Genomic DNA, 144,179 nt, shown 5'->3' on the forward strand with positions numbered 1-144,179 from the left:
ATACTTTATATATTTTGGATATTCTCCTCTCTAAGCACTGTGGTGATTTTAGCAATTTCTCTAATGGTCTAAGCTGTGTTGTGCCTCGTAGTGGCTTTGGTAACCCTTGTGTAAAATGTAAGATTTGCGTGTGTCTCCATCTATCTAGTGGTTTATGCCCCCATTCCTGTGAAATCTCCCTATAAGTGCATATGCTATTTCCCTTCATCACATCCTGCAGTGTTATTTCCTCTCTTTTTGCCCATCTACTGAAATATAAGCGCTCTTCCTTCCCCGGTGAAAAATTATTTGTATCTAAAAGAGACATTAGTGGCGAGTTGTAGCTCCACGCATGTCTCTTATTTATTCTATCCCAAATTTTAAAAGTATTTATTGTTAAGGTGTTCGTGCTCACTCCTAAGTCTCGAAACTGAGGTGGTATCCATATCATCTTACCTGTGTCTGTCCTACTCAATGTGATTTCTAACTCCACCCAACTCTTCTCTTTCTTATTATGAAGCCAATCCGTTAATCTAGAGATTACTATTGCTTCATAGTATTTTTTAATTTCTGGCAGTGCTACTCCTCCTCTATCTTTATCTTTCACCAAAGTGCTATATGCAATACGTGCGTTTTTACGCCCCCAAATGAACCTCATCACCACAGATTTTAGTTTACTAAAATAACTCGAGGGGAGGGGTACTGGTACCATCTGAAATGTATAGATTGCCATTGGCAATATAAACATTTTAATTGCATTTATCTTGCCCAACCACGTAAGTGTTTTATATTGCATACTGTTCAGCTTGTCTTTAATTTTATTGAGAAGAGGCATATAATTAGCTTTGTACAGGTTGGTCATTTGGGCTGTCAATTTTATGCCCAAATAACTCAGCTCACTCTTACACCACTTTAGCGGCAGATGGGCTGTGATGGCTCTCTGTTCTACTTCTGTTAAATTCAGATTCAAGATCTCTGACTTTGACATATTTATTTTAAAATTCGACAATCTCCCATACTGCTCCAATTCCTTGAGGAGTGTCGGGATAGTTGTTCTTGGGTGGGTTATATACAGTAATACATCATCTGCGTATGCAGATGCTTTGTATTCTCTCTCTCCCACCCGAATGCCCTGAATGTCCGGATTCCTCCGGATTGCCACCAGGAGGGGTTCCAAAGTGATTACAAACAGGAGTGGAGAGAGTGGGCATCCCTGCCTCGTCCCGTTGAATAATTCCACGGGGCGAGACAGGGAGCCATTTACTCTAATTCTTGCCGTCGGGTGGGTATATAATGACCTGATCCTTCCCATCATCTTCTCCCCTAACCCCAAATGCTTCAATGTCTCATATATAAACTCCCAATCCACTCTATCGAAAGCCTTTTCGGCGTCTACCGACATGAGCACTGTCGGGATACCCGTCCTGGTGGCTTCCTGGATCAGGAATATAGACTTCAGGGCATTGTCTCTCCCCTCCCGTCCTTGGACAAACCCAACCTGATCTGTATCCATTTCGGTAGGAGTAATTTCAGTCTATCTGCTAAGATTTTTGCAAAGATCTTTATATCGGTGTTTAATAACGAAATAGGGAGGTAGCTTTCCTGAGCTGCTGGATCCTTACCCTCTTTCGATAATAAAGTAATATGGGCGAGAAGAGCCTCCTCACGGAAGCTCTCCCCGATTCCCACTGCATTAAAATATTCGCAGAGCTTAGGGGCTAGATACTCCTGAAACTTTTTATAGTACAGAATAGAGTATCCATCGGGACCCGGACTTCCCCCAAGGGCTATACTCTTGATTACTCTTATAACTTCTTCTGTAGATATGGGGGCTTCCAATGCCTCCATATCCTCCTTTTCCCCCCTGGGGAAGTCCATTTTCCGAAGGTACCTCCCTATTATTTCTCTCTTTTTTACTATGTCTCCACCTCTGGGGATTATGTTATAGAGGGTGCTATAATATGCATGAAAGCTTTCTGCGATTTCCGGGGTGGCAAATCGCATCTCCCCCCCTTTATCTCTTATCTTCGGGATGTAAGTCCTATTTTTATATTCCTTCACTCTTCTTGCCATCCATTTGCCTGGCTTATTACCCCACTGATATCTATCCTTATTTATTTTATGAAATGCTGACTTCATTTCTTGTTCTAGGCATTCCTCTAGCTCTCTTTTTTTTCCTATCAACTCCTGTCTTTCCCTGAGCCCCTTAGGTCTAGTTTTTTGCTCTAATTCCTGAATCTCCCTATAGAGCTGAGCTTTCTTTTTCCCCCTCTCCTTCTTTTTCCCCGCTCCGATCCCGATCAGGTTCCCCCTTATGACTACTAGACATGTGCATTCGTTTTCGTCCGAATGCATTTTCGTCCGAATTTCAGCTATTTTCGTTTTCGTTTTGACAAACGATAACGAAAGCACAAAATCCGAAAAACGAAAGATCCGACATAAATAAATGCTTTATTTTCGTTTTCGTTGTTACAACAGTTCGATATAGAATAGGAGATTCGACATGACTCTGACAACGTGTTTATAGAACCTATGGTCGAATGTGCCTAACCTTACCTCTATTAGTCCAAGATTATATAGAGAAAATATTCGACAGAGAAAAGATTTGACGGAGAGAAAAGATTCTGCAAGTTACTGTCCTAAAAAGTGTTTGGGGACCTGGGTCCTGCCCCAGGGGACATGTATCAATGCAAAAAAAAGTTTTAAAAACGGCCGTTTTTTCGGGAGCAGTGATTTTAATAATGATTAAAGTGAAACAATAAAAGTGTAATATTCCTTTAAATTTCGTAGGGGGGGGTTGTCTATAGTATGCCTGTGAAGGGGCGAATGTTTCTGGGCCTTAGAACTGTCGCTGCACAAAGTGTCATTTATGCAGGAAAAAAAGTCCTTTAAAATCACTCGCAGCTATTATGAATTGTCGGCTCCCGTAATACAGAGAACACTCATTGAAAGTCATTGATAAAAAAATAAATAAATAAATAAAAAAAAAAAGCGTGGGGGTCCCCCAAATTGAATTACCAGGCCCTTCAGGTCTGGTATGGATATTAAGGGGAACCCTGCCTCAAATTTAAGAAAAAATTTGACGTGGGGTTCCCCCTAAATATCCATAACCAGACCCTTCAGGTCTGGTATGGATATTAAGGGGAACCCCGCGTCAAATTTAAAAAAAAATTGACGTGGGGTTCCCCCTAAAAATCCATACCAGACCCTTTATCCGAGCACGCAACCTGGCAGGCCGCAGGAAAAGAGGGGGGGACGAGAGAGCGGCCCCCCCTCCCTCCTGAACCGTACCAGGCCACATGCCCTCAACATTGGGAGGATGCTTTGGGGGTCCGTGACCCCTCAAAGCACCTTGTCCCCATGTTGATGAGGAGAAGGGCCTCATCTCCACAACCCTGGCCGGTGGTTGTGGAGGTCTGCGGGCGGGGGGCTTATCAGAATCTGGAAGCCCCCTTTAACAAGGGGACCCCCAGATCCCGGCCCCCCCCCTGTTTGAAATGGTAAGGGGGTACAAAAGTACCCCTACCATTTCACAAAGAAAGTGTAAAAAAATGGTTAAATAAAACAAACACACTTTTGAAAAATTCCTTTATTAAAAATAAAAAAATAAAAAAAAGATTCCAGCGGCGGTAATCCACTCTTGCTATCCAGCGACGGACGGTCATCTCTCCCGCGATGTCATGTCATCCAGCGCAGCGAATCCTTCGTTCTTCTGTCTCCGCAGAGGAGACAATGCAGGGATTCCGGCTGGCTGACGTTTCTTAAATACGGAGGGCGGGGCCACCCGTCACCTGACCCCGCCCCCCTCTGACGCAAGGGGAAACCCGGGGTTCCCTGTGACGTATAGGTGACCCGCACCCCTCTGATGTAACACAGGCAGGTTTCCGTTACATCAGAGGGGGGCGGGGTCACCCATACGTCACGGGGAACCCCGGGTTTCCCCTTGCGTCAGAGGGGGGCGGGGTCATGTGACGGGTGGCCCCGCCCTCCGTATTTAAGAAACGTCAGCCAGCCGGAATCCCTGCATTGTCTCCTCTGCGGAGACAGAAGAACGAAGGATTCGCTGCGCTGGATGACATGAGACATCGCGGGAGAGATGACCGTCCGTCGCTGGATAGCAAGAGTGGATTACCGCCGCTGGAATCTTTTTTTTATTTTTTTATTTTTAATAAAGGAATTTTTCAAAAGTGTGTTTGTTTTATTTAACCATTTTTTTACACTTTCTTTGTGAAATGGTAGGGGTACTTTTGTACCCCCTTACCATTTCAAACAGGGGGGGGGCCGGGATCTGGGGGTCCCCTTGTTAAAGGGGGCTTCCAGATTCTGATAAGCCCCCCACCCGCAGACCTCCACAACCACCGGCCAGGGTTGTGGAGATGAGGCCCTTCTCCTCATCAACATGGGGACAAGGTGCTTTGAGGGGTCACGGACCCCCAAAGCATCCTCCCAATGTTGAGGGCATGTGGCCTGGTACGGTTCAGGAGGGAGGGGGGGCCGCTCTCTCGTCCCCCCCTCTTTTCCTGCGGCCTGCCAGGTTGCGTGCTCGGATAAAGGGTCTGGTATGGATTTTTAGGGGGAACCCCACGTCAATTTTTTTTTAAATTTGACCGGGGTTCCCCTTAATATCCATACCAGACCTGAAGGGTCTGGTTATGGATATTTAGGGGGAACCCCACGTCAAATTTTTTCTTAAATTTGAGGCAGGGTTCCCCTTAATATCCATACCAGACCTGAAGGGCCTGGTAATTCAATTTGGGGGACCCCCACGCTTTTTTTTTTTATTTATTTTTTTTTTTTTTATCAATGACTTTCAATGAGTGTTCTCTGTATTACGGAGCCGACAATTCATTATAGCTGCGAGTGATTTTAAAGGACTTTTTTTCCTGCATAAATGACACTTTGTGCAGCGACAGTTCTAAGCCCCAGAAACATGCGCCCCTTCACAGGCATACTATAGACACCCCCCCCCCCTACGAAATTTAAAGGAATATTACACTTTTATTGTTTCACTTTAATCATTATTAAAATCACTGCTCCCGAAAAAACGGCCGTTTTTAAAACTTTTTTTTGCATTGATCCATGTCCCCTGGGGCAGGACCCGGGTCCCCAAACACTTTTTAGGACAGTAACTTGCAAATTAGCCTTTAAAATTAGCACTTTAGATTTTGAACGTTGGAGTCCCATAGACTTTAATAGGGTTCTAAAGTATGCTATATAGTTAGCTCCGTCGAATCTTCTTTATACATTCGACAGACACCATAAGCCTTCCAAGACAGATTCGACCGTAATTCATGTGGATTTTCGGACGAATGCAATTTTTGAACGAAAAACGAAATAAATAAAAACGAATTTCGGGAGTAACTAAATAAATTAAGCTTTCGGACGAAAACGAAATTCCGAAACGAAATATTTTACTCTGCACATGTCTAATGACTACTTTGTGTGTTTCCCAGAGTATGGATCTGGGGATTTCTGGCTTATCATTTAAATCAAAAAAAACCTTCAGCTCCTGCTCTATCTTACTACACACTTCCTGATCTTGAATGAGCGAGTCATTCAACTTCCACATTCTCCCAGTCTCCTTATCCCCTTGTACCTCTAGCTGTATTTCCACTGGGGCATGGTCTGACAGGGTTATAGGCCTGATTTCTGCCTTTTTGAGGTTTGTCACTAATTGATGCTCTATTAATACATAGTCCAATCTGGCAAAAGAGTCATGGGTGGCAGAGAAATGGGTATAATCCCGTTCTTTTAAGTGACTTATCCTCCATGTATCTTGTAACTGCCAGCTGGACAGGGCTCTTTTAATTGCTCTTTGTCTCCGATCAGACACCCGTATTTCTCCCCCAGAGGTGTCTAATCCGGAGTCAAAGGACCAGTTCAAATCTCCTGCAACGATCAATTTGCCGTCTTTAAAACCCTCTAGTCTTTTTAGAACTTTCTTTAGAAACTTATCCGGTTTCCTATTTGGTGCATATATATTTACTATTGTGTACTTTATGTCAAACAATTTGCCTTTTATGAACAAGAACCTTCCCTCTGGGTCAGCCAGGCGTTCCTCTACTTCGAACCTAGATGTCTTATTAAAGCCAATTGCCACTCCCCTTGAGTGTGCTGATGGGGTGTCCCCATAAAACCACGTTGGAAAGTGGAATGAATTTAGTTTAATCCCTGACGCTTGGGTGATATATGTTTCCTGTAGACATACTACATTTGCTCCCCAAGTTTGGAGTTCATTACTAATTTTGTATCTTTTTTCCTTTGTATTTAAGCCCCGCACATTATACGTGATCACATTAATCGCAACCATGTATCTTTATACCTGAAGCTCACTGGTCCGCATGTACTGACCCAGAGGACTACTAACCATCGAATATATAGTGAGCGAGAGAAGGAGAGAGGACAACAGAAAAAAAAACAAAAAAAAAACAAAAAAACAAACAAACACCCCCCCACCCCCTCCCCCCTCCGCAACAACACACCTAATAAGGTTGGCCAGAGTCCCCCCTTTTTCTTTGTTGACTGAATGGGCTAGACAAACAACTGCTTGATGTCGTCTTCTCTCCATTCTTACCCTGGGGCTCACACCTCCGGCCGTCTGGGCAGACCCTCCCCCCCTCCCCGCTCCGCCCCCCCCCCCCCACCCGATTCCCCCACTGCTTTTCACCCTAATTCCTCTCCTCTCCATATTTTGCTTATCTTCTAAAACTTTTTCTCTTTCCCTTTCTTCTTTCCTCTCCTCTCCCCCTCCTCCTTCCCTCTTCCTCCTCCACCCCTCTCATCTCCTTTCATTCCCCCTCTCCATTTTCCACTCCTCCCCCTCTCCTCCATCTTGACCTTCTCTGTAAGGGCCTGATTCTCTCCTCCTCTGCCCACCCTGGCAATATGGGTTGGGGGATTTCAAGACGCTCGCAGAAGCCTCTCAAATCCTCAGGGAAGCGCAATACCGCCGAACGCCCATCTTTATTTCCTTTCAGACAAGCTGGGAAACCCCACTGATATGCTATCCCTGAGGCTACCATCCGTTCAGTGAGAGGTTTTAGTAACCTCCTTCTTGCTAGAGTCTCCATTGCTAGATCTGAGTACACTTGTAATTCTACACCTTCATGGGACACCCCTGCGAGCATCCTTAACTTCCCCATTATTTGCACTTTCTCTTCTGCATAGTGTAGCCTTACGATCACATCTCTTGGATTCTCTGTCCTTGTCCCCTGACGTGTAATCCTGTGCACTCTGTCTATCTTTAGGTTTTCATTGGATTCTCTTCCTAACAGCGGGTTAAATAGCTGTTGAACTATGTTCTTTAATTCCCCATTGCCATATTTATCCGGGAGGCCTTTAATACGTATATTTTTCCTCCTACTTCGGTTTTCTTGATCCTCCAATTTATATTGGAGGGTTCTGTTCGCTCTCTGCAGATTTATCATTTGTTCCGTTACTTCATCTAACCTTTTGTCTTGGGTATCTAACCTTTCCTCAATCTCCTCTACTCTTTCCAGGACTAGCCCTATATCTGCCCTTACCCCCGATATTTCTGCTTTTAAAGATGCTTCCATTTTTGAGAACATCTCTACCAGCATCTCCTTTATTGATGAAACTTCTTCTTGGGGGTGGGATTCTGCTCCCTTTAACTCCTCCCTTCCCTGCTGTAATTTAATAGGGCTCGTTTGTGAATTACCAGCTCTGTCTTTTGGTCCTACAGTCTTGGCTCCATTTACTTTCACCCCTTTGCTATCTTCCAAGGTCTTCTGTCTAGTTGCGCCTGATCTCCGGGGTACTCCTGATTTGGGGCTACCCTGGTCATCTTCTATTACACTGGTGTTACTTGCCATATACCGCTGGATTCCTCCTGGACTGGAGGCCGGCGGTATATTTTTACCGGATTTACCTGTCTTCCCCCTCATTTTATCTAACTACAGTTGATACTCTGTAAGACCTTAATACAAAAAAACACTTAATACAAAGAACAAAAGAACAAAACAGAGAACAAACGCGACCCTTTTCCTGAAGATACTCTATCTTTTCTTATTTCTTATTTATGATGTTGGGCCCTCACGTACTATTTTAGCTTAGGTACTACCCTCAATCTAGGGAGCGTAGGGAGGGATCACCCACCTTCACTAAACCCCCCTCTAAACAATAAGTCGAAGAGTGGGGTGGGAGGGAAAAAAAAAAAAAAACGAAAGAACCCCCCACAGCTACACAAAAACGTCTCTTTTGCCAAACTCTTCTCTACTCCTAGCCTGACTAGAATCACCTGAAAAAGATCAGCCACTCCTCCCTCCCAAAAATCACCTTCTGTTCAGATCACATTATCTCTTAGCATCTCTTGACATAACATAACATAACATATCCCTTAATGACAAAAAAAAAAAAAAAAAAAAATAACAAGATAAATAAATAGTTAATACTGAGAGCTAGAAAAAAAAAAAAAAAATGTCTCTCAATGTCTTTAGATTATTCTTGACACCTCAAAGTCACTCTATTCTTTACCAATAAAAAAAAAAAAAAAAAAAAAAAAACGAGAAAAGGGCAAAATAGACACGTCACTACTTCCAGATGAGAGACCTTTATAGTAAAAATAAGTCCTTAATATTTGTAATAATCTCTAATATCTATTGCTCCCAGTTTAGTGGGTCGATTCTCGGGTGCTCCCCACCCCTTCTTAAGTTGTCCTTAAGTTCTCTTCTTGGGAGTTTGGGCACCTCCTCCGCTTCCACAGCGCGATATTCAATCTTTAATCCCGTATCTGATCACCGGAATGGTTTTTAATTACTAGTAACGGTAGAGATAAAATAAAAAAAAAAAAAAAAAAACACACGATTCTTGCCCAGCTGTCCAGGTTATACCCTTATATTTCTGTTACTGCTTTTAAGTCAGGAAAAGTCGGAAAAAAAAAAAAAAAAAAAAACGAACAAGAAAACAGGGGAGGTCACAATACTACCATCTCTGCAATAATCTCCCAATGTCCGTACTGGGCAATTTTAAGACGTATAAGCATCAGAGTGAAAGTTTATGAAACTACTTGAAAGTGGCATTCCAAACTATAAATCAGTTCAACAGAGATCCCGCCATCAGATACAGCCTAGCCTTCTCCCCGAGCAGATGTAATGCCTCTTAACACGGGGTTACAATACAGTCTCTTGTATACAGCACTCACCACTCCCGTGCTGCACACGTGCTGATTCCCCGTCCTCTTTCTCTCCCCCGTGCTACACTGCTGAAGTCAATCTACTCGGTCCTCTGTCCTCTCCCTGAGGGGTTGAAGCACCGCTCCTTGCCAGCGTGCCTCGGCTATCCAGAAAAAAGCGTGGCCCCGCTGTCCTCACAGAGGCTCCTTATTACCCGTCCCGAGGATGCGTGGCGCTTCTCCAAACCGAACGGCTTCAGTCTCTCCACTCTCCGCTGCTCCCAGAGACTTGACAACATTTGTCACTGCTCCTCTCACAGCGAACGGGGGAGGGAGGGGAGGGCTGCGTGTGCTGCAGAGCTGATGGCCGTCTCCTGCACTTCCATATCCAAAGCAGTGGGGCACGGACTTGAGCTCCTACGGCGTCTTATCTAGAGGTTATCCTCTCTCTCCATATCTCCTTATCTCCTGCCGCAGGGCTCGTTCGACCGGGGGGTTTCCAGCAGGTCGGGATGCAGGGGAGTTCCCAGCACGCCCTACGTCAAGGTGCTCCGCCCCATCCGGACGTCTCCAGCTGCAGCTGCCGTATTCTTGTTTGTTGAAATCATATCCCCTCTCAAGTGTCTCTTCTCCAGAGAGAATAAGTTCAGTGCTCGCAACCTTTCCTCATAACAAGGGGCGAGCTCGGTGTTCGATTCGAACGCATGTTAGACTCGAACATAGGCCATTCGTCTGTTTGGCGAATTCCGAACTTTGTGGACCATTCGCATCAAATTCATGTGGCACGAATGGCCACAATGCACTACGCCATCGCAGTGCATTGCTGGCTCATGATTGGCAAAGCATGCACAATGACCCCGCATGCTTGGCCAATCACAGCGCCGGCAGCGAGGAGAGCCATAATTGCCTGTGGCCAATTATAGCTCAGGGGTTTATTACACGCCCCACACTATATAAGGCCGCCAGCGTGGCAACCTTGTAGTAGTGTGTTGGTGTGCAGGGAAAGAGCTAGATAGGCAGGGACAGTGTGTTCTTTTCTCAGCCATCTGCAGGAGTTAGTGGGTGTTGTGTGCCTCCAGCGCAGTATACACCTGTATCTACCCTTTATTGCTGTTGCTCTCTAATACAGCCATCTGCAGGAGTTAGTGGGTGTTGTGTGCCTCCAGCGCGGTATACACCTGTATCTACCCTTTATTGCTTTTGTTCTCTAATACAGCCATCTGCAGGAGTTAGTGGGTGTTGTGTGCCTCCAGCGCAGTATACACCTGTGTATATACCCTTTATTGCTGGTGTTCTCTAATACAGGCATCTGCAGAGTTGGTTGGTGTTGTGTGCTTCCAGCACAGCACAGTATACACCTGTATCTGCCCTTCATTGCTGGTGTTCTCTAATACAGGCATCTGCAGGAGTTAAAGTGGGTGTTGTGTGCCTCCAGCACAGTATACACCTGAAGATACCCCTTATTGCTGGTGTTGTCTGTTGCATAGCTTGCATATTAGCCTTTAAAATGAGCACTTTTGATTTCGAATGTTCGAGTCCCACAGACTTTAATAGGGTTCTAAAGTCCGTATGAATTTTCAGTCCGTTCGAATGTTCTGGTGCGAACCAAACCGGGGGGTGTTTATCTCATCCCTACTCATAACTAATATCCTCCAGACCCTTTATTAGCTTTGTTGCCCTTCTTTGTACTTGCTTCACTTCCAGTACATCCTGTCTGAGGACCGGTGCCCAGAACTGGACTGCATACTCTAGGTGCGGCTGGACCAGTGTCTTGTAGAGCATGAGAATTATCATTTTATCTCTGGAATTGATTCCCTTTTTAATGCATGTCAATATTCTGTATGCTTTGTTAGCAGCAGCTTGGCCTTGCATGCCATTGCTGAGCCTATCATCTACTAGGACCCCCAGGTCCTTTTCCATCTTAGATTCCCCCAGAGGTTCTCCCCCCAGTGTATAGACTGCATTCATATTTTTGCAACCCAAATGCATTATTTTACATTTTTCTACATTGAACCTAATTTTTCATGCAGTTGCCCACCCCATTAATTTGTTCAGATCTTTCTGCAAGGTTTCCACATCCTGCGGAGATGTTATTGTCCTGCTTAGCTTAGTATCGTCCACAAATACAGAGATTAAACTGTTTACCCCATCTTCCAGGTCGTTTATAAACAAATTAAAGAGGATTGGTCCCAGCACAGAACTCTAGGGGACCCCACTTCCCACCCCTGACCATTTTAAGTACTCCCCATTTATCACCATGCTCTGAACTCACCCTTGTAGACAATTTTCAATCCATGTACTCACTCTATGGTCCATGCCAACGGACCTTATTTTGCACAGAAAATGTTTATGGGGAACTGTGTCAAATGCTTTTGCAAAATCCAGATATACCACATCCACGGGCCTTCCTTTATCTAGATGGCAACTCACCTCTTCATAGAAGGTTAATAGATTGGTTTGGCAAGAACGATTCCTCATGAATCCATGCTGATTACTGCTAATGATACCGTTATCATTACTAAAACCTTGTATATAGTCCCCTATCATCCCCTCCAAGAGTTTACATACTATTGATGTTAGGCTAACTGGTCTGTAATTCTCAGGGATGTATTTTGGGCCCTTTTTAACCTCTTTAGCCTCGGAAGATTTCACCCCCTTTCTGACCAGAGCACTTTTTGCTATTCGGTACTGCGTCGCTTTAACTGACAATTGCGCGGCCGTGTGACGTGGCTCCCAAACAAAATTGACATACTTTTTTTTCCCACAAATAGAGATTACTTTAGGTGGTATTTGTTCACCCCTGCGGTTTTTTTTTTTTGCGCTATAAACAAAAAAAGAGAAACAATTTTGAAAAAAAACACATTATTTTTTACATTTTGATATAATAAATATTGCCCAAAAATATATATAAAAAAATATTTTTTCCTCATTTTAAGCCGATACGTATTCTTCTATATATTTTTGGTAAAAAAATGGCATTAAGGGTTTATTGATTGGTATGCGCAAAAGTTATAGCGTTTACAAAATAGGGGATAATTTTATGGCATTTTTATTAATCATTTTTTTTTTTTTACTAGTAATGATCTGAGATTTTTATCCTGACTGCAACATTATGGCGGACACATCAGACATTTTGGACACATTTTTGGGACCATTGTCATTTATACATCAATCAGTGCTATACAAATGCACTGATTCTTGTGTAAATGACACTGGCAGAGAAGGGATTAACCACTAGGGGCTGGGTAAGGGTTAAGTGTGTCCTGGGACATGTTTCTAAGGGTGGGGGGTGTGGCTACATGTGACATTTCACTGATCTCTGCTCCCAATCACAGGGAGCAGAGATCAGTGACACTGTCACTAGGCAGAACGGGGAGATGCTTGTTTACATTAGCATCTCCCCATTCTTCCTCCCTGTGAGACGATCATGGGTATCCCCACACCGATCAAGTCCACTGGACCCACGACCCGACACACAGAGGCCGGTACGCACGTGATGGCACAGCGGCAAATTTAAAGGGACATATCTGTATGCCCATTTGCCTGTCCGTGCCATTCTGCCAACGTACATCGGCATGTACCGGTTGGGAACCAGTTAATTATTGGTGCTACATTGGCTTTTCTCCAATCAGCTGGTACCATTCCAGTCAGTAGACTGTCAGTAAAAATTAGGAACAATGGTCTGGCAATTACTTGACTGAGTTCCCTAAGTACCCTCGTGTGCAAGCCATCTGGTCCCAGTGATTTATTAATGTTAAGTTTCCCAAGTCTAATTTTAATTCTGTCCTCAGTTAACCATGGAGGTGCTTCCTGTGATGTGTCTTGAGGATAAACACTGCAGTTTTGGTTACTGAAGCCCCCCCCCGATTCCCTCATGAAGACTGAGGAGAAGAATAAATTCAATACCTTCGCCATCTGCCCATCCTTTGTAACCAGATGTCCTTCCTCATTCTTTATGGGGCCAATATGGTCTGTCCTCCCTTTTGTTACTGTTTAAATACTTAAAGAATTTCTTGGGATTTTTTTTACTCTCTTCTGCTATGTGTTTTCATGTTCTATCTTAGCCGTCCTTATTGCATCCTTAAATTTCTTGTTGCATTCTTTATAAAGTCTGAATGCTGATGATGATTTTTTTGAAGGCCTTCTCCTTTGATTTTATATGCATTTTTACATTGGAGTTAAGCCATCCAGGACTTTTGTTCGTTCTTTTAAATGTATTACCCAATGGGATGCATTGGCTAATGCCCTTATTTAATATGCTCTTAAAGCAAACCCATCTCTCCCCCGTGTTCTTTGCTGAAAACCTGGACTTCATGCTCAAACATAATTTATGAGCCCCCTTCTATGCCTACTTACATCTGGGCCTCTGGGAAAAGGAGGTGGTGTATCTATCCCCCTGTATATTGATGACATCCTAATGATATGGGGGGCAACAGGGAGCAACTACTTACCTTTCTAGCTCAACTCCAAGGATAGAAACATCAGGTTGACTTTTTCTTCTGACAAAAATTCATTATCATTCCTTGATCTACTTATTACAGTAGAGGAAAGCAGAATAGTTACCAAAACATTGCATAAACAGACATCTGCAAATACATTGCTTCAGGCAAGCAACCATCACCCCCCTTCTCTGATTCATGGGATCCCAGTTGGGCAATATTTTAGAATTAAACAAAATTGCAAGAGGAGGATTTTAAAACTGAGGCAGGTGATTTATACCATAGGTTCAGAGAAAGAGGCTACTCACACAGCTGCATTCGGAGAGCCAAGAAAAAAGTGATTGATAAAAACCAACAAAATCTTTTGACTCCTAAAATATATAGCAAACAAAATCAGAATCCACATGCTCCAACTAGAATTATCACTCGCTATGGCTCTCAGTGGGATCAAGTCAAAACCGTACTTAGGCAATATTGGCATGTACTCACAGGGATATTAGGGGCATCGTGGGCCCACACCCTCTTATGGTAGGCTGACGGACAAGAAATCTCCACGACACCTTAGTCCATTCTGAGTATCACAGGACTCCCATAGCCAACTGGCTCACTGACTTTCCACCACTACATGGTATGTATCCATGTGGTAGATGCTTTATGTGCAAATTTGCAGACAGGACCAATGGATTCATCAGCTCTGATGGAGACATACAGTATAGAATATGCAAATTTGTCAGTTGTTCAACCACTCATGTGATATACATGATTACTTGCCCCTGAGACAAAGCGTACATTGGTAAAACCAAAAAGCCATTTAAGGTTCGAATTGGGGAACATGTCCAAAGCATCAAAAAGAAGGATGATGAATGCCCACTTGCGTTTCACTTCTTACAATGCCAGGGAGGTAACCCAAGTGGAATGAGAGTGAAGGGCATCTATGGCCTAAACCAGGGATCTGCAATTAGCGGACCTCCAGCTGTTGCAAAACTACAAGTCCCATCATGCCTCTGCCTCTGGGTCTCATGCTTGTGGCTGTCAGAGTCTTGCTATGCCTCATGGGACTTGTAGTTCTGCAACAGCTGGAGGTCCGCTTTTTGCATATCCCTGGCCTAAACCTTCCCCTCAGAGGGGGGGGACTTTGATAGGATTCTGATCCAGAAAGAAAAAAATGTGAATATTTATATTGGGAACCTTACACCCAAGAGAGCTCAATACCGAATGTAACTTGGCAATCTTCCTGGAACCCTGATTAACCACTTTCAGACCGGACCATTTTGCTGGTAAATGACCAGAGGTCTTTTTACACTTTGGCACTGCGCTGCTTTAACTGGTAATTGCGCGGTCATGCAATGTTGTACCCAAACAAAATTTGCGTCCTTTTCTTCCCACAAATAGAGCTTTCTTTTGATGGTATTTGATTGCCTCTGCGATTTTTATTTTTTGCGATATAAACGTAAAAAGACCGCAAATTTTGAAAAAAAATGATATTTTCTACTTTTTGTTATTAGAAAAATCCAATAAACTCAATTTTAGTCATACATTTAGGCCAAAATGTATTCAGCCACATGTCTTTGGTAAAAAAAAAGTCAATAATTGTATATTTATTGGTTTGCGCAAAAGTTGTCACATCTACAAACTAAGGTACGTTTTCTGGAATTTACGCAGCTTTTAGTTTACGACTGCCTATCTCATTTCTTGAGGTGCTAAAATGACAGGGCAGTACAAAACCCCCCCAAATGACCCCATTTTGGAAAGTAGACCCCCTAAGGAAATTGATAAGAGGCATGTTGAGCCCATTGAATATTTTATTTTTTTGCCTCAAGCGATTGAATAATGACAAAAAAAAAATTTTTTTTTTTTTTTTACACAAAGTTGTCACTAAATGATATATTGCTCACACATGCTATGGGCGTATGTGAAATGACACCCCAAAATAAATTCTGCTGCTTCTCCTGAGTACGGGGATACCACATATGTGGGACTTTTTGGGAGCCTAGCCGCGTACAGGGCCCCGAAAACCAAGCACCGCCTTCAGGCTTTCTAAGGGCGTAAATTTTTGATTTCACGCCTCACTACCTATTACAGTTTTGAAGGCCATAAAATGCCAAGATGGCACAAAACCCCCACAAATGACCCCATTTTAGAAAGTAGACACCCCAAGCTATTTGCTGAGAGGCATGTTGAGTCCATGGAATATTTTATATTTTGCCACAAGTTGCGGGAAAATTACAAACTTTTTTTTTTTTTTTTTTTTTTTCACAAAGTTGTCACTAAATGATATATTGCTCATGCATGCCATGGGCATATGTGAAATGACACCCCAAAATAAATTCTGCTGCTTCTCCTGAGTACGGGGATACCACATATGTGGGACTTTTTGGGAGCCTAGCCGCGTACGGGGCCCCGAAAACCAAGCACCGCCTTCAGGCTTTCTAAGGGCGTAATTTTTTGAGTTCACTTCTCACTACCTATTACAGTTTTGAAGGCCATAAAATGCCAAGATGGCACAAAACCCCCACAAATGACCCCATTTTAGAAAGTAGACACCCCAAGCTATTTGCTGAGAGGCATGTTGAGTCCATGGAATATTTTATATTTTGCCACAAGTTGCGGGAAAATTACAAACTTTTTTTTTTTTTCACAAAGTTGTCACTAAATGATATATTGCTCACGCATGCCATGGGCATATGTGAAATGACACCCCAAAATAAATTCTGCTGCTTCTCCTGAGTACGGGGATACCACATATGTGGGACTTTTTGGGAGCCTAGCCGCGTACGGGGCCCCAAAAACCAAGCACCGCCTTCAGGCTTTCTAAGGGCGTTACAGTTTTGAAGGCCATAAAATGCCAAGATGGCACAAACCCCCCCCCCCCAAATGACCCCATTTTAGAAAGTAGACACCCCTAAATTTAGGGGTACACTAGTGAGACTAGGTAATAAATGGCGGGTGCCCTGAAACTATAAAAAAATAACTAACCAACCAGCGTCACCTGTAACAGTTATATGGTGATCACTGGTGAAAGGGTTAACTAGGGGGCAATCAGGGGGCTTTATGCGGTAGTATATGGGGGTCCCTGGCGCTATAAAAAGCTGCGGCGAACCTAAATACCTACCTGCCTAACTAGCGTCACCTGTGACACTAATACAGCGATCAGAAAAACGATCGCTTATTAGGCTGGGTTCACACTGGAGCGATGCGGGAACGCCACGAATGCGCGGCGGGTTCCCGCATCGCATGCCTCCCGGCGGCAGTTCACACTGCCCTATGCGAACTGCTGGGAGTGTCAGTGAAATGTTAATGACACCCCCAGATCAGTTCGCATATCGCAGTGCGATCTGCAAACTTGGATCGCATGGTGTGAACACCCATGCGATCCGATTCTGCTGCGGACCAAAAAAAGGGTCCCGTGCGAGTTTGCGGCGGGTGCGGCGGGTGCGACACGAATTCAGCCATACTATCTGTATAGCTGAACTCGAATCGCACAGAGATCGGATGTGATTTGCACTGCAGTGCGGTGCGAATCACATCCGTTCTCATAAACCGCTGCAATGTGAACCCAGCCTTAGTGACACTGGCGACGGGGGGTGATCACGGGGTTAAACCTTTATTGGGGGGGTTAGGGGGGTACCTTAGAACTAAAGGGGGCTAACCCTAACTGCCCTAACAGTTATTAGTCACAAATGACACCTGCCGGGTGATCAGGGGGTTAAACCTTTATTAGGTAATAAATGGCGGGTGCCCTGAAACTATAAAAAAATAACTAACCAACCAGCGTCACCTGTAACAGTTATATGGTGATCACTGGTGAAAGGGTTAACTAGGGGGCAATCAGGGGGCTTTATGCGGTAGTATATGGGGGTCCCTAGCGCTATAAAAAGCTGCGGCGAACCTAAATACCTACCTGCCTAACTAGCGTCACCTGTGACACTAATACGGCGATCAGAAAAATGATCGCTTATTAGGCTGGGTTCACACTGGAGCGATGCGGAAACGCCGCGAATCCGCGGCGGGTTCCCGCATCGCATGCCTCCCGGCGGCAGTTCACACTGCCCTATGCGAACTGCTGGGAGTGTCAGTGAAATGTTACTGACACCCCCAGATCAGTTCGCATATCGCAGTGCGATCTGCAAACTCGGATCGCATGGTGTGAACACCCATGCGATCCGATTCTGCTGCGGGCCAAAAAAAGGGTCCCGTGCGAATTTGCGGCGGGTGCGGCGGGTGTGGCGGGTGCGGCGGGTGCGGCGAATGGCTGAACTCGAATCGCACAGAGATCGGATGTGATTTGCACTGCAGTGCGGTGCGAATCACATTCGTTCTCATAAACCGCTGCAATGTGAACCCAGCCTTAGTGACACTGGCGACGGGGGGTGATCACGGGGTTAAACCTTTATTGGGGGGGTTAGGGGGGTACATTAGAACTAAAGGGGGCTAACCCTAACTGCCCTAACAGTTATTACAGTCACAAATGACACCAATGCAAAAAAAAAAAAAAAATGACATTGGTGTCACTGTGACTGGGGGGGCAGGGGTAATTGGGGGGGTGATCGGGGGGTAAAGGGGGGGTGTGAGTGTGCCTGGCATGTTCTACTGTGTGTGGGATGTGTTGGTGCAACTCACTGATCCGCTCTCCTCCGTGTCGGAACGAAAAATACCGACACGGAGGAGAGAATACATCACTTCCTCTCCTGTGTTTACATTACAGGAGAGGAAGTGATGTCACCGGGGATTTCCATTCGTCGGGAGCGATCGCGAGGGGGTGGCCATGAATGAATGGCCGTCCCCTCGTCCGGGATCGCTCCCGAACGAAAACCGACCGCCGCAGGCACCGGGCGGGGGCCCGATCGGGCCCCCGACCCGCGGGAGGCAAATCACGTACATGTACGTGCTTATGCCTGCCCGTGCCATTCTGCCGACGTACATCGGCGTGAGGCGGTCGGCAAGTGGTTAATGTAAAAAGTAAAAATAAAATCAATCTTTCTTATCCGTCTATGTGTGGGAAGTGTACGTTCAGCTACCCCAATGGGTAAAGGCAGTTGCTTACTATGACTTTGTTCCTAGTGTTATTTGACATTACATGTACTTAAAATTGTTCCCTCCAGTTATTGTTTCTCTTGCATAATTAGCTATTCCCTCCCAAAAAGAGGCCTTCCTATTACTCCTATTTAACCTAAAAATATTCAGGTGGACTTTATGCTCAGGGCTCCCTTTCCCCCTTATATCGATCTATCCTCTCCTAGAAAGATATTAGTTGTTTTTATTTTTGAAAAAAATGCTGTTTTATGTTGCACTCAAGGGTCCCCTTTACCTATTTGCTATAATGAATGCTGGATGTATGAGTGAATGCTGAGGACCCCAATTGTTGAAAACCTAATGGTGCAACTACTGATTATCTTATTTAAGTTCATACTGAGGACCCCTACTGTTGAAAACCAAATGGTGCAACTTCTAACTATCCTATTTAAGTGCACGCTGAGGACTCCTACTTGTCAGGGCTGGTTTAGCTCTTCCTTCTCTTGGCTGGCTGCTCAGCTGTAGGCTAATTGCCAGCTCTCATCTCTCTCCACAGTTATCAGCTGTTCCTGGTCCTGCTCATCTGACCTGCCTACTTAAAGCTGTCCAGCTCACTTCATCTCTGCCTTCGCCTTGGTCACATCACATGAAACCATCTGCGGTTCTCTTTAAGACTGGCTTGCTGATATCCCTTCTGGCTCCTTATCCTGCTTGCTGTTGCTCCATTTGGATCCCTGACTTCTGGCCTGGCTTATTACCCGATCTGGTTATTGAACTCTTGACTGGCTGACTACTCGATCCGGTTACTGGACTCTGGCTCTGCTTTGACTATGCTTTTACTTTGACTATGCCTATGCTAAATTTACCTTTTTATTTTTTATTAATAAACAAGTGTCATTTGATTGTACTTCTGTCTTGGTCTGGTTCATGGTTTCTGACAGTAGGCGAAGGCCATGAATTCAGAAGATACAGTCAATCCGCTTGTTGGTAATATTTTTTCCAGATTGGATGAGCAAGATCACCGCATGGATCGGTTTGCCATTGCCGTTACAAACGCTCCTGAGTCGCACGGCTCACCTGGAATCCCCCACTGTAGCTGCTTTGGTACAACCTGAGTTGCAGGCCGTCCCTGCTGCTGCGCCAGTCTCTGTGCAGGCACCCGCCTCGAGTATTACCTCTATAAGTCTGGTTCCGCTCTGCCTCCCCAGCGATTTGGTGGTGATCCAGTTCAATGCAGAGTGTTTCTCAATCAGGTTAAGATATACTTTGAGATGCTGCCCCAGGCGTTTCCCACGGACAGAAGCAAAGGAGGTTTCATGATATCTTTGCTTTCTGAGAGAGCCTTGGCCTGGGCTAACCCTCTATGGCAGATGCAAAAACCTGTTGTTTTGAGTTACCCTGAGTTTGTGGCCTCCTTTAAAAGGGTATTTGATGTTCCCGCATGCTCCGCTTCTGCTGCCAAGTGCCTCATGTCCATCAAACAAAGTACAAGAACTGTTGCCGACTACACCATTGAATTCCGTACTCTGGCAGCAGAGGTTGCTTGGAACAATGAGGCCCTCGTGGCTGCTTTTGCTCATGGTCTCTCCAATTCCATCAATGATGAGATAGCAGCCCAAGATATATCTACGAAGCTGGAGAGCTCGATCTGGTTTGCCATCCTCATTGACTCCAGACTCAGAGAAAGACTTTCTTTTAAGGAGCGCTTGCGGAAGCCTCCTGTACGTTTGCCTCTGAGCTTTGCAGTCCCACCCGTGCCTCCCCCACCTCCCATGCCTCCCCCACCTCCCATGCCTCCTGGTACCGAGTCAGTCAGTAAATATGAACCCATGCACCTGTGCTTCACGCGTCTCTCTGCAGATGAGAGAGCCTTTAGGAGGAGGGAGAGATTGTGCCTATTGTGGCCAGGCAGGTCACTTTTTGAAGTCTTGTCTACCCGTTCAGGGAATGCTCGAACTTTGAGGTCCTGTCATGAACAGACCTTAGGTGGCATTGTTTCGTTCCCAGTTTTCCAGAAGAATAAGCCCCTGGTTTCGATCACCCTTTCTTGGGCTGAGTCGTCCATTGAGATACAGGCTCTAATCGACTATGGGGCTGCAGGCCTATTCATTGATGCTGCATTTGTTTTGCAGCACTCTATTCTGCTGTAGCTGCGTGACACTCGACTTGCCATTGAGGCTTTTGATGGGAGACCTTTACAGCCTGCCCATGTGACTCATGAGACGGTTACATTGTCCATGGCCATAGGGGCACTTCACCATGAGATAATCCAATTCCAAGTTATTTCCTCACCCAGGTTTCCGCTGGTTATTGGTTATCCTTGGTTACATAGGCACAACCCCTCTTTTGATTGGCTCCATGCTGAGTTTCTCTCCTGGTCACCACAACGCAGTGAGACATGCTTCCTGAAGGTATCCAAGGTCCTGTGCACCTCTTTACTCCCTGCTGGAAGAGTACCGTGATTTTAGCAATGTCTTTGACAAAGTTCAAGCCGGGAGTTTGCCTCCACACTGGTCCTATGATTGCGCAATTGACCTTCAACCTGGTGCCATACCTCCCCGTGGTCGGGTTTACCCCTTGTCGGTCTTGGAGGATAAGGCCATGGATGAGTATGTTGCAGATTCACTTTCTTGAGGTTTCATCCACAAATCCTCTTCTCCTGCTGGTGCTGGTTTCTTCTTTGTGAAGACGAAGAGCGGTGAACTGAGACCTTGTATAGATTATAGGGGTCTCAATCGTGTCTCGATTAAGAATGCCTACCCGATTCCATTGATTACAGAGTTATTTGACCGCCTCAAGGGAGCAACAGTTTTCACAAAGCTTGACTTGAGAGGGGCATACAATCTTGTGCACATTAAGAAGGGCGATGAGTGGAAAACTGCAAAAAAAGGGGGAGATCTGAGTGATTTCCTCAGGTACAGACGTCACTTCCGGTCTCCTACGCGTTACGTCCTGTATGGACTTCAACTGGGATTCTGTACCTGAGGAAATCGCTCAGATCTGTTAAGCTGTGTGCCTGTTCATTTGCTCCTCTGTGTGAGTAATTTTAGCTACTTTTGATAAACTATTTGTTTGAAATACTACACTATGGAGGATATTCTTTACCTGTTGTTTTGAGCATTGCTATATTGGCCATAACTACAAGGAAGAACGGCACCGTCAGAAGCCCCCATCCACAGCCCCGCTGACCCCCCTGAGTTTTCCCTGCAACATCAGTTGTTTCGCTGCATACCTTGCAGCTGTGAGGTAATTGTTTAAGATAACCAGCACTGGCACGGAACACCGTTGGAGGGGAGTTGCCCTGGCACATTGCACTTTTTTTGACGGCTGTGAAATCACATCTGAAAGTTGCATGATTGAATTGTGTATGGGACACTTTATCGAAATTCACGTTTTTGCTGCTATTTAGTTCTATTTATGTTAAGGAATGTAATTGGGACATTCCTCTGTTTTCTCTGCACGTTTTAGATCACGATTTCATTCATTTATAGGTTTTTTTATGCGATTTTGATCACATAGACTATTATATATATTTTTTTATAATTTTGCTTACAGTGATATCATAGATGTTCACTCATCCTTAATTTATTTATTCTATGCACTTTATGGTCTCAAGCACTGTTCTGCTTATTTTCTAGACACAGGAATAATGTATAAGAACACTATATATTAGACGTTTATTTTAATGCACGTCTTTAAGCTTTAAGTGCCGCTCACTAAACACTTTAAGAATTATTTACACCTTTTTAGTACCATTTGATTTATAGTTATTGTATTCGTTTTTGTTGGTATTTAGGAAGCGCAACACACCCCTCCCCCTTTTTTCTGTTTACTATTGAGAGTTCACTCATAGAGTGCTTGCTGCTCCTGCTAGAACATTTCTCTTGCTTTCTTCCAATTTTTTTGCCATAGAGCGCAGGAGCCCCTTTACACACACTGAGTGGAAAACTGCGTTTAATACTAGAACGGGCCATTATGAGTACCTGGTAATGCCTTTTGGTCTTTGTAACGCTCCGGCAGTTTTCCAGGAATTTATTAACAATGTCTTCCGAGATTTGTTGCAGTTATGTGTGGTGGTTTATCTCGATGACATCCTCATATTTTCCAAGTCCCTGGAGAGCCACCACACAGATGTCTGTCGTGTGTTTCAGAAACTAAGAGAGAACAATCTCTATTGTAAACTGTAAAAGTACGAGTTCCATCGTGAACAGGTTACATTCCTGGGCTATGCCATTTCCACTGCTGGTTTTTCGATGGATGCAGAGAAACTTTTGGCAGTCCTACAGTGGCTTCGACCCGTGGGTTTACATCCTCTGCAGCGTTTCCTGGGCTTTGCTAACTACTATCAGAAGTTTATTCGGAACTTCTTGTCTCTGGTCAAGCCTCTGACTGATATGACCAGAGAGGACGGTAATCCACAGAGTGTGTCTCCGGAGTCCATTAAGGCCTTTGAGACTCTCCAGGCTGACTTTGTTTCTGCTCCTGTGTTGGCACATCTTGGTCCTATGTTGCCTTTTATCCTAGAAGTTGATGCTTCTGAGACTGGAGTTGACGCCCTTCTGTCTCAAAGTCCTAACTCTGAGAGCGATATGCATCCCTGTGGCTACTTTTCCAAGAAATTGTCACCTGCTGTGTGCAATTTTGAGATTGGTGACAGAGAGCTGTTGGCGATCATTTTAGCCCTGAAAGAATGGAGACATCTCCTTGCAGAAACAATAATGCAGCGCTAAAAATAGGAAAAAAAAAGAAAAATAATAAAAAGAAAAATTAAATGGTGAAGTGACTAACACCAAAAAAAACCCATAAAGTCCCAAGAATTAAATAAATCAGTCCATGGAATCCATGTGAGACTCGGATGTAGTGGTTCATACAGTGCATAAGCCAAAGGATAATCCAGAAAACATTTGAGGCAATAACATCAAAACGAAGTGTAAAAAAGGTGGGTACTCTTACCAGAGCCACGGGACCTGTATGTGGGCACCAGGTCAAACGAGCATACACAAATAAATACTCGACTCTACAGGAACTGTACGACAGGTCACAGATGGTCCATCAGCCAATGGGGGGGCTGTGGGTCTTTCAATCAGTAGAGGAGCAATCGACACCGTCTCAAGGGTTCCAATCTTCCTTCCAAAGGTTCCAATAAAAGGAGAAAAAACTCACGGAGGGAGTCATATGTAAAACAAAAAGAACAACGGCTTCCCATAGTGTAGATCAAAAAGCAGAACTTGCTGTTTATTTTGCATAAAACCAGCATATACAATAAAAAGAAAATGTAAAAAAAATGTGATCGCATGATAAAAGGCAATACAGGGAACATAAAAACCTTGCCCAATGTGTTTCGTCCCAAAGGACTTCTACTGGGGCATCTAACTGCTCCCCCAAATTGCACATATATATATAAATAACTGTAAGAAATATAGCACCAATCAAAGACCATAATTCATAATTATTAACAACAAATTCATTAATAGGACGAAATTACTCACATGATGTGTTAAAGCCCCACCCTGCATTGGAAACGCCAATCATTTACTCTGTACAAAAGTCCCCAGATGAATGGACAGAAACCCAGGACCTATAGGGATAGAGTGGGGGCTAGAGTCTATGTCTATGTCAGGAAAGCCCGCAAAAATGGGCAAAAAGCCAGTGAAAACGGGTCCTCCCGACCTATAGTTTAACTCAGCCAATGTCTAACGACATTGAAGGTACCACTGTGCCAGTTCTTATTCTTACTGACCATAAGAATCTTACTTTCTTGTCTGAGGCTAAGCACCTCTCTCCCAGAAGGGCGAGATGGGCTCTTTTCTTGTCGAGTTTTAATTGCATTGTCTCATTCTTACCCGGCACTAAGAATGTAAGAGCTGATGCCTTCTCACGACAATTTTCCTCCACTTGGAAGTCGGAGTTGGTTCCAGTTCCTGTGATTCCTCCTGATTGTATCTTGGCTACGGTTCGCACCAGTCTTAGTTCTCTTTTGGGTGACAAAATTCTTGCTGCTCATGTCCATGCTCCTCCTGATAAACCTTGTGACCGCTGCTTTGTTCCAGAGAGTCTCCGTACTGCCGTGCTCCAGACTTACCATTCTCCCAAGGCAGCTGGCCATCCTGGGAAGAATCAAATCATTTGGGCCATTTCCCAACAATTCTGGTGGCCTACAGGATGATGTTACTGCCTTCGTAGCTGCCTGTTCCGTGTGTGCTCAGAGTAGGACTCCACAACACCTTCCAGTAGGCCTCTTACAACCCATACCCAATGGAGCGAGGCCCTGGACCCACCTGTCAATGGATTTCATTGTGGAGTTGCCCAACTCCCAAGGCAACACTGTTATCCTTATGGTGGTTGACCGGTTCTCAAAGATGTGTCATTGTATTCCACTTAAGAAGTTGCCTACTTCTAAGGAACTGGCATCCATTTTTGCTCAGAAGATCTTTTGCTTACATGGGCTACCCAAGGTGATTGTCTCGGACAGGGGCAGTCAGTTTGTCTCTCGGTTCTGGTGAGCCTTTTGTGCACAGTTGGGAATCCAGCTTGCTTTCTCTTCTGCGTATCACCCACAGGCTAATGGGGCCATAGAGCGAGTCAATGTCAGTCCTTGGAGCAATTCCTACGTTGCTATATTTCTAAAGCACCATAACAACTGGTCAGACCTATTACCATGGGCAAAGTTTGCTCACAACAGAGCCTTAAATTCTGCCTCCTGATTGTCTCCATTTATGGCGAATTATGGTTTCCAACCTTCCATGTTGACTGACTCATTTGTTCCGTAGAGTATTCCTGTGTTAGAGGAGCATCTCCATGGTCTTCTTTCCACTTGGGTACAAGTCCAGGAGGCTTTGCATCATGCTAATGATAGGTACAGACTCCATGCTGACCACAGACACCTGCCTGCGCCTTCCTACGAGGTTGGGGACAGGATCTGGCTGTCATCTCGCAACCTCCGACTTCGTGTTCCCTCACTGAAGTTTGCACCTCGGTTTATTGAGCTTTTCTGTATCCTTAGCAGGATTAACCCAGTGGCTTACGCATTGGAACCTTCCTCCTAGTATGTCAAATGTGTTTCATGTCTCCTTATTGAAACCGTTGGTCTGCAACCAATTTACCACCTCTGTACCCCGCCCTCACCCTATTCAGGTTGAGAACCATGAGGAGTATGAGGTACAATCCATTGTTAACTCCTGTAGGTTCAGTGGGCGCATACAGTACCTGGTGCATTGGAAGGGTTACAGTCCGGAGGAACACTCCTGGGTTTCATCCTCAGACGTACATGCCCCTGTCCTCCTCCGCGAGTTCCATAGACATTTTCCCCTCAAGCCCGGTGGCCCTCCGAGGGAGAGGGGTCATTGAGGAGGGAGTACTGTCAGGGCTAGCTTAGCCCTTCCTTCTCTGGGCTGGCTGCTCAGCTGTAGGCTAATTGCCAGCTCTCATCTCTCCCCACAGTTATCAGCTGTTCCTGATCCTGCTCGATCTGACCTGCCTACTTAATGCTGTCCAGCTCACTTCATCTCTACATTCGCCTTGGTCACATCACATGAAACCATCTCCTGTGGTTCTCTTTAAGACTGGCTTGCTGACATCCCTTCTGGCTCCTTATCCTGCTTGGTGTTGCTCCATTTGAATCCCTAACTTCTGGCCTGGCTGATTACCCGATCTGGTTATTGAACTCTGGACTGGCTGACTACTCGATCCGGTTACTGGACTCTGGCTCTGCTTTGACTATGCTTACTCTATTTACCTTTTTATTTTTTATTAATAAACAAGTGTGATTTAATTGTACTTCTGTCTCGGTCTGGGTCATGGTTTCTGACACTACTGTTGAAAATCTAATGGTTCAACTTCTATCCTATTTAAGGTACCTCCCATGCTTGCTCTGAAGAAGCTAATTTTCATGAGTGAAACATGTCAGCACTGTGTCATTACTACTGTGACATCCATTCATAGACCAGACCATGCAGACTCCCACACCCACATCATCTGCCAGTGGACTAACACTGCATATACAGAGGACTACCTCCATGTGGATTTTTTCCACGAGGCATTAGGAGCATTCAGCATACCTGGGGAGTGATGAGATTGCATTGACTTACTTTGTGTATACTGACCATAGGACACCGACTCACCCACATGTAGCCGGGCTCCTAGCAAGATACTGCACGCACACCACTCCTATCTGCACCTGTCCACCCGCTTACTGTCAAGCTTTACACAGCCAGGTTAGCTGTTTGGCTACCATTCAATATATAGGTGTGCAGACTACATTCAGCCTTTACCTGTACCTGCGGCTGTACGATGTAAATGCACCACTGATTGACTCTGTTTCAGTGGACTCAGCCATCCATCCATCCATCCATCCATTTATCATATACTCCACATCATGTCTGGCCCTGTACTACCGTTGAAGTCATAGATTGGCTAACTGTGGTTAAACCACATTATACTTTGTCTGCAGTCACTTTCACAAGTGCCTCTTTGATTCAACCATCAGATTAGATGAGCTTTTTTGTCTGGTTTTGACAACATTGTCATTTTAACTTTTTGTTATGTCAGAGGCTTTTGCTATTTTTTCATGTACTATTTTTACAAAATATACTTTAATAGAGCTGTTTATAATTGACCCATTGATCCTCTTTGAAGATTTATTTTTAGACCATTAGTCCTTCTTAAAGAGGAAGTAAACCCTGATGGGTTTACTTCCTCTTTGATTCCCTGCAAATGTAAAGCATAATGCATCGCATAGTAGTCCATTCTGTGTCACTCACCTGACACAGGAGCCAGCGAAGTCACCGCTGTCCCCTGTAGTTCTGAGCGTCCATCTTCTTGGTGGGTCTCCGTGGGTCTCGCTGCTCCGGCGCTGTGATTCACCGGAGCAGTGATGACGTCACTCCCATGCATGCGCACGGGAGCCGACACTCACGGCATATTGCCGCGATCTGCGGCTTACCCAGTGCGCCTGCGCGCCACTTTCTACGGCGCATGCGCCGTAGACCGTGGTGGCTGTCTTCAGATAAATATATCCTAAACCGTATAGGTTTAGGAGATATTTCTTGGACCTACAGGTAAGCCTTAATCTAGGCTTACCTCTAGGTCAAAGTGGTTTGTAAGTGTTTACAACCACTTTAAGTATATCCCCATAAGGGTCTGCCTGCTTCTATCATTATTATCTCCATATGGATTCTACATTTCATTATTCAAGCTTATAGACTAAAGAAAAGGGCTCCACCTTTCGGTGTCAAAGTGCTTCATGTGTTTTCCAGTATCAGTAATCTGTTTCCCAGATCTACAAGTCTACCACTTTGTCTTCTGTTTCCACGTTTGTCAAATTTTATCAGGTGGAAGTTGAAGCCTCATCTGATGCCAACTTTGGTCATAAGGTTTTTCAAGCGGCTCAGTCAAGTCCAGTGGCGGCCCGTTCATAGGGGGCGCCCAGGTGCCCCCCCCCCCCCTCCTGTAATCACAAAAAAAATTAAAACGGCCCCTTTAAGAAAAAAAGTCCTTTAACAAAGAGCACAGTGGTGCTGGGCGCGGTGCACTATGGGAAGCACCACGTTAATGCAATCATGATATTTCAGACATGGCACTTCGTTTGCAGGCTTTTAGCCCACCTTGCAGCGCAATACAAAATGCAGAGTAGCTTCTGTCCATAAAATCACTGTGATTCTACAAGCGAGAGCATTGTTGTTCAAATCTCAAGGTCACTTCCGGGTTTCGTGAAACAGACGAAAGCCAGAAGTGACGTCGGCAGCTCCGTTCTTCGGCCTGAGTGGAACTGCAGGAAGGAAGGTAAGAGAACTCGCCACATTGCACGATGAGGGTTCAACTTCATAAAGGCTCCTGGGCTGGCTCACTATACTACTGTACATCCTTCCTTTGTTTGTGCCTTTAGAAACTGGAAACCAGCAATGACATCTCACGATTTTAGAATGTATTCCAGTCCTATGTGATTTCTATGTGACAGACAGTGCACTGTAAGCGCTGCCTATATGGGACACAGAATCACATACAATTATAATATATACAAAAATGTGTTACACAAAAAAAAATATATATATATATATATATATATATATATATATATATATATATATATATATTTATATATATATATATATATATTTATACACCGTGATAGATTCTCTACCCGTGCCCTATATATTGCACATCCTTTGGATTATATAAGGGGTGTGGTTTATGAGAAGTGGGAGTGGTCAAAAATGATGGGCGGGGTCCGGCGCCCCCCATCCAAAAACTTCAACAGCCGCCACTGGTCAGGTCTGCTGAGCCCTCTGTTTGTAATCTACTTTTACTTGTGGGTCTGTTAATTATTTTCTGTGTTGCCTACCCCTCAGTTGGACTTTTTTTGAATGTTCCTATGTAGCCAAATTACCATATTTTGTCCCTTAATGTATGATTAACAATTTGTTCTCCAAAAAAATGACTTTACACATCAAAAATTATATTTTTTTGTTTGTTTCATTTTCACTGGGCTGTGTATTCTTTAGCAAAAGAAATAACCTGTAGTTCTGCCTTAAAGTGTAATTCTTGAATCATATTCAAAGCTTGTGTTTACAGTTATAGAATGGTCACGGTGAAATGAAAGAGAAGAGAAGGACTTGACAAGCAGAGAAAACATTTGCAAGGAGGATGAATGGGCAGCTTTGAAGAAGGTATTTACTGTACATAACTATACATCATTGTCACCTTTGGTCAGCGTTTCTCAGCCAGCTTCACAACAATAGAATAATTGGTGTTAAGCCTGTAATTCTGTATAAAAAAGTAAAACATGTCCTAAGAAAGATCTTGAGGACTTGATTTAGAAAATACTGTTTTGCAACAAAGGTTAACAGATTTTTTCATGGAAAACATACATGCCTTATGATCTCTTTCTCGTTAATAATATAAGTTCTTACTTTTCTGTGTTTCACCCAATGCCATGATCCTCCTCTAGACAATCTTAAAAAAGTACATAATGGTGCATGCCACCCTAGCTTTCCCCAATGACAGCCCTCAGCCATGGAGATTGGTGGCTTGTATTTCCTAATACAAAACAATCACGCCCATATATTCTATGTGTTGCAAATATTTCACTGCTAAAGAATCTTCAGCATTCAACACAGTGTAAATGTCAATTGTCTGGTCTCCTGATGCACTTAGTAGTTCATTGGTCCATATGTCACTACTGCATCTTCTAGTGATGTAAGGGCTGGTGGGAGGAATCATAGAGCATAAGAACCCAACTCTGCCAGAAGTGTGCTGGATGTTCAATTCTCTACCACTGCATTATCTATGCAATACAGAGCATATTGGCACCTGGAGAGGTAAGTATGAAATCTATTGCTTGCAAAGATACATGCATACAGTAAATTTTGTATTTCACCAGTGAATAGGAGTTTGGTGTTTTACACACACACAAAATGGTTGCTTGAGCTTTCTAGCCTTTACTTGCCACAGAAAACATAATAGATATAATAAAGGAAATAATATTGAATATTGGCCCACCCTTTACATCTATAACATCTTCAATTCTTTTGGGAAGGCTGTCCGCAAGGTTTAGGAGTGCATCTATGGGAATGTTTGACCTTTCTTCCAGAAGTGCATTTGTGAGGTCAGGCACTGATGTTGAATGAGAATACTTGGCTTGTAGTCTGCACTCTAATTCATCCCAAAGGTGTTCTATCAGGTTGAGGTCAGGATTCTGTGCAGGCCAGTCAAGTTCCTCCACTCCAAACTCGCTCATCCATGTCTTTATTCACCTTGCTTTGTTCCAGTGAAGGGAATCTTGAAGCATCAGTATGCCAAGACACATTGGACAAATTTCATGCTCCCAACTTTGTGGAAACAATTTGGGGTTGGCCCTTACTGTTGCAACATGACCAGTGCACAAAGCAAGGTCCATAAATAAGTGATAAGTGAGTTTGGGGTGAAGGAACTTGACTGGCCTGCACAGAGTTCTGACCTCAACCCGATAGAACACTTTTGGGATGAATCCAACATAGTGCCTGACCTCACAAATGCGTTTCTGGAAGAATGGTCAAATATTCGCATAGACACACTCCCAAAACTTGTGGACAGTCTTCCCAGAAGAGTTGAAGCTGTTATAGCTGCAAAGGGTGAGCCAACTCAATAAGGAAACCTACAAACTAAGACTGGTATGCCATTAAAGTTGATGTGCGTGTAAAGGCAGGCACCCCAATACTTTTCATAATATAGTGTGTGTGTGTATATATAACTCGATAGTAAGTCTTCCCATCTGACTAAGAACATGACTATAGTAGTCTGACTAATGCAAATATTTGAATTGTTGATCAGCATTGTGAGCAAAAACTGAGAGAAATAAAAACAGACAGGTGAGGTTAAAAGATGGGAGAGAAGAGGAAGAAGAGAGAGAAGGGAAAGGGAGGAAAAAGGGTGAAAAAGGGTCAACCGCCAGAATCAAAGATTCTATAGTAATAGTAATCCCGTTTCATCATTACTGGAGAGTTTCTCAGGCCAGTCCTGATGTGTCTGGTTGTTCCATGGCAATGTCTGAGAAAGCCTCTGAGTACCTGAAAACGGTCCAAGGTTGCCAAGTTTCATGGAATGTCTCCACTTCTTCAGTGGATTGTGCCAGAGTGTCTTCCATTTCATAAATTTCGGTCACTCTATGAAGCCAATCCGATACAGATGGAACCCGTGGAGATTTCCAGTGGATTGGAATCAAAGATTTTGCAGCATTTAACAAATGTTTAGTAAGTGAATGTTTGTATTTTTTCAAGGTCCAGTTTGAAATGTGCAGTAAGCAGCAAGCTGCATCTAGAGTCAATGTGGTTTCCGTTATTGTTTTGATTAATTTAAGCACCTTGTCCCAAAAAGAAGCAATCAGAGGACACTGCCACCAAATATGTAATAAAGAACTTGTGTCCCCCAAGCACCTACAGCATTGATCTGGGACTTGTGGATTCCATTTGTGCAATTTTGCGGGTGTTAGATACCACTGCGTCAGCAGCTTATAAGCTATTTCTTGCATTTTAGTGCTTATGGAGCACTTATGCACACCGACTCTGTCAAACAAGGGTCTAGAAAAGTCGCTCGACTTCTCATGTCTTTGGAGGTAGCTTCGGATTTGTAGGTATGCACAGAAGGGTAATTTGTTCAAATTGTTTTCTTGTTTGACAATGGGGAAATCTTTAATCTTTGATTGTGAGTATCAATCCTTAGCTAAGAGTGATGTATTATTGTTTGATGGCTTCAGACTAGTGTTTCCCATACCTGGTAGGAAATCTGGGTTATCTTTTAACGGAGTAAGAGGGCCTAGCGAGGAAGTGACCTCAGTGTTCTTAGGTAGCTCATGAATCAGTTTTAGTGTGGTTCCTGTGAGTGGATGGTGTTTTAAGTCTTCTGGGTATGAAGACCATGGTATGCAGGGCGTGAATTTTAATGGGATTGAATTTCTATTGAATTCCAGGTGCACAATGCCAGTCCATGATCCTTGTGTGAGGCTAAATAATAATTTTGAAAGTCTGGTAATCCCAAGCTCCTTTGCCTTAAGTAAAGTTTCAAACTTGATTCTCACTTTTTTGTGTGCCCAAATGAACTTCAGGAACAGTGAGCGCAAAGTAGTAAACATTTGACGTGGTATTTTAATCGGGAGTGTGCATATTAAGTAAAGGAGCCTGGGGAGGACCATCATTTTAATGATGGCTGCCTGCCCGAACCACGAAAAGGTTCCTGTGTGTCATTGCTTTGGGACTTTTTCACTGTTTTTGAGAATCTGTGGAAAATTTTGGTCATAAATTGATGAGATTTGAGGCGTCAATTTAATTCCCAAGTATTTCAGGGATTTGAAGTCCCATTTGAAGAGTGAATTTTCCATGGTCAAGTTAAGAGTTTGTACTGGCAAGGTCACGTTCATCGCTTCTGACTTTGAATAATTTATTTTTAAATTGGACACATAACCATAGAGTGTAAATGTTTTAATCAGGTTAGGGAGGGTGACCAGTAATTTGGTAAAAAAAAAAAAAGCAAATCATCCACGTACGCGGCAACCTTGAACTCCCTGCCCACCACCTGGAAGCCGCTTATGAAAGGATTTGAATTGATCCTTCTAATAAATGGTTCCAAGGACAAAATGAATACGAGAGGGGATAGAGGACACCCCTGTCTCGTGCCATTTGTGATGTGGACTCTCTCAGAAAGCGTGCCATTTATTTTTAATTTCGCTGTAGACTTTTGGTAGAGAGCCAAGATCCATGTCAGCATCCTCGAACCTAAGCCCACATGACCGTAAGTGGCCATCATATAGTCCCAGGCCACACGATTGAAGGCCTTCTCTGCATCTGTGGATATGAGAAGGCCCTTGATATTATTCAATCTGGCCGAGTGGGTTAGCAGTAGGGACTTGATAACGTTGTCTTTAGCCTCACGCCCCAGCATAAATCCCACTTGTTCAAGGCCAATCAGATTGTTTAGGTAGGGCTTCAGTCTTTCGGCCAGAATCTTTGCAAAAATTTTTATGTCCAGGTTTAACAAAGATATTGGCCGTTAACTGGCACATTCCGAAGGGTCTTTGCCTGGCTTCGGTAAGACCATAATAAAGGCTGAGAGTAGGTCTGGTGTTACCTCTTTAGGTTGTGACAAGGAGTTCAAGGCCAACTTTAAGGGTTCTGTCAAGAGGTCAAAATTTCCAAAATTTTATGGCACATTTGATCTCAGCTGCATCTACCGGGTTTTCAAGGGAAATGGCCTCTAAGCTGTCTAATGAGGGGAGTCTGCTTTTGTCAAGAAAGTCTTTAATAATTTGGGCCCTGTCTCCTTTCATATCTGGTTGTCAGTGTTGTTGTGGAAGGTTGTAGAGGTTGGAATAGTAGATGCGGAAGTGTTTTGCGATGGCCTCTGTGGTGACATCCAACTCACCATTTGTCTGTTTAATGCTTAGAATAGTGTTGCTACACGTGTGTTCCCTAAAAGCTCTAGCCAACATCCTACCTGCTTTGTTCCTGGATTCATAATAAATCTTTTTCCCGAAGAACAGAAAGCATTTGGTTTTAGTGTCAAAAATTTGTTGTAACTTTTTTTCTGGATAATAATTCTTTAGCGGAGTCTACTGAAAGAGACTGTTTGTGAAGGGTTTCCAGTCTATTGATGCAGTCTGTCAAATTTCGGATTTTTCTTTCCCCCGTCTCTTATATAGTGATCCCATTTTCATTACTTCCCCCCTTATTGTGCATTTGTGGGCTTGCTATAGTGATGGGCTTTCCCCCATAATTTCCCTTTTAAAAATATGTACCTTCCTTCCGTATCAGTTACTTGATCTGTCAATTCAAAGGGTACACCCTTACTTATTAGGATTGAGACCCCTTTAGCTTTTGTAAGGTTGTTGGTAGCATGATAAGCTCTGGTGAAGGTTAAGTCGGTGAGTCTATGTACATGGTAGGTTTTGAAGTGTGTCTCTTGTAGTAGCACAAAGTGTGGCTTACCTTTCTTAATTTCTCTGAGCAGAGTGGTGTGTTTTTCTGGGATGTTCAACCCCCTCACGCTGTGTGAGATCACTGTGGGGTTGCAGCCCAGGGAGGCATAGGCCATGATGCAGACTCAGGAGAGGAGCTGTGCCCGAACGACCTGAGAGATTAAAAAGAAAAAAAAAGGGAGAAAAAAAAACTGAAAAAGTGATGCTTCGGTTAAGAAACTGTATTTGTAGAGCTAGGCGGTTGACCCGATATCCTGAAAGGGTGGGAAAAGATAAGTATAATAAGGAGAGTATAAGTTTTGCCTCTTTAGTATATTTTTCTGGCTTTGTAAAAATTAGGCAGTTCTTGTCTAATGCCAGGATTGTGGTTAAGTTCAAGCTGAAATGACCATCTGTTGGTGGATAGAATACATTCCATCTCAAGAATGCCACAATGGTGACCATATGACCATCATTACCTGATCTTGTAGATATAGCCAAAGAGGGGTTAGGGAGATGTATACCCTGACTGCTGGGTAAGGAAGAAGGGACATTGTCCTGTGGGAAAAGCAAAAAGGTGACGGAGTCTGAAGGGCAAAAAACAGTGCAGCGTGCGAGGAGTCCTAAAAAGCAAAGAAAACAAAAAACAAACTGAACAAAATTAAGAAAATAAAGAATGTATTGCTAGCAGAAGTAACTTGCATCCACAATACAATCCAAGCCCTGTGCAGGTTTTCATTACACAGTAACAGTATGAAAGGAGTCCGCATAACCCCTAGTCATCTCCTTGGTCTCGATCATGTGCAAATCTCGGATTCGGGGGTGCCAGCTTTAGATCCACCTGATTTTCCCTGCTTCGGTATTTTAATTACTCTCTTCTTGGGTGTAGAGAAAGGGGAATGGGGCAGGCTCCTGTCCTGGGGTGGTAGTGCAAAGGCAGCGTACCAGTCAGGTAGCTCCACTATATCTAGCCCCAAGCCTGTGCAAAAATCAGACAGCTCCGCTGGAGTGCATAGAACGTGCTGATGACCGTTAGTTGATACAATCAGCTCAAAAGGAAACTCCATGTATATTTTAGATCCCTTTCTCTCAGCTTCTAGAGTAGGGGACGTAAGGCCCAGCGGTTCCTGAGAGTTATTTGCAACAGATCCTGGAACAGCATAATGCTTTCGCCATTAAAAATAATCCTGTCATTTCTTCTTGCCTTACGCATTGTGTCCTCTTTTAGCTGAAAGTTTTGGAGGCAGCAGATCACTTCCATAGGAGGTGCTGTATCTGGTCCCCTTAGTCTAAGAGCCCTGTGTGCCCAAACAAACTCTATCTCCTTATCCTCCTGCCTATCTAGGAGACTATTGAATACTCTCTGGAGGGCAGGGATGATTTGATCCGTGTCTACTGACTCAGGTGTACCTCTCACCCTGATGTTGTTCCTCCTGCCTCTGTTGTCGAGGTCCTCAGGATGCCTATTCATGTCAATGAAGTGTGTGTGGGAGGCCGCGACCGTGTCGAGTCTATGTACTTCCTTATCCCTCTGCCCCCCTGCATGTTCAGTGGCTGCCAGCTTTTCAGTAAGAACCACAAGGTTCATTTTTAAGTCAGTGATATCGGCCGAGAATGTGGACTTAATGTCCGCTGTAAAGCAGGACATGTCAGCGTAGGTCAGGGGTTTGCTAGCTTTTGATTTTCCCCTACCTGTGACCTATGTGGCTGAGTCTGAATCCCCGCTAGGGTCCTCCTCATGGTGCTGTGTCGGCACCATTTTAGGACTGGCCACTCTGTCTCTCACTGGAAGTCTCTATTTAAACAGATCGGTAATGTTTCTTGTGGCGGAGGACGAATGTCCACGACGGGAACGGGTGGGCAGAGCAGTGTACAGCTTTCTGCCCAGCATTGAAGGCTTAGTGGAAGGGTATCAGGCAGTTAGGCCGTGTGTCTGTCGGAGCTCCTCTAAAGTGCTGCCATCCGAGCCGCACATCAAGCCATGCCCCCCGTAAATATTTTATTATATCTTTTCATGTGACAACACTGAAGAAATTACACTTTGCTACAATGTAAAGTAGTGAGTGTACAGCTTGTATAACAGTGTCAATTTTCCATCCCCTCAAAATAACTCAACACAGAGCCATTAATGTCTAAACCGCTGGCAACAAAAGTGAGTCCACCCCTAAATGAAAATGTGCAAATTGGGCCCAAAGTGTCGATATTTTGTGTGGCCACCATTATTTTCCAGCATTGCCATAACCCTCTTGGGCATGGAGTTCACCAAAGCTTCACAGGTTGCCACTGGAGTCCTCTTCCACTCCTCCATGACAACATAACAGATCTGGTGGATGTTAGAGACCTTCCGCTCCTGCACCTCCATCTGTGGGATCCCCCACAGATGCTTAATAGGATTTAGGTCTGGAGACATGCCTGGCCAGTCCATCACCTTTGCCCTCAGGTTTTGTAGCAAGGCAGTGGTTGCCTTGGAGGTATGTTTGGGGTCATTATCATGTTGGAATACTGTTTTGCAGCCCAGTCTCTGGAGGGAGAGGATCGTGCTTCAGTATGTCACAGTACATGTTGGCATTCATGGTTCCCTCATTGAACTGTGTCTCCCCAGTGCCGGCAGCACCAGACCATGAAACTCCCACCACCATGCTTGACTGTAGGCACGACACGCTTGTCTTTGTACTCCTCACCTGGTTGTCGCCACACATGCTTGACACATCTGAACCAAATAAGCTTATCTTGGTCTCATCAGACCACGGGATTTGGTTCCAGTAATCCATTTCCTTAGATTGCTTGTCTTCAGCAAACTGTTTGTGAGGCTTTCCTGTGCATCATCTTTAGAGGAGGCTTCCTTCTGGGACAACAGCCATGCAGACCAATTCGATGCAGTGTGAGGCGTATGGTCTGAGCACTGACAGGCTGGCCACCCCACCCCTTCAACGTCTGCAGCAATGCTGGCAGCACTCATACATCTATTTCCCAAAGACAATATGACGCTGAGCACGTGCACTCAACTTCTTTGGTCAACCATGGCGAGGCCTGTTCTGAGTGGAACCTGTCCTGTTAAACTGCTGTATGGTTTTGGCCACCATGCTGCAGCACAGTTTCAGTGTCTTGGTATCTTCTTAGAGCCTAGGCAATCTTTATGTAAAACAACAATTCTTTTTTTCAGATCCTCAGAAAGTTCTTAGCCATGAGGTGTCATGTTAAATGTTCAGTGACCAGTATGAGAGCGTGAGAGTGATATTTAACACACCTGTTCCCCATTCACACCTGAGACCTTGTAACACTAACTTGATACCAGGGAGGGAAAATGGCTAATTGGGCCTTTTCCCAGGAAGAAGTCAGAGTGACAAAACATGTCGGAGGCGTGGCCACACGGAGATGAGCGTTACTGAGAGAAGGACGCTGGTGGTCGTGACTGGTTCTAGTTTATCTGGAGGAGTGACTGGGAAGTGGTGAGAGTTCATAACGCACATTTTAGGTCCTGCTATATCCGCAGTGCAACACCCGTTAGTTTGGTGAAAGTTTGCTGTGATCCTTTTTTTATTGATGCTGGCATTTTTTAGTCAACATGTGAGTTGATATATTGAAGTGATGTGTGTGGTGTTTGAATACATTTTTTAAATGTTATCACGCTATGTGGAGCATTGTATTTTCACTTTTTATATATGGATGAGCCTTGCCCAAACTGATCGAGAGATAGACCCAAGGGGTATCTACACTGCTTTTTTGCCAAACACGAAAGTATGAGGCAACATCAGTCGGTGAGTGCGTTTCTATTGGGCGAGGTGTCACGAGCACATTGATGTGATGGAAGTCTGAAGGATTTTTTTGAAAACTGATTCCCTTCTGCGATTTTCAAGATTTTGTTCAATGGACTTTTAGTTCTTTTTGTCATTGTATCACGGGGTGATAGATTGGATTATTTCACATTTTGCACATTTATTGTATTATGAGCGCTACTTAAATCATCTTCTAATATCTTTGCAGTACATGATTAGGGGTATAATTTATTTGTTTAGACATCAATTTCACTAAGGTAGCAGCTGTTTGTTTTGTTTTTTGTTTTCTATTTTCACTGATATTGATATACTTTTTGTATGTTTTTCAGTAAGACTGTTCACTGTTAGGGGTCACTGGTTATTGATTGGCGCAGTGGGGGCAGTGCATTTTTTTGGAGGGGTACATATTGCCAGCTGATTTGGATATATATATATATATATATATATATATATATATATATATAGTGCCAAAGGGGGGGTCCTCTTAGTCCACCTGTAAAATGGCACATCTGTACTGTGTATAGAAGCTGCTGCAGCAATAATTTTATTTACAAAGCCCAAAAAATTACACTTTCCCTTTGGATTCTGGTGTTGCTACCACAGACTTTGGATTTCTACTTCTGTAATGGGTACTGAAAAATTGTTCTTTGGGTGTCGATGGCACCTTCACACCGTAACCCTATAAAGGTACTCTTGATGAAAGCAAGAATTGGCCTTGCTGTCAAAAAATATAATGATATACACCTGTCAAACAGGTGCTGAAAAAATGGTCTTTGGGTGTTAATTGTGTCCATGAAACCTACACCAAAAACATTCTTCCAGATTAATCAGCACCCACAACACTAGGCAGCCTAGAAGTCTTGCAGAGGTTCCACATCCCAAAAACACTTAATCGGTGACATGGGCATCAGGGACTTCATAGCTGCTGGTAATTCAGGAGGACTGATTCATTTTGATAAAAGTCAGACGGTTCATAGAGTCTGTGGACATACGCATTCTGTGATCAGTAGCAAAAACTTCAGCAGCACTGAATGCCTGTTCAGAAAGTACTCTGGATTCAGGGCAGCCCAGCAGCTCAATAGCATACTGGGCAAGTTCTGGTCAGTGATCTATTCTCATGACCCAGTACGCCAGTGGATCGTTGACCGGAAAGCTCTCCATCTCTTTTTTCCTCCCTAGATAATCGTCTACCATGTGATGCAGACACTGTCGATGGGATGTGGAAGCTGAGGAGGACTAAAAAAATTGAGAAATGCATAATTTAGGCGGCCACCTTCTCCACCGCTCCTCCTGAGCTGTAAGAAGTGGTCCAGGAGATAACAGCTCCAAAATGTGATAGAATAGGGTGGCTGCTCTCTACTTTGCCATGATGGCTGCCTCATTGGGGTTGTGTCTCACCCTCACTTTCCTCCTCTGCTCTATCCAGCACCCAAGTTGAGTCAGTGATCTCATCATCATCATCATCACCTCCATCCTCATTACCACTGGAGACAAATTGCCAATATGCTGCGGCTGGGGGAAAATGACTGCCAATTTGTGTACCAGTGTTCTCCCTTCTCATGTTCCTGCCTTTCTCAACTTCAGAGTCAGAACCAACATCTGAATCGAGTAATGGCTGTGCATTGTCAAGGAGCAAGTGGCTGATGCTGTGGATAACATGGGCAACATCACTAAACAGAGGAAAGGATGTCCTGTCTGAGGACTGACCACGTCCATCTTTGCCTGTGGACACATACACTGCTGGCCCCATTACACTGCCATTGGAATGTCTGGCTCTCCATGCTGTCCTCCCTGACATGATGGGGGAGTGGGGGGGTGCTTATTAACAAAATGTAATAAAGATGTATATATGTGTACGTGGATGTACGTTGATGCACTTTAATCAATGAAAATCAATGGTGTTTGGTGAAATTTAATTTGAGTATTCACGACACAGACACACTCCATAGATACACTATAAGATTGCAGGAGCGCACAGAACTATACAGTGTTAAACTTGCAGTAATGCTCAGAACTATATGGCTTTAAACTTTCAGTAACATATAGAACTATATAGCATTAAATTACACACCGTTAAACTTGCGGTAATGCAATGAAATATACGGTGTTAAACTTGCAGTAACATACAGAATTATATGGAGTTAAACTTGTAGTAACTCAATGAAATATACAGTGTTAAACTTGCAGTAATGCACAGAACTATATGGCGTTAAAATTGCAGTAACGCAGTGTTTTGTGCAATTTAATTTGAGTATTCACGACACAGACACACTCCACAGATACACTATAAGATTGCAGTAGTGCACCGAACTATACAGTGTTAAACTTGTAGTAATGCTCAGAACTATATGGCGTTAAACTTTCAGTAACATATAGAACTATGTAGCATTAAACTTGCAGTAACGCAATGAAATACATACCGTTAAACTTGCGGTAACGCAATGAAATATACGCCGTTAATCTTGCAGTAACGTACAGAATTATATGGAGATAAACTTGCAGTAACTCAATGAAATATACAGTGTTAAACTTGCAGTAATGCACAGAACTATATGGTGTAAACTTGCAGTAACGGATAGAACTATACAGCGTTAAACTTGCAGTAATGCACAGAACTATACGGTGTTAAACTTGCAGTAACACACAGAACTATAAAGCATTAAACTTTCAGTAATGTACAGAACTATAAGGTGTTAAGCTTGCAGTAACGCACAGAACTATCCAGTGTTAAACTTGCAGTAATGCAGAGAACTATATGGGGTTAAATTTGCAGTAATGCAATGAAATATACAGCGTTAACCTTGCAGTAATGCACAGAACTATATGGCATTAAACTTGCAGTAACGCACAGAATTATATGGCATTAAACTTGCAGTAATGCACAGAACTATACAGTGTTAAACTTGCAGTAACACACAGAACTATATGGCATTAAACTTGCAGTAACGCACAGAACTATGCAGTGTTAATCTTGCAGTAATGCACAGAACTATACGGTGTTAAACTTGCAGTAACGCACAGAACTATATGGCGTTAAACTTGCAGTAACACAATGAAATATACAGCATTAAACTTGCAGTAATGCACAGAACTATATGGCATTAAACATGCATTAATGCATAGAACCATATGCCGTTAAACTTGCAGTAACGCACAGAACTATGCAGTGTTAATCTTGCAGTAATGCACAGAACTATATGGTATTAAACTTGCAGTAACGCACAGAACTATATGGCATTAACCTTGCAATAATGCAATGAAATACACAGCATTAAACTTGCAGAAATGCCCAGAACTATATGGTGTTAAACTTGTAGTAACCCACAAAACTATATGGTGTTAAATATGGAGTATGGCAATGAAATATACAGCGTTAACCTTGCAGTAATGCACAGAACTATATGGCGTTAAACTTGCATTAACACAATGAAATATACGGCATTAAACTTGCAGTAACGCACAGAACAATATGGCGTAAAACTTGCAGTAACACAATGAAATATACAGCGTTAAACTTGCAGTAATGCACAGAACTATATGGCATTAAACTTGTATTAATACATAGAACTGTATGCCGTTAAACTTGCAGTAACGCACAGAACTATGCAGTGTTAATCTTGCAGTAACGCACAGAACTATATGGTATTAAACTTGCAGTAAACACAGAACTATATGGCATTAACCTTGTAATAATGCAATGAAATACACAGCATTAAACTTGCAGTAATGCACAGAACTATATGCCGTTAAACTTGCAGTAACGCACAGAACTATGCAGTGTTAATCTTGCAGTAATGCACAGAACTATATGGTGTTAAACTTGCAGTAACGCACAGAACTATATGGCATTAACCTTGCAGTAACACAATGAAATATACAGCATTAAACTTGCAGTAATGCACAGAACTATATGGTGTTAAACTTGCAGTAACGCACAGAACTATATGGTGTTAAAATTGCAGTAACACAATGAAATATACAGCATTAAACTTGCAGTAAGGCACAGAACTATATGGCGTTAAACTTGCATTAATGCATAGAACTATATGCCGTTAAACTTGCAGTAACACAATGAAATATACAGTGTTAAACTTGCAGTAATGCACAGAACTATATGGCGTTAACCTTGCATTAATGCATAGAACGATATGCCGTTAAACTTGCAGTAACGCACAGAACTAAATGGCATTAATCTTGCATTAATGCAATGAAATACACAGCATTAAACTTGCAGAAATGTACAGAACTATATGGTGTTAAACTTGTAGTAACGCACAAAACTATATGGTGTTAAATATGGAGTATGGCAATGAAATATACAGCGTTAACCTTGCAGTAACGCACAGATCTGTATGGCGTTAAACTTGCATTAACACAATGAAATATACGGCATTAAACTTGCAGTAATGCACAGAACTATATGGAGTTAAACTTGCATTAATGCATAGAACTAAATGCCGTTAAACTTACAGTACCGCACAGAACTATGCAGTGTTAATCTTGCAGTAATGCACAGAACTATATGGTGTTAAACTTGCAGTAATGCACAGAACTATATGGAGTTAAACTTGCATTAATGCATAGAACTATATGCCGTTAAACTTACAGTACCGTACAGAACTATGCAGTGTTAATCTTGCAGTAATGCACAGAACTATATGGTGTTAAACTTGCAGTAACGCACAGAACTATATTTCATTAACCTTGCAGTAATGCAATGAAATACACAGCATTAAACTTGCAGAAATGTACAGAACTATATGGTGTTAAACTTGTAGTAACCCACAAAACTATATGGTGTTAAATATGGAGTATGGCAATGAAATATACAGCGTTAACCTTGCAGTAACGCACAAAGCTATATGGCGTTAAACTTGCATTAACACAATGAAATATATGGCATTAAACTTGCAGTAACGCACTGAACTATATGGTGTTAAACTTGCAGTAATGCAACAATGACATTTTCAGTGTTAAACTTGCAATAATGCACAGAACTATATGATGTTAAACTTGCAGTAATGCACAGAACTATATGGCATTAAACTTGTAGTAACCCACAGAACTATATGGTGTTAAACTTGCAGTAATGCAATGAAATATACAGCGTTAAACGTGCAGTAATGCACAGAAAAAAAACGTTGTTAAAAGCTCACTACACTCACGCTGACTGAACTATCCCTAGATGCATACTAAACTGATATTCTACTGACAATAGAATCAGAATACCACACTATAGCACACTAATTCTGTGTACATACGATTGGATTTTCTGACAACAAATGTTCGATGAGAGCTTGTTGTTGGAAATTCCAACTGTTTGTAGGCTCCATTGGACATTTTTTGTTGGAATTTTGGACAACAAAAATTTGAGAGCTGGTTCTCAAATTTTCCTACAACAAAATCCGTCGGAAATTCCGAACATGTGTACACAATTCCGATGCACAAAATTCCACACTGGCACAAATTGCCGCACTGGCTATTGAACTTAATTTTTCTCGGCTAGTTGTGTACGTTCCCGTGTTCTTGACGATCGGAAATTTCCGACAACATTTGCGCGACCGCGTGTATGTAAGACAAGTTTGAGCCAACATCCATTGGAAAAAAGTCCCAGGGTTGCGTTTTCGGGATTAGGAGCAATAAGCCATGGTTGGATACAGTCATCATGACAGAATGCACTCATGGCTCTGACAGTGCTCTGTGCCCTGATTGGGCAAAGTTTTAATTGTTTCAGCCAATCAGGGCTTTCAATGCACTGTGCAGCGGTGCAGTACATTGTGGTCATTCGACGGGGTGAACAAATGGACCATTTTGTAAGTTATAGACCCCTCCTTTTTCTGAGAGATGGTTCTTTTTTTAAAGCGTATCCTATATTAATAGATATGTTGTTGATTTAATTTCAATGCATTTTACTCCCGATGAGTGGTGTGAGTCATGAAACGTGCATCGAGTACACTTTGAACTGATGCCCAGACAACTTTGGCTCACTAAAAGCAATTGCTCATGTTTATTATTAATGAATGAATGATCTAAGAAATTGTACTGCTAATCATGTTGTATTTTACTTTGTATAACAATTGTATGTGTATACAAGTGAACTGTTATTTACAGTATATCATGTCTTTTATCAAAGATGGATACTTTTTTAATTGGCTTGGAATTAATAAACAATTTAATGATCAATATAAACTAGATATTTATTTAGTGACATGCCTCATATAAAGTCCCATTCTTTCCTCTTCCTTTTTTGTTTAAAAAGTCTCATGTAGGCTTACTACTTATGCCAATTGTCCTTGACTGGCAAGTGCAGCACCAACCAGTTAGCAAAGAACAGAAATATGGTCTGCATTTGCGTTAGTATGTTTTCATTGTCTTATAAATTGCTGTCAACTAACAGAACTTTGCAAATAGTAGATGATTCATGATAGCTGTGCATGTAACATCTGTGAGCAGTTATGCATAAAACAGAACGTGTTGAAATAGTCAAATCAAGAAAAGACCTGAATCATTTACCACCTACTAAATTATATTTTCAGCAACAGCACAAATTTACAATCCAATAGACAGATGTTAACAGCAGGTGTCATATCTGCTCCTAAGATATTAAAACGTCTCTGCAGCTAATAATGACCTTTATTTTTCCCTCTGATGGCAAACTACAGAAACTGTTTTCAGTCTACATGATAGAGGAATAGATGTAAATAGCCTTTTAAGGCAGGAAATCATTTTTATTTACCTTTACCTTTAACCTTTTACCTTTAAAGAGGAAGTAAACCCTTCCAAACCACTTGGACCTACAGGTAAGCCTAGATTAAGGCTTACCTGTAGGTCCAAGCAATATCTCCTAAACCTATATGGTTTAGGAGATATTTGCCCGAAAATGGGCACCGCTGTCTACGGCGCATGCGCCGTAGACAGCGGCGCGCAGGCGCACTAAATGCGGCAAATCCAAGAATGGATTTGCCTAATTTGTCGACTCCCGTGCGCATGCGCGGGAGTGCCATCATCTCGGCTTCGCCGAGTGGCAGTGGCGGAGCTGCGAGACGCGACTCCCGTGCGCATGCGCGGGAGTGACGTCATCGCGGCTTCGCCGCTGTGATTCGTCGGAGCTGCGAGACGCCACCAGCAACATGGATGCGGCGGACTACAGGGGACAGCGGTGACTTCGCTGGCTCCTGTGTCAGGTAAGTGACACATAATGAGCTACTATGCGATGCATAGTAGTCCATTATGCTTTACCTTTGCAGGGAAAAAAAGAGGAAGTAAACCCATCAGGGTTTACTTCCTCTTTAACCTTTACCTTAAAGCTGAACCTTTACCTTAAATCGCCTTACTGTCCACCACCCCTCTTTTCATATCAATCCACTGGCTATTAATTACAAAACAAATCAAATGAAAAAAATTAACAACAACATACAAAGTCATCCACCACTCTGCCCCAAGCTACTACTAGTTCCCTCATCACCATCCTTGGGGTTGATTTACTAAAACTGAACAGTGCTGTTCTGCATGGTAACCAATCAGCTTCTGACTTCAGCTTGTTCAATTAGACTTTGACAATAAACCAGGAAGCTGATTGGTTTCTATGCAGAACTGCACCAGATTTTGCACTCTAGTTACACTCTAGTTTTAGTAAATCAACCCCTTTGTTTAAACATATCACCAAACTGTCCTCTATGATCCTCCCAAGATCCCTTTATCTCTAGTCTTCTTGTGACCTCCTTCCATGCTTGCATTCAGGACTTTTAAAGAACCCCCCTACTCCAATCTGTCCATCTATCTCCTACTCTGTCCAAGTTTAGGCAATCCTTGAAAACTCATCTCTTCAGGAAAGCCTATCCTGTCTTAATCTAAAAACCACCCTTTTTTTTCTTTTCTTTTTTTCCCTCTTTATTTTATTTTACTTTATAATACAACTGTTTTGAAATACTACCATTTATTATTTATATCATTTATCCCTCATAATTATATTTCAAAAATGTCTAAAATTTTCCCATAATCAATGTATAATTTCCTCACAATCAAATTAATCAAAAATTAAACTAGACATGTCCTAGTCATCATTCGCATTAAACATAAGTAATATCTATAGTCCATCACATCCGTATTTCTCTTATGGTTTTCTCATTTATTCTCATTTTTACATTTATTTTTATTTATTATTATTATTTTTATCTCACTCGCTATTCCCCTCTGTTTTACCATTCTAACAATCCATATTTTAGCTATGTTTATTTTCATGTATGTATACTGTTTCCCCCATCACCATATACTCATCATTATCATTAGCGTTGTCGTTTTTTATATAGAGCCCTCTTGTTACTTCCTATTTCTTATGCAGCTATGGTAACAATCACGTGACCTGGGGGGTATAAAAGGATTTTATCTACTTCCTGTTTGGTATGCTGCTATGGTAACAATCACGTGACCAAGGGGGTATAAAAGGACCTTATCTAAGATGGACACCATAAAGCCTGAAGAAGGAACACGCAAGTCCCGAATGCGAGCTCCTCCCCGCTAACCCAGAAGTGATGCCGATCCCCGCCAGTGCTTGTGCCTAGTGTTTGCACTCCACGACCACTGGAAACATCGTATCCAGTGGTATTTCCAGGCCTGGGACCATCCACATTATCTATCTCTCTGCTGGATTTACAGCTGATGGCCTCTCCTCTCTGAGGGCGACTAGCGAATGCTGAAATTATTACAATAACCATCTATGAACCACTTTTGTGAGTGTATTGATTTTTAAAATTTTATTAAATTTTACCCTTTTACTGCACTTAGAAGGCGCTGTTCCTCTTCCATTTATGGTGAAGAGCCCTCTGACCGATACGGATAAGGATGATAGACAAGGACAACATAAACTCGCTACTTGAAATGGACCTGAAAGTGTGCCCTGGTCTAACGTACGGTATACCAAAATAAGGGGGCATACCTTAAAATGAAATGAATATGAAATGGGTGAAATGAGTACTCATATGAGGAGTATGCTAGAGTGAAGGCCTGATAAAGGTGACGGGTGGGCGGGTATCGCGCACCGGAACCGACAAGGAAGATGGGCGAACGGCTGGTTATATACACCACCGGGCTCCTCCCATAATTTCATGCCACCATACTGGCCTTTCTATTTATGGTGAAGAGCCCTCTGACCGATACGGATAAGGATGATAGACAAGGACAACATAAACTCGCTACTTGAAATGGACCTGAAAGTGTGCCCTGGTCTAACGTACGGTATACCAAAATAAGGGGGCAAAACACTCAGGTAGGGGATGCATTTTTATTGAACCAAGACTGTTACTGGGTAAGTTTGACAAAGGCCTGGGCCATCTCAATTTGCGGATTGGGTACGTAACGGGCAAAACAGGAGGACTTCCATCTACCCAACTTTTTGATAATATGGACCGGGACTCCTTGGCGGGAGGCCGTTGAAGCTGCCCCGATGCGAAATGAATGTCCCGAGTAGTGCGCAGGATTGAGGTGAAGGATGCCCAGGAGTATCCTGACATGCTCCATGAACTGGGCTGCGTTGAGAGGTTTTGAGTGAAAGGGCAGAAGTGGGCCAGTCCCTGGTTGATCGGCCAAAAGGGTCAGCAAGCGGGTGAGGACAGCAACCGGACACCAGCGGTTGTAGGTCTTGTAGAGATGTATGTCCGTACCTGGGCCAAGCTGCTGTGTCTTTGAAACCGCTAAATGTAAGATGAAATGGTCCTTGAACCTGACTAGATGGTGCTTGCACAGCATGCGTGCCGAGGGGCTAGTACAGGTAAACTCGCCTGGCCGCAAGAAGCCGTAGAAGGCCAGATGTATGGCTGCTTGCAGGACGACACTGACATGGAGACCGAAAGGTGAGGAGGCCAGAATGTCTGACATGTCCCTAAACACTTCGCCTGTGATAGGCAGCCGTTTGATGCTGGAAACCGGCCGACGTTTCTGAATGCCGCGCATGAGAGCCCGGACGGCGTGACAGGTGAATAAGGAGGGCTTGGTAGGGTCTTGGAGGGACGTGAAGTGTTGTACCCCGGCCAAGTACAATCGGATTGTGTTGAAGGACAATGCCAAGTCCGAATGGCAGTAGGAAAGGAAGGCAAGGACTTGTTTGACCCGGGAGGACTCTGTATTGTGAGATGATGTGAAGCGAGTAAAGGCCCTCCAGGCCGACTGATAGGCCTTGCGGGTATTGTCTGAGAGGGAGTGATCAATAAGTTGAGTCGCTGCTGACAAGTGTGGGGCTAATCCAAGGTCAGTTGAGACCAGTCCGGGATAGCTGCTGAAGTTGGTCCGGCTCCGGGCACCTGATCAAAAAATGAAACAAAGTTAAAGCGGGAGAGGGCATCCGCCGCCTGATTAAACTTGCCGGGGACAAAAGAACAATGAAGGTTGAACTGAAACAATAATGAGAGCTGGGTCAGTCGCCACAGGAAGGACATAATCTGTAGAGACCTGGACCTGCCTTTATTAACAATCTCCGCAGTGGCCAGGTTATCTGTAGAAAAGACCACTGTCTGGCCCGACCAGCTGCGACCCCAGGTGTGTGCAGCGGCTACAATGGGATATAGCTCAAATAGGGAGGACGTCTCAGTGAAGCCAGGAATAGCCAGTATCTGTGGAGGCCAGGGGGCTGCGAGCCAGAGGTTGCCAAAGATTGCCGCAAAGCCCGTGGAGGCCGCCGCGTCGGTCACCACCCGAGGTGAAAGGGCGGACACGGAGGGGACGAACAGGGCCACTCCGTTCCAGGAAGATAGGAATTCCTCCCACATGGCTAGGTCTGCAACAGCCGCGGAATCCAGGCTGAGTACTTGCTCCGGGTCCTGAGAGTGGGATAATAAGGCTAACAGGCGTGACACGAACGAGCGCCCTTGGGGGATGATGCGCATCGCAAAATTGAGCATACCAAGAAGGGACTGAAGCTGTCTCTTGGTACAAGTCCTGGCATGAGTGAAGTCCCTCAGGACCGTCCTGATGCGGGTCAGTTTATCCGGGGGAAGGCTGGCCTGCATAGTGTTAGTGTCTAGGCTGACCCCGAGGAAGGTGATAGCCTGCGACGGACCCTCCACCTTGTGCTCGGCAATGGGGACATTAAGATTATTGAAGACTACCCTCAACTTACCCAGATCTTGTGGAGGCGAGCCGGGCGGCTCTATCAGCAGGAAGTCATCCAGATAATGAATGACTTCCCGACACTGGACTACGTGTAACAAGATCCAAGCAAGAGCCTGCGCGAAGGTGTCGAAGAGCCAAGGACTACTCTTGGACCCGAACGTGAGCTTAGTGGCAAAGTAGTACCGCTGCTTCCACTTGATTCCATGCCAGCACCAGAGGGAAGGATGGATAGGAAGAAGTTTAAAAGCATTTGCGATGTCGGCCTTGGAAAGCCAGGTACCTGTGCCTGTCTTAAGAATGGCCTGGATGGCCATATCTACTGATGCATATTTAAGGGAGAACTCCTCAGAGGGAATAAGGGAATTGAGGCTGGGGACCGTAGAGGAATGAGGCGCTGACAAATCATAAACCAATCTGAGTTTATTAGAGAACTTGCCCTTGACAAGCCCAATAGGGCTGACTCGCCAGGTGATGAATGGGGGCTGAACGAAAGGGCCGATGACAAAGTCCTGATCTAGTTCAGATTGCAGCAGTTGATCAATGGCTTGTTCATCCGTGGCTGCTGAGCGGAGGTTCTGGCACTCGTGCGTGAGGTGAGGGAGAGAGATAAGTCCAGTGTGAAAGCCTTCCGTGAAGCCCTGGACGAGGAAGGTGGACAGTGAGGGGGTAGGGTGGCCGGACAGGTAGACGCTAAGCCATGACACATTGAGCCGGCTTAGTCAGGACCTTTTGAGCTGCTTGATCTCACACATGAGCCGGGGGTGAGCTCTATGACATTGGGTACACACATGGAGCAGCCTACACTGGCTGAAATTACATGACCCACTGTTGTAATTATTGCAGATCGGAGCACCGCCCATGGTCTTAACTGGGCGCCCTAGCTTATCGGTCTGTGGCGGGCGAGCTGGTGCTTGCAGGCCCTGAGCGGTACCCGAGGTAGACGGACCGTCGAAGGGCGGGGCTGCCACTGAGGTAGCGCACCAGGCCGCAGTATGTGTTGCTGATTGGCAGATTGCACACAGAGGGGACCGTAGCCCCGCGAAGTGGCGGCAGAACAGTTCGGTGTCCATGGTGCTCCAATCCGTAGGGGTCTGGAACTGGGAGAGCCTGGCGGCTGCTTTAGCGGAGAAGGATCGGTGGTAGTCATAAAATGAAAACCCGCCGTACTTGTAGCCCAGGTCGACTACCACATGGAGGTACCGATCCAGCTCCTCCCTCCTGGCAGGGGAGGCTGAGCAAATGATGTCCCTCATCATGCCGAAGGCTAAGGTAAACTCGGTGACAGAGAGTTTCCTATCTAATCTGGGATCCTTGGCTTTGAGGACCACTGATACGTCCCCCCAAGTATAGGCCTTATTCTCTGCCAGCTCGTGAATTGAGATCAGAAGGGAAGCCAAATTGACGTCCTTGCCCTCTAAGATGTCCTTCCTGATGTTTGCTGACACCAAATGAGATGGGTACACTATTGGTGCACCTCCGGAGATACCTGCGGGAGGACTAACAACTGGCAGGGACGCTGGTACAGGCGGAGAAACAGAGGGTTGGGTCTCGAGGAGGGCCACTCGGCCCTGCAGATCTGACATCGAGGTCGTGATGGATGACACCATGGTGTGGAGCTGCGAGATAGAAGAGGCGATGGAGCCTAAGGAGGCCTGCTGAGCAGAAGCCTCCACCGCCGCGGGGGGAGGAAACAGGAGCCGGAAAAGCTCTGCCTTCCTGGCTGTTGCTGGAAAGGGCACTCCCCTGCGTCTCAGTTCGGCTGTTAGCCTGGGAATGGTCCATGCCCTGAAGGCCCTTTGGCTGCCATTTTCTGAACCGGATGGAGACAATGGAGCCGTGAGGTCCTCACTGCCAGCCTGGGACATGGTGGCAGAACGTGGGTCTGACGAGGCTACAAGCCCTCTGATGCGGGTTTTTCTCCTAATACGGACCTATAAGGGGTGACATGGATTACAACTGGTTGGAGACTGCTAAAGAAATACCTGTTTTAACGAAGGACGTTTTGCTGAAGGGCGTTTTCCCCTGCTAGATGATTATGCTTACCTGAGGAGGCACCGTCCGACCAGGTGCAGGCTGGACCTACTGAACTCGACTGACCTGAGGAGATGAAGGTGAAGTTTGTTTGAGACTCCCACCTAACGAAGGCCAGCTAACAGTGGAGGTGAGACTTCAGACATGAGATAAAAGCGACACCACTTTTTTTTTTTTTTTGAAAGAAATAAATGAAATTTCCTCTTCTCTTCCCCCCTGAATCACCCCCTTTATTACATATATACATACTATATATTTTCTCTTTTTTTTTTTTTTTTTTAAAACCCCCCCCCCCTTTTTTTTTTTTTCCTTTTTTCCCCCTTTTTTTTTTTTTCCTTTTTATCGAAATGAGGCTGACGAGCAAGAGTCCCCCGACAAGAATCCAACATTGAAGAATCAACTGGACTAGAAGCGGGAAGCGACACGTGAGCGTGAAATGAGTGAATCTGCCATGACAGAGATCCGAATCGCCATGCCACAAACTTGCGACCGAGCACGAAACGGAACCTGGAGCATGTACTGAAATGAGGCCATTCCTGGGGCACGCCGGGACGAATTGGTCCCTAAATGTGACTATTCGTACCGGAACGTGATAGGTGAAATGAAATGAAACCCATGACAAAGACTGGAATCAGGAGACGAGCCCATGCACCTAACAATGAATCCCGTCTTTGGAGCATGTACTGAAATGAGGCGTAGCAGCTGGGCACACCGGGACGAATCGGTGCATCAAAAAAATGAAACAAGATTCGAATCGGAGCGTAATAAGTGACAGAAATGATATCCCATGACAGAGACAAGATTCAACGACTGGACTGACGGTAGCAAATAAAGAATCCGTCTCTGGCGCATGTACTGAAATGAGGCGTAGCAGCTGGGCACACCAGAACGAATCGGTGCATAATAATATGCGACAGGATTTGATTTGGAGTGTAATAAGTGACAGAAATGATGTCCCATGACAGAGACAGGATTCAACGACTGGACTGTAGGTTACAAAGAATCCGTCTCTGGAGCATGTACCGAAATGAGGCGTAGCAGCTGGGCGCACCAGGACGAATCGGTGCATAGAGGAATGCGACAGGATTCGAATTGGAGCGTAATAAGTGACAGAAATGGTATGCCATGACAAAGACAAGAATCAGGGACCGTGCGTGAACCTGCGAGTGATTCCGTCTCTGGAGCATGTACAGAAATGAGGCCAAACCCTGGGGCACTTCAAAGCGAATCGGTGCACCAGAGGTGCGACAGGATTCGCGCCGGAGCGCGACTAGTGACAGAAATGATTTGGAGCGGTAGAAATGACTGGGACTGAAATGATTGAACGAGATGAAATGAGACATATAACATAATTGCATAAATGAAGAGACATATTCGAGCAGAGCAAGTGAAACGTGCGGACTGATTGCCTTGTCGTAACAAGCAGTCGGTTGTGAGTCGAACGATTCGACCGGAAAAATAGAAATGCACGGGCAATCGAACAGTTTCAAAATGTATCGCCTGACGTGGCGTAATCGAACGTGTCGAATGATGATAACGACTATATCGAAAGTAGCATATAGTGACATGCGTACGAAGCCACCGAAACATTCGATATGAAAGAACCGAGCGGCTCGTGCGTACAAGCGTGGTGACGGTACATCGAAAACATAATGAAAGAGAGGGTGCCGAAGCCCTACCTGCGACAGCCGGCCCGAGGCGTAGCGACAAATTCGATGGGTACGACGACGGCGAACCTACGGACGCTGATGGACGAGACGGGATTGTCAAAAATCTGAAGACGAATAACGCGGGAACTGCCGAACGGCACGCTGCGTCTGGTCTGGATAGTCGGCCCTTGATATCTGACGTATCAGGTATCGCGCACCGGAACCGACAAGGAAGATGGGCGAACGGCTGGTTATATACACCACCGGGCTCCTCCCATAATTTCAGGCCACCATACTGGCCTTTCTATTTGTCTGTAAGGAAGCACACTATCTGTATTGTACAGCATGGAGATGGTGGAGCTCTGCTGTTTTTGGGGTGTGCAAGTTTCAGCAGAGAATTTAGTCAAAATGAATGGCAAAATGATTGTAGCATAATATCAGAAAATATTGGAAGAAATTTTAAATTCTTCATCCATTCCGTTTATGACATCCAATCCAAAACATAAGGCCCAGTCAATTTTTCAATAGCAGCAAAAAAAAAGAAAAGATTCTGGAGTAGTCATCACAATTTCTTGACATAAACATTCAGCTACTTTGGGAAGATCTCTAACATGTAGTCAAAGCAAGTCAGCAAAAAAAAAATGTACAGGACATTAAGGCTTAAAAGGACAAAAAAATGGACAGTTTTAACACATGAGCAAATGAAAGGCCACAGTCAGAACAATCACCAAAGATTGTAAGCTATCATTGATGGTAAAGGTATATATTTACAGTATATATGTACTAAGAATATACAGTTTTTATTATGTTGCTAATATTTTCCTATATTGCCTTGTTTTTTTTTTCCTTTATTTTTTATTGATTTGTTTAATGGTTGTGTTTTCCATGATGACTAATAGTTTTATTCAATCACAATAAAAATAATATAAATGTGTTTGGTAAGATTACTTATGCTTTCTATAAAAATGTTCCACATTATACAAATTCTGCCACGGTATGTAAACTTAAAGTGGAGATTCACACAGAAATTGAAGCTTTCTGGTGTCACATTTGGCACCTTTCAGGGCGGAGGGGGTGCAGATACCTGTCTAAGGCAGGTATTTGCACCCACTTCCAGGCATAGACTCCCATGGGAGTCTACGCCTCTACCCCCCCCCCCCCCCCCCCCGCGCTGTCTGCTGGGACACACACGGGTCCCAGGAAATAGCCGCGACCAGTTATGATGCGCAACGCGACTCGCACATGCACAGTAGGGAACCAGGAAGTGAAGCTGCAACGCTTCACTTCCTTATTCCCTCACCGAGGATGGCAGCGGCAGCTCGCGAGAGCCGAGCGATTGATCGGCTTCGGCTGCCGACATCGCTGGACCCTGGGACAGGTAAGTGTCCATTTATTAAAAGTTAGCAGCTGCAGTATTTGTAGCTGCTGGCTTTTAATGTTTTTTTTTTTTTTAGGTGGACCTGCTCTTTAGGAACACACCCATCACACCCATATATCCCAGTCACTTTATTTGTACCTACTGTTTTTACCAGTAACAAGCATCCTCTACTAGTGTGACAATGCTCAAAGGAGGAGCAGCCTTGCAACAGGAAGTGTGTTAGAATTACAGACAAGCTCCAAATCTCCTTTTCTATATAACGGGGGGGGGGGGGGGGTTCTGTAGTTTGTAGAGAGGAGAAGACTCCTTGAAGTGCAGCACACATAGATATTTATTGCACTTACTGATCAGATATAACAAAACACTTGACAAAAGGATTTGTCAACCTCTGTCCCTCTACTAGCTTTTTAAAAATAATAACACAGGCTGTGCAACATAACACAGCAGCCATTTTATTTATATAACAAAATCAATAACATAACATTAAAGTAACACAGAACAATTTCAACAGTGCAACCTGGAGGGAGGGAGGGGTTTGGATGTCCCTAAAGGAAAAAATATAATTAGAATTGCCCATGTTCTCAGATTCTCCCCAACCAACTAAAAGACATTACAAATTCACATATGTTTCCCCTAGGGACCTAGCTCCTGGAAAACCACCAATAACCAAGTGGAAATGCCATACAACAGACAGGCTTCCTTATTTTGTAATTAAAATATTAACCGACCCACCCCCAAAGACCCCCTGACACACCATGCTGCTGTGAAACATTATTTGTGTATACATTTTTATTTAAATAATACCTTCCCACAACTTTGGACTGACAACCCCATAACCCTCGACTGACAAAAACAAGTCCAGGGAGGGTGGGAAGGGAAACTTCTCCTTCACTTGAACAACCCTTGAGGCTTCACCTCTCCCATCTGACCTTCATCCTCCAATCAAAATATAATTAAAAAAAAATGACAGCTAAGCAATTGCTTTTTTTCGGGTCAGGAACAGCAGTCTGTATATTTGTTTCATGACAGGTTTCCTTTAACACCTTTACAATGAGAGAACACATGTAACTGCCTCACTGAAATGGCTCTTTTTCCAAGGGGTGGTACACAATGTGCCTATCTGTATTTATACTAGAATCACATGCTCCCAGCACTGAGACTTAGCTGTTACTGACAGCTCCAGCTCTCATACTAACAATCAGGAGTTGGGAAGAACAATTCACCAGACCAATCACCTGGGAGGATCAATCTCTCAATTACCTATCACAGGGATCAATAACTGTACAGCCTATCCCTCTACTCTTTTTCCACACTCAAACATCTTTCACAATTAGACTAGTGGCTGTGTCCATGCAGCTGCTGTGTCCTAATTGGCATTAATGGCCTGCATACACATAAAACATGGAGTGTAGACACTGTAAAAAAATGGCCTGTTCACAGTATACAGGTCTCAATACCCATGCAATTGAGATGCTTAGGTGCTATATTATTAATAGTAAAGTTTCACAGAATTATGTACTTAACAGGCAGGCCACCCTCTGATGCTCTCATATGGATCATGGGATTACATTTTGTTTCATCAAAAATGTAGGGAATCGATCCTTCATTAAATAACACATCAAAGGTTAATTTTGATGTCAACCGTTCATTGTTCTTAACAATAAGCTGCTAAGATTTTATTGAGTAATTCTTACTATAGGATTATATTTGTAGTAACAGAACAATGGGATTATGAGGAATTCCCAAAATGCATTTCAAAAATATAATTGCTCTTTTATAAAAGCAATAGGCCTTATTGAATGTATTAAGCAAAAAAAAAAAATGTATTACAATCATTCAAACTAAACCTGGAAGTGAAGTAGGGGACCTTTACCTTCCCACATTTATCCATTGACAGCCTTTTCAGGGAAAGACCTGGTTACAACACAAGGAAACAAGATGTCCATTGCATTATTTTCTAAAAAAATGTGAATGATGATAGAAGGTTCTTTTGACAGTTAGTGTATGTTGTGGTGAATAGGATAAAGGTTCCACTGGGCCCTTTTACCACTTCCCTAATACGTAATAGCAGTTTAATACATAAACTTCCACATTTCAGGAGCACCTCTGGGCTCTGGCACTGTGGAAGTGTCATCAGCTCCAGACTGTAATATTGAGCTGTAGAAGAACATATGTTTTTGCAAAAGCAAGGGGACCACATACTGGGGGCCCTCCAATCATGATTTTAACATCCCATTTGTATGTGCATAGTTGACATCAGATGTGGATCTCAAAACATGGGAACATACTAAATAAATCACCAGCAGAGGATATATTTCATGATTTGCTCTTCTCTGCTCATAATATTGTATTAATATTAACCACTTCAGCCCCGGAAGTTTTGGCTGCTGAATGACAGGGACATTTTTTGCGATTCAGCACTGCGTCGCTTTAACTGACAATTGCTGACGCTGTAGCCAAACAAAACTGACATCCTTTTTTTTCCCCACAAATAGAGCTTTTTTTTTGGTATTTGATAGCCTTTGCAGTTTTAATTTTTTGCTCTATAAACAAAAAAAAGCAACAATTTTGAAAAAAACACAATATTTTGTACTTTTTGCTATAATAAATATCCCCATTTAAAAAAAAAATGTTTAGGCCGATATGTATTCTTCTACATATTTTTGGTAAAAAAAATTGCAATAAGCATATATTGATTGGTTTGCGCAAAAGTGATAGCATCTACAAAATAGGGGTTGGATTTATAGCGTTTTTTGTTTTTTTACTAGTAATGGTGACGATCTGCGATTTTTATCATGACTGTGACATTATGGCGGACACATCAGACAATTTTAACAAATTTTTGGGACCATTGGCATTTATACAGCGATTAGTGCTATAAAAATGCATTGATTACTGTAAAAATGTCACTGGCAGTGAAGTGGTTAACACTAGAGGTCGATCAAGGGGTTAACTGTGTTCCCTGGGAGGTGATTCTAACTGAAGGGGAAGGGGACTGACTAGAGGAAGTGACAGATCGTGGTTCCTAGCTAATAGGAACACACGATCTGTCACTGCTCTCAGAACAAAACATGGATTTGTGTGTTTACACACACACTTCCGTGTTCTGTCCCTCGTGCTTGCGATCGCTCGTGGCTACTGGTCATCGCGACCGTCCATCTTGAGCATTGGCACCCCTGCTAATGGAACTTCCTCTGCTCTGATTCCTCCTCCCCCCCTCCAGTGCCATGTTTGGCACCTTTCATGGGGGAGCAGATGCCTGTCAAATGCAAGTATCTGCTCCCACTCTGGGGAAAGATCACCGCAATCTTGTGCAGTGAACGACACAATGTCCGGCCCCTCCTCCTTCCCCCCAGCTGCCTGCTGGGAGACACACAGGTCCCAGAAGTCAGCAGGGACCATTCAGAATGTGCAGCGCAGTAGGAAACAGGCTGTGAAGCCACAGGGCTTCACTTCCTGTTTCCCTTAGTAAGGATGCCGGGGTCTGCACCCGGAGCCAAGGGTTCAACATCACGGGCTCCAAGGACAGGTAAGTGTCCTTGTATTAAAAGTAAGCAGCCACAGTCTTCATAGCTGCTGACTTCTATTTTTTTTTCCCCGGAATTTCGCTTTAACTCTTTAAAATGTGTGTAATTATTTTTCTTACTTTTGAAATTCTTTCTGAATTGTTCACAATTTTGTATTGCAGATACCTTGCCACTGGTGTCAGTTTCACTTCCCTTCACAATCAATTTTTAATGGGAATCTCAACTGTATCAACAATTGTGCATGACATTTGTCTTATCCTGTGGGAAGAATTGAAAAACTCAGTAATGCCAGAACCAACATTCAGTCTGTGGGAGGAAATAGCTGATGAGTTCTGGGAGAAAACTAACTTCCCAAATTGCATTGAGGCATTAGATGGTAAACGTATCCATCTCATCAAGCCACCTAAGCCTGGTTCCTTCTTCTTCAACCAGAAAAAATATGTTTCAGTTCTTCTGTTGGGACTCAGTGATGCCGATATGAAATGTATAGCTGTTGGGGCCTATGGAAGTTCAAGAGATTCTAGAATATTTTGTAATTCTGTGATGGGTCAGTGTTTCCAATATGGGGAATTTGATATGCCACAATCAAGGCCTCAGCCTGGTGCTGCTGGGCCAGATCTGCCTTTACAGTAGTAATTCTAGCAGATGAGGCATTTTCTTTATTCACCTACCTCCTCAGGCCCTACATGAAGCATGATCTCAATTCCAGGAGCCGCATTTTTAATTATCGGCTGAGCAGAGCTCGCCGAAAGGTGGAGTGTGCTTTTGGTATCTGTACAGCAAAATGGTGTGTTTTATTAACATCAATGGAAGACCTGGAAGTTGATCATGCCCTCAATGTAGTTTTGGCGTGCTGTGCTCTACATAATTTTATAAGGATAAAGGAGAATGTGTCCAGTGAATCTTCTGAACTGTTTTCAAATGAACCCCAAGGTCATCTGACTGACACTCATCTTAGTAATCAAGCACTCCCAATCCGTGAACATTTTGCAGACTACTTGCTTTCTGATGACGGACAGGTTCCATGGCAAAATAACTAATCTTTACTTGTTATTACCACTGTTACTTTTTTGTTACATCTCTACAGTCAATATAACATTTTAAATGTTTGGATGAAATAAAAAAGTCAACACCTTTGTCCAATTAGATTGGATTTTTTTTAATGTTTGCTAAGTAACAAAGGTTAGAAAAAATAAAGAAACCTTACAAAACCTTGATGCTTACATGAATAAAAAAAAAGTTTTTTTATTCCTTTGGAATTATAAGAAGTTTTTCATTTTCAAGTATACAACACTATATTTGACTCAGTGTTGCAGGTGTGAAAACCAGTCACAATTAAATCCCTTGTATAAACCTCGAAAATGTAAAGAATTCCTCTGTCTGTATAAACCTCAAAAATTGTAAGTATTCCTCTGTCATGTAACAAAACCATTTTTTGACAATACATGTGGGCATTGTGAGTGCAGTAAACAGCACTGGAGAAATTTAAGATAATTGCTATAACACCAACACCAACACAATCTATGCATGCATGGCTTGTTCAAAACAGGGGTGCAGGTAGTAGCATTAGGCACCCACCTTGGAATCGTATCTAAGTGATCTTCACAACTTTATTAACCTCCCTGGCAGTATGATTCAGTCTGGTTTTAGGTGCTGAAAGCGGTACAATTATTTTGCATGGAAATTTGGCGTTTTATATTGTAGTCCTGTAATTCTTAGGAATAACTCTCTTAAATCTGTTCAAACCAGAGTCTAGCAGACATCCCGGGTATGATAAAGTTTATAATATAATAAAGAATAATAAAAATTATTCAATAATGTAATTAAATCCTAAAACACTGAAAAAGGGACACTTTTTGGTTGCTATGGACAATCTCCAAATTTCAGGCAGAAAAAACAGTATTTATAATATAAAAGTGCATGCAGGGCATTGCACAGACCACTAGGGACAAAGGGGGTATGTAATTCTTAATACAGTACTGTAATCTGTAAGATTACAGTGCTGTGTGTGTTTTGTGTCTTTTTACTTTTTTGAATTTGCCGCCGTTCTCCGCTCCCGTGTGCCGTAACGTCGCAGGGAACGGAGCTCGGCGGCATTCGGCACTGTGAATCGAGCGGAGGACAGCTCGATCACACAGCGCGGAGGACATCGCTGGATCCAGGGGACAAGGTAAGTAACACTCCCTGTGTCCTCCCTGCATCCAGCGATGCGATCCCGAGTCTGGCTCGGGGTTACCGCTCCTGTTAGTAAAATCCTAAATCCTTCTCTACAATTACGTTAATGTACAAACACCAGCTGCCATTTTTGAATATGTCAGCAATACGTGGTTTGTAGATGGAGGTTGTGACCTGACAATTGGGACATTTTGAAAAAATATACCACAGGTTCTTGAGAGGGTGTTTGATTTTCATCAGGTGAAACTGGCTCTGCATTTGTTTATTAGTTTGTTTATTAGTTTATTTAGTAGTATTTTCTGGCGACATACTTGCACGTCTCGCTCTTGCAGGAGCACTTGAGATAGTTCTAGGTAAGAATAAAAGCATACAAGTTTGAATACTGATAATGTTTCAAAAAACCATACCGTTGTTTCAGTGTTTACAGAATACTGTCATGTGTACATTACAGCCCTCTAGCTGTAGCTGGGAGAATGTTCAAAAAAGGGGTTCAGGTTTCCTTCCAGATAATGTGATTGTAGGAATACTACGCTAAAATAATTGCTGGAGATGATAGCAGACAGATAGATCCCCTTTCTGGAGTTAGAGAGAGGTCTGCTGTTCCTAGTGATTAGGAACAGTGATCTTTCTCCTCCTCCTCCAATCAGCTCCAGTCAGCTCACCCCCCCTACAGTAAGAAACACTGCCAGGGAACACACTTAAACCCTTGATTGTCCCGTAGTGTTGACCCCTTCCCTTCCAGTGACATGAATACATTAATCAGTGGCTATTGTTTACCTCTGATCGCTAAATGTTACTGGTCCCAAAAAAGTGTCAAAAGTGTCCGATCTGTCTGCTGAAATGTCGCAGTCCTGCAAAAAATTGCAGATCACCTCCATTACTAGTACAAAAAAATAATAATATAAATGCCATAAATCTATCCCCTATTTTGTAGAAGCTATAACTTTTGTGCAAACCAATCAATATACACTTTATTGTGTATTATTATTTTTTTTTTACCTAAAATATGTATCAGAATACGTAATGGCCTATTTGTTTATAGTGCAAACAATAAAAAACATAGAGGTGATCAAATACCCCCAAAAGAAAGCTCTATTTATGGGGAAAAAATTACAACATTTTTGTTTGGTTACAGCATTGCACGACCGTGCAATTGTCAGTTAAAATGATGCAGTGCTGTATCACAAAAAAGTGGCCTGGTCATTTAGGGAGAAAATGTTCCAGTCTGTAAGTGATTAAAGTATAGTTGCTATGGGCAACAGATCGTTTCACTCACCTCAGTTATCCTGTTCACTTGCAGACATTTTCCGTGTTTGGTGTCACGATTCGGTATATTTCCTCCCATTTCAACCTCTTCATGACTCTGTCTGAGTCCAAGTATTCTGGGCATTCAGGGTCCCAGATCTCTGGTGGTCGGTCTTGCACCAGGGATATTATGGCCTCATGTGAAATATCATTGCCATGCGCCTCTCTCTAGAGTACACTCTCCTCATGTTCCTGTGTCATTCCCAGGTATACCTTGTGATTCTGATGTACTTCCTGTTTTTTTCTTTTTTTCATGCTGCTGTCCGCAGCTGAAACAGTGCACTGTGATTACCCGCGGTTATGTGCAGATATCTGCGGTAAACGTTCCTGGATGCAGTCAAATATATTTTTTCTATCTGCAAGAAACCACATGTAACAAAACCATTGCTAAAGGTAATGGGGCCATAGAAAAGCACTGTGTGTGTTTAGTAGATAACTTCATCTGTCCGCAGCTAAAAGCTGAATTCTATTCGCCCATGTGAAAGGGACCTTATACTTTCGCTATGACTTCCTTATGCAGGGTTCCCCTGTGAATAGAAATGAAACTAGGATCTTATACTGTATATAACCACTGCTTGCTCATGGAAAAGTTGTGGATGTCTGAAAGAAGCCATGCCTATGTGTGATGGGCTGATAATATTCTCTTGCTATCACTGTGAATGCATTTCATAGAATAGGACTCTACTCCTCCTTACCAGTAGCTCTGTTTAAGCCCAGTCAAGACTTCAGCATCAGATTCAGACTATTTTACTGCATTCTTTTAGAATTCCAATGTACATATTATTTGTTTAACAGCAATTTGAGCCAAAATCTTCAAAAATGATGGGCATTAATACAAAGCTGTGAAATGAAAATCTATTAAAATATTTAACATTTTTAATAAAACCCAGAGCCTTTAATTTAAAAAAAAGTTTACATTTGTGTATTTAAGAAAACAATAAATTCCACTTATGCAGCACATCTTTTTGCTATTGTGTGTTTCTTTCTCTATTAATTATTTATGTGAAATAACGTATTTGAAGGCTATCGTAAACAACCAAAAGGTATGCATATGTTTTTGTGATGTCTACCCAAAAAATCATTCTAAGCTGCTATAGTGAAATAAAACATAACTAAAAGCTCCCATATTATAATGAAATAAAAAGTAAACATTAACCTAAATATTGTTCAAATCACTTTTTCCACTTAGTGTAACTCAATTAGTCAACAAACACAGAAATCAATCCACTTACACAGCATGAGTGCTTCATAGTACTAGGGATATGAGACTTAACATACAGTGTTAATCACTCTCCTTCCTTGTTTCACAAAACCCAGTCTTCTCACACTCCAGGAATGGATCATCACGTGATACATTCAGTTGCTCAGCCAGAAGTATTTAATCAATGAACAGTTTGTCAAAGGCACAGAGTGCTACCTTTGAGCCTCCTACCTACAGTATTGTGCTAGCATTACCACAGTACCAGTCACAGGTGTGAAAACTTAACTTCACTGAAGATTGTGTGAAATTTGACAACATTATATTATATTAACCCTTTCATGCCTACGCCTATTTCTGACATTTGTTGCTTACAAGTTAAAAAAAAATTGCTAGACAATTATTTATAACCCCCAAACATAATATATATATAACAGAGACCCTAGGAAGAAACCTGCAATTATATCTGCCGCTTGTTTTGTTCTGTTCTGTTTTGTTGATCGATCTTGTGTCTTGTGGCGGCTGTTGGAAATGAGGGATTGATTATATAGTCACGGATGAAATTAGTTGACGTGGTTTAAACTCCTCCTGGGGGAATAATTAATTGTTTGGTAAAGCACGGGTATGGTGAAGCATGAGGAAACCAGGAGAGGGCGTCAGGAAGTGTGGGGATCCCGTGAGGATCTGAACATTCCTGAATTTCTCTACGGTCGTCACACATCTTGTTGTTGGTTGTTGGTCACATCTTGTTGTTGGTGGTAATGTCATGTCCTAAGTGTGTTTGTGGTCTGTTATTTGGCATACATGAAGAGGGTTGGGGGTTGATTGAAGTAGTAGAGCCAGGATATAGGACTGAGTCTCTTGATTATAATCCCCTATTCCCGGAGATCACACACGTATTGGTGTTCAAATTGAATGTACATTATCCAGTCAAAACTGTTGTTGGCAAATCATTGACAGTCATAGAGGCTGAGGCTAGAATAAGAGGACAGGGAGACAACAGGTGTCCCTTACAGGTTGATCTTGAACAACCAGAAAGACTTGAAGAGGTAGAGAAGGACAGAGTGGGAAGTTTGAGTTTTGTGTTGGGACATCCAGATAACATTTAAAATGGTATTTTAAAGTGGTACATTATTGAATTGTATTTTATCTGCTAAACACAGTAGACTCTCTCTCTCTCTCTGTCTCTCTCTCTCTCTCTCTCTCTCTCTCTCTCTGTGACTCTCTCTCTCTGTCACTCAGTCTCTCTCTCTCTCTGTCACTCACTCTCTCTCTCTCTCCATCACTCCCTGTCTTGTCCTCATTAACTTCAGACAGTGATATAGTCTGAACCAGTACCAGGTGATGGATAGAGGGATTGTCAGACCCTTGAGTCTGGGACAGCCTTGTGACCTGTCTAAAATCCTGAGCAGACACACAAATATCCCAGTCATAAAAATGCCATACAAACCCTGAGCCCGGACACAGAAACTCGTCAATAGCTAATGATGGGGCAAAAGTTAGAAAGGCCTAAAGAAGGCAGCCTGGCCTGTGACTGGTGCTACAGCGGGAAGGAGAGGGTGCTGTTAAAAAGGGAAAGAAATTGGCGAAAGTGTGTGGGGTCACCATGCATTTGGGTGGGAGGCTAGTGCCGCGCTATTTTAATGCGTAAAAGGGGTTTGTTGTCGGATCACAGACTGCTGTTAGCAGCAGACGTTTGGTTCAAAGTTGCGAAAGCTATTCATGAGGAAGGAAGGGTGGACAGAGCAGGAAACCAATCAAGATGGTTGTATTGTATATGTGTTTAAAAAGCAAACAAAAAAGAGGAAGCTAAGTAATCAATCACTGCCCTATGATGGCATATGGTCCTCCAGAATTAGATACCACCCTTCATTTACTGCCCCTCTGCCACAGGCGACACCTCCCACTTTGATACCTCCCACTCTGACACCTCCCCCTGTGGCAACACGCCCTATGCCACCGTACCCTGAACCACCCACACCGAAACCCACCCACATGTTTCCAGTGATAGACCAGTCCTCCGGGAACATATTACAATCAAAGTAGTATTTCAATTTATGAACAGGGTGTCTTGATTATTTCGGTCAGAGTTTGACTTTAAGAACTGTTTTAGTTGTAGTTGCCTATCCTTGCATTATTGAAGTTAAAAGGTGTTTCTTTTCTAATAACAGCAAATGTGTTATATTTATAGTTTTAATTGTGTTTAAGTTGTATTAATAATAATTGAGGATTTTAAAATGTTAATTTTAACCAAATACAAGTTTAAGAATATTATAATTGGGAAGTATATATATCTATGCTAAGAATGAGGAAATTATATATTCTGGGCGTTATGCCAGATGAATTGTGGTCGGTAAGGAAAAGGGAAAAAAAAGTGATTTAATGATGCGTAATTCTATGCACTAAAATCTCACAAGTATTTACTAATTTGGGTTTCAGGATGCTGAACAAAGCACACAGACACATGCTAGCTGTCACATTTGTCTCAGGTCTTAAAGAGTCAATCTGAAAGGGTCTGCTCCTATCACGCCAGGGTATAGAGTAATGGATCTTGAGACATTGTCATCTGCGCCCACCACCTCGCCCCTCTCCGAATCACGTGGACCTTCTCCGCTAGGATTCAGGCAAGCCTGTGTCACCTGCCCCTGCCATGGTATCCTCTGGAGACTCAGGAGGCCCTCTTGCAAAATAACCCTAAATGCACCTCAACGAAGAAAGAGTTGCTGCAATCAAGGTCATCCCTTTACATGATTGTGGTGTGAAAAGTTTTCACACCACAATTTTACTGCAAGAGGACCAAAAGGCCAAAGTTGTAAAGCTAAGGGAACCCATCATTTAGTTAAGAGGGAGAATGAGAATCTTCGGCTGCTTAAAAGCTTGACAAAGGAGTGCGACTGTCATGCCACTCACGGCTTAGCCAGCTGCGTTGCATGTCCGGTGACGTCACCCCCCCTCACCTGGAGTCTAGCTTGCGTTCCAAGCCTCATGCGGACGCCCATCCACCGCTTCTGGCCGTAAAAACATCCATTGGTGTTGTGACAAGCAGAAGACTGGCTTACCATCCCAGGGATTGACTACACCGATGCCCCTTCCCCGTTGTATGGGACTTTATCTGCCTGCTTTTAACTACTATAATGTGAGTGTTACTATTACTACTTTTTAATCAAATAAACTTTTATACAGTCTGCACCCAGAGGCGCCTCTCTTTCTTGTTTTCCATCAATAAATACTACTTGGCTCTGGGGATCACCCCACTCACCAACAACTTCTGCAAGTCATGCACTATCTGTGCTAAGTGCAATCCAGGAAGGACAGAGAAGGTGTCAGAGAACTCACCATGCGAAGATCCATCCCCCTGTAGCAGCAGTTCACTTTCGTCCCAAGGATCATGCGCGGTGTCCCCGTCGGAGGCGTGCGAGTTCCGGTATGAATGGACGCACGCCAATACGAACACGTGGAAGCACTCGCGCCAACCGAACGTGTGTACGGAATTACGCATGCACGGCCACGTCCACCAATCTGGGCACATCTTGCCCTATATAAACAGGATCCTGACTTGGTACCAGTGCTGGATCGTCTTCAGCTACTCCTGAGACACCTGACCGTTGTTCCTGTGATCTTGTTCCTGCGACCTTGTTCCTGATACCCATTCCTTTGGATACTCCTTGTTTCGATCTCCTGGACTACCACTGACCTCGGCTTGGACTTACAACTTTGGCTTGCTTCCTGATTCTGTACCTCATTGCTAGCACGTTACCAGACCCTTGCTCATCCTTGACTACGCACCTGCCTCTCGTTCCTGTACCGCATTGCCTGCCAGTTGCCGACCTTGCTTGTTCCAGACATGCAGTGTTTCCTGTATACCTGTTGAGCCTCTGCTGTCTACCTCCGTGATCAACCTACACCTCTTCCTCCGTGAGGACCCAGCATCTCCAGGTCTTCAACTTCTACCTGCAGGCACCTGCACCCTTTCGCTGTCTTCACGCTCCCTGTTACCACCTCCAGGGGTGTGGAGACCGGAACCGTGCAAGAGGCCACCCTCAACAGTCTGACTCCGCTGTAAGGTATGTGACAGAAGGTATCTTTGAGGCATCTGGCAAAATCCCAGTACCTCTTCCAAAGGATACAGATCCATCACATCCAGATACCAAAAAGTGGCCGATACAAGTACTCATTAGTCATCCTATCCTAGAGGGCTATCCTGTTATCAACATGACGGTAAAGACCATGGCAAAAAGACTTCTTACAGAAGTAGTGTGCAGATATGGCGCCCAGAGTTTATAGAGCGTAACCAGGGGTCGGATTTCATGGCCTCAGTGACCAAGGAAATATGGGCAGCTTTAGGGTTCACACTAGCTTTCCACACCCCATACCAGCCTCAGAGCAGTGGGAAAGTGGACAGATTGAATGGCACAATAAAGTCTATAATGCTAAAAATGTCTTAGAAAACAGGAATGAGTTGGCCAGACAGCCTACCCATTGCCTTATTTAGTGTTAGGTACACTCCAAGGGGAAACCATGGTCTGTCACCTTATGATATATTGTTTGGTTGAGGCCCCAGACTGGGTTGCTACTGCCCACAGCAATTACATCTCCAATCTGATGTATTGACTGATTTTATATCTGCTTTATGTCGAGAACTAACCCGTATCCATTCGCAAGTGTTTTCTTCCATTCCAGGTCCTGAGTTAGAAACAGGAACACACAAGCTTGTCCCCGGTGACTGGGTCCTGATAAAGAAGTTTGTGAGAAAGCACACCCTTGAACCCAGATATGATGGTATTTTCTGTGTTCTCCTAACAACTGCCACATCAGTCAAGGTGGCCGGGAAGAACACGTGGATACACGCCTCCCACTGCAAGAAAGTCCCTGTACCTGAGGAAAAGCCTGAGGGGACCAAACCATGATTCTGTATATCCTTTTCATTGTAATCATTGCTCAGGGACAAGAGGTAACCATGAAACAAAAAGATGGTATAACACAATTCTGGTATAACTCATCCAATACACATGTTGCCACTTTTATATCCTCTTATGAACAGATAATTCCAGGTACTATGTACAGGATCCAGTCCTGGGATAAAACAGTAAGATCCATGACTGTGTATGTATGCGTTACTGATTCCTATTTCTGTAACAACTGTGATTCCTGGGGAACAGTGGGATGGAACACTGGGGATACAAACTGGGGGTCCAAGCCTGGGAATGCCTTAATAGAAAGGACAAAAATAGGAAGTCACTCATAGATAGAATGACAAGCAACAAACACACAGATCCGTATTTCACCAAGGAATTCAGGTTGACCATTGAGAATCCTAGCCCAGGAGACAATGGGACCTATGTTCTGGGCCTATGGTGGGGAAGTGGGTATCCCAGTTTTAGAAAACCTTTTCAACTGAAAGATATGTTCAATACCCTAGAGTGGGAAGTTTTCCAATCTACATCTAGCTCAAACCCCCTGAGGCCCCACATACAAACATTAGGGGACATGGTGGCCATAGCAGACCCTACTTTCGAGGACACCATGGCTGCAGAGACTGGGTTCTCGTATGAGGGTTTAGCTGATCAAATAGAAGCCATTTCACAGATGACCTTTCAAAACTGCATGGCCTTAGACATGGTCCTATCTGAAAAGGGGGGTGTGTGTAAGATGTTACCTGAAACAAGTACATGCTATACTTATATCCCAGACAACACAGGACCAAATTGTAAAGTGACCTTAGCCATCCAGAAACTTGAAGGTTTGTCCAAAAAACTAAAAAGGAATTCAGGGCTAACCAACTCCTGAGATCAGTACTTCACCTGGATCAAGGGGGGGTGGCAGGGAATTTTAACACAGATCGGAATAGCCATTCTGATAATTTTAGTGACCATAGCTGTCATGGTCTAATGTGTTTTTGCCTGTCTCAAGAAGTGTGTAGAAAAAGCTGTTGACCAATCTACTCCCATGTTTGTGAACCAAGAAATACCAAATGATGATGATGACTATGTAAGACTTACTGGTAATTATGAGTTGCACCGCATTACAGACGCCCCCCCCCCCCCCCCCCGGATGCAATACTGTAGGGCTGTAGGGATAGGCAGCACCTGATTGTCCTTCTCTAAACTGTATTGAGTGGGGTAGTGAGTTAGTCGCTGCTCTCCTCTATATACAGACCAAAATTGTTGCTGAAGAAGAATGGGACAGGTAAGTAGGACCTTCAGTATGAGGGACAGTATTGAAATAGAGTTTCAAGGTAGGACTGTAATGGATGTGGGAATGTCATGATGAAATTTCTATTCCAATATATATTTATATATAAGTACATGTTCTTTATATCTATCATATATCAGCTTCTGTATGTCAACATTAAAACATATTCAGATATTTGCAAAGCGTATCCCTCCCTTGCTGCTGTGGAACTGGAGTTAACAGAAGGACAGTTAACAGAAGGATCACACATCTTCTAAGAATACACTCAAAGTTAACATCAACATTTCAGAAGAAGCAAGAACACTGCAAGAACAAAGCTACTTCCTCATATGCGCGACCCAGATAAAGCCAATACTTTGTCACTATATGTTTTTCTATATCTGTGGTTGTTTTGTGATTTGCATACGCCAGTCTTATCTGACGTGTCTTAATCTTAACAAAATGGTATTTAAGTCTTGAAAAGAGGAAATATTAATGAGAAAGTAATTTGACTCTGAACTAAGTGTCAGCGTGAGTTGCTTGGAGCATGCATGCTTTATATTCAATAATTTGATCAGGGGCAGATATAAAAATACCAGACCTTAGTTCTGTTTCTGATCCAATACAGAATAAAAGGGTGATTGTTGCAATATTTTATTTCAAATGTATTTTTTGGGGAAAAAAGACAATTTCATGAATAAAAAAAAATAGTAACGTTAGCCAATTTTTTTTATACAACGTGAAAGATGATGTTACATGAGTAACTGGATACCTAACATGTCATGCTTTGAAATTGTGCACACTTGTGGAATGGTGACAAACTATGGTACCTAAAAATTTATTTTTAAAAAAAATTAACTGTTACCAGGTTAGAGTTACAGAGGAGATGTTTTGCTATAATTATTGCTCTCAGTATGATAATCAAGGTGATACCTCACATGTGTGATTTGAACACCGTTTACATTTGCGGTTGCGACTTACATATGCATTTTCTTTGTTGCGCGAGCACGAGGGAACAGGGGCGCTTTAAAATAATTTTTTTTTTTTTTTAAATTATCCCTCTAAAAAAAAAATCTGATCACTTTTATTGCTGTCACAAGGAATGTAAACATCCCTTGTGACAGTAATAGGTGGTGACAGATACTCTTTATGGAGGGACCGGGGGCCCAAAAAAAAACAAATATCTAAATTGCACTTAAAAGTATTCAGCTCCCCAAAATCATTGATTCTGAATACTGTAATATTTTTATAATTGGTGCAATAGGCAGCCAAGTAAACTGGAAGTGAAATTGTGATGTCGCTTCCTGAATTTTACATTGGAGGCCTGATCAGAGCCGAATCCGCCTAGATGGCGGATGCACCGGCTGGTGGCTTGGGTTGCCCAGTGGAATGGGAGGCCTGGGATGAGAGGCGGAAAGCGGCAGGAGGGGGTATGTTCCCTCTCACTCCTTTAAGATAACAGCTGAGCGGCTTTTAGCTGCATCAGTTTTTATCACTGAAGGGCCAACCAAACGCTCTAAAAAACGGGTAGCTGCAGGCATCACCTCGGTAAAACCCCTTCAAGCCATGAATGCAAATTTGGGGTTTAAAGTGTTTGTAAAGGCTCAAGGTTTTTTACTTTTATGCATTAAATGCATGAAGATAAAAAACCTTCTGTGTGCAGCACTCTTCCCAATACTTACTTGAATCCCACTTCAATCCAGCGATGTGCACGAGAGCAGCGGCTCTCTCAGGTCTCTTCCTCCTCAGAAGCCTTTGGCTTCTGCTACTGTCAATTACAGCCAGTGAGCAAATGAGAAGAAAGTGGGGGGCAAAGCCACAATCTCTGTGTGAATGTGTTACACACACAGAGCAGCGGCTTGGGAGCGAGCCTGCTCAGGTGTCCCCATAGCAAGCTGCTTGCTATGGGGGCACTCGGCAAGAGGAAGGGGCTAGGAGCACCAACAGGGGACCCAAGAAGAGAAGAATTGAGGCTGCCCTGTTCAAAACTACTGCACAGTGCAGATAAGTATACCATGTTTGTTTTTTGTTTTTTTAATTGCCTTTAATATCACTTTAAACAAACAAGGATCTATAAAAACTTAAAAATTATAAAAATAAATATCAGCAGATATCAATACTTTCAACAACTGATCCCCTACTCATCGCTTCCTTCTTAATAAACATCACTCCACCCACAATGCAGATAGGTCCTGTAATGCATATGTAAATAGTGATTGCACCACACATGTGAGATATTGCCATGAACAGCAGAGTGAGAGCAATAATTCAAGCTCATATTTGACTATAAACTGGCAACCTGTAAGGGCTTTTTAAAGCGTTGCCTATGGGGATTTTTAGGTACTGACGTTTGTCGCTAGTTCACTGGCAAGTGAAATTTTAAATCTTGACATGTTTGGTATCTATATACTATTTATATTTCACCAAAAAATGGGTATTATATGCACACTAAAATGCAGCGCAAATATCACATGACATAAATAATTTGAAAACAAACATTGTATTCTCCAGGGCCTCATCGTTCAGAAAATATATGTCTGGGAGTTCTAGGTTATTTTCTAGTAAAAAAAAAAAATGCACACTTTTACATATATGTTAAAATAGTCAAAATTGGCCAGGACAGAAAATGTATAAAGCGGAACTAAAGGGACATATACTTACCTTTCCATCAGTGTTTTCCATTCCACCCTGGCACCTGCATTTTCTTCTGGGTGCTGGACGGTCTTTGGCCATTTTTATTGACCAGAGCAGAGTGTTATTACTAAAATATGGCCCCCAAGAGTGTTCAGTTTATGGATTGTTTGTGAGTACATATATATGTTTATTACAATAAATGTCTTGATGAAACAATATCACATTACACAAAGTTTCTCTTTTGTGGTAACCATCCATCCAGCACCCCTGGAGCCCAGAGCTGTGGTTTCGTAGCTTGAAATAGGACAGGCATGCTTTTTTTTTTTTTTTTGATGAGAGCATTTCCTATTGCGTGGTGAAGGAACCCCTTTGGATCAGTAATGATTCTCTGTGAAGATTCACCGGGTGCTTTGTTTGGATAATAAACAAGAATTATTTAAATTAATGAAAATATTGTTACTTTGTTGGACACTTTTCTTATATATTTAGCAGGACATGGTTTTTACTTAGTTTTTGTGCTTTTTTAAATATTTTTTGGATACCTTTATTTGTATATAACGCTATACTACAAGGGATTATGTTTTGATAGTTATAATTTAATTTAATAAAAAAATGTATATGTACTTCTCCAAGTTTGCCTTTAGCATTTATTTACAGCATTTATTAACTGGACTTATGCAAGAAACTGAATTTTTGGGATTAAATAATATTTATGTAGTTTTTCTTTGGCAATATTTATATTTTTATTTAGCATTTTTTATTTTGTCTGAACCCAGCACTTCAGCTTTAATGCCAACAGTCAAATGTCACCTGAAGCTGGTGCTCTGTCATGGCTTGACCTCACTTTTTAACTTTCGAAAATCTGACAGTTGGTGTAGGAATAGGATCACCCACCCGCTGTCACTGGGGGGAATTGGACGATGCCAGAACAGGTGTTTAACTGGTTCCTGACTGTCTCACGTCTATTTACGGGGCAGAATTTGCACCCTTGCGCGAAACCCCGTACCTGTACAGGGTTTCCTTTAAGAGCCGCCAGAGGGCTGCATGGCGGGGGGACTCGATGCGTGTGGCAGGTGGTCGAGAGAGCTGCCGGTCATGCACAATCATGTGCACGAGCGCCAGTATGGGGATTTGTGTGTGTAAACAAACAAATCCCTGTGCTGTCAGAGGAAAGGAAACATATCGTGTGTTCCTAGTAAGTAGGAACAGTGATATGTCTCCTCTTCTACTCAGTCCTTTTCCCATACAGTTAGAACACACTGAGGGAACACACATTTAACCCCCTAATCGCCCCTTAGTGTTAACCTCTTCCCCACCAGTGACATTTACACAGTAATCAGTGCATTTTCATAGCTCTGATCGCTGTATAAATGTCAATGGTCCCAAAATTGTGTCAAAAGGGTCCGATCTGCCAGTTGCAATGTTGCAATACTGATATTATTATTAGTAAAATAAAAAAATATAAAAATGGATTTAAAATGCCATAAATCTTTCCCATAGTTTTTAGACGCTATCATTTTTGAGCAAACCAAAAAATATATGCTTATTGCGATTTTTTTACCAAAAATATGTAGAAGAATACATATATTGGCCTAAACTGATGAAGATTTTTTTTTTTTAATTGGGGATATTTATTATAGCAAAAAGTAAAAAATATTGTTGCTTTTTTTGCTTATAGCACAAAAAATAAAAAACACAGAGGTGATCAAATAGCACAAAAGAAAGCTCTATTTGTTGAAAAAAAGGATGCAAATTTCATTTGGGTACAGCATTGCATGACTGCGCAATTACCAGTTAAAGCGAAGCAGTGCTAAATTGTAAAAAGTGCTCTGGCCGGGAAGGGGGTGAAACCTTCCGGGGCTGAAGTGGTTAAGCATGTTATACGTTACATCCTAAATATGGGTGTAACAAGTGTGTTTAGCAACTCCCTCTCTCCTAATTCGCAGTACAAGGAAGGGAGTGCTTTTAGGCGACATAGGCAAGGAGGCTTCTGTTCTCCATATAATTTAGAAACACAATTTGTTTATCATTACCAATAAAGGTTATTTACCCATTGTTACAATATTCTAAGCCAAGTTAGGGCCAGAAAATTTTCTGAGCAAATGGTGTGATCATAGCAGGGTAGTGTTATTTACTCTTAGGTTATGAAAATCCAGCACTGGTTGAGAATGTTAACAAGGAGTTAACACCTAGTTTTGTGGTTCAGCAGGGGAGAACTAAGTCAGGAATGATAACAGTGCTTGGAATTTCAGGCAACATTTTCAATACACTACAAGAAGTTAGTAGCTCACTGGTTTTCTGACAGGATTATTATTATTATTATCAGGATTATTATTATTACAGTTATTTTTCTGTAGATGCAACATTTTTGAAGAGACAAAACAACGAAAAAAGGACATATACTGCAGCAATGTACTAAATATATATTTTTATTTTTTATAGTAGACTTTTGCACATGTTAGCTGTTTTCTGGAGAACCACAAATCGATATTATACATTATGGGTTAAGAAACTACAATTTTTCATTTGGCTATGTATGCAGTATGGAAGACTGCAGGAAATTAACTTGGGGCACCCATATTAAACAAAATAAAAATCATATAGCTATTGGGCAATTGAACATTGTTCTCTCACGTGGACAGTATTTGAATAACTGTAGGATGCAGGCATGCATTTGTTTTCAAAGGATTGGTCAAGGCATTTCATTTGTCACCTCACTTCAGATTGAGGGACATACTGTACATTTTAGCTGTTTTCTGGAGAACCATTAATGGATGTTATACATTATAGGTTCAGAAACTACCATTTTGATTTGGCTATTTATGCAGTATGGAAGACTGCAGGAAATGAACTGGGGGGCACCCATGTTATACAATTTATTTTTTATTTTTTTATAGCTATTGGGCAAATGGGCATTGTTCTCTCATTTGGAGAGTATTTAAATAGCTGTAGGATACAAGCTTTAGTTTTCAAAGGATTGGTCAAGGCATTTGATTTGTCACATTATTTCAGATTGAGGGACTTGGGTTTTTAGCATCTAATTTAAGGAATTTTGTATGTTATATTATTTTCCTTTTCAAACTACATATTTTCAAAATCATTCATTTTAATTTCACATATTACTACTTAATAATCTCAAGTATCGTATTTGCTGTGCCTTATTGTTTGAAAAACAAAGTTTATATTTCAGGTGTGTCCTTAAGGCCTGTTTAATGACAGTAAGTTTAGATTCTTGAACATAGTGTCAGTTTATACCTCATATTTCTGAAGGACTGTCTTAACAATGATATATATCAAATGCCACAAGCTACTTTATTTCGTTACCATTTAATGCTACAGTATTCTTTGACACCCTGCAAAGGTTGAATGTACTTGAAAAAGAGTGAAATTGGGGCCGCCTATGGAGATAACATAATTATCCCTGTCATTTTGTATGCCAGAAGTTTTACAGGGCTTATATAAAGTAGATTCTCAGCGTCAGTATATCTGATAGAATGGTATACTCATTATTTATATGCAAATTGCTAAGCAGATTCATTTAATGATTAATTACTTTAACAAGGTTTAAATGTGGAACATGTGGTTGGAGTCTATTTTGTAACTCTTTTTTAAGCAGTCAGTCTATCTTTGGCATGATATGTTAGACATTTAAATCAATACTTATACCAAATATTGATCCATAGAAGGGTATTGAACTCTGTAAACTGTACCCAGAATAACAGACAGAGGGCAAAGGATTAATCTTTTGCATTCACCTGTGGTCTCTTTGCATCTGACATTTCCCATTTCTGACTTACAAGATGGTTGATTTACTAAAGGTTGTTTACTTGGCAAAAGGAATTTTCACCTTGTAAGGGAATTTTCCCTCAGCTTATTGAATGAGGTGAAGCTCTGCTGACTTCCATAATCTAATTGTGTGCAAGAAAAAATATTTTTTTTTTATTCTCCTAATTGGGCATTCTTTGCATAAGGAATTTTATCCATATTTACTGCTTTAAGTGATATTTCTTATTCCAAAGGAGCGCTAAAAAATCTCTGTCGCAGTCTGTCTTTGTTCTGATCCCTGCATCAGACCCACATGGATGTACACCTCGGGATGTGCTTGGAGAACAATGCAGATCTGTGCAAACAGCTGCCTGTCATCAATTTGAGCAAGCTGCCTACACGAAGCTTCATGGAACACATATGCATCCCACATGGATGAAAACAGCCCTTCGCACAGGTGTATGCATTGGTACACTCATATGAATAAGGTCTTAATTACTGAATATCATAGGTAAGGCTAGTGGAGAGTGCTGAAAATACAAAAGATGTATTGATGTTGTTCAAGAACATTGCTCAGATAGATGCAGGTTCTTATGAGAGGTTAGAACTAGCTGCCAAGCAACTACTTTGGTAGATTAACTGTAATCACCAATTATTATAAATTAGTTTGGTTGCAAATTTTGATTCTTTTTTACATTCAGCATTATATTTTTTTCCATGGAACATCACAACCTCCCTGGCTGAGCAGCACACTGTACACATACTATTTAAATTCCTTGCAATTACTACTGCATCCTCCGTTCAAGCCGACTACTATATCATCCCTGAAAACGTCCCCTTGATCCATTTCTAAAAAAGCAGGGTAACATATGTGGCAGCACGCAGGTAAAATCACCTGGTTGTATCCAGGATGGGAAATATGTGTGTCCTAGATTCAGGCTTTATGCAGACTTTTACAATTAGAGGGGAAGAGTTAATGAGCCCAGCTGTAGTAAGTGGGCTCATTAAGACCTCTACAAAAAACCCCAGCATGCATAGGGAGATGCTCCATCCTGGAACCAGTTTTGTGTTGTATAGACTGGGGAGTGTGTCACCTGTACTGTGCGGTGAGTTAACGCCTGTGTGGCAAAACCTTTACAACAAAGGCAGGGACTGGTACAGCACAAGGCTGCACCCAGTTGTTAGACAGGGAGTCTACGTGTGTAGTTAGAGGTCAAGCTGACCAGGATTTATTTTCTTGTTTTATTTTGTTTGGCTGTTATATGTATCACTGCATGTAGCATAAATAAACCGGATCTTTTGTTTTTTTTAACCTACACCGCTGTCTGCTGTGCCTGACTTTGTGTTGTGAACCCATCCAGGGGGTCACACACACCCGCTGCCGAGCTAACCCCTCACAGTTGGTGGAGAATTTTGGCACTTTTTTTTTTGTTAAGGCCAGCATGGAGGAGATACTGAGACAGCTGGCTCTAGCAAATGCAAACCAGCAACAAGCAAATGCAAATCAGCAGCAAACAAATGCAGGTTTACAAAAGAGCCTTGCAGCCCAGCAGCAGATAAATGCAACTTTGCAGCAGAGTTTGGAAAATCAGCAGAAGGCTCACCAGCAGAGTTTGGAAGCTCAGCAACAAGCCCAGCAGCGATTTGAAGCCCGCTTCATAGACCTGTTGCAGAAGCAAGAGCAGAATTTTCAACAGAAAATAGAGACATTAATACAGCAACGTCCGCAGACCAATGAAGCAAGTAGTTACAATAATACCGCATCCTTTGGTGTGAGCCGTTTACTGACAAAAATGACTGGAGAGGATGATCCGGAGGTGTTTTTGACCACATTTGAAAGGACTGCTGAAAGGGAAAAGTGGCCTAAGGAGCAATGGGCTGGACTGGTGGCCCCTCTGTTAACTGGGGAATCGCAGAAAGCTTATTATGACCTAGAGCCTGACCAAGCAAAAGACTATGTGGTGCTAAAAGCAGAAATATTGGCACGGCTGGGTGTCACCCTGGCCGTCCGGGCTCAGCGTGTGCATAACTGGACTTTTCAGGTTGGAAAACCTCCCAGGTCTCAAATGTATGATCTCATTCACCTGAGCAGGAAGTGGCTGCAGCCAGAGACTTTGACTGCACCAAACATTGTGGAACGTGTTGTTATGGATCGTTTCCTGAGAGCTCTTCCTACTGCCATCCGAAAATGGGTAAGCCATGGAGACCCAGAAAATGCAGATAAACTTGTGGATCTGGTTGAGAGGTACTTGGCTACAGAGAACCTGACCACATCTTCCAGGGACTCACGGACTTTCCCCCCTAAGACCAGATCATCCCCAGTGGCGGGTAAGATGACTCCAAGGGGTGAGGGTGGAGAGAGTGAGAGGGTGGGAGTTCTACCTAAGGTCTGGCGGGAGCAGCCCAGGAAGCCCATGCTGCAAGAGGCAGCGAAAAAGATTATTTGCTACCGCTGCCGGCAAGAGGGACATATTGCAGCCAATTGCCCAGTTGTGGATGAGCCTATGCAATGTGACTTTATAAGGGAGAGACGTCAGTCGCTGTTTGCGACAGTTGCATGCACTGCCATTCGGGGACCTGAGAGACATTTATGTAAAATGTGTATTAATGGTAGAAATGTTGATGTGTTGCTAGATTCAGGTAACCTGGTAACATTGATAAAAGCTGAATTAGTTACTACAGAGGTCTCTGGGAAGAACAGGGTGGCTGTTATTTGTGTGCATGGGGACACCCGAGAGTATCCTGTAACTTCAGTGTTTTTTGAGACCCCCAAAGGTAACCTCTCTCATCAGGTGGGGTTAGTGTCTCACTTACCACATGATGCTATTGTGGGAAGGGATTTTCCAAAATTCTGGGAACTCTGGGATTGTCCTGAGCCCCCCACTGGTGCCCCTATAAACCAGGAAGATGACCAGAATTCCTCTGGGGGTGGTGAGGACTCTCCTGAATTTCCCTTGTCGGTATTGGCGGGGGAAACTCGAGAAACTGGGGAGGAGCCAACATCCTCAGTTGAAAACATGCCGTCTGTGGAGTTTTCGGATCTTGAGGTTCACAGGGAAAATTTTGCCACAGAACAGTTAAAAGACCCCACCCTAATAAAGGCACAGGAAAATGTGGTGAAAATAGATGGCGAGTTAGTGAACCCAGATAAGACTTGCACTTACCCGTACTTCACTGTGGAAAGGGACCTGCTGTATCGAGTGGCTCAAAGGGCAGAAGAAACCATTGAGCAACTTGTGGTGCCCAAACCTTACAGGAAGTTGGTGTTAGAATTGGCCCATGGGCACATTCTGGGAGGTCATCTGGGGACCGAAAAAAACCAGAGAGAGGGTATTGCAGAGATTCTATTGGCCTGGGGTCATGAAGGAAACAGAAAATTATTGTTCCTCCTGCCCTGTGTGTCAGAAGTCGGCACCTATGCCACATTTTCGTAACCCGCTGGTACCTCTTCCTATCATTGAGGTCCCCTTTGAAAGGATCGCAATGGATTTGGTAGGTCCGATAATGAAGTCCGCTAGGGGGCATCAGTACATTTTGGTTATATTGGACTATGCCACCCGATATCCGGAAGCAATTCCTCTTCGAAATACCTCGGCCAAAACCATAGCCAAAGAGCTATCTCTTGTTTTTAGCCGCGTGGGTATTTGTAAGGAACTGCTTACGGACCAAGGTACACCCTTTATGTCCCGGGTTATGAAAGAATTATGCAAGTTGTACAAAGTGAAGCAATTGCGTACATCTGTGTATCACCCCCCAAACAGATGGGTTGGTTGAAAGATTCAACAAAACCCTAAAACAAATGTTAAAGAAGGTGGTGGATAGAAATGGAAAGAATTGGGATTGTCTAATACCCTATCTGATGTTTGCCATTAGGGAGGTACCCCAATCCTCTACGGGTTTCTCACCCTTCGAGTTACTCTATGGGAGACACCCAAGAGGGCTGCTGGATATCGCCAAGGAAACTTGGGAAAATGAGAGTTCTCCTCACAGGAGTGTGATTGAGCATGTCACCCTGATGTAAGATAGAATTGCACAGGTAATGCCAATTGTAAAGGAACATTTAACCCAAGCGCAGTTAGCACAGCAGAGAGTGTACAACCGTGGGGCCAAGACACGTACTTTTTCCCCGGGGGATAGGGTCTTGGTGCTAGTCCCTACGGTTGAAAGCAAATTTCTGGCCAAATGGCAAGGTCCATATGAAGTAATTGAAAAAATTAGTGAGGTGAACTACAGGGTTAGACAGCCAGGAAGGCGAAAGCCGGAGCAGATCTATCACGTCAATCTGCTGAAAGCCTGGAGGGATAGGGAATCCCTAGTCGCAGAGACTTTGTCACAAGTACAGCCTGATTGCTTAGTTCCTGAGGTTGGAATAGCAGACACCTTATCGAAACCCCAAGAACAGGAGGTTAAAGAGTTTGTACTTCGTAACAAAGAGATGTTCTCTGAGCTGCCGGGACAAACATCTGGCGTAGAGCATGACATTATCACCCCGCCAGGAGAAAGGGTAAAACTAAAACCTTATAGAATACCAGAGGCCCCGACGGGAGGCAATACGTGGGGAGGTTCAAAGGATGCTGGAATTGGGTGTGATAGAGGAGTCCCAGAGTGACTGGTCCAGTCCTATCGTACTAGTGCCCAAACCTGATGGGAGCTGGCGGTTTTGTAACGATTTTCGACAATTAAATAAAGTTACAAAATTTGACACCTACCCCATGCCGCGTATAGATGAGTTGATTGACCGGCTGGGAACAGCCCGATATATGACAACTCTTGATCTCACCAAAGGGTATTGGCAAATTCCCCTGGCCGAGTCGGCCAAGGAGAAAACTGCGTTTGTAACCCCAGATGGGGCATTCCAATATAAGAGAATGCCGTTTGGGTTACAGAATGCACCGGCAACATTCCAGCGGAAAATGGATAAGATTCTGAGGCCCCATCAGAAATATGCTGCAGCTTACCTGGATGATGTGATTATTCATAGCACAGACTGGGTCTCACATTTACCAAAAGTACAAGCAGTCCTAGACTCTATCCGGGAAGCTGGGTTTACGGCCAATCCAAAGAAGTGTACCATTGGACAGGAGGAGGCCAAATATCTTGGGTACACTATTGGGAGGGGGGTGATAAAACCCCAAGTCAATAAAGTTGAGGCCATACAGAGTTGGCCACGTCCCAACAGCAAGAAACAGGTACGAGCCTTTCTGGGAATCGCTGGCTATTATCGACGATTCATTCCCCATTTTGCTTCTCAGGCTGTGCCCCTCACCAACCTGACGAAAGGGAAAGAGTCGGTCATGGTTAAATGGTCCCCAGAGGCTGAAGAAGCATTTCAGTCCTTAAAAACAGCCTTATGTAGCCAGCCAGTGTTGTACTCACCAGACTTCTCTAAGGACTTCGTGGTACAAACTGATGCATCAGACGTTGGGTTAGGAGCAGTGTTATCCCAGGTCTGGAACGGGGAAGAGCACCCAGTCATTTACCTCAGCAGGAAGTTGAAGTCCCATGAGGTAAATTACTCCACGATTGAGAAGGAATGTTTAGCAGTGAAGTGGGCTCTAGATTCCCTTCGGTACTATCTGCTAGGTAGGCACTTTGACCTGGTGACTGATCACGCTCCTTTAAAGTAGATGGCTCAAAACAAGGAGACCAATAGAAGGGTAAATAGGTGGTTCCTGGCCCTACAGGAATTTAACTTTACAGTTAAGCATCGCCCTGGTGTTAAAATGGGGAATGTGGATGCTTTGTCTCGGATACATGCGTGTCTGGCTGCTTGTGTTACAACCCCAAGGTTGAAACAAGAGGGGGGGGGGGGGTATGTGGCAGCACGCAGGTAAAATCACCTGGTTGTATCCAGGATGGGAAATATGTGTGTCCTAGATTCAGGCTTTATGCAGACTTTTACAATTAGAGGGGAAGAGTTAATGAGCCCAGCTGTAGTAAGTGGGCTCATTAAGACCTCTACAAAAAACCCCAGCATGCATAGGGAGATGCTCCATCCTGGAACCAGTTTTGTGTTGTATAGACTGGGGAGTGTGTCACCTGTACTGTGCGGTGAGTTAACGCCTGTGTGGCAAAACCTTTACAACAAAGGCAGGGACTGGTACAGCACAAGGCTGCACCCAGTTGTTAGACAGGGAGTCTACGTGTGTAGTTAGAGGTCAAGCTGACCAGGATTTATTTTCTTGTTTTATTTTGTTTGGCTGTTATATGTATCACTGCATGTAGCCTAAATAAACCGGATCTTTTGTTTTTTTAACCTACACCGCTGTCTGCTGTGCCTGACTTTGTGTTGTGAACCCATCCAGGGGGTCACACACACCCGCTGCCGAGCTAACCCCTCACACATACCAAGAAATCACTGTGTATGCCATGACTGCAGTGTCCTTGGATATCAGTTCATCCCATCCTGGACCCAGCTGTGAAGAGTACATGGAAATATCATTTTATCTATCCATGGTTAAGAAAACTAGCATTCCTGGATACATTACTGCCCCGTCGCAGCTGATGGCCTCAGGAGTAAACAGGGAAAAAACATTATTTCTCAACTTCTGAAAGTGTATACAAAAAGGTGGTGCAGATCTGTAACAAAACGCAAAGCCCAGTAACCCATAACAAATAAATGTCATGCCTTAATTGATCTGGCTAGCAAACTGGTAATGAATAAGTGCAGCGTCTCTGTGTGAAACGCGTCTACCTGTACGCCTGTCCAGTGGTGTTATTCATGTTACGGATTTTACAATAAAGTGATTCATCACTACCTCGGTGTGCAGCCATCCATTCCTTTTTCCAAATTGCATGGCTGGTGAGCCGAGGCTAGCACCCTTGGGAGGAGTCTATTCCCCGGCCTACCTGGTTCCATCATTCACCTGGAGCAAAAAATTAGGGGAATTTTGGGACTTTAAATGAAGCACAAGTATGTGCCTCCATCCCGGTAATCGGTACGTAATAGAGGAAGTTTGGGACTTTAAAATGAAGCACTTGGATAATGGAGGTAGATTTTAACCATATTAAAAAAAAAAAAAATTTTTATTGATTGTTCAGTAATAGATCATAAAAAATAATAAAGATCAAATTCATAAAGTATATAGGCGTAAGTACAGTAGAAGCATGATATATAGTATTCACATATAGCAGCACATAGTAGTAATAAATAAAATAATTGGGTAGTATGGCATGGTAGTGCCTATGACAGCAAAACCGACATCAGCAAGTACATCCACATAATAGATATGCATCCACTAGATGTAAAACAAAAATAAATTTAGTATATAGTTAAAAAAGTAAATTCATAATAAAATAAATATAGTTCCGTATAAAGTATAGCTGGGACATCATTTCAAAAGCTCGACGCGTTTCGTGGGTGTCTCCCCACTCATCAAGAGCTGATGCGACCAAAAAATTCCTATGGAATAGAATAAAAAATAATATAATATACTAACCATATAAATAAAAATAAATTAATGGGGATTTAATGCGTGTAAATGGTTAGCCAGGGCAGACTCACCAATCCGGATGGAAAGTGCAGTGTGCGGCAGTGGGCGTAGGGTGGGCCATGGGCAAGATCCCTCCCCGGGAACTGCTTCTGCTTCTACTGCTTCTACTGTACTTACGCCTATATACTTTATGAATTTGATCTTTATTATTTTTTATGATCTGTTACTGAACAATCAATAAAAAATTATAATTTTTTTTTAATATGGTTAAAATCTACCTCCATTATCCAAGTGCTTCATTTTAAAGTCCCAAACTTCCTCTATTACATATCATTCACCTGGAGCGGCATTTTCTTTTCCTATTATTTACCAAACTGAAGTTGAAATTACTATCATCATCATCACCATTAGGGATGAGCTTCGTGTTCGAGACGAACATACGTTTGACTCGAACATCGGTTGTTCGCACGTTCGGCGAATACCAAACGTTATGGGCCATTCGCGCCAAATTCGTGTGGCGCTCACGGCCCACAATGCACTGCGCCATCACAGTGCATTGCTGGCTCATGATTGGCCAAGCATGCACTGTGACCCCGCATGCTTGGCCAATCACAGCGCCGGCAGCAAGGAGAGCCATGATTGGCCACAGGCAGGATGCTTGTGGCCAATCATAGCTCAGGCTGTGTAGTACACGCCCCACACTATATAAGGCCACCAGCGTTGTGTAGTGTGTTGGCGTCTGTAGGAATTAGTGGGTGTTCTCTGTGTACCTTCAACACAGTATACACCATTATCGGCCAATTTTGCGTTCTTGCTCTTCTGTAATTGAGCTGTAAGCAATCTGCAGGAGTTTGTGGGTGTTGTCTGCGGGCCCTGACCGCAGTATACACCATTATAGCCACCTATATAGCTAGTTTTATTGCTCTTCTGTAATAAAGCTTGCATTCAGTTGTAGGAGATTATGCGTGTTGTCTGCGTGTCCTGACCGCAGTATACACCATTATATCCACCTATATATAGCTAGCTATATTGCTCTTCTGTAATAGAGCTTGCAGTTAGTTGTAGGAGATTGTGCGTGTTGTCTGCGTGCCCTGACCGCAGTATACACCATTATATCCACCTATATAGCTAGCTATATTGCTCTTCTGTAATAGAGCTTGCAGTCAGTTGTAGGAGATTGTGCGTGTTGTCTGCGTGCCCTGACCGCACTATACACCATTATATCCACCTATATATCTAGCTATATTGCACTTCTGTAATAGAGCTTGCAGTCAGTTGTAGGAGATTGTGCGTGTTGTCTGCGTGCCATGAGCGCACTATACACCATTATATCCACCTATATAGCTAGCTATATTGCTCTTCTGTAATATAGCTTGCAGTCAGTTGTAGGAGATTGTGCGTTTTGTCTGCGTGCCCTGAGCGCACTATACACCATTATATCCACCTATATAGCTAGCTATATTGCTCTTCTGTAATAGAGCTTGCAGTCAGTTGTAGGAGATTGTGCGTGTTGTCTTCGTGCCCTGAGCGTGCTATACACCATTATATCCACCTATATAGCTATCTATATTGCTCTTCTGTAATAGAGCTTGCAGTCAGTTGTAGGAGATTGTGCGTGTTGTCTGCGTGCCCTGACCGCAGTATACACCATTACATCCACCTATATAGCTCTTCTCTAATTGAGCCATCTGCCATCTGCAGGAGTTAGTGGGTGTTGTGTGCCTCCAGCACAATATACACTACCCAATTGCTGGTTTTTCCATCTCCCTTCAGGCCATTACCATGTCTGGAAGGCCAACAAGGAGAGGTAGACAGGCACGAGCCGATAAAAGAGGGCAAGCAGGCTCTGTGTCTAGAGACAACAGTGCTGGTCGTGGACGCGGTGCATCGTCATCATCAGCACGTGACCATGGGACACGCTTGTCCTTCTTTTCGTCAGCTGGACGTGTTGAGCCGCATCATGCCGAAGACTTGGTAGAGTGGATGACCAAGCCCTCTTCATCCGCCTCATCCTCTCTCACCCAGGATCAGGGTACTAGCAAAGCAGCTGCCAACGCATTGTCTTCCCTCATCTCAATGTCATCATCAGTCACTCCTTCCCTAGACCCACCACCTCCTCCTGAGGAGTCCCCTAAACTCTTTGAGAACAGTGTTGGGTACATGCTCCAGGAGGATGCCCAGTGTTTTGTAGGCTCTGATGATGATACTCAGCTAGAGGAAGGCAGTAGCGTGAGAGAGGGGATGCTCAAGAAGGACAGCAATCTGGCAGTCATGTTCCACAAGCTGCAGCGTACTGCCAAGTTTGCTCCAGCGATGAAGAGGGAGGGGATGATGACGGCACTGACTCCACGTGGGTGCCTGGTAGGAGAGAGGAGGAGGAGGAGGAGGAGGAGGAGGGGGAGGGGGAGGAGGCACATGTCCAACGAGGCAGGATGCCCTCCTGGGGCCAACTTAGGGGCAGCACACCGACTGAATCACACCGCAGAGCTCCGCCTGTGCAGGGCGCTGCCTCTGCACGTTATTCTAAAAGTTCTTTGGTGTGGGCCTTTTTTGAGACGAGTGCATCGGATCGCACCGCTGCTATTTGCAACATATGTCTCAAGCATATCTCGCGTGACCAAAACCACATGCTTGACCAGACATATGTTGACCTGCCATGCAGCTCGTTGGCAAGCGTACCTCAAAGACCCACACCAAAGAACAAAGTGGACCTCTCCTTGCTCCTCATCAGCTGGGATCTCCAACCCCACTAGACCTTAAGTCCTCTCTGAAACCTGCTCTGAGAGGAATGAAGGTGTAGAATTAGGTGTGTCACAGCCAAGTGCTTCCGGGCACTCTGCTAGAAGTACACCCACGTCTGATTATAGCAGGCAAATTTCCCTGCCCCAGCTGCTGGACCATTAAAAGAAGTTCACTCCCAGTTATCCACATGCCCAGCGGTTGAATGCTAGCTTGGCTAAATTGCTAGCACTTCAACTGCTGCCTTTTCAGTTGGTAGACTCGGCCCCCTTCCGTGAGTTTGTACAATGTGTGGTTCCTCAGTGGCAGGTCCCCAAACGCCACTTTTTCTCACGCAAGGCGATTCCGGCTCTCTACCGGCATGTGGAAGGCAATGTCCTTGCTTCGCTGGACAGGGCGGTCAGCGGTAAGGTACATATTACCGCTGACTCATGGTCCAGCAGGCCTGGACAGGGACGTTACCTGTCTTTCACGGCCCATTGGGTCACTCTTCTGTGCAGTAGTGTTGGAGGTTGTTCCGCCACCACGCCTCCAAAATGCTACTACTGGTTGTGACACACCTCTCTCCTCCCCCCTCCTCTTCTTCTTCCTCCATGGCCTCTTCCAGTGCTCTGTCCTCAGAACCAGCAGTGCTCCATAGGCGTTCAAGGGGCTACGCAAGTACGCAGGCAAAACGATGTGCTGGTTTGTTTGGAGGACAGGAGCCACACTGGGGCAGATATTTTGTCAGCTCTGCAGGGGCAGGCCGAGAGGTGGTTGACACCACGCCAGCTTAAGCCAGGAATGGTGGTTTGTGACAATGGCACCAACCTCCTCTCCGCCCTCCGACAGGGACAACTGACCCATGTGCCCTGTGGGGCTCACGTCCTTAACCTGGTGGTGCAGCGGTTCTTGGGCAGGTACCTGGGCTTACAGGATGTCCTGAAGCAGGCCAGGAAAGTCTGCGTGCATTTCCGCCTATCATTTAATGCCTGTGCTCGGCTGGCTGAGCTCCAAAAGGAGTTGAACCTGCCCAAGAACTGCCTTATATGTGACATGCCCACCAGGTGGAACTCAACGTTGGCCATGCTGCAGCGGCTGCACATGCAGCAGAGGGCCATCAATGAGTACCTGTGCGACTACAGCACCAGGACAGGGTCAGGGGAGCTCTGTTTTTTCTCTCCACGCCAGTGGGGTATGATCAGGGATGCATGCACTGTCCTGTTACCGTTTGAGGAGGCCACAAGGATGGTGAGCAGTGACAGTGCATGCATCAGTGACACTTTACCTCTTGTACACCTCTTGGAGCATACGCTGCGTGGAATAATGGACAGGGCACTTGAGGCAGAACAGAGGCAGGAAGAGGAGGACTTCCTTGCCTCTCAAGGCCCCCTTTATCCAGACAGTGTTCCTGCTGTGCCACCCATCACACAGGAAGAGGACGAAGAGGAGGAGGAGGAGGATGATTGTGTCAGCATGGAGGTGGAGGCTGGCACTCAGCATCAGCAGCAGCAGTCTTGTAGGGATGATTTACAGTCCCAAGAAACCCGTGGACTTGTACGTGGCTGGGAGGAGGTAGCTGTGGATCATGTTGTCCTTAGTGACCCAGAGGACTCCGGACCGAATGCCTCAGCTAACCTACGCTGCATGGCCTCCCTGATCCTGCAAAGCCTGCGGAAGGATCCTCGTATTCTTCGGATCAAGGAGAGGGACCATTACTGGCTGGCCACTCTCCTTGATCCACAGTACAAGGTTAAGGTTGCCGACCTTATCTTGCCGTCGCAGAGGGAGCAGAGGATGAGACATCTCCGGGAGGCCTTGCAGAAAGGTCTGCGCAACGCGTTCCCAGAGACTGGGAGATTACAAACTCCTGGTCCTGGACGTGTTGCTGAGGCATCGGTCAGAAGGAGCGGTGGAGAAGGTGGCCGTCTGACCGATGCGTTCAGACAATTTTTTAGTCCGCAGCCCCAAGGTATGATCGGTTCCAGCAACCATCGCCAGCATCTGATTTACATGGTGCAGGTATACCTAGGGGCAAGGTCAGACTTGGACACCTTTCCCACTGAAAATCCTCTGGCTTACTGGGTCTTGAGGATGGATCACTAGCCAGAGCTTGCACAGTATGCAATTGAGCTACTGGCCTGTCCTGCATCCAGCGTTCTTTCGGAACGCACCTTCAGTGCTACTGGCGGCTTTGTTACCGATCACAGGGTGCGCCTGTCCACCGATCAGTTGATCGACTGACCTTCATAAAGATGAATCAGTCTTGGATCACCCACAGCTACCAAGCACCTGAAGCTGATGTAACCGAATATTTTTTTTTTAAATATCACATCCCTTCAAGACTGCCTATGCTGATGCTGAGTGACTGTCCTGTTATGTTGATTGTCTATCCTCTTCCTCCACCGCTGATATGTTGGAAAAACATTTTTGGTTCTGGGTGATGCCACCAGCCCAATTTTTCAGCCCCTGTTTAACAGGGGTGTTTAATTACAATTTTTGATGCAATGCTTTGCAGCAGGGCTCATTCCTGCACCACAACTAGAGTATATGGGAGAGGTTGCAGTGTCATGGCACCAGCACCAGTGCCTAAGGCCCAATTTTTCAGCCCCTGTTTAACAGGGGCATGTAATTACAATTTTTGATATAATATTTCACAGCAGGGCCGTTCCTGTTCCCACCCAGAGTAACTGTGAGGACTTATAGTGTTGGGGCACCAGCACCACAACCACCAAAGGTCAATTTTTCTACCACTGTTCAACATTGGCATGTAATTACAATTCTTGATATCATCGTTCACAGCAGGGCGCTCCAGCGCCCACCAATAGTCACTTGTTCCGCCATTTCTGCAGAGCATATAGGGCAGGCCCCTACTTTCAAACATCCAACTTACAAACATCTCCTACTTGCAAACGGAAGGAGACAACAGGAAGTGAAATTATACAGGGGTGATAGCCCTTCCCTATGTTTTCCAAAAAGCTTAAAAATAGATTTTTTGACTGAAGCTACACTTTAAAAATGTACCAGTTCAAAATTACAAACAGATTCTACTTAACACAACAAATCTACACAGTCCCTGTCTTGTTTGCACCACCTGTATACTGCTGTTCTGAGTATATAGGGCCTGGGGGCCCCACGTCTTTCCTTTTTTTAATATGGGTACGGGCTTCCCCTTAATATGCGTACAAGACCCAAAGGGGCTGGTAATGGGCAGGGGGGGCTACCCATGCCATTTTTCTCAATGATTTTCATCCATATTGTCGGAACCAGATATTACATTAAAAATGCAAGCAGTTTGAAATGACTTTTTTTCCATTAAATGTTATTTTGTGCAGGGACTGTTCTAAACACGGGAAACACATGGCACTTCACAGGCATACTATAGACACCCCCCATGCATGATATTTAAAGGAATATTTCACTTTTTTTCACTTTAATCGTGATTAAAATCAGTGCTCCCGCCAAAACGGCCATTTTTAAAAACATTTTAGCCATTGACCCATGTCCCCTGGTGCAGGAGCCAGGTCCCCAAACCCTTTTTAGGACAGTATCTTGCATATTAGCCATTAAAATTAGCACTTTTTATTTCGAACGTTCGAGTACCATAGACTTCAATGGGGTTCTAAAGTTCGCACAAATTTTCGGTCCGTTCGAAAGTTCTGGTGCGAACCGAACTGGGGGGTGTTCGGCTCATCCCTAATCACCATCATCACCCGACCTGTTGGGTACCATTAGAACTTCAAAAGTTGTCAATAGTGTTTACTTTACATATGGGTAAAATGAATAGAACAGATAAAAAACGGATGAGAATTGTATCTTATTTATTTAAAAAAATCTAAAATACACAAACTACAAATATTGTGATTTTGTTTTCAAGGTACATATACTGGCTCACATATCTTCTGACATCAGATCTCCACTTCCTCTACTGAGACTACAGGTTCAATAATGAAAAGAATTCTGGCTCACATATTGATGAGCCAAACTGACTTAGGTTTGATTTAAGCAGGTTTTGGTGAACTTCAAAGAAGTTTGGATGCCGAACCCAAACCCCACTGAAATCGGGAGCAGAATCTGTCAAATTGAAAATTACAATTTTTGGGGGTAATAGAGAAGGAGGTGTCCAAAAACATGGAGAGAGGAGGGGTGGTCACTGACCTGGGGATCATGTACCAATGTAAAAAAGAGAGCTGATTTTTTTAAGGCACAGACATTTACAAAAAAAAATTATTTTCATTGCCAGAAAATGACATCCCCCTCCTGGCTTCTTTTTTAAAAGAAAAAACGGAACACAGACCCCAAAAGTCCCCCATAATACATAGCAGACACCTAAGGGTAATACATAAAATATTAAGTTGCGTCAATTAAATAGATGCCAAACATGTCAAGCCCTAAAATTGCACATGCCATTGAAATTGCAAAAAAAATATGATACATAGAATTCTCCATAGACAATGCTTTAAACACCTTTGCAGTTCATTAGATTAGAGTTAACCATCAATTAGGTCCTTAAAATTATTGCGGATACCTCACATTTGAAACAGTTTATGTTTACGTGTGCTCCCCTTGGCATTTTATATGGGGGGGGGGTATGGGGGTGACGGGGTGCTTTCAATTGTTCTTTAATTATTATTTTATTCATTTTATATATTTCTTTCTTTACACTTTTTTAACTTTATTTTTATCACAAGGGGCTACACTATGTGAGCAGGTGACAGGTACTTTTTATGGAGACATTGAGGTTGGTGCTTGAATAGGTGCATCCTCTGCTACAATAGCCAAGTAATGACAATTGTGACCCCAGTAATTGCTTCTTGGGTCATGGCAGGAGGGATCAGGGAGCAGATGTTCCTCCTGCTCTCACTGTACCATCAGTTTCCTGCAGTCAGACTCCCTGGAGGAATGGAAAAGCCTAGGAACCACTGTGGATATAACCAGTGAAGGGGAAGCACTTTGAGAGCCCCAGAAAAGTGACCAGGTGAGTGATCACTTTTGTTGGAAAGCCCTTTGCCAGCTCTCAAAGCCAGTACCAAGCTCACGGCTTGATGAACTTGTTTTAACCAATGCATGTACTATATGTAAATTCAAAACTACAGGTTTTTTTACACATTTAAAATCTGAAGGACTAAGACCAAACATTATCCCCCTATGGGATAATTTGCCAACTGTGGCTTTTTATGCATATGCACAAAGGTTCAAACACCAGTAGTAAGCAGTAATATTATATACTCTGAATGGAGATTCCAATCATAAATACCTGTGCGTCGGCTTTTTTCTCTAACACCTCATCTTACATTTTTTTAACCTGCTGCTTTTCATTCATTCCTTAGTGTCACCTGGTAGAAGATCCTGATATGCAGAGGAAGGCCTCTCTTACACTTCTGACTCAGGGCCCCTGGTAGAGTAGACAGGTAGAGCAGGAGAATAGAGTCACATGAGTGCTGGTGGTCTTGCTGCCTCCTGGGCCACTGGTAGGCCAGATGACAGCGGATGTCCTGTAAACTAGAACAGGCTGGTTCTTGGATGTATTAAGCAGAAGAGCAGGCCCCAGTGGCTAACGGGCAGATGCTTGCTTAGTTCCGTTAGGACTGCAACACAGCAGGGTCAATCAAGTAGTCAGAACAAGCCGGGTCAATAACTGGAACAGAAACAGAGCAACATGGAACAGAACAATCAAAGGAATGCTGTAGACAAGGCAGCACTGATCCTGGGTGCTGATCCAGCTTAAATAGCTAATTTGGTGCCCTCATCTGTCACGGGATGCCCAGCGCACATTTGTGCACACATGCGCATATTTGTTTGCGCTCCAGCGCATATTTATTCGCATGCTTCTTCTTCCAAGCATTCGGGGAACAGGGATTTGTCTGTCGATCTTATTCGGTCTTCTGACAGAGCCTTCCTGACAGAAAGCCAGTAATTTTTTTTTTAGGTAATATATTTACGCATGCCTTAAAGAGGAAGTAAACCCTGATGAGTTTACTTCCTCTTTCATTCCCTGCAAAGGCAAAGCATAATGGACTACTATGCATCGCATAGTAGCCCATTATGTGTCACTTACCTGACACAGGAGCCAGCGAAGTCACCGCTGTCCCCTGTAGTCAAGAGCGTCCATCTTCTTGGTGGGTCTCCGTGGGTCTTGCTGCTCCATCGCTGTGATTCACCCGGAGCAGCGATGACGTCACTGCCGTGCATGCGCACGGGAGCCGAGACGCGCGGCATTGCGTGGCATCTTCGTCATCGACGATGCCACGCTCAGTGCGCCTGCGCGCCGCTGTCTACGGCGCATGAGCCGTAGACAGCGGTGCCCGTCTTTGGGCAAATATCTCCTAAACCGTATAGGTTTGGGAGATATTTCTTGGACCTATAGGTAAGCCTTAATCTAGGCTTACCTGTAGGTCAAAGTGGTTTGTAAGGTTTTACAACCACTTTAAAGCCCTCTATGGGAAAAGAAGGCACAAAACAGCATAATTTGGATGTTTAACATGCACAGCAAATTAGAACTGCTATAGGCACATCAATTAGATATGATTAGGGATTGAGTTCCCTTCATATATTGCATGCTTACATGAGCTTGTGATGCAGGCATCCCTTTTTTTGTAATTCATCAGTGAATCATGCCAAAGCAATTTATAAGCAGCAACTGGCAGGCTTCAGGTGACCTTTTATCTCCAAATAACTATATGAGTGGAAAATATAAATCATTTACAAGTAAGCTTGCTCAGTGATAATAATGCAAACATGAATATTAAGACTCCTGGATGAACCCAACACCAACTGGTTTTCTTTACACAGGAGAAATATTGACCATATGGGGTATGTTTAGGGGTGGGGTACTGAACTCCTCAGTTTGGCATTTCCACAGTGAAAGATATTTAATTACAACTATCAAAAATATTTGCTTCATGGGAATAATGTGCAAAATTACAAATGGTAATCAAAATATGTTTTTTAAAGGCACTTATTCAATGTTTAGTACAGTTTTATGTGTACAGATAGCACTATTGAAAAAGTGATGGTGATATGGATATGTAAATGCTATTTTCCTCTAGGGGGCACTGTATAGTGGAGAAAAAGCACAGATACCTTATAATGCCCTGTACACACGGTCGGACATTCCGATGACAAAATCCATCAGATTTTTTCTGATGGATTTTAGCCCAAACTTGTCTTGCATACACATGGTCACACAAAGTTGTCGGAAAATCCGATCGTTCAGAACGAGGTGACGTAAACCACGTATAGTGGGACTATAAATAGGCCAGTAGCCAATAACTGTCGTCTCGTAATTTATTCTGAGCATGCGTGGCACTTTGTGCGTCGGAATTGTCTACACACGATTGGAATTTAAACAATCGCATTTTGTTGTCAGAAAATTTTAGATCCAGATCTCAAACTTTGTGTGTCGGAAATTCAGACGGAAAAAGTCAGATGAAGCCCACACGCGATCGGAATTTCCAACAACACAGTCTGATCACACATTTTCCGTTGGAAGGTCCGACCGTGTGTACAGGACATTAGGCACTATATCTATGTAGCAGTAATATGCATGTCAAATCAGATGTTCATTATTCCTAAAACTGAGTAGCAAAGTTCCTCCATCTTTCTGGAGACCAGAGAAGGTTCAAAGATAAAATGGCACCAGTGAGACAGCTTAGAAAAGCTCCTGCTCCAGAACAGAAAATGTTCTACGTGGCAAGATCATCAGATATTATTTTATTAAAAGCTGCAGATTTAAATGTGTGTAAAAATATATATTATATATGATTTTAGTGCTTGGGTTTAGTTCTATAATGCCTTCACGATGTTAATACTGGTGACAGTGCATGAAATCATTTGTAAAGGAAGTGAAATTACAAAAAAAACTAAAAAAAAAAAAAAAAAACACACATTTTGAAAACTACATTTATGTCTATTTTGTTCATATAGACGTAGTAAAAATGATTCCCCATAGTTGCTTTTTAATGACTTATTTCTTTATAATAGCAAGGGATGATGTGTGATGAATCAGCCTTTAAATCACAGTTGAATAATGCAAGTTAGATTTGAAACAAACAACCCAATTTGCTCATCTCTAGGGGTAAGGAAATGATTTGGCAGTCACGTTTTCATTGGAATATATATATTTAAATAGAAAACATAAGAATACCTGATCTTGCAATACATCATGCAAACTATGTATCCATTTTTTTAACTCAAATATTGGAGATAAGCAGTACATTCTTTAAGTTTTGTATAAAAGTCAATAGATAATATAGCACCCCCTTGCTCTCTAAGGTCTGTTAGGGACCCCCGGTGGTCATATGGGCTGACATTTCACTATATAAATGGTTAATGAGTTTTTCCAGAACTAAAAGTGATATTATGGAGAGTGGGATAGGGCTCAGGACACCCTTATACACAGTGCAAACTCTAGAATCTCCCATAAGCAATACAAAAAATGACCTTCAAGCTGAGCCTAGCACTGTGTATTCATCAGATCCATGCTGTAGAGCAGTTACACTTCTTAATCTCCCTAAACAAGCTACCAGACTTCCAATCAGGTTCCAATTATAATCTCACACACCCTTTGGCGTTCTCTCTTTAAATCCTTGTGCACTAATGGGATCTATGGATTCTATGGATTTGTTGGTTTTTAACTTTTTATATGTCTCAATAGGTTCTTAAATATATTTGATGCATTTTATAATGAATATATTTTAATGTATATACAGAATGCTTTATGCATGGGATATGCAATCTGAATATTCAAATGTATGGAAATACAGTATGTATATTTGCAGTTTTATAAGCCGCATTATGTGATTCAACATATGGCTTTAAGTAGGCCAATGGGAACTGTGCATGTTCCTTTAACCACTTCAATACAGTACACTTATACACCTTCCTGCCCAGACCAATTTTCAGCTTTCAGCGCTGTCGCAATTTCAATGACAATTGTGCGGTCATGTTACACTGTACTCAAACTAAATTTTTATCATTTTGTTCCCACAAATAGAGCTTTCTTTTGGTGATATTGTATCACCTCTGGGATTTTTATTTTATGCTAAACAAAAATTTATTTTTTCTGTTACAAACCTTGGTAAATAAGTACGTTTTCTCCTTCACTGATAGACACTGATGGGGCTGCACTGACGGGCACTGATAAAGCAGCACTGATGGGCTCCGATGAGGTGACACTGATGAGCACTGATGATGGGTACACATAGGTGGCACTAATAGGTGGCACATATGGGCATAGGTGGCTTGGATGGCACAGATGGGCACTGATAGATGGCACAGATGGGCACTGATAGGTGGCATGGGTGGGCACAGAGGTACAGTAATTAATTTTATGGATGGATGTCAATCAGTGCCAAACAATAATGCCTGTCAATCAGTTATGCCCATTGTGGGCACTGATTGGCATCCATTGTGGGCACTGATTGGCATGCATTGTGGGCACTGATTACATCCCCGATGGTCTAGGGTGGCATATCTAGTGGTGACATCCTTGGTGGTCCTAGTAGTGTCCCTGGTGGTCCAATTTGGGCAGCTGTGATTGGACACATCACACCACTGATTGCCACGATGCACTCCCCCACAGGTGTGGCGGCTATTATCCTGCTGGATATCATATGACGTTCGGTCAGGATATTGAAACTACTTTTGCCACCGTCATTTTGCTATATGGCGGGTGGCAAGTGGTTAATAAACATTTTGTTCTTCTTATTTAAAATCTTATGAGTCAGAAAACACTGACACAGTCCCTTCCCAGACAAGGTTCTGGGAGCAAGAAGGAACCTTACAAGGTCACCACAAACAATGTTATACTCCCCCAGTCAGCACATTGCCAATAAACCTCCTAATGGTTGGCCAGGGAAACATAAATATTTATAACCCAGCATTATTGGATATTCTTAATACACTATTGTTGCAATGACACTCCCCAACAGCAAACAATAGCACTGGACTTCAGCCTAGTATACATGGGCCGAATGCCGGGCAACATCGACCAATTCAACAGAAACCATTCGACATTCGGTCCGTGTGTATGGCAGCTGATCCAACAGAAGTCAGCCATTCGGCTGGCTTTTGTCGAAGGGTCATGACCGAAATCGGCCAATGGCTGAGAGTGCTGACCAGAGTTTTCTGGCAGGGATATAGCACAGCAGGGGAGATCTCTGTACTAACATCAGATTGTTAGTACAGTAACTTTGACCTGATCTGTGAATAGTTTTGTGTACTAGGCTTTAGGGGAGTGAATGCAAATTGATCAATCAGATTTCAGGTGAATACAGCCAATTTAAGGAGTCATTCCTGCTTAAGCCAGGGTAGCTACAATTATATATGCTCATCTTGAAACTTGATTTTGCTATTTAAATAATTTTGTCTCCCGTACGTGCCAGTGCCTTCAAGCCATGGACAGTCATATGTAAAGAAATGACAATTATATAGCTAATCTTCCATTGCAATATGCATGTGATGGAATTGGTACTAACTTAGTCCATTAGGGGATTTGTGCATGATTTGGAGTACATTGCAAGCAATAATTTCTTAAAAGCTGTCAGTGATTGCACAATTGGCTAATGCACTGAAAAATTAAAGGAAAAGGTCACATTTGTATTAAAAAAAATCTTAGCTTTATTTTTAAATTATTTCAGGTGAATCTATAGTCTTTTTTTGGTGCTATTATTGTTTTTTTAGGCATGTGAATACAATCCCTTGAATAATTCTAACCATGTTTGTTGTTTGCTGTAAATAAATATTTACATAGGGCAGTCATTAGCTGACTGCTATCTCTACTTACAGTAGTACTGCTGTATCTCCCAAAAAGGATATTGTGCTAAACGTGTAGGAAAATAAAAAAAATAAGTGGAAGAGTGGGTTTGATAATAAAGTTGGCAGCTTCTCTACCCAGGACAGGGCCTTTGAGAACAGAGGGATCCCTTGGAAATAAATGAGTAATCTAATCAAAGTAATTGGGAGTAGCAGAACTACTCCTTCCAGCATATAACATTAACCATAACTTTAACCACTTAAGCCTGGACCAATTTGCAGCCAAAGGACCAAGCCCTTTTTTGCGATTCGGCACTGAGTCGCTTTAACTGACAATTGTGCGGTCGTGCGACGGGGCTCCCAAACAAAATTGGCGTCCTTTTTTTCCCACAAATAGAGCTTTCTTTTGGTGGTATTTGATCACCTCTGCGGTTTTTTTTTGCGCTATAAACAAAAAAAGAGCGACAATTTTGAAAAAAATTCAATATTTTTTACTTTTTACTATAATAAATATCCCCAAAAAATATATAAAACACATTTTTTTCCCTCAGTTTAGGCTGATATGTATTCTTCTACATATTTTTGGTTAAAAAAACGCAATTAGCGATTATTGATTGGTTTGCGCAAAAGTTATAGCATTTACAAAATAGGGGATAGTTTTCTAGCATTTTTATTAATAATTTTTTTTTTACTAGTAATGGCGGCGATCAGCGATTTTTATTGTGACTGCGATATTATGGCAGACACAGCGGACATTTTTGACACATTTTTGGGACCATTGTCATTTATACAGCAATCAGTGCTATTTAAATGCACTGATTCCTGTGTAAAAGACACTGACAGTGAAGGCGTTAACCACTAGGGGGCGAGGAGGGGTTATGTGTGACGTTATGTGTTTTTTTTTAATTGTAGGGGGTGTGGCCTGGCATGTGATGTCACTGATCGTCTTTCCCTATAACAGGGAACAGATGATCGGTGACAGCCACAGTAGGAAGCACGGGGAGAGTTCGTTTACACAGACCTCTCCTCGTTCTTCAGCTCTGTGACCCGATCACGGGACACCAGCGGCAATCGGGTCCGCTGGTCCTGTGGCCACGGTCATGGAGCTCAGGACCGGGTCGGGAGCACGCTGGCCACGGCTGGGCACTTAAAGAGCCAAGTACAGGTACGTGATTGTGCCCAGCCGTGCCATTCTGCCGACGTATATGTGCAGGAGGCAGTCCTTAATCAGATATAGATGCACATCACTATAAAGAAATACTAGCTTTCTATAAGAATAGATTCATAACATACATACATTCAATGTACAAACAGATATTATTTGCAAAGGGCCCAATAGGAGTCCTGGTGGAACTGTGCACATATAAGCATACATATTTATTTATAGAGATACCTCAGATGATTGTGGCAGCAAAGTCCAGTTGCAGGGGCCCCTGTGGATAATGTAGCATCTGTCTTTGTGTTGGAGACCTGAGGATTAGAGCTGAAATAATGGAGAGATCCTTCAACTATTGTTCAACCAGCCTAGAGTGGAGCTTCTCACAGACAAGAACTGTGGTGTGACACTGGAATTAGAATCGGCCTATCTACTCTATGCTTTTAGTCCATCTCTAGTATTGACTGCAAAATAGGCTCTTCTCACCCAGGATTAGTAGCATGGACAGAACATGTGGCTGGAACTTTCTATCTCTCTCCACTTCCTTCTTCCAGGGATTCAAAGTCAATGACCCGGTGCAGGAAGTGCATACAAAATATGTTTACAGGCATTTACAAATTCAGACAGTAGAGGACTGTAAATCCCTACACATGTTTGATATGTCTGAGTGAAGAACAGACTGTAACTCCCCTCTGTCTGCAAATCAGAGTCTCCCTTTCTCTAGGAGAGAAAAATGAGCTGTCCATAATGTAGTGATATATTATATGTGTAGTGGGTAGATGATTAATTCACTATTATAAGTACTCTTCCGCAGCAACCCAATTCTTCCAGAGAGATGCACTTTATTGACTTCCAACACAGAACAAAGTCTTGCAACAGATGACAAAATCCAACACAGTATAATCTGACCATCAATATTTTTCCTAGACCTGTGCCTTCATAATCACACACCCAAACAAGACTGACTGAATGCCAGCTTGAATGCCCTCTCAAGTACTGGTCTGACACGGGCTGGTTCTGCTAGGTCAACCAAATGTTTCCCATGAATACCTCCCTCCAATCTAATTACCATCAATAAATACTTCTTCTATGGCCCTACATCTTCCTTAAGTTAAAACAATGTATCCCTTGAAATGTTCAATTAGCTTAACAGGCCATACCTCACACACCTAGGTAGACTTGCATAAGATTAACACATCAAAGGGTCTTCAGCTGTCCCTTTGATATGTTAAAATGCAGTTGGCTTGGACAACTTAACTGAATTTCTGGTTATTATGGTACTTTAATACAATATCCTACATGAATTGGCCAACATATTACAACATATACCCCCACTTGGGTCTGTTCTAACTTTTAGAACTGACCCATAAATCAAACAACAAAATATCATCATGATTTAAGGTAATGAATGCTTTACAATTGCTCATATAAAATATGAAGATGAAACTGGTTACATCTCTCTTCACCAGCCTCTAAAATATCCCCATGAAACAGTTATTAGATAATATAACTGTTAGACCATGACTGGAAAAGGATTTAGTAAACATCCATGGTCATATAGCTGTTAGGCCTTATTATATCACATCAAGATCTTGAATATTGCGCAAAGACGAGCTGATGTCACAGTCCATTCTTCGGTCTGACTTCATCACATCTCTCATCATCTCACTGAAAGTAAACTTGGTATGCTCTGGGAGCTCCAATCCACATAAGTTCAGGATTTTCTCATCTCCAGGCTCAAGGTTTTCATTTTTAAAGATGCTTCTACACAAATATTCTACTTTTATCTTCACAATAAGAAGAACCATCAATGTATCAGCATTCAGTTTAAAGGTCAAAAGGTTTGGATACGGCAGTAAAAACTCTGTGCTGCAAACTATTTACTTGCACTTGACATTCATGAGTCCAACTGAGCATTTTACAATTCACATCTGCTTCTTTCCATTTCCTATTTGAGCAATGATGACCTGTTGTGTACCTGTCAAATACCTGAATTTGTTGATTGCCAGCCACAATTTAATTTTGTAAGTTGCCGTAGGCCGACCCCTCATAGCTTTCAATAGAGCAGTTACTTGGATCATTCAGTCCATAATTCAACCTGAACGGTATACCCTCACACGATGGTTCAGATAGAATCAGCTTGACATCAGTGTTTAAATTCTTGCCAGTATCCTCACCATGAAAGGTAGAAAGGTATTTTTCATCCATATATGTCATAGCCTTTAGTATATTATAAACAACTGATTTTTGTTGGAGATGAGAGAATCCTGGACTTATGTGGATTGGAGCTCACAGAGCATACCAAGTTTACTTTCAGTGAGATGGTGAGAGATGTGATGAAGTCAGACCGAAGACTGACTGTGACATCAGCTCGTCTTTGCGTAATATTCAGGATCTTGATGTGATATAATAAGGCCTAACAGCTATACGACCACGGATGTTTACCGAATCCTTTTCCAGTCATGGTCTAAAGTTATATTATCTAATAACTGTTTCATGGGGATATTTTAGAGGCTGGTGAAGAGAGATGTAACCAGGTTCATCTTCATATTTTATATGAGCCATTGCAAAGCATTCATTACCTTAAATCATGATAATATTTTTTGTTGTTTGATTTATGGGTCAGTTCTAGTAGTTAGAACCAACCCAAGTGGGGGTATATGTTGTATTATATATCTATATATATATATATATATTTTATATATATATATATATATATATATATATATATATATATATATATATATATATATATATATATATATATATGTGTGTGTGTGTGTGTGTATGTCCATGTATTTTATATATGGTGTTATATGGACACATACAGTACAAGATTTACCAGGCCAGATTTCATTTGACTGAGTGACTTGTCCAAGCCAACTCAATTACACATATCAAAGGGGACTTGTTGACCAAAAGGTTGTTAAGGTGGTATCTGTTAATCTAATTGCGCATATTGAAGGAAACTTGTTGATGTCAATATGTGCAATCAAATTGCTTAGCCATTCAATGTGTTGGATATATAACATGGCGTTCAGTCTTGGGTGTGTGTTCATGAAGGCACCAAGGTCTGAGGAAACATGGGGCTCTGAATATTTACTAGATTGGTAAGATTTACTCTGTTGGATTTTGTCATCTGTTACAAGAGTTTGTTCTGTATTGGAAGTCAATAAAGTGCATCTCTCTGGAAGAATTGGGTTGCTGCGGAAGAGTACTTATAATAACGAATTAATCATCTACCCACTATATAAATAATATATCACTACACATAAGTCAGACACTTTAACCACTTTGCACCCACACTATAGCCGAAAGAAGGCTACAGTGGGGGGCTTAAAATGCCGGGAGGGTATACATGGATGTCCTCCCATTCTCGCATCGCCTGCGTGCCCAAGGGGACACGCGCACATCACACTCTATGATCCCTGAGTCCTTGGGACTTGGCCGATCACAGAGTAGGGTAAAGGGACAATTGTAGTGGGTCATTTACCATGTGATCAGCTGTCAGCCAATGACAGCTGATCACGGAAGTAAAGAGAAGCCAGTTTATGGGCTTTTTTTTTTCTTTCACGCTATCAGCGTGAAGAAAAGAATAGAGCGGTTAACCGGTTTCTGTTAGAGGGACACCAGTCCTCTTAGTGATCACCAGTGCTACCAATCAGTGCCCTCCAGTGCCACCAATCAGTGCCCACCAGTGGCACCTATTAGTGCCCATCAGTACTGCTAAGCAGTGTCCATTAGTACCACCTATCAGTGCCCATTAGGGATGAGCCGAACACCCCCCGGTTCGGTTCGCACCAGAACTTTCGAACGGACCCCAAATTCGTACGAACTTTAGAACCCCATTGAAGTCTATGGGACTCAAACGTTCGAAATTAAAAGTGCTAATTTTAACGGCTAAAATGCAAGATACTGTCCTAAAAAGGGTTTGGGGACCTGGCTCCTGCGCCAGGGGACATGGGTCAATGCCTAAAATGTTTTTAAAAATGGCCGTTTTGGCGGGAGCACTGATTTTAATGACGATTAAAGTGAAAAAAAAGTGAAATATTCCTTTAAATGTGGTGCCTGGGGGGTGTCTGTAGTATGCCTGTGAAGTGCCACGTGTTTCCCGTGTTTAGAACAGTCCCTGCACAAAATGACGTTAAACGGAAATAACATCATTTAAAACTGCTTGCGGTTTTAATGTTATATCTGGTTCCTGCAATATGGTTGAAAATCATTGAGAAAAATGGCATGGGTAGCCCTCCCTGCCCATTACCAGCCCCTTTGGGTCTTGTACGCATATTAAGGGGAACCCAGTACCCATATTAAAAAAAGGAAATGTGTGTGGCCCCCAGGCCCTATATACTCAGAACAGCAGTATACAGGCGGTGCAAACAAGACAGGGACTGTGTAGGTTTGTTGTGTTAAGTTGAATCTGTTTGTCATTTTCAACTGGTACATTTTTAAAGTGTAGCTCCAGTCAAAAAAACTATTTTTAAGCTTTTTGGAAAACATAGGGAAGGGTTATCACCCCTGTATAATTTGTTTTGTCGTCCATCTTTTTTCATCTCACTTGCTGTTGTCTCCTTCCGTTTGCAAGTAGGAGATGTTTGTAAGTTGGATGTTTGAAAGTAGGGGCCTGCCCTATATGCTCTGCAGAAATGGCGGAACAAGGTGTTGGTTTTACCCCTACCTCCGGCCTCCTTTCCATTTTTTACGCTATCCTAGGACGACTATTCCAGATCACAGCCAGACTTCTTTTCTGAGCGGAGACCTCCACCTTAAGTAAAGGTAGCAGGAACAGCCAGCAACCGAATACAACAACTCCTTCCGCATCCATATAGGCATCCCCTGATCAACTTGCGCGCTAATAGCCTCAAGCATGGCGGCAAGTCTGATACCTAGCCCCACCTCAGGATCAATACCCTGATCAGGATCATCATCTTAGGCCCATAGTACCATCAACAGCATCCACAAACCATGTGCTACTTCAAATACTCAGCTGAAGTTCTGCACAGACTAAGGAACATCAACACCACATTGCCATCTTCCATACAAAAAATACTTCAAAGAGAACAACTATTAAAAACCGGACGACAACCAGCTCCCAACCACAGGAAGACATCTACTCGACCACTACAATTAGATTGCGCCTTGATTATACACCAGGTCTGCAGTCAAACATAGACTGGAAGTACACGACTTCATCATCGAGAACAATGTAGACTGCCTCTTCATCACCGAAAGCTGGTTAACCTCTGACTGCAACACCATCCTCACCGAATTGGTGCCGGAAAACTACAGGATCCTAACCGAACACCGGATAGGGAAAAAAGGAGGAGGCCTAGCAGTGATCTTTAAAGGTCACCTGGATCTCACTAAACCATCATCTCAGAACCCAGTTCCTTTTATGGAAACCCTGATGCTACATCTTCAACCAACACCCCATGACACCACTCATATTCTACTGTGCTACAGACCACCGGGACCAAAGTCCAATCTTCTTTCACCCCTCACGGAATCCTTTGCAATGCACACCCTAAAATTCAAAAATTTCCTGGCACTCGGAGATTTCAACCTTTGGGCAAACGAGCCTAAAGACCCCATCGCGACTGCCTGCATCAATCAACTAGAAGAACTGGGTCTACAGCAACTGATAAAGAATCCCACGCATGGGTCAGGACACACCCTGGACCTCATTTTCAAACAGAACATCGACGTCAACATACTCGACAACATAACTCTGCCATGGACGGATCACCACGCCATCAAATTCAAAATCACTACCAACATCACCAACGCAAAACGGAAACCTGTAACAACGCACTGGACCAGATCGCATAAAAAACTGTACTCCGAAGCCTTCAAAACCACTCTGTCCAAAAAGATATCTACAATAACCTTAAACCACTCTACGGAGGAAACACTCAACTCCCTGAACAAGGCATTACTGCAATCAGCAGACTCGGTAGCACCAAAACGCAGGGCACTCATCAGGAAGAAAAATGCTGGATGGTTTAATAGCTCCCTCTCCGTACTAAAGCAAGAACGCAGAAAAGCGGAAAGAACATGGAGAAGAAATCCCACCGAGGAAAACCTATTTAACTACAAAGGTCTGACAGAGAATTATCGGAAAGCAATCTTCAAAGCCAAAAAGGACCACTTCTCATATACAATCTCAACGGCCACAAACCAACCACGGGAACTGTTTAAACTGGTTAATCAATCAATGAATCCGGTGTGCCTAGAACCCCCCAGAAAGCGAATCCCAGGATTACTGTGACAAACTGTCGGATTTTTTCATCGATAAAGTCAAAACCATCAGGGAAACAATTTGTCAGAAGAAAACATCCAACCTCAGCCAGCAAATACATAAAGAGGATGTCTGCACCAACATACCGCAACCGCCAAAATTTTCACTATCCCCAATTACCGTAGACACCGCAAAAAACATCATTAATAAACTGCGTGACAGTACCTCACCTATTGACATCATCCCCACAAAACTACTGAAAGAATGCTCCGACATCGTGGCTCCAACCATAACCCACCTCATAAACCAATCATTCCACGAAGGGATTGTTCCCAGCATCCTCAAACAAGGCATCGTCAAACCTCTACTCAAGAAACCAAACCTGGACCCTCAGGATCCAAACAACCGTAGGCCGATTACAAGCCTCAACACCATTTCTAAGATCATAGAGAAAGCTGTAGTACATCAGCTACAACTTCACCTGGATACTCACAAACTCCTGGACCCGCTGCAATCAGGCTTCCGCCCGGGTCATGGAACAGAAACAGCTCTCCTCAAGATTTGGGATGACGCCCTCGAAGCAGCAGATGACGGAGAGCCGTGTCTCCTCGTACTGCTAGACCTAAGTGCAGCGTTTGATACAGTAGATCACAATACTCTACTTGTCCGCCTCACAGAAGTAGCCGGAGTCCAAGACATAGATCTCCAATGGTTCGCGTCCTTCCTAGGAAATCGGTCACAGACAGTGAAACTAGGAAACTTCCTCTCCGAAACTCGGGCAGTCACCTGCGGAGTCCCTCAAGGCTCTCCGTTGTCACCTGTTCTCTTCAACATTTACATTCGCCCACTCCTTCAAATCATCAGATGCTCAGATCTCGGCTTCCACTCTTACGCTGACGACACGCAACTTTATTTCCGGATCAATGGAAAAAAAGATCACCAACAACAACTTGAAAACTGCCTCAAATCAATAGAGGACTGGATGACCACCAACTCCCTCCAGCTGAACCAATCAAAGACAGAGCTTCTTATCTTACACCCAAATCATAAGCCCGCAACCAAAACCTCCTGGTCTCCACCAACCGTCTTTGGGCAGACTATCTCCCCAAAGACCAAAGCGAAGAGTCTCGGGGTTATTTTAGACGCACAAATGTCAATGGATGCGCAAATAGGATCTGTAGTCAGTCGATCTCACTATCTGCTGCGCATGCTTCGCAGACTCATCCCTTTTATCCCAAAGAATGACAAAGCAGTGGTAGTTGGAACAATCATTAATTCACGACTGGACTACGCAAACTCGCTTTACATAGGATTACCACAAAATCAACTTGCGCGATTACAACTGATCCAAAACACGGCGGCAAGTCTGATAACAGGAAAAAAAACCTGGGAATCCATTTCTCCTTCACTGAGGAGCTTACATTGGCTAACCGTAAAAAATCGGATCACGTTCAAGACCCTTTGCCTCACCCACAAATGCGTGCATAGAGAAGCTCCGCAATACCTAATGGAGAAAATAAATCATTACACACCAAACCGCAGTCTTCGATCAGCCAACAAAAACCTCCTCCTCGTGCCCAAAGCCCGGTATAAATCCAAGGGTGATCGGAGATTCGCTGTCCAAGGGCCTCGGCTATGGAATGCTCTACCAATCAACATCCGCCTGGAAGAAAATCACCTGGCTTTTAGGAAAAAACTCAAGACCTTCCTCTTTTAGCAGATGATCAAAGCTCGCCACAGCGCCTAGAGGCGATTCAGTTCGCATTGTGCGCTATACAAGTATTTCATTCATTCATTCATTCATTGTAAGCCCTCAAAGTGACTCTTGGTGGGCGCTGGAGCGCCCTGCTGTGAACGATTATATCAAGAATTGTAATTACATGCCATTGTTGAACAGTGGTAGAAAAATTGACCTTTGGTGGTTGTGGTGCTGGTGCCACAACACTATACGTCCTCACAGTTACTCTGGGTGGGCACAGGAACGGGCCCTCCTGTGAAATATTATATCAAGAATTGTAATTAAATGTCCCTGTTAAACAGGGGCAGAAAAATTGGGCCTTAGGCACTGGTGCTGGTGCCACCACACTGCAACCTCTCCCATATACTCTAGTTTTATTGCAGGAATTAGCCCTGCTGCAAAGCATTGCATCAAAAATTGTAATTAAACGCCCCTGTTAAACAGGGGCAGAAAAATTGGGCCTTAGGCACTGGTGCTGGTGCCACCACACTGCAACCTCTCCCATATACTCTAGTTTTATTGCAGGAATTAGCCCTGCTGCAAAGCATTGCATCAAAAATTGTAATTAAACGCCCCTGTTAAACAGGGGCAGAAAAATTGGGCCTTAGGCACTGGTGCTGGTGCCACCACACTGCAACCTCTCCCATATACTCTAGTTTTATTGCAGGAATTAGCCCTGCTGCAAAGCATTGCATCAAAAATTGTAATTAAATGCCCCTGTTAAACAGGGGCAGAAAAATTGGGCTGATGGCATCACCCAGAACCAGAAATGTTCTTCCAACATATCAGCGGAGGAGGAAGAGGATAGACAATCAACATAACAGGACAGTCACTCAGCATCAGCATAGGCAGTCTTGAAGGGATGTGATATTTCCAAAAAAATGATTCGGTTACATCAGCTTCAGGTGCTTGGTAGCTGTGGGTGATCCAAGACTGATTCATCTTGATGAAGGTCAGTCGATCAACTGATTCGGTGGACAGGCGCACCCTGTGATCGGTAACAAAGCCACCAGCAGCACTGAAGGTGCGTTCCGAAAGAATTCTGGATGCAGGACAGGCCAGTAGCTCAATTGCATACTGTGCAAGCTCTGGCCAGTGATCCATCCTCAAGATCCAGTAAGCCAGAGGATTTTTGGTGGGAAAGGTGTCCAAGTCTGACCTTGCCCCTAGGTATTCCTGCACCATGTAAATCAGACGCTGGTGATGGTTGCTGGAACCGATCATACCATGAGGCTGCGGACTAAAAAATTGTCTGAAAGCATCAGTCAGATGGCCACCTTCTCCACCGCTCTTTCTGACCGATGCCTCAGCAACACGTTGTCCAGGACCAGGAGTTTGTAACCTCCCAGTCTCTGGGAACGCGTTGCACAGACCTTTCTGCAAGGCCTCCCAGAGATGGCTCATCCTCTGCTCCCTCTGCGATGGCAAGATAAGGTCGGCAACCTTACCCTTGTACCGTGGATCAAGGAGAGTGGCCAGCCAGTAATGGTCCCTCTCCTTGATCCGAAGAATACGAGGATCCTTCCGCAGGCTTTGCAGGATCAGGGAGGCCATGCAGCGTAGGTTAGCTGAGGCATTCGGTCCGGAGTCCTCTGGGTCACTAAGGACAACATGATCCGCAGCTACCTCCTCCCAGCCACGTACAAGTCCACGTGTTTCTTGGGACTGTAAATCATCCCTACAAGACTGCTGCTGCTGCTGATGCTGAGTGCCAGCCTCCACCTCCATGCTGACACAATCATCCTCCTCTTCCTCCTCCTCATCCTCTTCCTGTGTGATGGGTGGCACAGCAGGAACACTGTCTGGATAAAGGGGGCCTTGAGAGGCAAGGAAGTCCTCCTCTTCCTGCCTCTGTTCTGCCTCAAGTGCCCTGTCCATTATTCCATGCAGCGTATGCTCCAAGAGGTGGACAAGAGGTACAGTGTCACTGATGCATGCACTGTCACTGCTCACCATCCTTGTGGCCTCCTCAAACGGTGACAGGACAGTGCATGCATCCTTGATCATGCCCCACTGGCGTGGTGAGAAAAAACCGAGCTCCCCTGACCCTGTCCTGGTGCCGTAGTCGCACAGGTACTCATTGATGGCCCTCTGCTGCATGTGCAGCCGCTGCAGCATGGCCAACGTTGAGTTCCACCTGGTGGGCATGTCACATATAAGGCGGTTCTTAGGCAGGTTCAACTCCTTTTGGAGCTCAGCCAGCCGAGCACAGGCATTAAATGATCGGCGGAAATGCACACAGACTTTCCTGGCCTGCTTCAGGACATCCTGTAAGCCCGGGTACCTGCCCAAGAACCGCTGCACCACCAGGTTAAGGACATGAGCTACACAGGGCACATGGGTCAGCTGTCCCTGTCGGAGGGCGGAGAGGAGGTTGGTGCCATTGTCGCAAACCACCATTCCTGGCTTAAGCTGGCGTGGCGTCAACCACCTCTCGTCCTGCCCCTACAGAGCTGACAAAACATCCGCCCCAGTGTGGCTCCTGTCCCCCAAACAAACCAGCACAATCACGGCATGGCATCGTTTTGCCTGCGTACTTGCGTAGCCCCTGGAACGCCTACGGAGCACCGCTGGTTCTGAGGACAGAGCACTGGAAGAGGCCATGGAGGAAGAAGAAGAGGAGGGGGTGGAGGAGAGAGGTGTGTCACAACCAATAGTAGCATTTTGGAGGCGTGGTGGCCGAACAACCTCCAACACTACTGCACCTTGTCCTGCATCCTTCCCAGCTGCCAGAAGAAGGAACCCAATGGGCCGTGAAAGACAGATAACGTCCCTGTCCATGCCTGCTGGACCATGAGTCAGCGGTAATATGCACCTTACCGCTGACCGCCCTGTCCAGCGAGGCAAGGACATTGCCTTCCACATGCCAGTAGAGAGCCGGAATCGCCTTCCGTGAGAAAAAGTGGCGTTTGGGGACCTGCCACTGAGGAACCGCACATTGTACAAACTCACAGAAGGGGGCCGAGTCTACCAACTGAAAAGGCAGCAGCTGAAGTGCTAGCAATTTAGCCAAGCTAGCATTCAACCGCTGGGCATGTGGATGGCTGGGAGTGAACTTCTTTCGCCGGTCCAGCAGCTGGGGCAGGGACATTTGCCTGCTATAATCGGACGTGGGTGTACTGCTAGCAGAGTGCCCGGAAGCACTTGACTGTGACACACCTAATTCTACACCTTCATTCCTCTCAGAGCAGGTTTCAGAGAGGACTGAAGGTCTAGTGGGGTTGGAGATTCCTTGGTCATCCACTCTACCAAGTCGTTGGCATGTTGCGGTTCAACATGTCCAGCTGCCGAAAAGAAGGACAAGCGTGCCCCATGGCCACGTGCTGATGACAATGCACCGCGTCCACGACCAGCACTATTTTCTCTAGACACAGAGCCTGCTTGCCCTCTTTTATCGGCTCGCGCCTGTCTACCTCTCCTTGCTGGCCTTCCAGACTTGAAGGGAGTTGGGTAAAACAGCAGTTGGGTAGTGTATATTGTGCTGGAGGCACACAACACCCACTAACTCCTGCAGATGCCTTTATTATAGAACACCAGAGATAAAGGGGTATATACAGATGTATATTGTGCTGTGCTGGAGGCACACACAACTTCCAATAACTTCTGCAGATGGCAGATGGCTCAAATAGAGAAGAGCTATGTAGGTGGATATAGCGGTGTGTACTGGGTACAGAGCACGCAGACAGCACGCACAAGCTCCTAACACTACTGACTGCAAGCTCTATTATAAAAGATAGATCACTAGCTATATAGGTGAGGTGAATATAGCGGTGTATACTGCGGTCAGGGCACGCAGACAACAACCACTACAGAAGAGCAAGATTGAAAATCGGCCGATAACGATCGGTGTATACTGTGTTGAAGGTACACAGAACACCCACTAACTGCTTCAGACGCCAACACACTACACAAGGCCGCCGCTGTGTACTACACAGCCTGAGCTATGATTGGCCACAGGCATCCTACCTGTGGCCAATCATGGCTCTCCTCGCTGCTGGCGCTGTGATTGGCCAAGCATGCGGGGTCACAGTGCATGCTTGGCCAATCATGAGCCAGCAATGCACTGCGATGACGCAGTGCATTGTGGGCCGTGAGCGCCACACGAATTTGGCGCGAACGGCCCATAATGTTCGGAATTCGCCGAACGGGCGAACAGCCGATGTTCGAGTCGAACGTATGTTTGACTCGAACACGAAGCTCATCCCTAGTGCCCATCAGTGCCTCATCAGCAGTGCCTCCTGATCAGTACCTCTCCATTGCCGCCTATCAGTTCCCATCAGTACCACCCATGAGACCCATCAGTGCCGCTGTCAGGGCTGGGCTCAGCCCTTCCTTCAGCCCTTCCTTCTCAGAGCTCTGTGCTCAGCTGTCGGTTAATTACCAGCACTCTTCATTCCACAGTGACTTACCTGGTCTTTATTTCCTGCTCGTTAGCTAGCTCTGCTAGCTATTTAAACTGCATGGATCAGATCTTCTGTGCCGTTGCCCTGGTCAACATATCTGAACTCTCTCTGCTGTGTATTCCTGTGAAAGACTTTGACTTGGCTGACTTCCCTTCTGATTCTAGATCCTCTGGCTTGTTCTGACTACCTGTTCTGGTTACTGAACTCTGGCTATGTTTTGACTTTGTTTGTTCTATTTATACAATTTTACCATTTTATTAAATAGTGTGATTTTTGCTGCACTTTTGTCTCAGTCTTATTCATGGTTCCTGACAGCCGCTTATCAGTGCCACCTATCAGTACCCGTCAGTGCCACCTACCAATGCCCCCTCATCAGTGGCTCCTGATCAGTGCCCACCAGTGCCGCCTCCGTGCCCATCAGTGCCACCCATCAGTGCCCATAAGTGTCACCTATCAGTGTAGATCAGTGCTGCCTATCAGTGTCCATCAGTGCCACCTCATCAGTGCCCATCAGTGCAGCCTATCAGTGTCCATCAGCAAAGGAGAAAATGTACCTGTTTGCAATAATACAAAAAAAAGGAAAAACATTTTTTATTGTTCAAAATGTTTGGTCTTTTTTGTTTTGTTTAGAAAAAAATAAAAACCCCAGTGGTAAATACCACGAAAAAGCCCTATTTGTGTGTGTCATGGGGAACCAACTTCCCCTGATTGCCCTACTGTTCCCCAGCACCAGCCCTACAATTGTTTGCACAAAGTGTCACTGTGACAGTAGTCGCTTTGGGTGTCGTTGTATTCCATTGTTCTGTTGTGTCTGTCGGCCTTGGGAGAGTAGTAGGGGGAAGTATATTAAGAGATGTATGTCTATGTGGAGGGGGGGAGAATTCCTCCAGCAGCCCCTCCCTGCTGATAAGACTATTTACCGATGAGAAGTTGGAAAACACCTGACCTGTGTGTCTTTTGTTATTGGACAGTTTACCCTGCCCTGAATCCAAGGCTGGGGAAAGTGTCCCTGAGTTGTATATCTGTTGTTACATGTGGTTGAATAAAAAGTCCAATGTTTTTCACCCTATCACTGATTTACAGCTAGTGATTGGGTGGGCTAGAGGGTCTTAGATCGTGTAATACTGGACAGAGGAAATATTTACAGTAGGCACAGTCCTGTTGAGGAAGAAGTTTCATTACAGTGTGAAAAAAAAATTATAAAAATGTAATTCGGGTACGATGTTGCATGACCGCACAATTTTCATTCAAAGTGTGAAAGAGTTGAAAGCTGAAAATTGACCTGGACTCATTTTGGACAGGGCTCATTTTACTGATGTTGACCTAGACCAGTGTTTCTCAAATCCAGTCCTCAGGCCCCCCCAACAGGTCATGTTTTCAGGATTTCCCTCAGATGAAACGGCTGTGGTAATTGCTAAGGCAGTGAAACTGATCAAATCACCTGTGAAAAATAATGGAAAACATGAAAACATGACCTGTTGGGGGGGCCTGAGGACTGGATTTGAGAAACACTGACCTAGACTGACGCTCACTAAAAGTGTTATCATGGGCAAAATAAAATAAATAAATATATGATGCAGTCACACAGTAGCAATTACAGAATAGTTTTTTTGTTTTTCAGTAAATTCAGATTTTTTCTCCATTTTTTTATTTAGTGTGTTAACACTTTTCATTCTACAGTAAAACCACACAACACCATTACCCTCTGTCTAACTGTTACTTTTGTAGACAGCTTAGCTTATTATTAAAGTGGAAAAATAACACACCAACTGACAGGATCAGCATGTAATAAACCAATCTTATAGACAGATTGCATCATATATTAAAATTTTGTCCATACTTTAGCTGTAATAAGTAGGGATGGGCCGAACGGACCCCTGTTCGGTTTGCACCAGAACTTTCAAACACCGCAAAAGTTCGGACCCGAATAACGAACCCTATTAAAGTCAATGGGACCCGAATGTCAAAATTCAACAGTGCCAATTTCGAAGGCTTATATGCAGGTAATTCAATTAAGTATGTGGAACACCGGATGGTTAAAATAAACTCTCTCTCATTCGTTCTAGGGTCAGGCGCAATAATTTTTTCCGCCTCAGTGACTCTCCCGTGTGCACTTGACGGATTCATTTTCCTTCTGGGGCCTTATAAAATCTTGGTTGCATAGTACCCTCTGATTTTGCTGAATGTTACAGACCGTTGAAGCTCGGGAGTCATTTAGATGCATTTTTTGACCCACCCTCTTTGTTTTTAATTATTGGTAAACCATCTATACATAGCATCATTTGTTGATATAATTATACTCCATACTGTATATCTTTCCCTGAAGAAGGAGATTCCCAAGGCTCCGAAACGCATAGGGAAATTACCACTGTGGTTAACTACAATGATAATATGTATGGATAACTTATTTCTTGTACTCTATGTACGATGCTGTCCAACTTTATCTATGGCATGATTTTATCCCATTAAATTTTGTATTTTGTTATATTCTTTTTTTTGTGTATGTGCCTAAAAAGTCCACCATTAGGGGAACCCCCCTCTTTTTTTTATATATGCAGGTATTTGAGCATACAATGGTTATAAGGGTCCTGATCCTGTCCTGGGGGACATGTATCAATAGAAAAAAAGTTTGTGAAAAATGTCATTTTTAAATGAGCATTGATTTTTTTGATTTTTAAAGTGAAAGCATAGAAATGAAAAATTCCTTCCAATATAGTGGCTGGGGGGGGGGGGGGGGCTTAGTCTACTTGTAAAGTGGCAGATCTGTACCATGCCTAGAATCTGCTGCAACAATAATTGCATTTATAAAGCCAAAAAAATGATTTTTTTTTCCTGCAAGCTGCCTTTATTTTGCTCAGCAACAGCCAGTGTGTATGATGTGGCCACAATTTAGTGCACTGGGAACAAGATTAGAGATTTATTGGATACATTCTGGTGTCACTTTGACTTTGGATACCGTAACCCATTTTTCATATAAACTTCAGCTGAGAAGTTGTCACTCCAGGAAAGCGCCCCCCCCCCAACAGAGAAGGCTGATTAAATTATTCTAACCAGTGGAGAGCTAACGTTAAGATACAAAACTTATATTGAAACAGAGTGACCTGAACAATGGTGCCCCTTACATGCAACCAGCTGGCAATGGTCAAATTTGTGTTTTAAGATCCAAATAACAAAGCCTTTGATTAAAGGAAAAGCTAGGGTAAACAACCCCGTTGTGTCAAAGGGTGAGTAAGAACCCAATGTTGACTCAGCTTTTACCCAGACAATGGTTGAGATGTGAGATTAATGATACACCAAAACGACAACAGTCACAAGATCTGGACAGTCAATAATGAATATGTGTCTAAAATTGCCTAAAAGGAGGAATTGTTTGTACAGCTAAATCCTTATCTAAATCTTCATTGAGCCTGGCCTAGGTTCATTTCAAATGCTTTGGGAAAACATTTAAATCCTGTATACAGGTGATATTTTAAATATGTGATTATAAGTAATTCAAATTCTATATTAGATTCCAGGTCACTGATACAACTGATTTTAGTATTCACTGACCCAATGAGTACTCTGTCATAAAGTAGAAATATAATATTTTGATATAGAACAAATTAAGAATTGTGTTAAGATACCCATCGTTGTTATAAAGTCATAGAAATCATGACCACATCTACATAAAAATATCCATATAACATGTGTTGTCCCAAGATACATAGGTCTTCATAGGATATGCAGGGCATATTTTCTTTTAATAAATAATTGAGAACACATTTTTCTGCCCTCAGACACACCTAGTGGCTGAATATGATATTACCTGAGCTCACCAGGTAAATCATTCGAGTTCTCCAACCAATGGAGAATAAACCAAACTTTCTGGGCTGTGCTTATGATAATTTTATGAGCTTATTGTCCCAGGTGGTATAAAGTATGTGAGGGCCATAGAGAATGGATCACGGACCTACATGCCAGATACACCCCTAGATGATCAAGAAGCCTGTTAATAATTGACCAGTCCCCATCTTTCTGAACCTTGTTACTGGAACTACTTGAAGTACTTATAATTTGTTGGATATCTTCCACTTTTAAGCTGTGGTAAGATCCAGACCATACTAATACTAATTAACCTTTTTCTGTATTTTACAGTTTATGTTTTAATTTTATCATGTACAGTGTGTAGGGAGTCTTATAATTAATTATTTTCCCATACTGATTGTCTAGACTATGCGTGTTGAAGCCGTGTTTGGAGGAATTTAGATATAGTAGACCTGTGTTACAACAATTTAGATTACTGTGGTCCCAGGGAAAGTATTTATCGCCCCATTCAGATTAGTAGCTCTGTTGGATTAATATTTGTTTCAAATTGACAATATCTATCTGTTGACTCTGCGAGACATACCTTGTATTCCTTCCGGCCGGAGAAAATCAGAGGACTGTTCCCCCGAGCGACAAGGATATTGTGTTCTTCAACGTAAGGCACAATTACTGCAAATATTTTTCTAACAGAGCCATTTGGGCTCCCCTGAGTTATTTGTAATATGTTAAGAAAAATTGTCTTATTGTCATGTTGATGTTTTTGATAATGTGCGTGAGATATTAATCACCAGCAATCCCAGTTCTGTATGAAATTGTGTAACTATACTTGTAAATGACACAATTCCCCATAGATTAACAAACTCAGGAATTTCTTGTGGTATGTACTGATTATCTGAACAAAATTCACAATTTTACCATAAGGTTGGAGGCACTGAACAAAAACACTGAGATCGAAATTTAAATTCCATACCACACTCACAACAAAACCTATACCAGAAACATTCTTCCAGATGAATTGAACCCCTTCAAAGCTAGGCAGCCTTGAAGTCCTGCAGAGATTCAACATCCCAAAAAGACTTAATCAGTGACATCTGCATCAGGGGCTTCATAGTTTGTAATCCAGGACTGATTCATTTTTATAAAAGTCAACTGTTCCACAGAGTCTGTCGACAGGCGCGTTCTGTGAACGGTAAAAAAACCTCCTGCAGCACTGAATGCCCATTCTGAAAGCACGCTGGATGCAGGGCATCCCAACAACTCAATAGCATACTTGGCAAGTTCTGGCTAGTAGTCTATTCTCATGACCCAGTAAGTAAGTGGAAAGCTCTCCATCTCTGCTTTGGCCCCAAGGTAACCGTCCACCATGTGATGCAGACACTGCTGATGGGATATAAAGGTGATCAAGGAGGGTTGCAAACCAGTAATCATCCTTCTTTTTTATGCCACGTATTCTTGGGTTCTTTCGCAGGCTTTGAAGCATGAGGTTACCCATGCTCCTCAAATTTGCCGTGGCTTGAGAAGCAGACTCCTCGGGGTCACTCAGGATGACAGCATCTGGAACGTCCTCCTCCCAACCACGTACTACTCCCAAGGGTCCTGGGGTTGGAAAGTCATTGCTTACAGATTGATGCACGTCTTCCCCTTCTTCAAAGCCTATGAAAGTTCCAGAATCCTCCTCCTTCCCTCTCTTCTCCTGTGTGCTCTGTGACATAGGAATGATGGTGTCTGGATAAAGTGGATGGATGGTGTTTTTGCCACGTTTGATGTTCCTGAGACACACACCATGTCCACCTTTGCCTGTGAACACATTTGTTGCTGGCCCCCTTACAGTGCTAAGGGAACATCTGCCTCTCCTTGCTGTCCTCCCAGACATTATTGGGAGAGAGGGGGTGGTGCCTATAAGCAAATGTAAAGAAGAAGTTGAAATCTGGACATAGATGTATTTTAATCAATGTAAAGAGATGTTTTGTGCACTTTAATTTGAATACTCACACTACACAGACACACTCCACAGATAGACTATAATATACTGCAATATAATGTGTCAAACGTACAGCGGCGCACAGAACTATATAGCATTAAATTGGCAGTAACACACACACAAAACTATATGGCATTAAATTGGCAGTAACGCACGCAAAACAATATGGCGTTAAACTGGAAGTAATGCACACAAAACGATATGGCGTTAAACTGTCTGTAACACACACATAACTATATGGCGTTAAATTGGCAGTAACGCTAAAAACGATATGGTGTTTAACTGGCAGTAATGCATGCAAAACTATATAGTGTTAAACTGGCAGTAACGCACACAAAACTATATGGAGTTAAACTAGCAGTAACGTACACAGAACTATATGGTGTCAAACTGGCAGTAATGCACACAGAAGTATATGGCATTAAACTGGCAGTGATGCATGCAAAACTATATGATGTTAATGCACACCAAACTATATGGCGTTAAACTGACAGTAAAGCACACAGAACTATATGACGCTAAACTTGCAGTAATGCTCGCAAAACGATATGCCGTTAAACTGGCAGTAACGCATGCAAAACTATATGGAGTTAAATGGGCAGTAACGCACGCAAAACTATATGGCTTTAAATTGACAGTAACACACACATAACTATATGGTGTTAAATTGGCAGTAACACACAAAACTATATGGCGCTTAACTGGCAGTAATGCACGCAAAACTATATAGCGTTAAACTGGCAGTAACGCACACAAAACTATATGGCGCTAAACTGGCAGTAATGCACAAAACTATACGGCATCAAATTGACAGTAATGCACACAGAACTAGATGCCTTTAAACTGGCAGTAATGCACACATAACTATAGGACGCTAAACTGGCAGTAACGCTTGCAAAATGATATGCCATTAAACTGGCAGTAACGCAGGCAAAACTATATGGAGTTAAACAGGCAGTAACGCATGCAAAACGATATAGCGTTAAACTGGCAGTAACACACAGAGAAGTAAATGGTGTTAAACTGGCAATAATGCACACAGAAGTAAATGGCGTTAAACTTGCAGTAACGCAATCAAATAGACAGTAACTGGCAGTAATGCACGCAAAACTATATGGTGTTAAACTGGCAGTAATGCACACAGAACTATATGACGCTAAACTGGCAGTAACGCGCGCAAAATGATATGCCGTTAAACTGGCAGTAACGCATGCAAAACTATATGGAGTTAAACAGGCAGTAACGCACGCAAAACGGTATGGCGTTAAACTGGCAGTAAAGCACAGAGAATAAATGCTGTTAAACTGGCAGTAATGCACACAGAATTAAATGGCATTAAACTGGCAGTAACGGAATCAAATAGACAGTGTTCAATCATCACTACACTGATGCTATCTGAACTGCCTCTACTCTAGCTATACACTAATGTCAAGATTACTGACATGGTCTCACTACACTACAGTGAAACTATCTGAACTGTTCCTACTCTAGCTGCACACTATGCAAAGCTGAATTATGGTCCTCCTCACTACACTCACACTATCCCTAGACCAGTGGCGGCTGGTGACGTTTTAGGATGGGGGATGCAAGACCCCACCCCCCCACGTTTGCCCCATCCCACTTCTCATAAGCCCCACCCCTTATATAATCCACATCGTATACCAGGCTGCATGTTATATACAGGGCTCTGCACATCATATACCAGGCTGTACATTATACACAGGGCTCTGCACATCATATACCAGCTGCACATTATACGCCGGGCTCTGCACATCATATACCAGGCCACACATTATACACAGGGCTCTGCACGTCATATACCAGGCCGCACATTATACACAGGGCTCTGCACATCATATACCAGGCTGCACATTATACACAGAGTACTGCAAATCATATACCAGGCTGCACATTATACACAGGGCTCTGCACATCATATACCAGGCTGTACATTATACACCAGGCTCTGTACATCATATACCAGGCTGTGCATTATACACCGGGCTCTGCACATCATATACCAGGCTGAACATTATACACAGGGCTCTGCACCTCATATACCAGGCTGCACATTATACACCGGGCTCTGCACATCATATACCAGGCTGCACATTATACACAGGGCTCTGCGCACCATATACCAGGCTGTACATTATACACAGGGCTCTGCACATCATATACCGGGGGGAGGGGTGGTGTGTTGTGCTGCCGTCCAACCTTCAAAAATAATGAATGAGTTTAATAAGCTGGGGGGGAGGTGGGGTTCTGCTGTTCACCCACGAAATACATTTATGGGTAACTGCTCTCAGATTGCTCCTCTGCCTCTCCTTGGAGTACCTCTTCATACATTTTTAACTACTTTTTTTTCAGATCCTCTCCAGCTCTGGGCAGCAATCAATATTAGAGAAAGCAGATCACAGGATTGTAGGGCACTGAACTGACATACCCTCAGGGTGGGGGGGAGGGGGGGTTGCTGCTGCTGTCCTACCACCAAAGAAAATGAAGGGTGAGTGTGTTGTGTTGATAAGTGGGGGGGATGCTGCCATCAAACCAAATGAAAAACATTGATGAAGCTAAGCAGGGTGTCTGCTTGCTGCCATCTAGTCTGTGTGAGCTTCCACTTACTGTTCTGCTTGACCGTACCGCCGAACATCAACAGTATGAGCTTCCTACTCGGGGGGCCGACGTCACTTCAGGTAGCACTGCTCAATGAAACTGAACTCGTCCAGCCAGTCCATCGTGCCGGAAGCTGTAGCGCGATCGACCATGCCACAGAGCGAGTTTTTTTGGGCCAAATGAATCGGCTCGTCTGCAATTTCGTGATTGCATCGACGTGGTACTTCCCATATTGCACTGCGCCCCGGCGCCTGGCGCTGGGACGCAGTGCACATAAGGACATATAATAAAATCTTTTTTTTAAAGGAACATGTTTAAATACATATATTTATTTATTTTTTACTTTTTTTTGACTGCCGGGGGGGGGGGGGTTGGGGCGGCGCTCAGGCGCCCCCCTATGGACGGGCCGCCACTGCCCTAGACTGACACTAAACTAATATTTTACACTGACAATTAAAGCAAAATAGCACAGTATAGCACACTAACTAACTGATAGCACTGAACAGAGCCCTGTTCTATCTCTCTCCACACCGAAATCGCACTGAAAATGTCTGTCATTAAAAAATACTTTTATACTGTGGAGAGGGAATGAGCCATGATTGGATAAAGTCATAAAGACAGCGTCCAATCATGACTCGGACAGTGCTCTGTGCCCTGATTGGTTGAAGCTTTCACTGCTTTAGCCAATCAGGGCTTGCAATGCACCGTTCAGCGCCGCAATGCATTGTGGTTGGTTGGGCGGGCCAACTAAACGGTCGAGCTGTTCGCCGAACAACCGAACAACCGAACAAGGAATGTTCGGCCTGAACTTATGCTTGGGCCGAACCGTTTGCCCTTCCCTAGTTATAAGAAAAGTATAGATAGAGAATCTTTACTTGATGTACAACTAATAAAATAGAAGGATTCAAACACCACATCAAATATTACTTTCAAGTAGTCTACAATATTAACCCAAAATATATACTCACTCTTAATAGATCATAGTTTGCTTTTAATGGTGTCTGATGCATACACCTGGAGCTAAAAAGAATGAAAGTGGAAATTTTGTCATCACACCTTCAAATAATTGAAAATAATATCCTGCAGCCAGGTTTGTAACTTATTTTTATGTTGCATTGTAACTGGATTTCACCAGACAGTTTACTTGAACTCCTGGCTAAATGTTCAAACTGGAGAATTATACATAAGTCACATCAAATCAACATAGAACCACTTTATAGCAGAAATTATAATGTCACTTCCAATAAATGGTGTGTAGTAGAGGTTGTTCTATTATAAATGGTCCATTTTATAAAGTTAATTGCTTTCATTCAGTGAAGAAAATTGCAAGCTTGCTTGTAGCAGTGAAAATATACAAATTGTGTATCATTACATTAAGACTATAAAGTTACCTGACCTAACCAATATAGGACATATGAAAGTAGTCTTGATTTCAAGTGACTTTTTATGAGGAATTGGCATCTGAATAGAACGTCATCAAGTACTTTGTAGGTACAAACAGCAGGACCATTTACCATTGTGTAAACCCTTGTGGTGTTTTCAAGCTTATAACTAGAGGGTTGGTTCATGTCGTATTGCAAATGTAACACAAGCATTTTTATTCAGTATGAACAATCATGTCGGATGTATAGACCTTTGTGAGACCAATAGAATCACTATCCAGTAATTACAAGATTTTTCAAGACACTTTTCTTTGGGTTCAAACAGAACTGGTAAACTGTTGTGTGCTTGTAGTGTTTTTAATATGTGGGCAGAGTATTTCACAGCCTCAATTCAAACTCAATTGACTGTTCATTGTGTACTGAACGAAATTCATCAGCTAGTCCTTTCTTATGTGAACCAAGAAAGAAATGATAGCACATAGGGATTGATTTACTAACGGTAAATAGACTGAACACTTTGCAAGAGCAGTTGCACTCATTTTCCTCAAAGCTTAGTAAATGTAAAGTTCTGCTGATTTCCATCATCTAATTAATGAAAGCAAAACTGCTATTTTTCTTTTAATTTTCCTTGCACCCAATTGGGTATGTTTACAAAGTGAAGCTTTACCACATTTACTAAGCTCTGGGGAAAATGTTTCAGTACTTGTGTCAGTGTCTGGGTCACCTGCTGGTGGTACAGTTGTTCCCAGAGTCAAAGAGAACAGTTCTGGTGACCACCAACAAGTGTCTCCTGCCCTTAACTGAAGTTCAGTGCTTTAGATCCCTTTCACACTGGGGCGGTGGGTCCATTAGTGGTAAAGCGGCGCTAGTTTTAGCGGTGTGTTACCGCTGTTTTAGCTATGCTTTTCAGCCACTAGCGGGGCGCTTTTAACCCCCCTGCTACCAGCGCTTCGAACAGGAGCAGTGTAGGAGCGCTGTATACAGTGCTCCTACATCACCCCAAAGATGCTGCTTGCAGGACTTTTTTTCCCACGCTGCAAGCGCACCGCCCCAGTGTAAAAGCACTCAGCTTTCACACTGGGGAGGCATGACAGGCAGTTTTCAGGCGCTTTACAGACACTATTTTTAGTGCTAAAACACCTGTAAACTGCCTCATTGTGAAAAGGGTCAAAGGCTGCTTTCACACTGAGGCGCTTTACAGGCGATACAGTGCTAAAGATAGAGCCTGTATAGCGCCTGTAAAGTGCCTTTCCTGTGTCTCCAGTGTGAAAGCCCGAGGGCTTTCACACTGGAGTGGTGCGCTTGCAGGACAGTATGAAAAGTCCTACAAGCCGCATCTTTGGAACGCTGTAGAAGCGGTGTATTTACCGCTCCTAGATCACCCCTTCCCATTGTAAACAATGGGGCAGCGCTGCTAAACCGCTGGCATAGCGTTGCTGCAGTGGTGCTATGCGTGTCTTTTTCGGCTGCTAGTGGACAAATAGCGCTGCTTTACTGTCATTTTAGCAGCATCAATTCGGACGCTTTACCGCCGATGCCCACAATGCCCCAATCTGCAAGAAGCAGATCGTTTGTGGCATGATTGTTGATGGATCTATAGCTGTGGCCAAAAGTTTTGAGAATGACACAAATCTTAACTTTCACAAAGTTTGCTGCTTCAGTGTTTTTAGATCTTTTTGTCAGATGTTACTATGATATACTGAAGTAGAATTACAAACATTTCCTGTGTCAAAGGCTTTTCTTGACAATTACATTAAATTTATGCAAAGAGTACTCTTTTTCAAGATCTCTGCAATTCACCCTGGCATGCGGTCAATCAACTTCTGGGCCACATCCTGATTGATGGAAGCCCATGCTTATAAAATCAATGCTTGGAGTTTATCAGAATTTGTGTTTTTTTTTGTTTACCCGTCTATTGAGGATTGACCACAAGTTCTCAATGGTATTAAGGTCTGGGGAGCTTCCTGGTCATGGACCCAAAATGTTGATGTTTTGTATCCCAAGTCTCTTAAGGCCCATACACACGGTCGGACTTTTTGACAACAAACATGCAAATTAGCTGTTTTGGAGCAACATCCGACTGTGTGTATGCTCCATCGGACAAACTTTTTCTGTTTTCATCGGACTTTTGTTGGCTGTGCGAACGGACAAACTTTCTGGCAACAAAAGTCCGATGGAGCAAAGTCCGACCGTGTGTACGCAAAAGCATCGGACTTTTGTACAAGGTACAAACACGCATGCTCAGAACCTATGCAAACGATCAGACTACAATACAGTCCTCTTTTGAAGTGGCGTCCGTACGTTGTGACGTCACCACGTTCGTGTTTGTTGTCAAAAAGTCCGACCGTGTGTATGCAATACAAACTTGTGGACCACGCCCTTTGTACAAAAGTCCACGGAAAAGTTTGTACAAGTCCGACCGTGTGTATGAGGCTTTAGTTAGCAATTTTGCCTAATGCCAAGGTGCTCCAAAATGCTGGCAAAAGCATTGTTCGTCATCAAACTGTTCTTGGATGGTTGGGAGAAGTTGCTCTCGGAGGATGTTTTTGTACCATTCTTTATTCATGGCTGTGTTCTTTAGAAAAATTGTAAGTGATCCCACTCCCTTGGCTGAGAAGCAACCCCGCACATGAATGGTCTCAGGATGCTTTACTGTTGGCATGACACATGACTGATGGTAGCGCCCACCCTTTCTTCTCCAGGCAGGGTTTTTTTTGGCTGTCCCAAACAATCGGAGAGGGGAATTATCAGATAAAATTACTTTTACAGCAGTTCTCAGCAGTCCAATCCCTATACCTTTTGCAGAATATCAGTCTGTCCCTGATGTTTTTCCTGGAAAGAAGTTGCTTCTTTGCTGCCCTTCTTGACACCAGGCCATCCTCCAAAAGTCTTGGCCGCACTGTGCGCGCAGATGTACTCACTTCTGCCTGCTGCCATTCCTGAGCAAGCTCTGCACTGGTGGTCCCGCAGCTGAATCAACTGTAGGAGACGGTCCTGGACTTTCTTGGGCGCCCTGAAGCCTTCTTCACAAATGCAGTGGTCATTTTTTTATGGGATTAAGTTCATTTTCATGGCAAAGAGAGACTTTGCAATAATTGCAGTTCATCTGATCACTCTTCATAACATTCTGAAGTATATGAAAATTGCCATCATAAAAACTGAGGTAGCAGACTTTATGAAAATGTATATTTGTGTCATTCTCAAAACTTTTGGCCACAGCTGTACCTCATGGGACAAAATTCACAATACAATACCAAAACTCAAATGTGATAAAGAGTTAGCCATTCCCAGTCAAAGAAAAAAATGGACCTCACAACATAGTATTAAAGGATAAGTTCACCTTTGGAAACATGTTACATGTTCCACATGTTTTTAAGGTGGAACATGTAACATGTTCACAATGCTGTAGTAGCTACCCGATCCTCCCTGCTTCTCTGTAAAAGCAGTAGTTGTCACTCTTTGAAATCAGCTCTGTTTGTGATTTAATTACAAGCCCGACATCCTTTGTGGCTATCAGCTTGTAGTTCTCAATGAACTACCATGGTGCTGTGGAGCACTGTGGTAGTTCATTGGTTCTTTCTGTCAGATTGTATCTGCTTGGCCATAGTGGATGTACGGAAACACATATACACTAACAGATCTGCAGGAGTACTGCTTGGCTCCAGAAATCTCCTGATCGTTGGTGCAATGCTTTACATGCTCCAAAATATATATAGAGTATATATATATATATATATATATATATATATATATATATATATATATATATATATATATATATGCACATATTTTTACCTGCAAAAAACTGTGAATTTAGAATTTTTTTCTTAAACGTGAACTTATACTTTAAATAAATGTTATAAATATTGTAAAATCATTTAATTTATATAACATTTAAAAAAGAATGTAAATACTATGTGGAAGAAATTATTTTGTGTGACATTTATAAAAGATTTATTAATATTGAGCAAGAATTACTTTCATATGACCTTTAAAACTAATAATAAGCTTTATTTATACAAAGGTGTCAATGGGGGCCCTTTAAGTGAGAAAGATTTATAGTGGAACTCATTGCCAACATTTTAGGAATATCAGCATAAAATAAATCTAATTGTTCCATATAAATTATCAATATACTGTAATATTGCTTACAATATCCCATGAAAAATGTTAATTAAAAGTAAAAAAAAGTGGATCATTATTTTGTGTTATGTGTAGAAAAGCAAATACATTTTATTGCTTGCTGTCTGCATGTCTGACATGGGGTTTCACCTTCTTTATTTATTTTTGTCACTATTGTCACTGGGATTTGAAGTGAGGGAAAATTCATGATAAGTTGTCACCAGAACAGGAATAGAGGGGAAATCTTCTAACAGGGACAACTGTTGCAAAGACAACTGTCTAAAACAATTACCTCTTATTTCTTCCTGTGTCTAGAAGATAGGATGTGAAAAACAAAAGTGTACATACAGCACACCATGGATCAACAATCATCATCCAAAGGTTTTGTATTGCAAAGAGATCACATCCAAGAGACAAGTGCAAAGTTTTGGAGCCTCGCAGGACCCTCCCTCAGGCATGTGATCATCACACAGTGATTGTTGATCCATGGTGTGCTGGCGAATATGTACACTTGCTTGATGTTTCCAGGACCCAGCTATAATTTCGTATGGTTATGCTATTGTTCCCATGTACGCAGATCTGTTTGCTAGGAGCGTTAATGCAGTCACCAAAGGGTGAACAGATTTGGCATGTCCACGGAAGGTTTCCATAATCAACGGTTCTCCACCGACGTCTATATGTGCGAATACACTAGTATGAGCGTGTTACAGCAAAACTGACAACGTGGGACATCTGACAGCAAACATTAATAAACATTTCCACAACAGTCCCTCCTCTTTGTCATATGCTCCCATGTGTCCCTCAATGAATCTTGATCTTCTTCTTACATCTGGAAATAAGTATGTCTTTATGGTCCATATGAGTTCATAGCACGGCTTGACTTGTCTTCGGGAGGGATGATCTAAAGGGAGAACATGACGTGGGGAGCTGTAGTAATCGCCCGTCGGCCTTGGATCCTCTGTGGCTCTGTGATCCGATGGACATTAAAAAATCCCCAAAGTTTCCCAGACCCTTAAAAGGATTCCAACCTTCACTAGCTAAAGCACTAGCTTTGCCTTGCAGGGATCTAACCTGATCTATGTGGGCCTGAACTTTGTCACTAGTATTTTCAATCCAGGTACAACAATCTTTACCTATGAATTCACATAAACCTCCCTTGGATGCCAACAGATAATCATGGGACATCTTTTAATAGAAGGGTCTTAATCTGGCATTGATCCTGTGGGATCTTCCTTGCAGCTTCAACAGTTTCATTGAACATCTTATCCAAAATGGATGAGAAATTGTTCAATCATTTCATAAGCTCAAGCCCCCACCCTGTGCAAGCAGGCAACCATGCCTAGAACTCGTAGTGGTTAGTAAATAATTCCCTTCTAGCTCTTCCTGCCATTCCTACCTTCTCTCATGCCATCAGACATTCTCGATTTCCCGCGACATAAGATACTGGAACAAGTTTCACCAGGGCGCATGAACCTCTTGCATTAGGTGGAATTACCTTATAAGCTGTAGACCCACATAAGTACCAAACTAAATTTGAATCACACTTGCAGGCTACCTAGTTGTCCCGATACTCCAACTGGTAAGAACCAGAGCTATTTTTAAAACTGTAACTGATTTTACCCTCTAGAAATGTATTGTTAAGTTCTAGTGACAAGTGTCTGGAGTTTTTACTCATTTTTCTAAATTCCTCATACCAATCTGAACATATCATATATAGTATGTACTGCTGTCATCGCTGGGGTGCTAAAGCTTGGTGGAGATTCAGAGTAGACCCAGCAATTGGTCCTGTTCACTTTCTTAGCTAGTTAGAGAATACACCAAGCTAAAAATATAAATAAACAATGATACTCCTCATCCTTTGGTGTAGTTGAGCAGCTTCTTGCAATGGCTGGCATGGCTCCAGTTGTTTCGTCCATCAAGCTTCTTTACAACAACCCAGTCACCTTGATGGAAAGAATGTAAACCTGTTATTGTGTCAGGGTCCAGGAGGGACTTATGAACCCTGTGTTGGACCTTTTGAAGTTCACATTACAGTAACTGCACCTACCCCATCAGCTGAGAATGTAGGCGACAGCTGCTGAGGAAAGTACAAGCCTGTTTTTGGTTGGCCTCCAAACAAACCTCATATGGAGATAACCCAGACATGTGGGATCTCAATGAACCTTTTTGCACTTTTCACCGACTGTGGTCACTGAACCTATGTATGGCTTACCATCTGGGGTGTAATACCTGGAACCATTGACAAAGGGTTCTTAGCATCTGGGATGGGAGCCTCCATCACTGGACTGCTGGTTGCTGATTCAAATTCCATCAAGGGAAGACAGTCGTGGAACATGTCATCCTACTTGGTCACAAACTTGGTTAGAATTAGAGAGGTTAGTTTTATTGATTTGAAAACTGTTATTATTACCATTATCCCCCCCCCCCCCCTCCCCATTTTCTTCCTCATTACAAACTGAAGGAAGTGATGCATGGTGTAGAATGGTGCATAAAAAAATAAAGAAACAGCCCCTTTATACGTTTACCTTCTTTTAGGCATGTGTATTTATGCATGTGTACAGCTACACCTGCTTTATATGTACATACACTTTCAGAAAGTCACTGGACCTGAAAAAACTACTTATAAACAAGAGTTATTACTCTACCATTCATCTTTAACTTGCAAAGAAAGGCAACCAATACAATATTCCTGTACATTGGTAAATTATCACAAAAATTCCTCAAAACCGACAACAACAAAACTCTCTGTATCTCTTTATTTGACGCTCCTACAAAAATATAATGGCTGCGACATGTAGGAGGACCACTGTGGTGGGTTCTAACATGTTTGTATTATTACATACAAACAATGAGAAGACTAAAACATGAGACAAACATTTAGATACAAATGTGAGGTAGATATTTCATAGTTTGCAAAACAAAAACAAAAAAATGGAATGCTGCCTTCACTCTTTTAGCAATAGAAATAAATTCAATGGAAAAAACAGAGGAGCAGCTCGAAAACCTTGCATAGGCTAGCCACACAAAATTGAAAAACAGGTGTGAGAATTTTAACCACACAAGCATGTACTACACATCCAACACACTCATCATTACAGATTTCTGAAGCCACAGCTGAGCTACTTCCAAGGTATTTTTATTCTGGAGTGTTGTACCTCCATACATCAAAAGCACCTTCCAAAGGAATACACCTTACTGTACCCTCTGACCATATATGTAAATCTTTAAGGGGTCTAATGGCCCTAGCCCCATGCCCAGATTTCATGTACTATGCAGCTGTCTAACTGGAGTGCCTGATTCCCACCCCTGCATGGATGACCCATTGCCCATACGATTCAAAATGCTTTTTTTGGTCAGACTCTGCATCCAGAGAACCCTTCGGTTTACTTTCAGATAGGTTATTGTTTGCGCCTTTATCACTATGACCATCCCCGGAATTTCAATTATTATACACGACCAGACCAGTCTCACGATATACAGCCCTCGAAACATGTTCATCAGCACCATGTAATCCTCCACTATTCAAAACAATATTATGGCTTCTATCTGTACCTAGATGTTACAACAATAATGTGGATGCCTCCTGTTTAATCTCTACCCAAAACTGTATTACAGTATAAAACTTTGCAAAACAACTAGAATTCAATTTAAAACCCCAAATTTAAAACCCACATGCTTGTTTCAAAAGAACCCAAACCCCTCACACTAACCTAATGTTGATACATCACATTCTGCAAAGAACTTCCTATTACATGCATCAAATCTTGCAAAGAAATTCCTGTTCTCTGCTCAGCTCTAAAAACCTATCCAACACACATATACATTACATATAAATGGACAGGAAGGGGGAGGGGGCGGGGAAGCCTGACTTCCCTGAATTTCATATTATCTCTAGCAAGACACTAAAAAATAGTTATGGCAACACATACCACCTCTGGACTTTTTAACATAATATAGGAAACTTCAACATTTCTTAAAAAAAAAAAACCTTTGTCCAGGAAAGGGTAAAATAAACCTCCCATATTGCAAATGGGAGGAAATCCCCCTTGACTCCCATGTCCCCTGGGTAGTCAGACCACACATTTTGAGATCAAAATACCGCACAGCAACAAGGCAACCAAAGCCAAAAAACTGAAACTCCTGCAAAAAGATGACTCAACCTCACTAAATGTTGAAATCTGGTCCAAAAGCAGAGCAATTCCACCTACAACCAAAACCCAGCAGAAACTAAAGGGCAGTTGCAACAATCGACAATCAGACCACGACAACATGATGGATGAAATTCAGACTACAACAAAATGGCTGCCGACAATTGGACCACAACACCATGGTGGATCAAATCCAGACTACAAAAAAATGACCAACGACAATCAGACCGTGACAAAATGGTGGATGAAATCCAGACTACAACAAAGTAGTGGCATTAACAATTGAAATTTAGTCGCTGATCCCGCCAAAACCAGCACAAACTGATATTTCTTCACTAGAAAATCAAAATTTCTCCCCACAAAAATTGAGACACCAAATGAACACTTAAGCGTAGACAAACACTTTAGGCTACATCAACTAGGGCCCATAGGAGGACTAAAACACAGGCTCTCCAATCAAACAACCCATCCATAAACGCCAAAATACATAAAATATGAAGTAGGATGCCTTAAGCACACACTCCTGTTCCCAAATACAAACAATACTTTGCTCTAAAAGTTGGAAGGTCAACAGATACACAGGAAAAAGACAATACTGGTTGCATGCTTGATCTTTTCATCTCAAAACAATAGAGATCCCCCATGCGATTGCCCAGAGTCCTCTGTCCCAGAGACCACCCACAGGGCAAAGCCCTTTCAACAAACAGCTCTTATTGTGAGCGATGTCCCAGCAATGCATGGCTGTCCTCCCCCCTCAGCCACATGGCCACTTGAATATGCGGCAGACATTTTAAAAACATGGTGTCAGACTGCAACTCATATACACACAGCATGCACTTAATTATCAGCCTGCTCAGTCACTCACATGTAGCAGGGACATATTTGTCTATTAACGTGGTTATGCATATGTCAATGTTAAATCTGTGGACATTGCGATGGCTCAGTGTTGGAGCCATCTACTGACAAACTCTGGTAATGCACAGATATGGTATTTATAAGCACGAAAGACTTTCATAGGAAGTACTGTTTGTTTTGATAAGAGGTTTGACCTCTGTTACCCAGGAGTCTGTGTGACCTACCCATGGACACTCTGATATTCAGTGCATGCTGGGTAGGGAATAAAAGGGACTGGAGCGGCCATATTTGGTCTCTTGGGACCACGCTACCTGCCTGTGTGGAACTGTGATAAGGGTTCCTGGACACATAGGCAGACAGTCACCGCGGACTGCAAACCGGACTGTTTGTGTGGTGACTTGACGGAACCTGAGAGCCAGCGATCGGATTGACGAGGTTTGGGTACACTTGTCGGGGTAGCAGAGAACCGGATCCAGCCAGCAGAGTGCCACAGAGCACCTGGCCCAGTCTAATCTGAAGCAAGCTGCAGTTATTGGACCAAAGTCATCACCCAGAACTCTGATCCAGTTGGTGAGCGGATTACGGCCCACTGTTTATTGTTATTGCACGCAGTTAGACTTATTCATAGGCCTCACTGGAATCTTTTGTTCCACGGAAGCGTAACTGAGTAACTGACATTGAGTAGGATTGAGGCCCAGTTCATTTTTGTGCCCAAGTGTGATTACAAGAACTACTGTATACCTGGAGCATTCTAAGTTAACTTTTCCACCTATCCCTTTGGATCACAAATACCTGAGGAACTATTTAAGCTAGCAAAGAAGGAAGATAGTAGTGGGAGCTCCCAGGTCTAGATAATAACACGCTTGTATATTGCTTACTGTATTTGACTGTTGATTTATGCTGTACTGACGTTCTATGTTGGAACGACAGTGCAATCCATGTAACTACCTATTTGTAATACTTTCAGTAAAGTATTTCTGGTTAAGAGTACAACTGTGTGTCGTACTGGTTTTTCCCCACCAGGTGGAGCCAGAGGATCCTGAGGGATCGATACAGGTACCTTATACTGTATTATTATTGCACCACAGCTGTGCCAAGGGGACCGAGTTATGCACAAGGGGGGTTTCTCAGAAGAGTGCAGGCCCAACTGAAATAAGCAGCTCCTTCGGGGGTCAGGACTACACACATATAGCATACACTTTAGGTTTGTATTAAATGAGACCTATAGGAGAATTTAAATATAGCTACTCTTCCAATTAACCACTTCAGCCATGGACCATTTGACTGGCAAAAGTCCAGAGCCCTTTTTGCGATTTGGCACTGCATCATTTTAACTGACAGTTGCGCTGTCTTGTTACATTGCACCAAAACAAAATTGACATCCTTTTTTTCCCCATAAGAGCTTTCTTTTGGTGGTATTTAATCACCTCAGAGGTTTTTATTTTTTGCGCTATAAACAAAAACATAGTGACAATTTTTCAAAAAAACGCATTATTTTTTACTTTTTGCTATAATAAATATCCCCAAAAAAGATATAATTTTTTTTTCCTCAGTTTAGGCTGATACGTATTCTTCTACATGTTTTTGGTAAAAAAAATCACAATAAGTGTTTTATTCATTGGTTTGTGCCAAAAATATATCTTACAATTAAAGTCCCACCATTATACAGAAAGCAACAAAACACCAAAAGGTTTCAGAACTTACCTCATACAGTAGACAGAGAATCAAGATCTGGAACACAGAACAGCAACTTGAAGTATGGTTGTCTTACCATAGGCCAGCCTTTGCTGGTCTGGTTCTAGATCCTTTTTCCTCCTTGAGGTCTGTTGGCTCTGAAATTCCTGGCTCGCCATCTGTTATGGAATATTTATAAGCTTCGCTTATAAGCAAATAATTCCATTGCACTGAAAAGCACAATTACAGCTCTCTTGTATTGTATAATGCAGGGAAAGTGCGCTTGTATATTTCCAAGTAACACAGACAGACGCTGGTATCACGTTAAGGTTAGCAAAAGCCTGCTTAGTAGAGCTGCTGCCTTTATTTATACTGTAAAACATGCATAACAAAAGGAGGGTGGTGGATTCAGAATCAGCCAGACACGGGTATTCCTTCAAAAGAACCAGACATATGTATATATTCAAATAGAATTCCACTAGTGACATGTGCCAACGGTGTGCAGATCCATGTGGGCAGTTTCCTGTTGAGACACAATGAGCATCACATTTGTGAATACTACAAAAATGGCTCCAAACATGGCTGTATGCACATTCCTACCTCTATCATTGACGAGCACCTTACCCTAGCATGGTTCAGTGAGCTATAATTTCATATGCTATTGTTCCCTTATACGCAGATCTGTTTGCTAGGAGCGTTAATGCAGTCGCCATGAGGTGGCCAGTCTCTTGGTGAGGCATAAGCGAACATCCCTTAAAGGGCGAACAGATCTGCCGTGTCCACGGGAAGGTTTCCTCAATCAATAGTCCTCCCCTGACGTCTGTATGTGTGAATACACTTGCATGAGCGTATTGCAGCAAAACTGACACTGGAGGACAGCTGACAACATACATTAATAAAAATTTCCACAATAAATATATATAAAAAAACACTAATGTTAGGCCTATTTTTGTGTATAATGTGAAGGATGATGCTACGCCAAGTAAGTAGATAAGATGTCACACTTTAAACTTTGGTACCTAAAAATCTCCATCAGTGACGCTTTAATTTTGTTTACAGGTTACATGTTTAGAGTTACAGAGGAGGTCTAGTGCTAGAGTTATTGCTCTCACTCTAACATTCACGGTGTATGTAACCCGTGTGTATTATACTAGCCAGTGCCTCATCAGCCACTGACCTTACTGCACATCCATGATATTCAATGGGTAAGAGCAGTGATTTGGATTCATTCCTGTGACCTCATGTATGACATATTGGATTTTCCCATATGCGTAATTTGAGTCCCTGTAATAGGGGTTAATTAATTCTGGTGGGTATGTAGTGTGTCTGCATGCTGGTGGAGAGGAACCTTTCCTATGCTCACTGAAGACATTCACGTGTGGGAGCACACACCCCACAAGAGAGAACGCCCCCCTCCCCGGCTGAAATGAAGACCTACAAGAGGTCCCGTGTTACTATAGAAACCAGGGGGCAGGTGGAAAGGGGAAAGAATGGCAACGGTGTGTGCTTTTTGTCTTGCAGTGTGTTTCGGATTAATGGGCACCTAACACTCCCATGAAATCTGGAAGCTACTATGCACAGAAGCCAGTGGTAAATATACAAAATTTTGAAATACAATTTTACTCTGGAACAAATATATTTTATTGGCTGATTGTAATATGCGTTTTTAAACATTATATATTTTAGAAATTTGTATTTCTTTCCCCCTGAAGAAGACCTATACTACATGTGGTCAAAATACACTGGGGCTTCTTTTACATCACAAACAGGTTACATTTCTGGGTAATGTCATTTCTACTGCCAGTTTTTCGATGGAGCCAGAGGAACTATCTGCAGTTCTGCAGTGGCCTCGAACCATAGATCTACATCTGTTTCAATGTTTTCTTGCCAATTATTATCAGAAATGTATCCGTAAATTTGTTTTCTCTGGTCAAACCCCTGACTGATATGACCAGAAAGGATGGTAGCCCACAGAATTGGTCTCCAGTTTCCATTAAAGCCTTTGAGTCTCTCAAGGTTGCCTTTGCCCTATGGCTGACTGCTGCAGACGGGAGACAGATCCCACCGGGGTTAGAGCATAAGATTCCCTGGAGCACGGAGTCTAAGAGCCAGCAGGTGTTCACCAGCGCCTCTAGTGGTGAGGATGGACTTGGCTGCAGCTGGCTCCAGGCCGCGACCCCCAGGGTCCCCCAGCTCACACCCACAGTAGGCAACAGGAGGATAGGGATAGTGAGGGACAAAGCCAAGGTCGGGGCCACAAGCAGACAGGAATAGTCAGGGACACGCCAAAAGGTCAGGATCACAGGCAAACAGGGATAGTCAAGGACATGCCAAAGTCGGTAACGGAACAACAGAAGAGCAAACGGCAGGTAACAGGAAGCTAACACGCAAAGGTTGATCAGCAGGGTTGGCCTGCAGTGCACAGGTTAATATAGAGTTCTCTGATAGGAGCTAGGGTGGAGTCATGCCAGAGGATGAATTACAAAAGCAATCAGGTGAGGGTCGGCTGGTCTCTGGAGATAAACACATGGATACAGGTAAGCAGACAAACACTATTGCAAAACCATGACACTTCAATTGCGTAGTCTCATTCTTACCTGGTACTAAGAATGTAAGGGCTGGCGCATTTTCGTGACAGTTTTCCTCCGCTTCCAAGATCGGAATCGGTTCCTGCTCCTGTGATACCTCCCGATCGTATATTTTTGCCACTGTTTGTACTAGTCTCACTTCACCATTGGGTGACAGAATTCTTGCCACTCAGATGCATTCTCCTCCCGAGAAACATGGTGACTGCTGCTTTGTCCCTGAGAATCTCTGCATTGCTTTGATCCAGACTTACCATTCTCCTAAGGCAGCGGGCCACCCAGGAAATAATCAACATACTTGGGCTATTCTTCAACAATTTTGGTGGCCTAGTCTCCGGGGTGATGTGACTGCCTTCGTAGCCACTTGTTCGATGTGTTCTCACAGTAAGACACCACAACACCTTCTAGTGGGCCTCCTACAGCCTATACCCAATGGAGAGAGGCCAATGAAGAGAGGCCTTGGACCCACCTGTCCTTGGATTTTATTGTGGAGTTACCCAACTCCCAGGACAACAAAGTTATTCTCATGGTGGTTGACCAGTTCTTGAAAATGTCACATTCCACTAAAGAAGTTTCCCACATCCAAAGAACTGGCATCCATTTTTGCTCGAGAGATATTTTGGTTAAAGGGGCTACCCAAGGTTACCAACTCAGACAGGGGTAGTCAGTTTGTCTCCAGGTTCTGGTGAGCCTTTTGTGCACAGTTGGAAACCTAGCGCTCTCAAATCACCTGGTCCCTGCCAGTACAGCCATAGTCATCTGCTACATCAGCCCTCGTGCCATTCTGTGTCCTCCACTCCCTGTCATTACTACCAGGGGTGTTGGACAGGAGATGCAAGAGAAGCCCCCTCTACAGCTCGATCTCCACCAGGTACGTGACAATTGCACTCTTAAATGCCAATTTAAAATTATTTACTAAAATCCTAGCGAATCGGCTATTGTCATATATTCCTCATCTCATTCATACAGACCAGGCAGGCTTTATCCCTCAGAGAGAGGCCAGGGACAATACTGTAAGGGCAATAGATCTGATCCACTCCGCCCGATCGGAGGCCCGACCATTTTTGCTACAGATGCTGAAAAGGCCTTCAATCGTGTGGACTGGCAGATCTTACGATCCATATAGACATATTGGCTTGGGGTCACTAATGCAGTCCTGGATTCAGGCATTATATGCTTGCTCCACAGCCGCCATGCTAGTGAATGGGGCCCATTAAGAGTATTTCTCTTTGTCCAATGGGACGAGACAGGGCTGTCCTCTTTCTCCATTAATCTTTGTGTTAACCTTAGAACCCTTTCTCTGTAAAGTTAGATTTGATTCTTTGATTAGTGGAATACAGGTCTCAAACACGGAGCATAAAATTGCTGCGTACGCAGATGATCTTTTATTTTTCCTTATCGACCCAGAGGTTTCACTATCTCATTTATTTCAATGTTTTGCTCAGTATAAGGATCTGTATAATTTTTCCATAAATTATGTTAAAAGTGAAGCGATGATATTGTAAAGCTACAATACCTCTATCGGTTTAAATGGGTTCAGTCTTTTTTTTAAATATCTGGGGGTTAAATTAACCCCGGACACTGCTTCATTATATGAGATAAATTTTTGTCCATTGTTATCTAAAATGCGTTCGCATCTCTAACTTTGGCAAACATTTACCCTTACATGGTTTGGGAGGTGTAACGCATTTAAGATGACAATGCTCCCACAGATTTTATATTTAATGCAATCGATACCTATTAAAATTACCCCAAGCCTTTTTTTTCATTCGTGTTGGACCTTGTTAAATTAATTTCTTTGGGGTAATAAAGTTGCAAGACTCCGTTACTCCCTGTTAGTGCTGCCTAAATCTCTGGGGGGTATGGTCTACCTGACTTGATTTCATACTACCGAGCCCTACATTTGTCTAGAGTGGTGTCATGGTGTACTTCCTCGCAGACCAACCCTGCGTACAATTCGAACAACATGCATCACCGATTGTTTTGTCTGTGCTTCCCTGGGTTGCTCATAAATATTATTGGGGGTTGAAGAGGCATCCCATGATTGGGGCTACAATTGCAGTCCTTATCCAAACAATTTCTACAAAGGGCCTTTCTCCCAATCCATCACCTTTAATACCAGTGATTCAGAACCCAGACTTTATGCCTGGGTTTGACAATAAACAGCTCCCGGGCCTGGTAGGACTTGGCATAACTAGACGTATTCACTTCACTTCGCAGGGTTGGATGTCTATGCAAGATCTATCTACTCTTACACAGTCCCTGGTCAGCCTTTTAATTGGAACATTATCTAAGGTCTACACCAGATGCGGAACTTCATGTTAGGTCACTGACACCTTTTGAGCATCTATGTATGGCGGGGGAATATGTACCACATTCGTTGTCACACTTGTATAAATTAATTATCGAACCTCCAAAAGGCCACGTTCCCTCGTATATAAGCCATTGGGAGGAGGACCTTCAAATTTCCTTTACAAGCAGGCAAATTAAAAGGATTAATTAATTGGCCCATAAATCCTCTATAGCAAGCCACTTTCAAAAACAGGGCTATAAGTTGTTGGTCAGGTGGTACCGAGTTCCACCCCTACTTAATAAACTCTATCCTCAAACCTCTAACTTATGTTGGCATTGTAAGAAAGAGCCAGGGACATTATTACATATTTTCTGGGTATGCCCTTTAATTATACCATTTTGGAAGGAAGTGGGGACCTGGATTAAACAATTAGCTTCAATCAACCTTGGTTTGGAACCCCAGGCATATCTTCTGCACCTAAATGGGATACATCTCCATAAATATAAAAAGTCATTGGTAGCACACATGTTGAATGCTGCGTGGGCATGTATCCCAGACCTACGGAAATTATTATACCACCAGTGAAACATTGGTTTTCCAGAATAGATGAAATTAGGATAATGGAAAATATGACAGCCTTATTCCATGGTAGAGAGGAGGAATGTAGGGAAACCTGGCGGCCATGGATGACCTTTACTTGTACATCTCAGCATATTGATTGTTGTGCTGAGTAGTCACCAAGTATTGGGATTTATATGGTCGGTTATGGCTGGGCGGGGTGGTCTGGGGGAGGGTGTTAGAAGCTGAGAAGGTATATTTATTTATCCCCCCCCCCCCCCCTTATTAGAGCAAGAATTTAAGTTATGGATGGAATGTAATCCAGGTCAATAATTTATAATATTGTAATATATATTACTAGGCATACTGTGTGGCTCTATACTTTTAATTGCATGAATTTAATAGGTGATATTACTGGTTTAGTTGTTATTATTCAGAGGTCTGATAGTTAGATTTGTTTTATACTTTAATATAGGTTTGTTGTTATTGTTTATATTGTTTATACGCTTTGTTACTGAAAAATATTGAATAAAGAATCATATATATATATATATATACATATATATATATATATATATATATATATATACATATATATATATATATTAAAAAGTACTAATTTTAAAGGCTTATATGCAAGTTATTATCATAAAATTTGTTCGGGGACCCAGGGCCTGCCCCAGGGGACATGTATCAAGGCAAAAAAAAAAGGTTTTAAATATCATGCCTGGGTGGTGTCTATAGTATGCCTGTAAAGTGGTGCAGTTTTCCCATGTTTAGAACAGTACCACAGCAAAATGACATTTGTAAAGAAAAAAAGTCATTCAAAACTGATCGCGGCTGTAATGAATTGCCGGGTCTTGGCAATATAGATAAAACTCATTAAAAAAAAAAATGGCATGGGTTCCCCCAAGTCCATTACTAGGCATTTTGGGTCTAAGCATTATTAAAATCACTGCTCCCGAAAAAGCGTCAGTTTTTAAAACTTTTCTTTGCATTGATACATGTCCCCTGGGGCAGGACCCAGGTCCCCAAACACTTTTTATGACAATAACGTGCATATAAAAAATAAAAATGAGCACTTTTGGTTTTTCATGTTAGTGTCCCATAGACTTTAACAGGGGTTCGTTGTCAGAACGTATGTTCGAGCCGAACCGCTCATCCATCCCTAGATTTTATCTTTATACTGTTTTTGAGATGGTCTATGTCATCTAGAATGGCTGTTATATTTACCCTACAATGTATTATCTTGTTGCAGCAGTCATATATTTATTATAAAATGTACCATTTATTGTTGTTGCCAATTTTTGACATACTATGTTTGTTACATGTTATCATTATGGACACAAACCTATGAATGGATTTTTCTAATATGATATGTACTCATTTTTTAGCAATAAACATTGTGTTTTTTTTAATTGACTGCTTTTCTGTTGCCATACATACCTCATATAAAGTCCCATTTTATTTCCTGTTTGTGCCTTCTAGGCAGAACTTTTGACCATTCAGGAGAAACATTGGATCTAGGCAAGTGATTATGGTCATTAATGACCCTCCATGGTTGATCACTAGTTTGGTAGGATATTTCCTGATATACAGTATCTGTAAACAATATTTTGATTACGAGGAGCTTTTGTCACCGTTAGATTGTTGCGTCTTTGCATGATAAATTCTGAAAAGTCTGGAAACACTTGGAGATTTGAGATATTCTCAGGAAGCTGATCAACATGTCTGAAGGTTTCCAACAACGTTTCTTTAACATTGTAGAAATGTACACTGAGGAGTACATCACAGGCAACATCAGATGGGAGATGAGGAGGCTTTGGGATGTAGTGGACACAATTTATCATGAGATCTGAGGAGGTGAGATCATGGATTGCAACGAGGAAGACCTCCTTGACAAAATGAGGTAGGTGGGAAGGAGTGACAGATACTGGGATCTCCTTTTTCTTAAGGCTGTTACTTCTGGCTCTGTCCTCCAAATCCACAAGCTTAGATTTTATCCAGGTTAAATCTTCAGAGTGTGCATCATGGGCATCCACTATAGTGTTAAAGGATGTAGCAAACTCAGTCAATAATGTAGTTGCTGACTTTTAATATAAGGACACTTACCTGTCCAGGGATCCCACAATGTTTGCCCTCCTGAAGCCAATTTGTCCATTGGCTCCGGTGCAGGCGCCGCCATTGCAAATAAGGGAAACAGGCAGTGAAGCCTTTAGGCTTCACAGCCAGTTTCCTACTGCTCTGTGCTTTTTGAATGGCCCCATCATCTTCTGGAACACACACAGGTCCCAGAAGGCAGCAGGGGAGAAGTAGGGCCGATCCAGATGCGAAAATTACACACCTTGCTGCAGCAGCTTTAGGACAGAAGTACACATTTGTACACTACAAAAGGTACAAAACAAATAGAAAAAAATAAAACTTTCTAAAAAGGGGGGGGGGGGGGGAGGGGTTTTATGGCGGACTTTTGTTTAAGACCTAGCTGTATTTTTTTGGGCTGGGACTCCACTTTAACCAGTTCCCGACCGACGCACGCCGATGTACGTCGGCAGAATGGCACGGGCAGGCACATTGGTGTACAGGTACATCCATTTGTATATGCCGCCCTGCCATCACGTGCGCGCCGACGGCAGCGCACTCGTGTGCTGGTCGGGACCCCTATGAGTCCAGTCGCGGGTCCCGTGGACTCGATCGCCACGGGGATACTCGCGATCGTCTCACGGGGAGGCTGAACGTGGAGATGCCGTTGTAAACAGCATCTCCCCGTTCTGCCTAGCAACAAGTGACGCTGATCTCTGCTCCATGTGATTGGAGCAGAGATCAGTGTTCACTAAAACAAAGCCCAGCCCCCAACAGTTAGTAACATGCCCCTAGGAACACTTAACCCCTACACTGCCACCCCCTGGTTAACCCCTTCACTGCCAGTGTCATTTACACAGGAATCAGTGCATTTGTATAGCACTGATTACTGTATAAATGACAATGTTCCCAAAAATGTGTCAACAATGTCCGATGTGTCCGCCATAATGTCGCAGTCACAATAAAAATCGCTGATCGCCGCCATTGCTAGTAAAAAAAAATATTAATAAAAATGCCATAAAACTGTCCCCTATTTTGTAAACGCTATAACTTTTGCGCAAACTAATCAATAGTCGCTTATTGTGATTTTGTTTACCAAAAATATGTAAAAGAATACGTATTGGCCTAAATTGAGGGAAAAACTTTTATTATATATATTTTTGGGGGATATTTATTATAACAAAAAGCAAAAAATAATGCTTTTTTTAAAAATTGTCGCTCTATTTTTGTTTATAGTGCAAAAAATAAAAACCGCAGGGGTGATCAAATACCACCAAAAGTAAGCTCTATTTGTGGGAAAAAAAGGACGTCAATTTTGTTTTGGAGCCACGTCGGACGACCTCGCAATTGTCAGTTAAAGCGATGCCGTGCCGAATCGCAAAAAATGGTCTGGTCTAAAGCCAGCAAAATGGTCCGGTCTGAAAGTGGTTAATGATCAATCACCAGTTCCCCAAAGCATTCTATGTAACTTCTATTTTTAACAATTTTCCTTTTTTACATAATTTCCTGTTGCAGCCTCATTCTACCTTTAATCTGTATGCTGTTGCATTATTTTCACCATGTGCTTGTTGGTGTTTCTATCATGCAACAATACTGACAGTGAAGAATAGAGAGAAAGTAGCAAACAATTGAAAGGAAATGACAGCAAAAGGAGTTCCAAACAAATCCCAAGAAGAGAGTTATCCAAGTGGAAATGAAGGAGAGGACAGCTGTACACAGCAATAATAGAGGCTGAGACTTGCAGCTGATCATTTGGCAGTTCAGCAGAGCAAAGGGGGTTACAGAAGAAATTTATAGGTCAATAGCAAAGAAGCATGATGGAAATGTTGATTTCTGATCATTGCAATGCTAGAATAGTGCAAAACATACATGGCATGTGTAAGAATAGTAATAATAAAACATTCTACTAGACATGTGCATTCGTTTTCGCATGAATGCATTTTTGTCTGAATTTCAGGTATTTTCATTATCGTTTTGACAAACGATAATGAAAGCACAGAGTCCGAAAAACAAAAGATCCGACATAAATAAATGCTTTATTTTCGTTTTTGTTTTGACACAGTTCGATACAGATAGGAGATTCGACATGACTAACAATAACAATCTGTGTCTATTGAACTTGTATCATAACAGTCCATTCATTCACACAGGGGTAACACGACTTTGGGAGGCAAGGCAACTTAGACACGACTAGAGTGTGAATCACAGTGTGACTTACAACATGACTTTAATGTAAAAAAAAAAAAGGCATGGGTTCCCCTTCAAGAGCATACCAGGCCCCCCCGGGACCCCCAGGCCATTTTGTTTTGGCACGGGTTCCCCTTAATATCCATACCAGACCCGAAAGGCCTGGTATAGAATTTTGGGGGACCCTCCCCTTTTTCTTTTCTTATTTTTTTTTCTTAATGCTAATGCTAATGACCTGTGTGCAATGCAAATAGCCTTAAAAAAAAAAACATAGAAGACATGCATACTTTTTTTTTGTTATTTAGATAATTTCAGGGCCAACTCTGTTAAAAGGCATTTGGGGGAAAGAAATGGTAGGGATATTTTGTATTTATAATTTGGTGGTAAACGATGTACTGAAAATTTCTGTAAAATGACCTTGTGTATACATTTCTAAATTCTAATTTAAAAACTTCTTCAACATGAATCAAGAAATCAGCAGACAGGGGTGGAAGCATTGAGTTTACAGTGATCTGATACAGGTGCTTCTTTGGACTGCTGTGTAGCAAGATTAGAAGCTCAAAAGCTGATTGTTTGAGCTCCTGAGTCAGTCCTCTGTCAATGATCTGCCAGCTGTTCTAGGACTAGTGACGGGGACAAACGGCAGCTATCCCTGCACCATTTTATAATGGCTTCCGGGACTCAAATGAATAAGACCAAAGTGCTGACTTTAAAAATTGGCATGTAGGAGGGTGCATGCGCGGCGCTGAACGTGATGGCAGCCTAGAGGGATAGCTCTGTCTCACTCGGGACTTGATCAGCGCCCTGGGGGCTTCAGAATTCATCACCTGCACTATCTTTAACGCCCCCCAGGTCCCCTAAACACGGTGCATGCCGGCGAGGAAAAGAAAATCCCGCAGCGCGAGCCAAAACACGCTTACCCACTATCTCCTTCGTATAAGGGAAAGCAGCGGTATGACTCAAGATGGCGCGGATCAGAGCTGTGTTGCCACCTCTCCGTCCCCCACGCCGCAAGTTTCTCCAGGCCTCTCATCACTGAAGGCACCGGCCGGTGAGTACAGCGCTCTTTCCAAGGCAGATCTGGATGCAAGCCTTGAGGCCATGTATGATAAGCTAGCATCCAAGTTTCAGTCTGAACTGCATAAAACTTCACACACCCTGTCACAAGAAATTGCTGCTTTGGGCTCCAGAACGGAGAAACTGGAAAGCAAACATGATGAACTGGCAATAGCGCATAATGACCTCAGTAGGGAGCATGAGGCCCTAGCGTCAGTGTTTACAGCAATACAGATGCAAATCGAGGACCTCGATAACAGAAACAGACGCAATAATTTGCGTCTCCGTGGAATACCAGAAACTGAAACGGATCTCATCCCTACTGTTATTCGTTTGTTTAAATCTCTCCTTCCTGACAATGAGTCCTCTACTTTTAAATGTGACCGCATCCATAGGGCACTCCGTCCGAAACCTCCAGTGGATAAGACCCCAAGGGATGTGGTTTTATGCATGAAGGACTTCCTTGTGAAAGAGGAAATCTTGTGAGCAGCTAGAAACAAACAAAGAATCTTCCTGGATGATAATCAGATCCAGATTTTACCGGATATCTCTCCTGCTACTCTGGAGAGAAGGAGGAATCTTAAGGAGACCACATCTGCACTTCAATCGGCTCGAATCCGTTACAGATGGGGTTTTCCGTTTAAACTGGTGGTCCCCCACAATGGCAGTACCTATTTTGTGTCTACCCTTCAGGAAGGCCAAGAACTGCTGGTGAAACTGGGCCTTTTGGATGCAGCTAAAGTACACAGACTCCCTTCTACTCCCAGACCAGCCCCCATCTGGCAGACACCACCATCAGAACCAGAAGGATCCGATATGGGATAGGCAATCGCAACGTTGAAAGCCCTCGCTGACTTGACTGATTTCATATACTTACTTTTGACTCTTCTCCTACGGGCCTCTGAGCTGGTATGTTCCCTACTTAGCCTGGTTTCCCCGGGCCATTCCATGTATGGCTTCTGTCCCTTGGAGCCGTTGCACGCTTCCCCCCCCCCCCCCCAGCAGGTTACAATAACTTGGTTCTGAAATTCATTGTTTCAGTGTGGAGCTGGGTTTGAGACCTCGGTGTCTCGGTAATTTTCTTGTTGAGTTCTAAGGTAATCTGACAGTTACTTTTTTCCCTTCTGTTACCTGATCCCATTGGAATACAAGTATACTTGGATAGTATATGTTTGGGACTGTAGTTATGTCCACAGTTTTCGTTTTTCTTTGGTCTATTTTTATTTTCACTTTTTTTCTATATTTTTCTAAAAAAAAATTCTGGAGACTAGCCTTTGCCAATCCACCTCAATATTTTCAACTTCAATATAGTTGTCTTTATTGTTCATTATGTTTTCAAACTAGAGTGTGCCTGCATGTTCTCTTGCTTGGGGTAGTGGCGGCCCCCCTGGATGCTTCATATAGGTCCTGTACCTCTCAGCTTATATGTCCCTTCCCTATCCCAGGTTGTGAGACACCTCAGTTGATCTCTCGCTGGTTTATCCCTCATGGCGATCACCTGTGTATCCCATAATGTCAAGGGATTTAACTCCACTAATAAGAGGTGTAAGGCGTTTGATTTTTATAAACAACTAGATGCTAAAATTCTTCTTATTCAAGAAATGCACTTCGCTCAGAACTCCCATCCAAAATTTTTTTCATAGAAGCTTCCCTCAAGCATATTATTCTCTTTATACCTCTAAGTCTAGGGGTGCCGCCATTCTCCTGCATTCCTCCTTTCCTATGGAGGTAAAACGAGTCTATAGAGATGTAGATAGTGGGTATGTTATCATTAAAGGGGTGATACATAATAGGGAATTAACGATCACTAGTATTTATGCACCCAATGATGCCCCAGCTACCTTTTTTAAAACATTTTTTGATAAATTATCTTCATTCCATGCTCCTCATTTAATTATAGGTGGAGATTTTAACTTGGTTGCAAATTCCACACTCGATCGCTCTTCCCACACCTCCATATCCAAGTCCCTAAGTCCCTTACTTATGGCCTGACAGAGTATCAACTCTCTGACACGTGGCGGGCCCATAATATAGGAGTCAGGGAATTTACTTTCTATTCCCATCCCCATAATAGCTCTGCAAGATTAGATTACATTTTTGTATCACCCATAATATTAGCCAACTCAACTCAAGCAAACATTCATCTCTGTGTTTGGTCAGACCATCACGCCACTTCATTCACCACCACTTTCATCAAATTGGCTCCCACTTCACACTCCTGGAGACTCAATGAAGCACTTTTGTCCGATGTAGATATAGTCCCTAAAATAGAGGAAACTATAGAGGAATACTTTAACATTAACGCTCAACCAGACATGTTGCCCTCTACGCTCTGGGTTGCCCATAAGGCTGTCCTTAGGGGCAAACTGATTGCGGAATCCTCCACTCATAATAAACTGATTAATGGGAGAATTCTTGTTCTCACGCGTGAAATCGATCGTTTATACAAAAACACAGCCTCCTTGCATTTGGAATCTACCAGATTGGAGATAGACCATAGACGACTTTAATTGGACTCCCTATTGACCAATAAAGTTGAGAAATCCCTTAGATGGGCAAAGGCAAAACATATGTTGTTCGACAACTCAGCATCGTCCACTTTTGCACGTAAATTGAACCACATTTCTCGCCCACCTCATGTTTACAAATTGAACACCAGAGAGGGTTTCCTCACGACTCACCCGAAGGAAGTCTTGGATATTTTTAAAAAATTTTACTTTTCCTTATTATCACCTAGAAATAAATGCCCAAGAAATTAACTCCTGGTTGGATACTGTTCCGCTGCCCACCTTATCCCCGCCACAGGTTGAACTACTTAATTCCCCTATTTCCACCTCTGAAGTCCTGAATGTAATCAAATCTCTTAAAGCAGGGTTCGGCCCCAGGCCCTGATGGGTTTGCAGCAATTTATTATAAAAAATTTGCATCCCTTTTGGCCCCTAGACTTGCCTGTCTCTTTAACTGGGTAATGCAGGGTGGCAGTTTTCCTGAGGAAATGTTATCGGAAAACATGTCTTTAATTCCCAAACCTGACAAAAATCATTCCCTCCCACAAAATTACAGGCCTATCTCAGTCATGAATAATGATCTGAAAATTTTTTGTAGGATTCTTTGCAGATAGACTTGCCAATTTAATCCCCTCCCTCATCTCCCCGTTCCAATCCAGCTTTATCCCCCACAGGTTGATAACAGACAATATTCGTTTGGCCATGGACATTATCCAAGACGCTAATGAAAATTCTCGAAGCCTTCTTTTACTCAGCCTTGGCATTCAGAAGTCGTTCGATAGCGTCTCTTGGACCTATCTTACAAACGTTCTGCAAAGGCTGGGGTTTCAAGGAGAGTTTTTGCATTCCTTTCATACTCTCTATAGAAACCGTATGACGAGAATCAAAATTCTGGGCTGCTGCTCAGAGTTTTTTAGTATAGGGAGGGGGACTAGGCAGGGGTGTCCCCTATCCCCGCTAATTTTTGCTTTAGCCCTAGAACCCCTTGCCATAGCCATCCTGAACAATCCCGATATTTCTGGATATACCAAAGGCCCCCTAACCTACAAAATCTGCATGTATGCGGGTGACGTTTTAATGTTTCTGACAAACCCTCTACTTTCTCTACCTAATTTATTCCATTCCCTGTCTAAATTCGTTAGAGTCTCAGGATTATCCATTAACTTATCTAAATCCACTGCCCTCCTCATAGGAATT

The sequence above is a fragment of the Lithobates pipiens genome, unplaced genomic scaffold (genome assembly GCF_037356315.1).
Source record: "Lithobates pipiens isolate NorthernLeopardFrog02 unplaced genomic scaffold, aLitPip1_a1.2 Scaffold_3, whole genome shotgun sequence".
Taxonomy (NCBI): Eukaryota; Metazoa; Chordata; class Amphibia; order Anura; family Ranidae; genus Lithobates; species Lithobates pipiens.